The sequence below is a fragment of the Haliotis rubra genome, unplaced genomic scaffold, assembly GCF_003918875.1.
Source record: "Haliotis rubra isolate DU_JTF1 unplaced genomic scaffold, ASM391887v1 Scf256, whole genome shotgun sequence".
NCBI lineage: Eukaryota > Metazoa > Mollusca > Gastropoda > Lepetellida > Haliotidae > Haliotis > Haliotis rubra.
In genome coordinates, this window is record NW_025766625.1 from 1,254,964 (window position 1) to 1,377,263 (window position 122,300).

Consider the following 122,300-nt stretch of genomic DNA (forward strand, 5'->3'; position numbering starts at 1 on the left):
TGGTGATAAAGAAAACCATGTGCATATACTATTCACACTTTGCTAGGATCAAATCATGGATTCAATAGAAAACTATTATGTGGTGTCAAATTTGGTTTAAATACCTAAGCTTATTGTGAGCATGGATCTTAGGTTTCAGTATGTCACAGCATCTTGTGGATCGCATATCTGCTATTGACAGGTGTTGTTTATTTTTCAATGACTCTTTCCATGATTTGCAAAATGGTTGATTGATGCCATGAAAACCATGTTCATGGTTACTCATGTATGAAGTGCATAAGGTTCAAATTGTATATCAAATTATATACCTACGTTTAAGTAAAGTTGTGATTTTTTTAATTCTTAGCAAAGTGTGAGTAGTATATTTATATCCAACGCCCAAAAGTGTGCTCAAAGTGCTACCGCATTACCCCGGTCAATCATTCACTTTTATTCTCGGCTCCCATTGTGACTACAGCCCAAATTGTATGCATTATTATTGACATGCTATTATGACTGCACGAGTTGTCTATAGTCCGTTTCAGGTACTGCGTCCATTGACAGTCGTTACACACTTGATGAATACCAGCCACATTACGATCTCATCCTACCAGGTACCCAGGTACTGCTGGGAAAACAGACATCTTTCCAATAAGGACACTTGTCATTGCTTTTAATAATTTATACATATTGTTGTCTTCGCGGGTTCGCATTTAACACAGAATAGTATGTCGTCGCAGATTATATCAGTAGAGCACAAATATATTAGTAACAAGTAAGACTGTCACCATTATGGTAGATAGTACGGTATCAGTTCGGGTAACCGTTCAGAACTCCAATAAGTTTGAACAATATTCAGTTTGAAAGAAAGCATTGTGTAGATTTCCGTTTATATGATAAACAATGACTTTATAGCATAGCAGCAGCTGTCTAACTTTCGATAATAGATTTGATACAACTACGATTGACCTTTAAAAGCTAGAGTTGATCTTCAGGTCACTACTTGCCACACATTTTGCTCTGTAGTTGCAAAGAACTTTTAAGTGTATTGTGTGACACACTGGTACTGTCTGTTAACATCCGTAATTCTACAATCCACGTTGTATAGTAGAAACAGAAAACGTTTAGCGTATAAAACAAGGAAACATGGGGTAGTTTTACCGAGACGGATTCCTGCATTGGAATACAAAATCACAAAATATTCATTGAATATCTCAGACCACATAGACCTGTGCGTTACGTCATTACGGAAGATGATATTGCTGACTGTCTGATATTTTGTCCCTGTGCACGTGTTTGTGTATTACAGAGACAACAACCGAAGGCTATTATTGCGCTACATGGTGACATATGTAAATGGAATTGAGAGCTCAGAACTACAATGGTAGAGCATCAAAACTTTTATTGGGTATGAATAGAATGGCTAATGAGCGAGACCCATCTGAACTTATATACTCACCATCAAAAGTTTAGACTCACTAGTGTACATGTAGCCACTTACTTCAGTCAACTTTTCTAGACTAGATTTTGCAAAATAATTCATACTGTCTAAAGGTACTGTTTATACTTGAACTGGTGTATTGTAAAACAAATTCGTAACGTTGAAACGATTATTGTCATGCGTTCAATAAATTATGAAACTCGGTAAAAAATGGCGAATTCTCATCAAAACTGTATACCAAAACGCAGTTGTTCACCATCCTCGATAATCTCCAGGGTATACGTTACGATCACTCTCCACTATACCCTGGATGCATCCACGGCTTGGCCCGATAATTATATTACCTCCCTTTGCTGGCTCCGCATTTTCACAGTAGCCAATCAGCTGAGCCGCCGTTACAGCCGAGCTTGCCAGTGTCAACAAAGATAGCGGTCGCAGTCGCGAAGGTTTGTTAGCAGTGCCACTCAGATATTTGGGGAAATCATACTGACAAATTGACAGATCTGAAACTTTAAAAAACATATATGAAAGAACTCCTTCTACCTCTTTCAGAGTACCTCTGCATCAATTGTGTTGCTAAGTTTAAACGGTTAGATAATTTAAGAAGCGAAAGTGAGGTGTGATTGGTTCGCTCAACTTCCCAGCGTAGACACCAAGGGAGGTAATAAAATGCATCCAAGGTATAGTGGAGAGTGATCGTAACGTATACCCTGGAGATTATCGAGGATGTTGTTCACATGCTCGATAATTGCACATGCTTTTCAGCAATTTGATGCATGATCCTCGTGCAATTCAGCAATTCATAAGGTTTGCAGTGGAGAAATGCATCTTCATATTATGCCATAAATGGGGGGTCAATGAATTGTACATGACATGCAGGGGGTGGGGTGGGGGTGGGGTCACTTACTTTGAACATATTTTTAGGATTGCGTAAAAATCATCATCACTCCCCACCCTCCCAGCCATAAATTATGTACGGTCTCTAACGGCATTCTATTAGTCACATTCCGTGATTAAAACTCGCAATAAACACATAGAAAACGTACTCGTATTTCAGCCTATTATGGAAGCCCCGACAGTTAATGTGGAGAGGCGGGTATCACGTGACATGACGTCATAAGTACCTATTGCCGGTGACTTCCTCTTTGTTGCTTCCTCTGAATTATCGCACTGAAAAAAATAGGATCCAGGGCCCCGTTCCGAAAAGCGATCGTAGCGCTAAGATGATCGTAACTCCCATACTTTAACATAGACTTACGACAGTCGTAGCGCTAAGATGATCGTAGCTCCCATACTTTAACATAGACTTACGACTGTCGTAGCGCTAAGATGATCGTAACTCCCATACTTTAACATAGACTTACGACTGTCGTAGCGCTAAGATGATCGTAACTCCCATACTTTGACATAGACTTACGACAGTCGTAGCGCTAAGATGATCGTAGCTCCCATACTTTAACATAGACTTACGACTGTCGTAGCGCTAAGATGATCGTAACTCCCATACTTTAACATAGACTTACGACTGTCGTAGCGCTAAGATGATCGTAACTCCCATACTTTGACATAGACTTACGACTGTCGTAGCGCTAACATGATCGTAACTCCCATACTTTGACATAGACTTACGACTGTCGTAGTGCTGCAATCGCTTTTATCAAGTCTCCATACAAGATCGCAGCCTGGTCGAGCAGAAATAATTTAGTTAAGCGGCGCAGATAATTTATGCCCGGAAAAATAGTGAATTATAAAATACTACTCAGGACAATGTTTATTTCCCTAGTTTTAACGTATGTAAATAGTTATAGTGCTCGGTCATAACCTTAGAATGACTTCATGTCAGTCAATGAGAATACAAAATAACTTTCACGGCACACACTACTCACAAATATAGCGCGAGTCTGAGTTTAGAGGAATCTTGAAATGGGACATGGTATTTGTGCATCGTCTGAAGCAAATGCTGTCTGAAATTTACATAGAAAAGTAGAAGTGCAGCACAGGACTTTCTCATTGAAGATATCTCTGTACACACTGTACTTTCTGGATACCGATTGTGCTCCACTTCTGCCTGATCGGTTACTTTTATGCAAATCAGAATTTCTGATTTACGATGTCAAACCAAGGTTATTTGGCCAAGAAGTTTAACGTAAACTTCGGCTAGAGCTATCGATGGTCTCATAACCACCAAACAGTCAATTCTCGTCCTCTGATTAACCCTTCTGAATTAGAAATGAATGAGATCAGTGAGGCACTCTCATTTACTTTAAATTCAGATCTGTGCATAAAGATTCAGCGACCAAAGACATCTGTACAATACTCTTTGATGAAAGTACTGTACTGATGACCGTTCGTGTCAATCGTATCCCACCTTATCCTGAAGATATCTTTTCACAACATCTGATTCTGTTTCCTTAAATTCCCATGCCAATAACCTAATCTGGAGGAATTTGCTAATTAAATGGTGATGTTAACATTCCAAATCCGTGACCAGTAAGAATTCCCATGTTACGTGACTGTTCCTGATATTACGGCTTTCATCTCAAGGATCTTGTTTATCTCCTTGATCCTTGTCACTGGACTAATTTCAAAGCTGTTCATTCCCTGAAATCTCACACTTTTGACTCGGCTAATCTCTACAAAAGCAATTAAATATCTTTTCCACTTTTTTTCAGTGTAATTGTTATTTTTAGTAAGAAATTGCCTTGTCCCAGAAATTACCATTGAACCAAATTTTGTTCCATTTTCCTTGCATTGGCTTTTCTCCGTACCCACTTTGTTTGACCTTCTCCCTGCCTACATGACTTCAAAGTTATTGCGTCACATATGACTTCTTTCCTGGAGTCTCTCTTGGAGGTCGACATCACGAAAGACCTCAATGACACCTACCTTCAATTATCAAATGAGATATATTTGAAGTTTTGCTGTAATGGCATTTTATATGCATAACAACTTCCTATATTTCGTGACTGCGACGTTTTGATACAGAATCTTGCCAACGGTATATGCATACTTTCAGTGCTATTGTTAACTGTTTGACTTTTTTGTAGCTGTTGCTGACTTAATCGCAGACGTTGAACACTGACATGCTATAAATGTACTATGGGGATTAGGTCTGGAGACCTTGAGGGCGATGACAGTATTTGGATGTTGAGGTTTTCTGAAAAAGGCTGTTGCCTGTCGTGCTGTGAGAGGTCATGTTTTGTCGTGTTTAAATATGACGTTTGCTCGTTGAATGATGGGAAGGACGACGACGTCTGTAAAACACGACTTCTTTCGTCTGTACGTCTCCGTTGTCCTTGACACCACTGACGTCGCGACCGACGATGATGATCTGTCGTCTGGTTGCATATCTACTGTCGGCCATTGGCGTTGTTGCCTTGAGCTTCTGCCAGCGGTGGCATGTTTTCACTTTTCCCTGTCTGTACAGTTGGGATGACAGACAGTCAAATGAAAAAGCATCGTTTTCATAGCCCAACAGTTCATGTTGCACGATCATTCCATGTTGGTGTGTTTCCCCCACTTTATTTTTGGCCGTACTTTACGTGCAGACATGAACATATCATATATGGTATTCATTGCATGTGAATATCATCAAAACACTGTCAGATAGTTCCAATGTGTCCATCTGTGCGTTTCTTTTTCTAGGAACACATACTGCCCGTGCCACACAGTATACCTCGTTGTTTACTGACAAGATGCACTACTCAGATTATGTGAAGCAGTTAATTTGTAAGGTGTATAATTTCTTTCAATGTCAGGCAGTAAGAGGGTAACCATTTATCACATTGATAAATACTTGAAACGATCCTCTAAAGCTCTTGGTATGTTTAATAACAATCTGAAAAAATACAATGTCTGTCTTCTGGACTGTAACAATCAGGCCAACCAGGTTGGGAACATATCAAAACCAAGTCATATCAAATCTATGTCGGGTGTATAGACAATTCAAGACGAATTCAGTCAAACATGCAATTATTAAACAACCTTCAGAAAAGATGTCAGTTAGACTCTTGACGATATAACTAAAACTGAACATGCACATCATGCCTGGATTAATAATCCCTGGCTTCCATTTCTCCATCCACCTTACCAGTTTCACAGGTACTTATATAGCTGTCTGTTTCCTAGTTCTCCATTTACCTGATGAAGGAATAACAATTTATTCCGAAACGTCGTGTTCCTCAATATAAAGAAGTTGACATCCATAAACTCTCGCCTTTGTGTATATCACTTCTAAATGCCGTTCAAAGTCTCTATATGATTTTATTGTCACACAGTATAAGCTGTGACAACTTTTGCATACATTTGGATACAGATATAGAAAGATAGTTGCTGGTATTGGGCTGTACATCTGACATCGTTCGTCTCCGAAATCATTGTCAGGTATGCGGACGGTGCAACAGATGAATACGACCTTTCCTTCAAGGGCAACAAAACTATAACTTTATGAAACCATCAATCTAACAAACCTGAGCCTGTGTACATTTTTGATAAGTATATCAATGGGCAAGTTCACGTCGTCTCACGACTTTCCCCTTACCACTGCAACCTGAACCCAGTAACGTTGGTGACGTTGGACGATTGTACACCACGATGGGGGACGATGAAACACTAATAAATGTATCCCTTGGTCAGGTATCAGTGTACACATGGCAGCGTTGCGTTACAAAAGTTGGTGAGATGGGCTAGGATGGACTGTTGTTGAGACTTTTAGCAGTGATACAGGTAATTCCGACGACGAGGGTTGTGACGTGAGCGGGTAAAAGTATCATGAGATGACCCCCTCTTATGATGTCAGCCCGTGTACAGGTGTAGCACGTGCGTGTTTGCGTTGCTCCTCCTATAGTCCTAAGTCCCCTTGTTCACATACATGTACACAGTAATAACTGACCCGTGAAGGTACGTGTTGGAATTGATCTCTAGTAACCCATGCTTGTCGTAAGAGGCGACTCACGGGATCGGGTGGTCAGGCTCGCTGACTTGGCTGATGCATGTCATTGTATCCCAATTGTGTTGATCGATGATCACTGGATTGTATGGTCCAGACGCGATTATTTACAGACCGCCGCCATATTCCTTCAATATTGCTGAGTGCAGCGTAATTGGCATGGGAATTCACATAATCAGAGGATTTGTTAGATGATGCCTTAACAGTGGTTATAGACTGACTGACTAAGTTTGGTTTTACGCCGCTTTTAGCAATATTCCAGCAACATCACGGCGGGGGACACCAGAAATGGGCTTCACACACTGTGCTCATGTGGGGATTCGAACCCGGGTCTTCGGCGTGACGAGCCAACGCTTTAAACATTAGACTACCCCACCGCCCCCAGTGGTTATAGAATCATGGACGATTATACTCTCAAAACCATCTGCAAACACAACAACCACAGGAGAAAGTATCCTTAGTGCATCCCTTTTAGAATGTTTTCACGCTTCGAAATCTGTGTTTAAGTGAAGCACAAACCACTGCTCATGTTCTAACCAACCTGTTTAGATGTTTAGTTATCAAAACAAGCTTAAACGCTTGTACAATTACCATACAGCACCTTCATATACGAACACATACATTCTCTCGTGATGGCTGTCATAAATCCAAAAGCTAACGAACAGTTTGAATTGGAGTCTGATTTTCAGGTTTCTGCTGAGGTCAGCCATACGAATTCCTTTTTCACCCAAACCAAACAATTTCCTAACATACCGCAAATGTAATCAAAGTAAACGGGTTCATACACATGGTGTCATAAGCTGCAATCATTCGAACTCGTGAATACGCAAAAAGGGAATAAACACACCGTAATCCAACCGATTGTTAAATGATTTATTGAAGTTAGGATATAACAAACAAACCAAAATTCTTACAAGATAATTTAGCAATACTGACTTAAGACGATAAACGTGAGCAAAGTCGGAAACCACTACACAGAAACTGCAACAAGTATTAAGGGTAAAAGGAAGCAACTTCGTAGCAATACGAGTCGTCTACAGAAACGTTCACACAAGCTGGAAGTAATTATAGCAATTTATCAGTTTTACTACTCGGTTAAATAAATCAGTGCACTCATGAATGTCCAGTATTAGCCTCAGTTAGACATCGTGAGTGAGGCACATGCTGTGTTCATGTTAACATCGTTAACCGGACAAAATCTCCCCGGACAAAATCTCCGTTTACAAGGAGGGAGGGGGATAATGTCCGGGGTGTTTTATGTTTCTTTTGTTTTTGTTTTGTTTTTTGTTGTCTTCATTTTGTTGTTTTGGTTGTTTGTTTTGTTGTTGTTGTTGTTTTTGTGTATGTTTTTTTGTTTGTTTTTGTCTTCTTCTTTTTTTGGGTGGGGGTGGGGGTGGTGTTGTCCGAGAGCATTTTGTCCTGGGATTCGTTAACATCACCGCATCACTTCATGAAAGTCGACATGAGTGTGTTGTTGTGCACTACTACTGCAACAGTAATGTCTTCATTGTGACTGCAATCTACAGATCAACCGGAAATCGTGTTTTTACAAAGTATTCCTATTACCTCTAGGTTAGGAAATTATACATTGATATGGATATATATTATGTACACTATATAGTTTGTTTTATGAGCAAATCATATCATTATCATTCATGGTAACGACGACACTGTTTCATGACAAATACCGGGTATGCGCATCATGAAATCAGGCCGATAATGGGTCACGCAGTATTAGTGACGATGTGTATTTTGTCTACTGAATTTTCATGACTAACCTCTGTCATGTGAATGCAGACAGTTACCCGGATGTGCAGATTTGGCAGCATTCTGGAACTGTTGAGCACAAGACACAGATCACCAAGGGGACACAGATGATGAAGACGATGCTTACCCGGAGCAGATTTATGTTGCTTTTGGTTACAGTTCACAAACAGATATTCAGAAGTTGGCAATATATTTCTCCCGAGAAGCCATATGAACACGAACAGTTCCCCGGATGTGTTGTCTGCAGATTGGGCAACGTTCTAGAGCTGGTGAGCACTCGGCACAGGCTACCAGGTGTCCGCAAGGGAGGAACACGATGTTGGCGGGGTCCTCCAGGCATATCTTACATGCACTTGACTCTTTTAATTGCTGTGTCTCTTCTACTGTAGCCTTCAAGTCTTCCTTGCTCTTGCCTGAGAACAACATATATCAAAACACAATAGATGACATACTGGAACACCATGTGGTCATTTCTCGGAATATCCAGGAGGCAACTGAACGTGTTGTGGAAAGCCATCCCTGGTGATTACATAAAATGTATGGTCAAATATACAGATTCTGGTTAATGAGGAGGACTTTCTATTTTACATTTTAAACTTCTATGTTTCTTTACTTTGACAATGTCTTTTCGTGTCAAGGTTATATTCTGCATCTATATTGTACGTGTATCGGTTCTATATCTAGATTAAACAGATATATAATCAATATCAGTCACTGATACATATTACTTCAGTCTGTACAATTTGAATCAGACTAAGTCTAATTATATCATACCATTACCTTTGTCTTGAGACTTGTTCTTTATCTTATCAATTTTCTCAGGCCTTTGTCTTTCAGTAGGCATACTAAGAACAGCTGCACCCATAAGTCTGTCTCCAACGTTTCTCCCATCGTTATTGTCACCCAAAGAGGATGTTGTATTTCCAGAAGAGGGGACACCTGGCTGTGGTGAGTCATTGTCGTTGTAGAAAACGTTTGTCAAAGAGCTTGTTCTTCGTCCAGTTACAATAAATTCTTTTTTCGGTGGGTTTGATGTCAAGGAATCTTTATCTTCTTCTTCCTTTTTCGTGACCAGTGAGGAACCTGTTAAGCCTGCTCCTGCACTTGTATTATCTGAAGAAGTGTTTTCGTCCTCTGGAATTCTCTGTAGTGCCTGTCTTCTTTGGGGATCTAGGGATTTCCGTCTTTCTTCTTCATTGTCCAACATTGTCTCTGTGATTCTTGATACCTCTTGCGTTGTGTCAAATAAACAACTGTCAATGTTAGAATGAGCTCTTTCTGGAACTTCTCTCTCCATGGGTAGGTCAGCTTCTGTTTGTTCTGACACTTCTCCATCTGTCACAAGGATCGTCTCAAGGAGCATATCTAGAGTCAGTGATGATTTTCCTGGAAAGCATTGTGTTATATTCAATAACTGGAACACAATATCTCCTTTAAAATGTGTTAGTATTCAAGAACAAGGAGACTCACCTGCAGGGTTCACAGTTGCCCTAGCAGCAGCTTCAACTTTGTCCCAGCTGAAGCCCATCTCCACTGCCTGTTCACACACTGCCTTCCTTATAGTGCCTGTTCATAAAAGACTTCAATAAGTACATATCTTAACTCAGTCTTAGTCGAGAACCAAGTTTTGCAATGATCAATCGGGGCAGCATTAAGCCAAGTTTGCCATATTTATTCTAGGCCTATCATGTCATTAAGACCAGAGTAAATCATGAAGGTAGCAGATAGACCAGTGCAGACAGATCCTTCACAGGAAGAACAGCTACCCTAGTGTTTTACAGTTTTATTACGAAGCGTTCAGACATATTAAGTACATCTTCCTTTTATCTTTGGCATTCTTTTGACATCTAAAATCATAGACGAGATCCTTCTTGAATTCATACATACATACCTATGCACATGGATATTTTAACATAAGTATTTTGGGCAAGGAACCGTGAGTTAAAATGCCCTTGAGAAGCCACCATGTCAAACTCTTTGGAGGTCTTTCATAAGGAACCACTATATTTAGCATGTCGATGTGGTAAGCGTTGAAGTTATTTGTTGAGATCTTCATTGAACACCAAGGTACTTTGTAAATATTTGCATCAGTTCAACGAACATGATCATGTGATTACGGCCATACCTTCTCCTTCTTCGTTCCGGTTTATGTTGTTACTTGAAGGTACCTGTTGGTTTCGGTCAGTCTAGAAAATATCAGCAAACTCAAACATATAAAACAAATGCTACTAACATTTTGACCAACAATTAGCGACGTGAATCATGTTCAGGCTATTACATACTAACAATGTTGCTTGGATTACTACAACAGGTATAAAGTTTGCATATAGCTAATAACTAGAAGTTACTTACTTTTGATGTCGCTTGAAGGAACGTCCAAGTGCTGCTAATGTCTGCACTATGAAGCGTTTTCCCCTCACAGCTTCTACATAAGCACAAGACGATCTCCAGCGGATATGTTCAGTCCAAGGGTCATCTCCTTCCTCCCATGTCCTGAGACCAACACCACAGACAAAACAACGCACACAGTCAGCGTAACCTGCAAGACACAACAACGTCTATATAGTCAATCAAATATTATTATACATCCACCAGAAACCGTTGCCATTTGCAAATTAAATGCAAAGGTATCTTTGAACTGCATAGATTTTTCATAGGCTTCTGGTGCTGAAAGGTATCTAGCATTATCAACAAACTTGGTATCAAGTAAACAGTGATATTATTTTCTGGGCAATTTTAGTCATCAGTTGATGCTATCATTTGTTTTTATTGATGTGTATACAGGCTGTTGTAATTGAACTGGAAACATATACTGCACAATGGCATGAAATAACTGTCAACATACCAGCGCCAGAAAGTGTAGATCGATGACATAGTTTATACTCATTAAATGCAAAATGGGCCCAATAAGAATGTGTATACATCTACTCTTCATCCTTACTGTTCCCTTTAAATTTGTCCATTGAGACTTCATATAATTTAACCATTTTGTGGAACCTTACACGTAGCTCAAAGAAATGTGAAAACTTAGGGTTGTTAATTTCAGTACCAGTGTGAAAAATCACGTTCATATGACATCGACGAAAATAGAGTAATATTACCGGCATAGAAAAATCCTGCTCTGACGAGTTCTTCGGGTCTTTGGCTATGCCCTTCAGGCCACAGCTTGAAGGATTCAAGACGGCTAGCAGTCGAGCTGTAATGAGGATGGACTGACCCGTCGAAGCTTAACACAGGTGCCGCTTCATCATTGTCTCTTGCTGAAAGTGCAGAGTGTTGAGTAGGAAATGGCCGTGGTACCTGATATGCATCTGTACAATTTCTGGTAGTGCCTGTTGCACCTTGAACGTCATCCTGACCCGCATTTCCTAACGGTTCTGATTCTTGTGTGCTTTGATGTGTTCTGTCAGTTGAAGGTTGAGATGACTTTAGAAGTTGAATAGGAACATTCTTGACATCTGTGCTATTTAAATGTTTACATGTTGGTGAACGATGAGTGTGAACTACAAAAGGGTTATCACCTCGTTCCCAGTTTCTGTGTGTTAAACCACAACTGAAACATTTGGTTTCATCACCAGTTTTCGTGGCATAAAAGCCTGCCGCTGCCAGACGTAGATATGAAACATTCATGTTCACTCCGTGAAAAGACCTCAATCGCAACCCTTCATGCCTCATCTCTTCTTCTTCTGTCACTCTGTCTCCTGAAGCTCTTTCTGCAAAATAATCTCTGTGTGTAATGAATGGTAGAGCAAACTCAAGGACTTTCCACACTTTGTCGAGTATACTCTCATAAGCCAAAACCATTTCAGACGGCATTGGTTGACTAGACTGACAAACATCCAAATCAAAAAACTTTTGCAAAATATGGCGAAGTTCATGTCTCCTTCCATCAATGTTTCCGTATTGACGGAGAAGGTATTTTTTCGCAGTGTGTTTTCCTAGCGGCTTATGGCCAGTTTGCTTCTTTTCGAAATGTACTGAATTTATTTCAGTTAAACTTATGTGATAATCCGCCTGTATCAAATAAGATGACAAGCACATAGGTATGAAAGCTAGTTGGTAATTCGATTTCAAAGCGCTTCGTAAGTACTCTTCGAAACGCCTCCGCGTGGAATCACTAAGTCCATTCCGTTCTTCAGCCAAGGCATTATATGTCCCTTTGTTGTCATGTTTCTGTGAGTATGTACTACTCTCTTGTCCCCCACTTGTTGATGCTGCATCGTGTTCAATGTCTTCACTCGTGTCATCCACAAAACTTGCTTTCCTTTCGTTTATCATGTTTGTCTTGAAAATAAAGGGGCACTTTTTTTGACAGAGTAAATGAATAGAAAGGGGAGCATCAACCTGTGATATAATATACCAACAAGGCGTTTGTATTTTATCTTCACTTTGCTCAGATAGTGAGTTCACCCTTGATTTTCTTTCATTCCGTATTTCCGAGGCGATGATATCTTTTCCCATGACGCGGGATGATTTACATTCATCTGGTCGCACTGTTTTCACCAACTGCTGTAAAAAGGAAGAACGTGTTATATCAAACAACATTCAACTCAGTTTCCTTCAGACCCATGAAATGAAATAGCACATAACTAAGCGAAAATGAAAACCGAACAACGTCACGGCAAGGTCACGGGGCTATGAATCAAGAAAAAGTAATATACGTAACACGATACGTATCACTTTAAATGCATTGGTTGTCATGTGAAAGTGTGAGAGTCAAATACAATGGCAGCCCCAATAACTAAAATACCTTCATATGCTGTTCCATACTCCAACATGCTCAATGCGCATGAACAGAGATGTAACAGAGACATAAATGCAATATACATGTAATTGCCATCATGCCGTGTATGTACTCACTCAAATACATAGACAGGATCGACAAGATATATAGTCCACGATCATTCGGGCAAGAATTATTCTTGTTTTTCTCAGTGGCCTAGCCTATTACTAGTGGTTAAAGCGCTCGCTCGTCAAGCCAAAAAACCCGGGTTCGATTCCCAACATGGGTACAATGTGTGAAGCCCATTCCTTGTGTCCCCCGCAGCGATATTGCTGGAATATTGCTAAAAGCGGCGTAAAGCCAAACTCACTCACTCTAAGCTGGGTTTGTTTAATTTATAGCTGATTATCCCAGATGTGTAAATTGATGCTCATGATGTTAATCACTGGATTGTCAAGTCAACTATTGTTTTACGCCACATCAGCACTTCTCTAGCTATTCGCAGCGAGTAGCAGTTACTAAGACGCCCATCAGAGAACACTCGTAAAGGAATGAGCATATAAAATATATACTCGTGGAAATGTAAAAGGACAACATGTAAGTACAAGTGTTCCTTTGTTTATTTCCAGAATTTCACCCACACTACAATACAAAGCATGCGAAGAAGCCTGGAAAAGAGTGCAGAAACACTTGCACTTTCTTGTGTTCCCCTTATTCGTTTCCATGAGTATATGTCATACATCACAAAGTGGAAGAATATTTTGTCTAAAGTGTTTTTGTCATAAAGTTGAATTTTGTTAAAAAATGATAAAATCGTATGGCAATGAGTTTGAATATAAGGATATGAGTCCAAGTGAAACTGTACCATCATTTGTAACCACAATAGCTGATACTTTCTCCCCTGCTTTAGAGACATCGATGAGACCAACAATTCAAAATGAGGGAATGCAGGTCAGAGAAAGGGGTTAAAATGACGGTTCAGTAACGCGGGAGAGAGGCATTACGTTCATCGTATGATCGTAGCTATGTCAACAAAGAATAGAGACATGAACACTGGTATAATCGATGAAAGGTTTCACCGCCACTGGTCTATCCGTTTATAGGAAGACGGTGACAACGTGAAAGGTTTCACCGCCACTGGTCTATCCGTTTAAAGGAAGACGGTGACAACGTGAAAGGTTTCACCGCCACTGGTCTATCCGTTTATAGGAAGACGATGACAACGTGAAAGGTTTCACCGCCACTGGTCTATCCGTTATAGGAAGACGGTGACAACGTGAAAGGTTTCACCGCCACTGGTCTATCCGTTTATAGGAAGACGATGACAACGTGAAAGGTTTCACCGTCACTGGTCTATCCGTTTGAAGGAAGACGGTGACAACGTGAAAGGTTTCACCGCCACTGGTCTATCCGTTTAAGGAAGACGGTGACAACGTGAAAGGTTTCACCGCCACTGGTCTATCCGTTTAAAGGAAGACGATGACAACGTGAAAGGTTTCACCGCCACTGGTCTATCCGTTTAAAGGAAGACGATAACAACGTGAAAGGTTTCACCGCCACTGCTTTATCCGTTTAAAGGAAGACGATGACAACGTGAAAGGTTTCACCGCCACTGGTCTATCCGTTTAAAGGAAGACGATGACAACGTGAAAGGTTTCACCGCCACTGGTCTATCCGTTTAAAGGAAGACGATGACAACGTGAAAGGCTTCACCGCCACTGCTCTATCCGTTTAAAGGAAGACGATGACAACGCGAAAGGTTTCACCGCCACTTGTCTATCCGCTTTAAAGGAAGACGATGACAACGTGAAAGGCTTCACGCCACTGGTCTATCCGCTTAAAGGAAGACGATGACAACGTGAAAGGTTTCACCGCCACTGGTCTATCCGCTTAAAGGAAGACGATGACAACGAAAGGTTTCACCGTCACTGGTCTATCCGCTTAAAGGAAGACGATGACAACGTGAAAGGTTTCACCGTAACTGGTCTATCCGTTTAAAGGAAGACGATGACAACGTGAAAGGCTTCACCGCCACTGCTCTATCCGTTTAAAGGTAGACGATGACAACGTGAAAGGTTTCACCGCCACTGGTCTATCCGTTTATAGGAAGACGGTGACAACGTGAAAGGTTTCACCGCCACTGGTCTATCCGTTTATAGGAAGACGGTGACAACGTGAAAGGTTTCACCGCCACTGGTCTATCCGTTTAAAGGAAGACGATGACAACGTGAAAGGCTTCACCGCCACTGCTCTATCCGTTTATAGGAAGACGATGACAACGTGAAAGGCTTCACCGCCACTGCTCTATCCGTTTGAAGGAAGAAGAAGACGGGTTGCTTACAGTGGATGGACGATAGCAAAGATGTTTATTATGATTATAACACATTAAATTCTCTTCACGCTCTTCAGCTATATATTTCATCTCATGTACATGTACATGTTTCCCTATCTTTAACGTAAGCCTTCAACAAACGCCGTCAAATTTCACTTTCTAAATAAATAATTGTAACACTTTAATGCACCGAGTTCATTAAGTAATATAAGCACAACGCCATATTTTATTTTACTACATACAACAGAGCAAGGTGATAAGTGAACGAACGATAAAACATTGTGCTAATGTAACGTGTGAAAGCTGGGAGATAACGACAGAAATAGCTGGCTTACTTAACATGTGTGGTGACATGACAAGAGTTCCAAGAGCCTCACGCTGTTTGATATACCATAGCATGATTATAATTTATTGCTTAGTAGTGTCACAACCCAATTCCTAAGGTGGGTAGGTGTCTTAACTTGAAGTAGACATTTGTTATTACAGTGAAAATCTATTGATGTTTGGGGGCTGACTGTGCATGTTGTTTTAAGGGATTAACTGTCTGGGTTATACTAAATTCTGAACTACCTAACGAAATAGGTGACATGAACTCACCCCGTTTTCACGGTAAAAAACTGGCAAGTTTACATAGAGTGGGTAATAAGCGCAGAGTTGCAGCACTGGCTTCAAGGGACTTAAATTGCAACTCGTCTGGTATGTATGTACACAGAAGTATCACTCTCCTACCCAGAGTTCCATGCGGCAAGCCAGCATAGTATATCTGCCACAGGCCAGAAAAATGTGACGATTCGTCACATCTTGCAATGTCCATTCAATATATTGTACAGATTACTTTAACTGTTTTATTTTTGACGAGTCTGAACATCTAACTATTCATCTTTAATAGAATGGTTTAGTTCCACAGAGAAAATATCCTAAAACATGTAACACTATTTCGATTTGCGTAGCGATCCTTTGTTTACATAGGTTGTACGGCTCCACGTGCTGTCATCGAAGCTGATGGAGAGCAAGCGATGCAGCCAGTTTGATATCTAAATATGTACTGTCATAGACCTTACACTCGCAGTTGTGGAAGAATATATATGTAACAATGTAAAACATTATGAAGAGAGCGCCGAAAAGCTTTCGTGAGTCCAGTCTCTTCTTATTATGAATATGCGCGTTTGATTACAAACAAGAGAAAAGTCCGGTCAAGTGATGTGCAATTTAGCCTGTGGCAGTGATGTTATGTTAAGTCATCGCTGTGCCCGAGTGTACAGACGCATGTGAACAGTGCAGGCGAAGGGAGGTAACTCGTTTATAATAATGTTAATTCGTGTAAATCTAACATTCAATTCTTGAATAAATGGAACAGCAGTCAGACACATACGGATGCCGTAGTGATGATATCAAAAAGATCGTTTGAATCATAAGAAGTCATTATGATTTTACACGGAGAATAGGAATAAATGTCCAATATGTCAAGCACAGGCCTGTATCCAGATGATGAAAGTATGGTACAGTATTGAAGAATGATCAAACGTGACTTCTGGACTGCTTTACATTGTGTGTCGTGCCACGATTACCTAGGACTTGGCGATTCATGATTCTTATCGTTAATGTATCTTTAAACAACAGGTTTAAATCTTACCACAAACGGTATGCCTCGTTCAAGTTCAAAATGGCGTTTGTTTCAAAGCGAAAATAGGATCGACGTGTGTTGTGCCCTTAAACCTGAGTGGGCGGAGCTTATGTCACTACGTCACAAACACGGAACAGTATCTTCCGCGAGACTAGTGGAGGGAGTTGACCAACGCTTCTTCCTCTGTGTTTATTTTTTTGACTTGCTTGGCAGAGGTACCACTGTATATGACCAACCCACGCAACAAGAAATTAACGACGGGTTTATTAGTCAACCATTGAGGGAATTACATAGTGTACCATAGAATATTTAAGGACAATCTGGTGATCGGAAAATCCTGTTGAATACATTACCCGAGAATATGTTTAAGATGCACCACGGTATTGTCAACGATATTACCATAGTGAGTGAGTGAGTAAGTTTTGTTTTACGCCGCTTTTAGCAATATTCCAGCAATATCACGGCGGGGAACACCAGAAATGGGCTTCACACATTGCAGCCATGTGGGGAATTGAACCCGGGTCTTCAGCGTGTCGAGCGAACGCTTTAACCACTAGGCTATCACCCCCGTAATATCATAGTGCTTGAGATACATTGCTACAATGCTTCATAATATGTACAGGATATATACATAAAGAATAATTTATATTAAATGTAGTCACATAACAGTGCAAGACATAGCAATGTTTATTTTAATATGAAGAAATAAAATAACAATTTGTTTTAATTGTCAATGTAACCGATTATGTCAACTGATAGCTGTGCACTGCACTATTTATATATTCATTCACATTGTTTTATATTAAGTTGCTAGTATGGCATGTGTATGAATCTTGGTGAGGAGATACACATGTCGGTGCATGTTCCGTTGTTTAAGTTTACCCCTCTGTCACTATGTGAGGGGATTGCATTTTTCTATAGAATATTCTGATGCAAATAGTTTGATACGGACTTTCAAGTTTATATGGCGTCATTCCATCCGAAACATAAACGTTTGTGCAAATGAACTTTATATTAAGAATATAATCTGTATTAATGGTTCCCCAAGAAGTGTCACAGCCTCTCTAATACTGTTCATTGTATTTCAGTGTATATAGATTTGATATAGAAAATATTTTTAAAAGCTATTTATTTTTCATGACACGGATAAAACGCACGCACAATAATATGAGAGCCCCAAACCACAGGAATCATCAGATTTCATTTAGTCATTTTAGATATGAATTTGTTTTGCTTTAATTCTCTGTCGTATTCTAAACTGAAACAATCGTAATTTGTGATTTTTGTAACTTTTAAAGCAGGTAAATGTCATTCCGTCCTGAGGTAGTAAAATGGGTCCCTATACACCATTTAGAGTTCTTCACATGTTGGCTTGCTGGGGACCTGTTTTCTCAAAACCTATCGAAGTTACATAAATGGAAGGCTGCATGCCTATTCAAAGTGGCGCCTTAAATGAATAAATTTCAGGGTCATCTCCCATGCTACATGTTTTTTCTTGTTATCGTGAGCGTACAGTGTTACAGCTAGAGAGTCTGAATGATGTTCTGGAAAGGTTTTCTCAGAAACTTCGAAAGTTTCAGGAAGTTTCTGAGTTTGAAAAGTGATGTCATAAATTACTGTTTTCCATTATGATACAAAGTGCCTCTTATGTGTATTTATTTTACATTTAATCGTTTTGCTGATGATGTCCAGCTTTCGTTATGCATGTCTTCTCTTATCTGGTATCATTTACTTCTTTGCTACTCTTTGCTATATGAAGAAACACAATTCTAATCGGGCTGTGGCAAGGGTTTCAGATAACGTTGTTGTCTCGCTACAATATAATATGCACATGTCTTCTGCCAAGATATCTATTTACACATTGTTCACATATTTTCTGGAGAATGCTAAAGGATGAAATCGATGTTTTGAATCAAGTTCAGCAAAACCTGTTCTTCTTTACAGTATTCCATGTATTTATAAGTGGTCTATATGTTTCTCTCGAGAAATCATATGAACACGGATAGTTCCCCGGATGTGTTTCCTGCAGATTGGGCAAAGTTCTAGAGCTGGTGAGCACACGGCACAGGCCACCAGGTGTCCACAGGGGAGGAAGACGATGTTGGCGGGCTCCTCAAAACATATCTTACACGCACTTGACTCTTTTAGTTGCCGTGTCTCTTCTGCGGTAGCCTTCCGGTCTCCCTTGCCCTTGCCTGTAAGCAATACAATGCAGGCATTAAACCTTAATAGAAAATATGTATTGACCAAATATTACCAATGTTATGATCAATGCGTTTTATGTCAGATAATCATTGTCATCGCATTGGTGTATCACCATAAGGTACCGTCATTACCACATCATTACCTTTCTTATTGTCAGTTTTCTGTATTTTATCAATTTCCTTGATTTCATGTCGGTTGGTAGGAAAACTTGAGAATCTATTCACAGGTGCGTTTGATTCCTTCGGTCTTCCTCTCTCTTCAGGGCCCTCTGCTCCTGGTGATGGTTGAGCTGCAATTTCCAGATTGTAATTGATGTTTGTGCTGGGATGTCCAGTATGAATATTTCCCGATGTTTGCTGTGCTGGAGGCAGTCTAACATGGTTCTCTACAGGCAAAGATTTGTATCCACTATCTGTGCTAACTGGTGGAGATCTGAGCAGGTGTGCCTGCCTTGTTGTATTGTTCTTTTCACCTGACGATCTGCTATCCGTATTTCCCATTCTACTTGACATCACCTTCCCCGCCTGTCCATTTTGTTCCTGGGAGTTCCCACCGGAGTATCCACCTTGAGCACCTTCTGCTTCATCTGGGCTTCCAACAACTAGTATCCTCTCAATAAGACCGGGTAGTGTTAATGCCTGTCTCCCTGGAACATATAGCATAAACTTTGGTTATAATAACTAGTACAAACATTTCAACCTAAGATGTAAATATTCCGACAAAGCCAGGTGATAAATATTATACTGTTCAAAAATGTTCTTTTACATAGGTAAGTAAAGCAACAGTGTTTAAGGCTACAAAGATACCTCGGTAGACTGGATGGAGGAGCATAAAGCAAAGGGTAATTGAGAAGATCTGTGTGAAAGTGAACCAGTACCATTTAAACGTCAATGTTCGAACGACGTTTCAAGCATATCACCAAAATGCATGTCTTAAGAACTGCACGTGCAGTTGTGCTTTCTTCACTTATCCATGCTGGGTGGCTATAAAATACCATGAATCGAATCCATGTGACAGATCGAATTGTGACAGTGTATGGTGTTAAACATGGTGAGGATGTCGGAAGCACAAGGTCAAAATGCTACTGGCCGCCTGGAAGCAGGAGCGACACAACAAGATGTTGCCAACAACTTTGGTGTTTCCAGACAAACCATCTCCAACCTGTAACGCTATTCGACGTCTTACTGCTTCTAAGTGCTTCTATGGGTAAAGCATTGATTCTGGCTCGCAATGGCCACGCACGGTGCTAACCCCCTCCTCCTTCTGAGACTTGTGAACCGTGGACATTTTGAAAGACCGTCAATCTTTTCATTCAGTTGTAAGCGTGAATATCTAACTTTTCATTGTACTGACATACATCAATCTGTGCATGAGTATTGTTATTATTATGTTCATTTTAACCCCGATGTAAAATTACATAACAGTATATATAAGATAATGGCATCTAAGATAGAGATTCGCACGGTGTTTCACGTCTTGTCAACTTACCTGCACTGGCAATGGTAGACTGAGCTGCCAACATCACTTGTCCTCTGCTGAAACCCATCTCTAGGGCTCTCTCACACGCACTAGTTCTCAAGATGTCTGCAAAAGAATGTTCAACTAGTTGATGACGACAGAACCAATTGGCGTCGGTGCCCAATAATTAAAACATTGTATACATTGTTATAGAGACCGTTACCTCAACAGTGAGTGAGTGAGGTATACGCCTCTTTTAGCAATACACCAGCAATATCACGGCGGGGGACACCAGAAATGGACTTCACACATTGTACCCATATGTGGAATCGAGCCAGGGCCTTCGGCATAACGATTGAACTCTCTAACCACTAGGTTACCCCACCGCCCTCGCCAGTTAATAGATATAGGTTGCATGGTGACATTTACTCTTCAAAAAAGAAACTTGACATTTAAGAAATTTGAATTTTAAGAAAATATTTGACACAAACCAATCCATACTGAATCCCAACATGGTTAGCCGACGACAAAACGTTTGAAAAAAGAAACGTTGAACAAAAACGTAACGTTACACTCACGTCTGTAGTGAATCGCTAAAACGCACCCTACATGAAATGCACGTGCATCATGGAATTGTGTGTCACCCTGCGCTGAAGCCTATGACTGTAGGCTTTAAAGACCCACATCAATGGTTCTCCACATGCATTGCTTTAAGCCACTTTAGACGACAAGAGAATGAAAAGACTGACAGAAGCTCAACGACACAACGCCATCGGCCGTTTGCAAGGACGGGCATCGCAGCATGAGGTGGCAAGGCACTTCAGCGTCTCCACACAGACCATCTCAAACCTATGGACCCGATACAACAATACTGAGTGTGTTAATGACAGACCCAGGTCAGGTCGACCTGGAGTTACCACCGCCGCCCAGGATTGCTACATCTGGTTGAGACATCGTCGTTCAAACACCACGGCCGCATCATCCACAACAATCCAAATCCCCAGACTGCGCTGAATCTCCGACACTACTACTACTACTGAACCATATCGTTATACAGGCATGATTGTACTATCAAAACATTTACAAGCAACTATAAAGGAAATATGCTTATTCTTACGAAATAATCTATACATGGAGAAAATTACTTTACTATCTTTGAGGGAGATAGTTTGACATGCTTTTGGCCACTTCAATGATGATGAGAACAGAACACCAAGGTAGCTATAATAGGTTACAGTTTTAACATCTTGACCTCTTGATGTCAACATCGGAAGACTCGGGAACACAGACTGGTAAGTTCGTCCAATAAACAACTGTCGAATAATCGGTTTTATCGGTTCAGTTATATTGTTAATGTGCCAAATCATTTTAGATGTTTTCAATATATTTAAATATAATTCTTAGATGTGACTCTGGTGAGTGCATCCCGATGCCAACTGGTCTTGAAAGTAAGTGTTGTACTAGTGTAGCGCTCGGTCTTTGGCAATATGGCGGACTTTAGACACATTTGACGTCACGAGCGGAAAGGACACGTGAGTTCCAGCGGAATATGCATAATGGCCGAAGCTCAGATAACAGAAACTGTTTTCGCGATTAAAACATATATATACATATTTTTAATTGAAAATTTTGGTATATGTTTCTGATGACTTTATCTTTCACCCAGCAAATTATTGCCATTCTCTCGTATTCTCCTTTAAGCATCTATGGGATACTCTTGATCGACGCTTGCGTCAGCGTAATCCGCCACCTCAGACACTACAAGAACTGCACACAGCACTTCAGAAAAAGTATCAAAACATTCCTCAAGACAGCATTCGGCATCTCCTTTCTTCTGTGGGTCACCGCTGCCAAGCTGTTATCGATGATCATGGTGGTCACACCAGATACTGACATTTCACTCTGACCAAGAGGCTTTAATAGCCCTCTGTGGTTTTACCAAATACTTTCTCGATAATCATGTTTTGGAAATTTGTAAAAGGATGGTTTTACTGTAATTGAGCAATGATGTCAGGTTTGAATGAGTTATATGCATTTAGTAAGTAAACTCCAAAACAGCATGTCAAGTTTCTTTTTTTGAAGAGTATATTTGTAAGAATGCAACATATACCTGCTTTAGTTCTTTTATTGTGAATGTGGAAGTTATGTGAGAAACAGCGTGATATGTTTCAGCTTAAATCAAAGCATCACTGAAATCACTACAAACCAGTGACCCCTGTCACAGGTAATGTTAGTTCAGCTTCCACTGTTCAAAGTAGTATAAAGATGGTAGACAAGTGTTACAGTTTCATACTACAAAATACGAGTGTGTTCGTTTAACAGACGTTTTAAGATACCAAAACAATCATGATGCTGTTTTGACGGTAGAATATAGAAAAACCTAAGCTAAGGTTAATTAAGGCAATGGCAATCTGAAAAGTACGCCACACTTAGCGGTTTCTGCTTTCAAAACTCATATTTTAGAATTTTGAACAGCAACCAAACGTTAAAAGCAAGAATAATGTATGCGAAGGCCTTGAAAATGTGTCACATTTTAAGCTCAAAGCAACCAATAACGCTCCTACGCTCAGGCCCTAACACGACCGATTGTGGTATAACGAAACCACTCCCTAATGATGGTGGTTTGTGTACATACCTTCCTTTGAAGTATCATGGTTGTGTCTGTCATTGGATGAACGTTGCTGAATTCCACCAGTCTTGAGAAGAAAGTGCAAAGAAGTAATACTTAGAATGATGAAATCATACTAAAGCTGTATATAAGACAAGAGAGTGCACATTTCAATATCCCTATATATGTCACAGTAGAATCCGTACATTCAGTGCTCATGCTGTTGATCACTGGATTGTCTGGTCCAGACTCGATTATGAACAGACCGCCGTCATTTTTCTGGAATATTTCTGAGTGCGGCGTAACTCTAAACCCACTCACTCAATCATTCCTTACATTCTGCTCTGGTGTATGTGTGGCCCGCCCAATGGCTGCCAGCGTCTGGATGATGAAGTTCTTGCCTCTTGCGGCTTCCACGTAGGCACAAGATGACCTCCAGCGGATGTGCTCCATCCAGGGGTCATCACCCTCCTCCCATGTTCTCAGACCAAGACCGCACACAAAACAGCGCACACAGTCGGAATAACCTGTCATAATATTTATGCATATTTATAAGGGCATTTACAACCAAACATATTTCTTTGTTGCCCACAATTGGCAGGTGGATGGTGAAAGTAAATATATATCAACAGGTACATCTATCATTCAATCAATGGCCATTACATTAACATATTAATCGTCAGTCTTCATAGGACATACCAGCAGATGGGTATTCAGATTGTAAAACCGATCAATCGTGAGGCCAAAGGCTGGGGTTCGATCCCCATATACTGGCAAACAAGGACAAGATGGACCAACGCAGAGAACGCGTTTTAGAGAAGTTGTTGGTGCACGGCAATGAGCAAACCCATTTGGTTTCTGAAAGGTAGAGCAGATGTAGGCTAGTGCACGTGAAGTGCATGACGATGAAATTGATTCCGCGCGTAGGAGTTTGCTGAGACAGGCCACGCGCTTCACCCATCGCACTACACTTGATCGCGGACAACATGGGGTCCCTTCGCTCACAATGGCACAGCGCCAGTGGGCGGCACTCATACATGCTAATATGGGTCAATTGTCAGGTCGGTGCTCGGGAATAATGGTCAAAGACGTCATGCAACTCCTCACATACCTGCATAGAAAAATCCTGCACGGACAAGCTCTTCAGGACTGTGGGTGTGTCCCTCGGGCCACAAGTGGAAAGACTCCAGACGGTGTCCAGAGTTACTGTAGTGAGGGTGTACTGCATCTTCAAACCTCAACCTTGATGTTGGTGATGATGGCAACGCACTATCACTGTAGCGAGCTGACTGCCTAGGAGGCATTTCATCGACAATCTGATTATAACTTTCTCCTGCGTTACTCATTGCAACACCGACTGCTCCTTGGATTTGGGTAGCGCTTTCTGACTCACTCGCCACAGGAGTGCTACCATGGCCTTCTCTTGGTGGAGTAACTGTTGCACCTTCTGATGGAAGCTGAATGGGGACATTCCTTTCATCTGTTCCAATTGCATGGATGCAATTAGGGGAAATGCGACTATGAATAACAAATGGGTTGTCCCTCATTTCCCAGTTCCTGTATGTCACACCACAGCTGAAGCATCTAGTCTCATCTTCATCTCCTGTAGCGTAGAACCTGCTGCCGCCAGACGGAGAGATGAAGTTTCCACGTTTATTCTTCAAAGGATGCAAATCTCAAACCTTCATACCTCATTTCGTCCTCAATACTTAATGCTTCCCCCCTCGCTAGTTTTTCAAAATAATTGCGGAGTGTGATGAAGGGAGATGTTGACACCTCCTGGCTTCTGAATCGCAAATCTTTGTAACAAAAACCTTTCAAAAAGTTTCCAGATATTTTGCATATTGCTCTCATCTGGACGACCAGTGCTGCCATCTGACGGTGGCCTGTACTGTAATGCGTTTTCCAGGTCATTCAGTGTTTTCATAATTTGTTCAAATTGTTCATGTCGAGCGATATCACTGAGGTCAATGTCCGGCAACTTGGTATGAGACAATGGGGACCCACAAAACGCTGTTAATTTTTCTTGAAAATGTTTCAAATCCACAAAAAAGGGATCTGTATTTTGATCAAATATTTGTGTTGGACATGAATACTGAATATTATGTACAGTAAATATACTATATATTTGCGCTGGTAACTCAAAGTACGTTACATAATGACTGAACAATGTCCTATCACTCCTTTGCTCTATCAGTTCCTGTAGCCTCTCCAAGGTGTCTTTTGTATGTTCCTTTGAATGTTCTCCACGGACTTCAAGTGTATGGTCATCTTTTTCAAAACTGACCAGACCACTGTCCACAAAGTATTTTCCTTTAATTGAAATCATTTCAAATGCCGAGTCAATTTTGCTCAAAATTCCCGTCAATATGCTGTCTGTATAAATTTTATTTGATATTGATAATGCTTCAAGTTCAGTGTTGTCTTCTTCAAAGAGATCGGCCATCTGTGAATCATCAAGAGCAGGAAATAAACTTGCGTATAACTTTACAGCTATACTCTTCATCAGATGATAAAGATATGAAGTTATTTTCACAAGGGTCTCCTCTTGCAAACCTTGAAGACATTCTAAACCCTCCCGGTTCTTCTCTAAAACAGATTTGAAGGTCCTCCTTAGAGTTTCCGTGTTGGTGTATTGGCCCAATACATATTCCCGCCGTACCATACTTAACAGTGCACCTGTGATGGAGAGTCTTGAACAGGTGTGAACGAACTTGGATGGCTTTGACGACAGTCACTGCATAAGCCTACAATGAATATACTAAAAATATGAATTATGCCAGCGTTTAAGAAGAAATGTTCACATAAACATGGCGACTTTACAGTCCTTGGTTAACCTTAAATAATAAGAGAGTGTAGTTTCTTTGTTTGTTTAAAGGCGACCTCTACAGATTAAGACTAGATAAACCAGTGGTTGATGGTGTGGGCAACTTTTACCATGACGTCATTGAGTCTGACCTCCCGGTTCATTAAGTTACCTCTAAAAACAAAGTCATTGAGTCTGACCACCCGGTTCATTAAGTTACCTCTAACAACCAAATCATTGAGTCTGACCACACAGATCATTAAGTCACCTCTAACAACCAAGTCATTGAACCTGACCACCCGGTTCATTAAGTGACCTCTAACAACCAAGTCATTGAGTCTGACCTCCCGGTTCATTAAGCCACCTCCAATAACCAAGTCATTGAACCTGACCATCCGGTTCATTAAGTGACCTCTAACAACCAAGTCATTGAGTCTGACCTCCCGGTTCATTAAGCCACCTCCAATAACCAAGTCATTGAACCTGACCATCCGGTTCATTAAGTGACCTCTAACAACCAAATCCTTGAGTCTGACCTCCCGGTTCATTAAGCCACCTCTAACAACCAAATCATTGAGTCTAACCACCCGGTTCATTAAGTCACCTCTAATAACCAAATCATCGAGTCTGACCACGTGGTTCATTAAGTCATCTCTAACAACCAAATCCTTGAGTCTGACCACCCGGTTCATTAAGTCACCTCTAATAACCAAATCATTGAGTCTGACCACACAGATCATTAAGTCACCTCTAACAACCAAGTCATTGAACCTGACCATCCGGTTCATTAAGTGACCTCTAACAACCAAATCCTTGAGTCTGACCTCCCGGTTCATTAAGCCACCTCTAATAACCAAGTCATTGAACCTGACCACCCGGTTCATTCAGTCACCTTTCATAACCAAGTCATTGAACCTGACCACCCGGTTCATTAGGTCACCTCTAACAACCAAATCCTTGAGTCTGACCTCCCGGTTCATTAAGCCACCTCTAACAACCAAATCATTGAGTCTAACCACCCGGTTCATTAAGTCACCTCTAATAACCAAATCATCGAATTTGACCACGTGGTTCATGAAGTCACCTCTAACAACCAAATCATTTAGTTTGACCTACCGGTTCATTAAGTCACCTCCAACAACCAAATCATTGAGTCGGACCTCCCGGTTCATTAAGTCACCTCTAACAACCAAATCATCGAGTCTGACCGCGTGGTTCATTAAGTCACCTCTAATAACCAAATCATTGAGTCTGACCACCCGGTTCATTAAGTCACCTCTAATAACCAAGTCATTGAACCTGACCACCCGGTTCATTCAGTCACCTTTCATAACCAAGTCATTGAACCTGACCACCCGGTTCATTAGGTCACCTCTAACAACCAAATCCTTGAGTCTGACCTCCCGGTTCATTAAGCCACCTCTAACAACCAAATCATTGAGTCTAACCACCCGGTTCATTAAGTCACCTCTAATAACCAAATCATCGAATTTGACCACGTGGTTCATGAAGTCACCTCTAACAACCAAATCATTTAGTTTGACCTACCGGTTCATTAAGTCACCTCCAACAACCAAATCATTGAGTCGGACCTCCCGGTTCATTAAGTCACCTCTAACAACCAAATCATCGAGTCTGACCGCGTGGTTCATTAAGTCACCTCTAATAACCAAATCATTGAGTCTGACCACCCGGTTCATTAAGTCACCTCTAATAACCAAGTCATCGAGTCTGACCACGTGGTTCATGAAGTCACCTCAAAGAACCAAATCATTTAGTTTGACCTACCGGTTCATTAAGCCTCCTCTAACAACCAAATCTTGAGTCTGACCACCCAGATCATTAAGTCACCTCTAACAACTATGTGTCTAGATTGCATATGTGACACTAGATTGCATTTCTGACATAAGACAGCATACGTAACGGTAAACTGCATATGTGTCGGGGAAGGGGGCCGGGGGAGGAATGAGACCGACATAAGGACCAGCAGGGAGATTATTTTGGAAACTTAAAATTAATTCTACGATAAATTAGACAGTTTGCTGAGTATCCATAACTGAAACCTTCATATAATCAGGGTGATACTGACTGTAGGGCTTTCCATATCATCGTCTCATTCCACTATGTACCCAGCAGACAGGACCGAGATATACTGGGAGGGTCATGCAGTTTGTACTGTGATAAATAGGGTAAGCCAGAAATAATACTTGATTTTGATTTTCTTTTCAACAAACTCACCGATCTGATCACCCAACCTATTACTATAAGAAACTGGAGAGTAAATCCAGAATCCCCACATGGTTAAATGGTTTGGAAATAACTTGATACATTAGAAATACTAGCGGCAAACACTTTTCCTGTCCATAGAAATTTTAAACGATCAATATATTTTAAAAGCTATAGATCTCTAAATCACACAGGGCGTTTTATATTATGTTTACATGAAATACTAAATAATATAATCACAGTATGCTTGTTTGCAAGTGTGTGTCACAGTTTCATGTATGAGGCATTGGAAGGCTCTTGGTTTGGTGTAGGTTTGTTGGCACTGTTTCACCAAAGTGATGTAACCTTCGTTACCTGAATATTCCATGACACATACAAACATGTTTTAGATTCCCCTATTGTGTGGTGACCGCCTCCGTGGTGTAGTGGTTAGAGCGTCCGCCCGGGAGAGCGGAAGGTCGCGCGTTCGATCCCCGACCGCGTCATACCAAAAGACGTTAAAATATGGTACTTGTTGGTCCCTGCCTGGCGCTCGGCATTAATGGGTACAACAAGGACTGGTCGGCTCGGAGTCAGTATCATGTCTGAGTGGGGTATTCATGCTTCACTGCGGCATGGTATCTCAGTGGGCTAGCACTATAAAACCAGCTTAAGTCTGGGCTAGTACAAGCAGCCGCACATACACATACACACGCATGCACGTCGTCATATGAGCGAAATATTCTCAAGCACGACGTAAAACCCAATTTCACTTCACCACCTCACCTATTGTGTTGTAATTAATCTCACGTATACACTCTGTAAATACGCTACATCCTATGTGGCCGAGCAAATCACAATGGCGTCGCACAATATCGAAAATAGACGAGGGACCTATTCTGTGCCACAGCAGCTTAATTAAATGTGCATTTAATGTGCATGTTTTATAATCCTGATTTCAAGTTTAACCGACGCAGAGGCTGTAGAAATATGACATTAACTTAAATGTAATTCCTTGTTATATGGCATGTGTCATGTAGGTCAATACCTTTCGTGATTTAATAGCTTCTAAAACAATGCATAATACATATTATAGTTACTACTGTGCACATGCCCATAAGATACCGTTCTACCTTTGTACCTGTGACGTGAGAATCCAGTCACTGATGAAAGTACAGGGCATGCATAGTCTTGTAATACGAGTTGCTAACTCCGACATTACATTATCCCTATAAGTGCATGAGTTGTAGACATGTAGATACACACATGACACACACTTGACACACACATGACGTGTCGTTATGCTGCCATATTCACCCTGTATATTCCTGTCTCATGGAGGGGAAGTATAACGCCCATCGACCTATTGAGATAGTCTCTGCTATTTAAAGAGCATACGTGGTAATCAAAATATATCGCAATTTCTAGAAGGTTTCACTTCTCCCTGAAATCTGAACCAGACCAGTTCCCTTACCAAACATTATTCTTAATTACGACATCAATGTTAACTTCATAAGCCTCTGTTCAGTCTATCTGATTGTTTATATATCATGATAATATTAATGATAACAAATGCATGTAACTCTCATGATAATATTATTGATAACAAATGCATGTAACTCACGTCGTGAGTCTTTTTCTCCTGTCGTCTCGTACTTTAAGGAATATGTCGCAGCGCACAGGAGACCAGTAGCTAGTTGTTTGGTACGGTAGCAGAGTAGCTACACCTTCCGGTCAACCATCTCATGACCACTAGAAAATATAGTCTACACGTAACTGGGTTAAATCTGGATAGGTTATTTTTAGCCGCTACGTCATGAGTATTAATTCAAACGTTGGGATGCCATTGTTATGGTGCATGTTTGCGTGTAGGGAAGGAGGTGGTTGGGTAGGTAGGTAGGTGGTTGGGTAGGTAGGTGGTTGGGCTGGTAGGTAGGGTGGTTGGGTAGGTCGGTAGGTGGGTGGGTGGGTGGGTTGGTTTAGGTAGGCAGGTAAGATGGGTAGGTCGGTAGTGAGTAGGTAGGTAGGTGGGTGGGTAGGTGGGCTGATCGGTTGGTAGGTAGGAAGGTAGGTAGGTAGGGGTACAACAGTCAACCAGTAACAGTATTCTGACTAGAGTCATGTGGGCTTTGTTTCACAAAACGAAATATAAACGACATTATACAAGGAGGATATTTCTATGGCTATAACAACTTCATTTTCCAATGAGTGAGACGTGAGTGAGTAGGAAGATATACAAATATTTGTCCAAAATACGACTAAGTACAAAATCATACTATCTGTCATTGATAGACGGGAGCGGTGGGGAAGCCTAGTGGTTAAAGCGTTGGCTCGTCACGCCGAAGACCCGGGTTCGATTCCCCACATGGGCACAATGTGTTAAGCCCATTTCTGGTGTCCCCCGCCGTGATATTGCTGGAATATTGCTAAAAGCGGCGTAAAACTAAACTCAGTCAGTCAGTCAGTGATAGTCAAGTCATTGCGTCTGACCACCCGGATCATTAAGTCACCTCCAACAACCAAGTCATTGAGTCTGACGACCCGGATCATTAAGGCACCTCTAATAACCAAGTCATTGAGTCTGACCACGCGGATCATTGAGTCACATCTAACAACCAAGTCATTGAGTCTGACCACGCGGATCATTGAGTCACCTCCAACAACCAAGTCATTGAGTCTGACCACGCGGATCATTAAGTCACCTCCAACAACCAAGTCATTGAGTCTGACCACGCGGATCATTAAGTCACCTCCAACAACCAAGTCATTGAGTCTGACCACGCGGATCATTGAGTCACCTCCAACAACCAAGTCGTTGAGTCTGACCACTCGGATCATTAAGTCACCTCCAACAACCAAGTCATTGAGTCTGACCACGCGGATCATTGAGTCACCTCCAACAACCAAGTCATTGAGTCTGACCACTCGGATCATTAAGTCACCTCCAACAACCACGCGGTCATTGAGTCTGACCACCACGCGGATCATTGAGTCACCTCCAACAACCAAGTCATTGAGTCTGACCACTCGGATCATTAAGTCACCTCCAACAACCAAGTCATTGAGTCTGACCACGCGGATCATTGAGTCACCTCCAACAACCAAGTCATTGAGTCTGACCACCCGAATCATTAAGGCACCTCTAATAACCAAGTCATTGAGTCTGACCACCCGGATCATTGAGTCACATCTAACAACCAAGTCATTGAGTCTGACCACCCGGATCATTAAGGCACCTCTAATAACCATATTATTGAGTCTGACCACCCGGATCATTAAGGCACCTCTAATAACCAAGTCATTGAGTCTGACCACGCGGATCATTGAGTCACATCTAACAACCAAGTCATTGAGTCTGACCACCCGGATCACTAAGTCACCTCTAATAACCATATTATTGAGTCTGACCACCCGGATCATTAAGTCACATCTAACAACCAAGCCATTGAGTCTGACCACGCGGATCATTGAGTCACATCTAACAACCAAGTCATTGAGTCTGACCACCCGGATCATTAAGTCACATCTAACAACCAAACCATTGAGTCTGACCACCCGGATCATTGAGTCACCTCTAATAACCAAGTCATTGAGAGCGACCACCCGGATCATTAAGTCAACTCTAAGAACCAAGTCAATGAGTCTGACCACCCGGATCATTAAGTCACCTCTAACAACCAAGTCATTGAGTCTGGCTGAGTGGGTGAGTAAGTGAGTAAATGATAGAATGAGTGCGTGAGTGACTACGGTCAGCAGTACAAAGAAAACACTGTCTAGTCTATTTTCTTCTTCTTATCATCGTAATCATCATCATATTTATCATCACCATGAAATCTGTGATTCAAGTGTATATATTCTACATTTCTTTGCAGAGCGACCAATTCAGATTATCTCTGTTCTACGTAGGGGTAGTCCTATAACAGTGTGTTACTCATATAATTATCAAATAATTCTGTTGTACATAGGTCCCTAGCATGGCGATCTAACTTCAGTTGTTGGCAATATATAGCCTGTTTTTATATTGTATTGTCATCTATAGTTAAAATATTTTAGTGTTAATTACTAGTTTTACATTGAAATCTGTGATAACCTAGTTGTTTTACTTAAAACCGATGTGACTTAAAATCTTAACTCACTCACTCACTCACTTTTGTACATAGACAACAATAAAGAAACAAATGGTACAATACCAGATTCACCACCTTTCTTAAAAAGAGATGTCACCGAAGGTTTGGAATTAATACATTGTTATCTAGGCATATAGATGTTCCGGAGAGAAGCATGTTGTCGGTAGGATGTGACTATGATTTGTAAAGTGCTGCAAGAAAATATCGCGCAGTAAATACCAGAACACCTCTTCCCCAAGTCCCTACAGAGAGGTTGGGGATGGGGAGAGAGACAGAAAGGTAGAAACACAGACAAGGAGGAAAAACGATAAAGACAAAGAGATAGAGTGACAGAGCCAGACAGAGAGAGTGACAGCGACAGATGGAGAGAGTGACAGAGAGACATACACAGGGACACAGACAGAGAGACACAAGGGGAGAAAGACAGACAGGGAGAAGGATCCGACACAAAGAAAAAACAGAGAGGCGGACCATCCAATAGAGACAGAGAGATACACACAGAGAAACATAGAGACAGTGAAAAGGAGGGAGAGCCACTCGTTTACAGCGACGACAACCAAATGCACTCACATACTAACATTATCATTATGATAGTGCATGTCCAGAACATTGCATACTTAAAGGCCTGCATGAAAACAAGGCCAGTCAGCGCCGCTGCAGTGATAAACCGTCACAAGCGACACTTTCTAAAGTTAAGTTGTCCCTCGCATTCATGTGTAGCTATTCTGTCATTTACAGCCTGCACGACCTATGATAACCGTTAAGATGCCGAGTCAAAGCAGGGCGTTATGACAGTCCAGCGGGGAGATTATTGTAGAAACTGAAATTTAATTCTACGATAAATTTAGGAAACTTTATCGAACTACTCAGTTTGATCCAACTACTTCAAAGGAAAACTGTGTTCTTAAAAATATACCGATAACTGGGAGTGTCATATAATCAGGGTGATACTGACTGTATGGCTTTCATCTTCTCATTTCACTATGTACCCAACAGACAGGACCAATATATACGGGGAGGGTCATGCAGTTTTTAATGTGATAAATAGGGTAAGCCACAAATAAAATTTCATTTTGTTCGTCTTTTCAACGAACTCACCGATCTGGCAATTCCCAACAAATTCCGTCGCATCTAACTAAAAGAAATTGGAGGGCAAATCCAAAATCCCCTCATGGTTAATTGGTAATGGAAATAACTAGATACATTAGAAAAATTAGCGGCAAACCCATTACCTGTCCATACAAAACTGAAACAATGAATATATTTTAAACGATATACATGTCTAAAGCACACAGGGCGTTTGGTATTATGTTCTAATAAAACATTGTGACAAAAACTAAATGCTATAATTATATTATTTTTGTTTGCAAGTGTGTGTCACAGTTTCATGTATGGGGCATTGGAAGGCTCTTCGTTTGGTCCAGGTTTGTTGGTACCGTTTCACCAAAGTGATAAAAGTCTGTAACCTTGGTAACCTGAATATTCGGTGACACATACAAACGTGTTTTAGATTCCCCAATAAACTCACCTGAACACTCTGCAAAGACGCTACATTCTGTGTTTCTACGTATACGTGCAGGTCCACACAAACCTAGATACTACCTATAGCTTTAAGGAAATCAAGTCAGTCAGTGTTTATATGTTATATCCACAACATTGCTTTTTCGGTTATCTCTTTGTTCATTGTTTTAGTTCTTTCCGTGTAACCTTCGTAAATCCTTCCTGCAAGAGTGTCAACTAAACTTCATCTATGTGTACATGTCACCGGTAACATTGATTGTTTCTGCCAAATAAAGAAAAATGCTTTAAAATAATCAGCCATAAACACGCCCAACCGTGGCCGCGCAAATCACAATGATGTCGCACAATATCGAAAATAGACGAGTGACGCATTCTGTGCTTATTTAAATGTGCATTTAATGGGCATGTTTTATAAATCCCAATTTCACGTTTAACAGATGTAGAAGCTGTAGAAATAGGACACTATTTTAAATGTATGTCCTTGTGCATGTTTTTATGTTTCAGTAGCTTCTAAAACAATGCATAATAAACTGTATAGTTAACACTGTGCACATGCACATAAGATGCCGTTAATTTGCGCATGTGAGAATCCAGTCAGTGATGAAAGTATAGGGCATGCATCATCTTGTAACACGAGTTGCTAACTCCAACATTACGTTATCCGTATAAGTGCATGAGTTGTAGACATGTAGACACACATATGACACACACACATGACACACACATGACACAAACATGGTTATGAATAACACTTCCCTGACCACTGTCGTCATGCTACCATATTCACCCTGTATATTCCTGTCTCATGGAGGAGAAGTATAACGCCCATCGACCTATTGAGATAGTCTCCGCTATTTATAGTGCATACGTGGCGATCAAAATAAATCGAAATTTCTAGAATGTTTCACTCCTCCCTGAAATCTGAACCAGACTAGTTCCTTTACGAAGCATTATTCTTACTTATGACATCAATGTTAACTTCATAAGACTCTGTTCAGGCTATCTGATTGTTTACATATCATGATAATATTAATGATAACAAATGCATGTAACTCACGTCGTGAGTGTTTTTCTCCTGTCGTCTCGTACTTTAAGGAATATGTGGCAGCGCAAAGGAGACCAGCAGCTAGTTGTTTGGTACGGTAGCAGAGTAGCTACGCCTTCCTGTAAACCATCTCCTGATCACTAGAAAATATAGTCTACACGTAACTGAGTTAAATCTGGATAAGTTATTTTTAGCCGCTACGTCATGAGTATTAATTCAAACGTTGGGATGCCATTGTTTTAGTGCATGTTTGCGTGTAGGGAGGGAGGTGGTTGGGTAGGTGGTTGGGTAGGTAGGTAGGTGGTTGGGTAGGTGGTTAGGTAGGTGGTGGGTGGGTGGGTAGGTAGGTAGGTGGTTGGGTAGGTATGTAGGGTGGGTGGGTAGGTCGGTAGGTGGGTGGGTGGGTTTAGGTAGGCAGATAAGATGGGTAGGTCGGTAGTGGATAGGTAGGTAGGTGGGTGGGTAGGTGGGCTGATCGGTTGGTAGGTAGGAAGGTAGGTAGGTAGGGGTACAACAGTCAGCCATAAACAGCATTCTCACTAGAGTCATGTGGGCCTTGTTTCACAAAACGAAATATAAACGACATTATACAAGGAGGATGTTTCTATGGCTATAACAACATTTTCCAATGAGTGAGACGTGAGTGAGTAGGAAGATATACAAATATTTGTCCAAAATACGACTAAGGACAAAATCATTCTATCTGTCTATCCATCTCTCCATCTATCATCACGATTCGATTCACCCAGTGTTCCATCACATAAGTTGAGCATTTACCCCCTTATCAGTGGTTATGGAATGGAAGATGTAGCCATGTAAAATGTTGTCTACTCCGAAAACAGATGACGTCGGGCACCAACGTTGATCATGGACGGCAGTACCCGCAAAAGCATCTGCAACCACAACAACCACAGGAGCAAGATACAACTTAGTGCACATCTTTTATAATGCTTTTGATATCTGTGTTTAAATGAAACTCAGACCACTGTTACATGTTCATATGACAAGAAGGGTATCAATATTTTCAAAACAAAATTCACTGGTATTTCATCTGCGACTGGTGGCAAACAGTAGATAGAGTTTCGGCAGAACATTTAAAGGGGGCTACTCCTGTTTAGTGTGTGTCAAAATAGTTCCCAAATGAGGATGCAATTCGGGATGTCTGGATACAGTGCATGGGAACTGTTTTATGGTGTTTAAACTTTTCGTAAAACATTGAAAAGGACACAATTGTTAATTAAAATAATATGACGGTTAGTGGTTTTCCTTAAAAAATCACCTACTCCACAAGGAACCAAAGAAGATATTTTCGAGCAACTGTCAGACATTCGGCGGACTAGTGGTTAAAGCAGTATTCAAGCAGTCTCGGATCTTTTATAACCAAAAGACACGTGAAGATCCGGGTTAGAATTGATCTTCAGTAACCCATGCTTGCAATTGTCGTAAGAGACGGACCCGTGAAGGTCCGGGTTAGAATACTAGTATTGGCCTTCTGTAACCCATGCTTGTCGTAGGAGGCGACTAACGGGATCGGGTGGTCAGGCTCGCTGATTGGTTGACACATGTCATCGGTTCCTAATTTCGTAGATCGATGTTCATACTGTTGATCACTGGATTGTCCAGTCAGACCACCGCCATATAGCTGGTATATTGCTGAGTGCGGCGTGAAACTAAACTCACTTACTCGTAATAGGCGACTAACGGGATCGGGTGGTCAGGCTCACTGACATGGTTGACACATGTCATCGTGTCCTAATTTCGTAGATCGATGTTCATACTGTTGATCACTGGATTGTCCAGTCAGACCACCGCCATATAGCTGGTATATTGCTGAGTGCGGCGTAAAACTAAACTCGAACTCATTATAGCCACTAAGCTGTACTAGCTATTCACATCACCCATAAAGTGGTATGTTTCGTCATTCACATCATCCATAAAGTGGTATATTTCGTCATTCACATCATCCATAAAGTGGTATGTTTCGTCATTCACATCATCCATAAAGTGGTATGTTTCGTCATTCACATCATCACAGCAATTTCAGTAAGGTTTTGTAATACTATAGAAACAGAAACACGAAATCGTAAAAGGATCGCTTATTTTATAACAGAGGTAGATGAATAAATTTTACAGCATCGGAGCATTTTATGTGGAAGTAAAAGTTCGCATTCCAACAACTTTTATGTGGTGATTTTTTTTCTCGAGCTAATAATGAACGCTATTCCCAATATACAGTTCAATTTTAATGATTGTTTTCAGGAAAATACTTCATTTCTTTATTCTTCTGTCCATGTTTCCATGTAACTGTGTCTGAATTATTGTAAGAATGTTTACATTAGGGATCAGACATTGTGTTATTATGTCATTTCCACCTCGTGTTTTTCAAATATTTTTAAAATAGATATCTGTTTTATATGTTTCGGAGATCACGTGCACATTGACCAACAGAGTTCTCCACTGCATGCACTACAACGCCGAACATGGATACTGGACCAACAAATGTATTAGTGAAAAAGAGGAATCAATTGCTCCATAGAAATGTCTCGGAGGAGCAACTCCTCATGTAAGGTGAGCATCTGCTAACGGTGGACGTATCCTATCCCACTCGCCATAAACATATGCAAAGTCCATGGGAATATATGGTACAAGTCAAAATAAGGAAATGCATCGGACATTAACTTTCCTCCACATGTCTTCTATTTAACGTTTTGAAACCTTTAACACGACCAGCGTCAAGGATAACAAGGGGATAATTGGAAAACGTAATGAATGATGTCAGAAATCGTGTTGCTGATTCCAACGTATTCATAATCAGTTTGATTAGTTGACCATAACTGGTTCAGAAAAACGTAAAACTTACTATTCCGAAAGAATATACATGTGTGGGACATGTAAACTGAATGTAAGTTTGATAGCTGTGCACATGACCCAATAATATTCCTCGCCTCAACACAGAGTGAATGACACCAAGCTCTCGCACACGGTAATCTAGATGTGAAGCGTAACACTGTACGCCCTTCCCCTGCCACCTAGGTCACCTTCCCAGCATTCTACCGGTATAGCTGTAGTTCCGGTATAGATCCACGTGTGTGTATCAAGGCTCTCTCACCACCATCTGTATCAGAGACAGGCCACATAGGAAGCAGGTTCGACTCCTCCAACCTAACCAAGAACCCATTACCATTTACCAGCGATTTTGCAAGTACTAAGTGAGTCAACTGTGAAAGTTTAGCACATTATAATGAGTAGTATAGTCTCTCAATACAGGGTGAAAGTGAACAATAAGCAATGGTTCTTTGTTCCAGACGTACACACATGGGGCACTGACGGGTAGAGGTGATTATCCATGCTATATGGTCAGTTCTGTTTATTGTAAGAAAGACCAAAGGCAGTGCAACAAATTTATACTGCAACATAACAATGCATTAGTGTTAACGTTATTTTATGATAGTCTTATTGATAGTCATATTTTAGTCATGATATAATTACATTATGGGCAAACAGTGCACGTGATATTGAACCATTATTATTTTTATCTATAGGGATGGGCTACGATGGGAACTCCGATTGAAAGAAAACTTTCTTAGTCATAATTAGTTGCTATAGCATACAATAGCATAGCATAATAGCGACTTAGCATAACACACAATTCATTTTCCACACCTGCTGGGGCGGTGGGGTAGCCTAGTGGTTAAAGCGTTGGCTCGTCACGCGGAAGACCCGGGTTCGATTCCCCACATGGGCACAATGTGTTAAGCCCATTTCTGGTGTCCCCCGCCGTGAATATTGCTAAAAGCGGCGTAAAACTAAACTCAGTCAGTCAGTCCACACCTGCTACATCAAATGGGTATTTTAGTGCTCTTTCTAAAATCTATGATAATGGTAAATGGGATCTTAAAACTGTTTTTCAGAATAAATTTGTGAGGAAAACTCTGGTGCCAGCAATGACACACCTTGACAATACTTATATCACCTTTAGAACCTTCCGTACGAGTAGACCTCCAGACCTCTTGCCTTAACATATCAATAGCACAACAGGAAAGTGTTCACAAAGTCATAAACATTAGCAACTCATACAAACACACGGGTAGTGGGGTAGCCTGGTGGTTAAAGCGTTCGCTTGTCACGCTGGAGATCCGGGTTCGATTCCCCAAATGGTTACAATGCGCCAAACCCATTTCTGGTGTCACCCGCCGTGATATTGCTGGAATATTGCTAAAAGCAGCCTAAAACAATATTCACTCACTCTCCTTCCCAACATACATAAACCGATGACCTTGTCAGTACCACGTATAAAATATACACATAGTTGGAAGAAACTAAAAACAGTTTCTGTGAATAAATTCCTATCGTAATGCGATTAAATAAAATGCGATCCGGAAATAATAATAAACAGCATTTTATCTTTGTTGATATTCCTAGATGCATGAATATAATGTTTCGTATGTGTGTGCATCTCTGGGTACCCTCATGGTCATGATTCATCTCAAGCTCCCATTGTGGGCAGAGAAAGGACACTTCAAGATTATATTGATGTTGTTTGTACAGTATTTTGTTGAAGATCAGAAGGGACATAACTCTGTATGTCAAGCTTGATATGTTTTACTTTTCTTCGATATTTTACGGAGCAGTTGTCTCTCTGCATCGTTTACAAGCGACACATTCTCCATTGTACAATTACAGTCGTATACAAATATTTTCTTTACTTGATAATATGAAGTTCATTCGAAGAACTATGAATAATTAACATCCGGAATGCTACGTAAATCTAGTCCATACGGGTGCCATTATCGGAACCTGTTGCTTGTTTAAAGGACAATTTTAACTTTATATATATTTAGCCATAATAATCACACGGTTCCTTAGAGGAATACTCCCCTAAGTTCTACAGAGGTAACAGCCCCGTCTCGGACATGATTGGAATATTGCAATTTCCTGGAAACTGAACATTAATACATGAAAACAAAAACCCTATATCCGGCGGAAGTGCTTGAGTTTTATTTGAACGTGTCTTCCTTAGGACATGCTGATAAACATAAATACTTTGGGGTTATGTTTCACAAGAGCAATTGATTTAATATTGACATTAAAACCTCATATTTTACTCACCTTACGTTATTCGTTTGATTGTTTGTATGTTTATTGTTTCTTTTCAATCCATCTGACGGAGACCTGTAGATAATCGGGTTTCGACAAGCGAAATCAATGATCGATACTCTGAGCAACGTCCCACCGCACCGGAGCGTAATAAAGAGATGATTCTCACTCCATCAGGTCGACGAGTCTCTCCATCCCTTGCGATCTGCATAATTGACACCTAATCTACCTACCTCGAAGTGTATATGAACAGAACGCTGATCTGTACATTAACTTCTGCATTTTACATATGGTTGATTGTTTGGCAGGAGCCAGTGCAAGCAATCGTAAACATACAGAGTTGCTAATACTAAATACCCGACCTCATTTATAACAAACATTAATGATGGTTAGGCATGTGTTGTATCCTTAGGTTGGCCGGCGTAATCAATGTAATGAAATTGAGACAGAAATCCCGCCAACGCTGACATAGAGAATCTAATGATATTTTGATTTCTGTTGGGAAAGTATCCCGTAATGGAATATTGTTTTCATCACAATTATAAATAATTAATTTGAATAAATGCTTCGTCAAACAGAGAAGTCTAATTTCTCCTCACAGCTGAAGTTGTCAATGTTCACAAACGTGGTCTATTAGCCGGCACTGTTTAAGAGTTTTGAATGTTTGTTGGAAAACGGAATATACAAGTTTTTTCAGATTTCTCTCACGAAACAAATAGTAGATAATGGTTACAGATACATTTTACGCCAGTGTGTATTTCTAGTAACCATTATATATTGACTGCGTATATGTGTGTATATATTTGTAAACAGGAAAAGCAACGCGACTGACTTATATCAGAGTATTTACAGCCGCTTGTCAAAATAGACCGGACCTTCGAACATACAGTGAGTACGTATAGCACCCATATTATGTCCTTATCATGATCTGTTATAATCTGGGTAAATTATGAACTAAACTTTGTTTTGAGCGTGGGTGTATGAAGTGTTTAAAACATATTACAGTATCAAAGTCTACACATAAGACTCTCAATACAATGTCGATAGAGTCGGACCTGGGCGCCCAATGCCCTCTCTCCTCGTCCACATGTTGTAATCGGGGATTCCCATTTCTATTTTTAGACAAGGGCTGTGTCGGTAGATTGTGCAACGTTATATCACTAATACCTAACAATAATCCTAAAAATTAATGATATATAACCAATAATATATATAATGTTTATAGCTCTCCAATAAACACTTGTATAGAATCGTATTATGCATGTCTATTGGTAATAAATAGATAAACGCAATAAACGACACGTATTGCTATATTTAGATTATGATACGAAACGAACATTCGAGATGTACGTGTCAGTCATTGCAAAATCATTCGCCATCTCCTTGGGCCTCGTGAATGGTATGTATATTTCATAGTCCGACAGTTAGAATCGTAAATCACCCATTCTGTATTAATTATGTGATATATATATTTTGAAATACTTCATAACCTCGACCCGTGAAGGTCCGAGTTAGAATATTGGCCTTCTGTAACCCATGCTTGTCGTAAGAGGCGACCTACGGGATCGGGTGGTCAGGCTCGCTGACTTGGTTGACACATGTCATCGGTTCCCAATTGCGCAGATCGATGGACGCTTCTTCATCACTGGATTGTCTGGTCCAGACTCGATTATTTACAGACCGCCGCCATATAGCTGGAATATTGCTGAGTGCGGCGTAAAGCTTAACTCACTCACTCACTCATAACCACGATGTGCAGCTGAAGGATTGGACGTGTATGTTTTATCAACAGTCAGTCAATTTGTACGAACACTTTAACGACTTAAATCTTATTTTCCACAAACACACAGCACTACCGCACAACCTGTTTTCGAACAGTTAAAACATTGCTGAAGATGAAGGAATGAGTGAATGAAAACTTATAAATTCGTGTTTCGACTCTATTACACTTGTGTGGAGTGAGTGAGTGAATCTGAAATATCATTTTTTTAGACTTTTTTTACCACCTACCGACAGGAATATTGATGTGGAAAATCCGTAACCAAGTAAAACAAATGTGTGGCCTCGCGTTGAAAATATCGATAAAAAATGTGTTTTTAGCCCCCAGGCATGTAAATCAACGCATACACATGTAGACAATGTTTCCATTTTCATTGATATACAACTAATCACCTGTGATAATACCACTTTTTCAGCATAGTGACGACGCCCACGGTTTGAAAACTATCAGAAACGATCAAAGACATCAACACCTACTACAATGGCTGGGCTACATGTAGTTATTGTATCATGTGTTTACCTCGCTGTCGCCTCTCTGCCAACCAATAACCCGAAACATGGGGCACAAGAGGGTTTACAGAGGTGCAGTTCCTTCTTCCAGGAATCCGGACATTCTCATCGTGGCAACATGGTGCTGAGTGAACTGGGACACGGGTGTGCTAACGTAAAGGTCACTACATCAGGAAGGACTAAGAATATATGTGTACCTTGGATACTTCTGTTGATCGTGGTGCTTGGTATACTTCAATTATATTTCTCTATCAGACTTGAAGATATAATGTTGAAACGTGTTGATGATAATGTGGATGATGGACACTGTGTTCATATTACTTCACTGTTTAAATCCGTGAAATTTGCCCATAAAAGCAAGATGGGATTGATACGTGAAAGAAACGAACTGAAAACATCTCTTTCTAATATTGACGGAAACAGGCCATCTAAGGAACAGTTCATTACGAGAACAGTTGTGAAGTACTTTGACAGTCATTCAGAGAAAATAGACAAAGTCCTTTCTGGTATGTTTGAAATCCAGCCCGAGTATCTTTCAGTTCCCGAAGTGGTGGCCCAGCCCTTTACAACATCACTGACGGCCTATCTGGGGAAGGTGCAGGAGGCCGGACAGGTGCCCGTGGAGGAAGAGATGTGCTTACGAGGTACGGAGACTGCAGTCTTTTTCTAGGATCCCCGTCCAAGCCTCACCCATGAGGCTTGCCCAGTCAGGATTCTATGCTACAGGTCGCGAGGACGAGGCTCGTTGCTACAGCTGTAGGAAGTCACACACAGGCTGGCAAATAATGGACAGACCGGATGTTCTACACAGAGTTATTTCCCCAGACTGCCCACATCTGAACAGAGGCGACCCGCGAAATATACCGCTGACTTCAAATTCGAATGCAACAACGGTGTACGGTATCCTTGGGGAGTACTCTGGAAGCAGCAATGTAACAACAACAGATACATTACCACCTACAGCTACAGAGACACCAACTCTAGGAGCAGCAGCAGCAGCAGCAGCAGAAGTAGCAACTGTCGTGTCTGAACCATCCCTTGACATGAACAGTGCTGTGCATCCTCATTACAGAGACATGCAGACCAGGTTAGACAGCTTCAGAGGCTGGGACACGTCACACGTGCAGGACCCGCGGGTACTGGCGACAGCAGGTTTCTTCTATGCAGGTAGGGTTTACAGTTACATCGGAATTATGTCAGCCATACAGATGCATGAATGGTACCCGAAACAGTCGATTATAATCAACGTCGAACCACTGCAAATGCAATGTACTCATTACTTTTACAATGTCTTTAAACTTAGCAAAACTAAAGTCGTATCGAAGACCAGTTCTGGTCAATCTGAGATAGCACTACCCTCAGGCACCAACCATTATTTATTCTTGTGTTGCGTTTAGGTACGGGATGGAATTTGGATGTTTTATTAGAGACTGTATATATTATTTATAATTAATGTTAAATTTGTATTCTTCAACACATTTTATTCACGACATACATCATGTCCAACGCAAAAAAAGATATTTTGATAGAAAGAAGGTATTTGTTTCTCGAGTTTTTGTCGGGAGCTCATATTAATACCACATGAACCTCAGAATAACAAATGGTCGAATCATGGCACAAATAAAACTACAATTACAATTTAGCTTGTAAATACCTCATCGGATCTCATCTCCATCTCCCTGTGCAAATTTCAGTAAGGAGCAATCTACTTGATCCTGGTTTGTTTTTTGTATGATTTTGACAGAAGGTAAACCAGCCATACTGGTGTTCGAGGGAGTGTACTAAAGTCACAAGCTATGCAATCATTTATTACAGGTTACTCCGACTGTGTCCGGTGTTTCTACTGTGGTGTTGGTCTGAAGACGTGGGAAGAGAGAGATGACCCTTTTGTGGAGCACGTGCGCTGGAGGTCGTCCTGCAGCTACATCCGTAGATTGAAAGGAGAGAACTTTGTCATACAGGCGTTGGCACACAAGGTTAGGATATTTCCGTCTGAAGACGACCTTGGTTTGTCCAGGCCTAAATCATGAGTATAAGTTTAAACACTTTACCTGTGAGCTTCATCTACGAACTGCGCCACTTTGGGTTCAGAAGAAAAGTGAAATAATGTTCAAAGGATTGTACAATTGAGTAAGTCACTGCTTCCCTCATCTCCGAACACCTCAAACATTGCCAGTACATTCAGGTCGTCCTCTCTACTGCTTACAGAAATAACCTATTGCGTATTTTTCATGTTTTTACTCCCGGTGTAATCTGCTTCGGCAGACTAGCAATGGCGTTGACATATATTTGCATAATAGCTGTTTCTGTTTCAGACTTCTCCAAGCTCCACTGTAACCAACAGTATGTGAAGTGTATTCTTAGTTTTAGAAATATCGCGATTGGTGACATGTGGGTATAGTATAGTACAAACATGCGGCATCTTCACTTTTTGTCTAATTCTACATGCACGATAGAAGAATCAAATACTCGTGCTTATACAGATCAATTTTCGATAGGGACGTTGATGAATGGGAATCTCCCTGCCACATTAACGAGAACGTCATAAATAGTCGTATAGGTGTATCATTGAATACTATTAATGTATCCATCAAAGGTTTCATGGATCTCAAAACAAATGTCTCTTTACACGTTTATCAAAATAAAAACGCAATCCACACTTACGAAATTACTGATACATAATAGGGAGTATGAGTAATAATGAGTGAGTGAGTGAGTGAGTATGGTTTTACGCCGCTCTTAGCAATATTCCAGCAATATCACGGCGGGGGACACCAGAAATGGGCTTCACACATTGCACCCATGTGTGGAATCGAACCCGGTTCTTCAGCGTGTCGAGCGGACGCTTTAACCATTAGGCTACCCCACCGCTCCGAGTAATAATGACATATCCAAGTACATTATGTTTAGATATGACGTATCATGAAAACGGTCATGTTCTCACAACGTACAACATGAATGACAAATTCACTTCCTGAAAAATGGAAGACAGAATTCATTCGTATCACATTGTACCCTGTTCAGACATGGCTGTCGTGGCGAGGGCGGTGGAGATGGGGTTCTCCCGGCAGATGGTGGAGAAGGCGGTGATGGAGATGTCCCGGTCGTACAACAACTCCCGTGCTGCAGGGCAGACAGGTATGAAAGCAGCATCAGCGGTAACAGTGCATCTGTGGTAGACGCCTAATCTAAGTATACTATGGACAAGTAGATAGATCTGCCTGTTGGCAGGTAAACAGTCCATCCACTGACTGAAGAAGTACGGAGACGATTGCGATAGATGCAGTAGCATTGTGCTGTTGGATAAATATGTTGTTGAGTGCTTGGTGCTTGTTCCCTTTGCGACGGGATTTGTATCTGCTACATCAGACTCAAAATCACTGAACACGTCACAATTTAATTCTGGACTCACAAAAGTCCAGAAACTCTCCGCACTGTGGGCACTTTCTGACAAGGGATTTGACCAAATTAAACATGCAGTTGTTATGAACATATGCCAAGGATGAAAAAATGAAAAAATATTTTTTCGAAAACTTAAAATTTAAACTCGCTCGCCCATGGGCCTGCCCATGGGCGAACAATAACCCATGGGCGATGGGAGAATGTTTAATTTCGATCAGAATTCATGTTTTGGAGGTTGTAAATGAATGAGTGTATGTTTATAAGCATCATGTCACAAATTTCAACTCATATTGACTTAAATCGATTAAATTAGAGCGATATTAAAAAATCTCGCCCATGGGCGAAAAATATGTTGGCCCATGGGCGAGAATGTTTAATTTCGATCAGAATTCATGTTTTGGAGGTTATAAATGAATGAGTGTATGTTTATAAGCATCATGACACAAATTTCAACTCATTTTGACTTAATTCGACTAACTTAGAGCGATATTAAAAAATCTCGCCCATGGGCGAAACATATGTTGGCCCATGGGCGAGAATATTTACTTTTACTCAAAATACATGTTTTCCCATGTTTTGGATGTTGTAAATGAATGAGTGTATGTTTATAAGCATCATGACACAAATTTCAACTCATTTTGACTTAATTCGACTAACTTAGAGCGATATTAAAAAATCTCGCCCATGGGCGAAAAATATGTTGGCCCATGGGCGAGAATATTTCCTTTTACTCAAAATACATGTTTTTCCATGTTTTGAAGGTTGTAAATGAATGAGTGTATGTTTATAAGCATCATGTCACAAATTTCAACTCATTTTGACTTAAATCGACTAACTTTGAACGATATTAAAAAATCTCGCCCATGGGCGAAAAACATTTTAGCCCATGGGCGAGAATGTTTAATTTCGCTCAAAATTCATGTTTTGGAGGTTGTAAATGAATGAGTGTATGTTTATAAGCATCATGACACAAATTTCAACTCATTTTGACTTAATTCGACTAACTTAGAGCGATATTAACAAATCTCGCCCATGGGCGAAACATATGTTGGCCCATGGGCGAGAATATTTACTTTACTCAAAATACATGTTTTCCCATGTTTTGGATGTTGTAAATGAATGAGTGTATGTTTATAAGCATCATGACACAAATTTCAACTCATTTTGACTTAATTCGACTAACTTAGAGCGATATTAAAAATCTCGCCCATGGGCGAAAAACATATTTGGCCCATGGGCGAGAATATTTCCTTTTACTCAAAATACATGTTTTTCCATGTTTTGAAGGTTGTAAATGAATGAGTGTATGTTTATAAGCATCATGTCACAAATTTCAACTCATTTTGACTTAATTCGACTAACTTAGAACGATATTAAAAAATCTCGCCCATGGGCGAAAAACATATGTTGGCCCATGGGCGAGAATATTTACTTTCGCTCAAAATACATGTTTTCCATGTTTTGGATGTTGTAAATGAATGAGTGTATGTTTATAAGCATCATGTCACAAATTTCAACTCATTTTGACTTAATTCGACTAACTTAGAACGATATTTAAAATCTCGCCCATGGGCGAAAATATGTTGGCCCATGGGCGAGAATATTTACTTTACTCAAAATACATGTTTTTCCATGTTTTGGATTTTGTAAATGAATGAGTGTATGTTTATAAGCATCATGACACAAATTTCAACTCATTTTGACTTAATTCGACTAACTTAGGGCGATATTACAAAATCTCGCCCATGGGCGAAAAACATTTTGGCCCATGGGCGAGAATATTTCCTTTTACTCAAAATACATGTTTTCCCATGTTTTGGATGTTGTAAATGAATGAGTGTATGTTTATAAGCATCATGTCACAAATTTCAACTCATTTTGACTTAATTCGACTAACTTAGAACAATATTTAGAAATCTCGCCCATGGGCAAAAGATATGTTGGCCCATGGGCGAGAATATTGACTTTTACTCAAAATACATGTTTTTCCATGTTTTGGATTTTGTAAATGAATGCGTGTATACTTATGGGTATCATGAAACAAATTTCAACTCATTTTGACTTAATTCGACTAACTTAGGGCGATATTAAAAAATCTCGCCCATGGGCGAAAAATATGTTGGCCCATGGGCGAGAATGTAGCATTTCGATCAGAATTCATGTTTTGGAGGTTGTAAATGAATGGGTGTATGTTTATAAGCATCATGACACAAATTTCAACTCATTTTGACTTAATTCGACTAACTTAGAGCGATATTAAAAAATCTCGCCCATGGGCGAAAAACATTTTGGCCCATGGGCGAGAATATATCCTTTTACTCAAAATACATGTTTTTCCATGTTTTGAAGGTTGTAAATGAATGAGCGTATGTTTATAAACATCATGACACAAATTTCAATTCATTTTGACTTAAATCGGCTTATTTAGAGCGATATTTAAAATCTGCATTATTTACGGTAACATGGATTAGCTAATAGCGCATTGCCGGGAAACCCACATTCACACGATCACTCAACCATACCCATTGCCGGTTGAGCCAAACCATTTTCAACTCTTGTTTTCTTAAAAGTGGCTTTCCCAGGCTATTACTATCAGCACATCCCAATCCGACCATCCGTCATTTATTACCTGTCATGAGCTATCAGTTGTATTGAAAGCTCTCGCCTATTGTTTCATTACTTCATTGTTTCACGGATGGGTATGTAGTCACTCCAAATTCACCATATGTGCGTGACTGTCCTCTCCGACGTCCGCGCCCACCTCTCAACCTAGCAATCTCGATCCACTTTCTGCTCACTATCAAGCCATCTATAACTTCACCTCTCTCTAACCACCTGTCTTCTCAGAGGTCCGCGCGCCTCTCTTTTCCTTCATTATTTCACACCAACTCTACCTCCCAACAACTACTGTCTCCTCCGAGGTCCGCGCGCCTCCAGCCACCACCGACTCCCCGCCGCCTCTCAGCACCAACCATAACAAACTTCACTGTCATTTCCCATCTCTTCTCATCTAATTACATCAAACTACATTATTTTTTATTTTCCCTTCCTAATCACGGCTTTTTATTTATTATCATGTTTGTAGCCGTTTTCATTCAAAATTCACTTAGGTTAACACCCCATCATTTACATTTATGGGGTATGGTGGTTTATCCCTTATTATGAACATATTAATTATTACTTTAGCTCCCACCTACCCTGTCGGTGTTATTGGCTACAGCCAGAAGCCGACGTTAAACTCATAATCATCATCATATGTAGTCACTAGGCACTTAAAACATTAGAAGTAATGCCATGGAACAAGTTATCTAACTACAGTATGACGTGATATTGTATAGGCAAAGGTACTACCTTGTGTTGGAAACTGTATCTGACATACTGCTTCAATGATACATTGATTCAGAAATCACGGCAAGATAAGACCCAGTACAGTATCTTATTTATTAATTTGTTAACGTACAACATGCGAAATAACTCAGTGCAAATGGAAATGTGGCTCGTCAATGGTATGCGTGCACGAACATATATTATCAAAACATACACGTCGGAACAGTCAAAATTAAGAAATTGTTGAATATGAAATATTACTTTTAATTTGTAATTCTTGTAACATAAACAGTATTGTGAGAGCTTTAACTGTATTGAAATATGTCTTGTCAATCCTATTGACATTTGCCAATAACCACTTCCAAATAAAATAAATAGTCCACGCTGCTTCAGAACAAATAAAGGTCAATTAGGGAGCCCCAACTGGGTAATTAAGGAAAGAAGTCAATACACTGTCACTTCCTGCCTCGGACGTCACACGTCACCACTCAGGAGCTAAAGGCCTTGTCAAACCTCCTCACAAAGGAAAAAAAGCATCAAAACTGTGTTTTATTCTACGTGACATTCGGTATGTCGTCATAGTATTCATTGTTGAATAAATTCTATCGTGGGCAACCCCACACTTGCGAGGTGTACCTACCCAGTTTCGCACGTTTCGTTTTAATATTTTGTGATCAATTACTTTGTAATTCCCATCTGCCCGTCACGGCTATTCTTCGCCAGAGGTTTTAGGGAGTGAGTTTATTATAATAATTGTATTTTTATTATGTTGTTTAACGAGCTGGACATGGAGTGCTGTTATCATGAATGTTATCATATATTAGTGGGATGCATTGATAGTAATGAAAACTTATAAGAAGATAGTGTACCTCAACATACAAACCTATCCCGATAGCTCTCATCGTCACTCTCATGTCAATCCATTGTGACAGCTGCAGTCCTCCTGTACATCCTGTATATATAAAGCAAGTTGGGTTTTTATTTAGGATTTATTAATGCTAAACACACATTTAACCGAGATGAAGAAGGGGTCTCCAATTCCATGTATGCTTTTGCTCTCATAAGTTAGACATCCCATTTGTCAGACACGCCAATTATCAGACAACTTTGGATCAATCAGGCGTGACTGTGATTACAAACCTAGTTTTACCCACTGACGTAATAGACCTATCCCATAGACTAACGAGATGTTTTCATATTAGTGGTTAGTGGTATATTTTAACACTAATTATGAGTTTGTTACTTTTGTGCAGAAATACTTTGATCAAAATACTAATGTTTATTGACTTCGGCTTCTCACAGTTTGTGTTCATAATGTTCACTTTGATCAAAACAGGATTATAGATTTCCCATGTAACTAATTGAGTTACTCCCAGAGGTACAGAGGTGGATACGACGGGTTGTTGGGCTTCCTCTGCTCCCCCTATGAATAACTGACAAGAAACTTGAAACCAAGATCGAGTAAACAGTTAAAACATAAACTAAATGAAGCTGCAAGTTTGCACCTAAACAATTAAAAAATAAAAACAACACATATATTTAATAAGAATAAATAACCATCACTTAACTATCGATAGTCACACATACTATCGATGCATCGATAGTTTTTTCATTTCTACCATCGATTAATTGCTTTCGGAATAATTGCAATTCATCGATAGTTTGATGCATCATTACAGCCCTATTAATTAGATCGCTTAATATATTCTTAAGCACATAACTTTGGATCAATCCATTACCCAATAAAGTTAACAGTGCAGTGTACCTGAGTGCAACCAACCATAACTTTTGTTGATTTGACGTGTCTGGGACGTCTAACTGATCGGACGTCTAACTGATTATGTTTTGCACACAGTGTACATCACTATCTATGTAATTGTATTATTGTTCTGGAGCGGCTTTGACATGCATGTTTATGTTTGTTTGCCAATCCCGTCATGATTACTTGAAGAAAACATGTTTAAACTATACATTAAAATATCCATAGTATTAATATGTAGTCTTTACATTAGGCAATGAGGAATACACAATATATTCAAGATTGAGTTTGCTTTTACCTTTTTAAAAATTGTCAATATTTTGCTACAGTCGAAAAGATTTACCTTGACTTCGTTATGTACAGGTCCGTGGTTGTGGTCTCTTGGCATTTTAGAAACTATGTCGTTAAGACAGTTGAGAGTGTTGATCCGTATGCAGTCTTTCTGCATGCATTTGCACGAGATCCATTCTTCCCTTTTCCTCTTTTTCACTATGAACATATAACCATTTACACAAAGGTATCTTCCACCACGAAATGTAGGGAAAACTTTGGAGTCTAATTGTGCATTTGCCATAACTTACAAATTCACTCACATTCTGGTACACGTGTCTTATTTCGTTTCCTGGGTGAGCTGATTTAACACACATTTTACATTTGGTAGAAAGCTAGTGTCCTATTCCTTAAAACAACACCGTCATCACAACATCAAACATCCAAGGATTTTTACCTCGACCCAAAGGTCTAACCAGAGACCATATAATAGATCTATTATATGGTCTCTGAGTCTAACTTACTGTCTACCCAGTAGACATCACTTGCTTGATAACGGTTTTAGCAGCTACGCCGAAACAGGGTGTCCCCAGTTTGCCAGCAGATATTTTTCAAAGGTTTCAAGTCACTGAACCATGCTAATCTCTTGAAACAACAGGTGATACACTTTTTAGTGTCGTCCCACGAGGCCTAAAATTATTCAATTAGGTAGGTACCGTTCATTAGGCTATGTGGGACTTCATGCCTCACTGGGTTTATGGGATTACGGTTCACCTTACCACTGCGCTGAGCTCGTGAACAGAGTTCACCTGAACTGACACTAACACGAGTGAGTGATTAAATTAATGATTGGTGTTATGTTTAAACTGAACACATCACTTATCTCGTTGACATATCAATCTGATAAGGAACTTCACAGAAATAACATTGATGCAGTTCCAGGGTGGTGGTTGTGTGAAACCTAAGAAAAACAAATATCGCCAGCTTGAAGAACGGCTAGGATAGACTGCTGCAAGATGGTGTCGAGACTCCACTTGCTTACGGTGTGTCTCACCTTGTGGGACTATGAATAATGATGTATGCTTGTGATATTGTGTATAATGTGATATTTTGTAATAATGTATGTTTGTATCATGATGGTAGTGCTAATATTGCCTAATGGTTGTATTTCATAATACTGTTGATGAGATTGATGATGATGATGATGATATGTATATTGAAATAAATGAATGAATGAAGTCACAGCGTCAATTTTATGGGCAGCCAAAATACCCTGGACCATATTACACACGGAACAACCTGCCCTGCACACTCATTCATGTGTGTCCTCTTATCCCAGGTAACCCCTGCTGCCTGTTGGGGGTACACCGCCGAAACGCCGCTTACATTATAATAAAGAAGTTGTATATCCATATAACTTTCTCTGTTGTTCAAATTATCATGGTCTCAACAGATATTGCATTGTCATACGAATTCATGAGCGATTTTCAAGTTATTGTGTTGTCATCCACATGTTGATTTAGCTGGTTTCTTCCTCATTTCCAATTTCATCATTCTGAGTTTCACCTCAGTTGATTATTACAGTGTAGCTCGCAAAGACGAGGTCACGGAGCGGAACGATGACGTTTAGTGTATCTCCGCGTTCAGTTACGTAATTTCCGCAAAGCGCCTGCGACAATTTGCGCCGTTGTGTCCCATCCGTTGGTCTTGTGTATTGGAGTTAAACAGCCACGACTTTCAAGTGTATTTTGCTTTCCAAATATATACAATCCGTTGATCACCCTGGGCTAGGTGTGAGATGTACAGGTGCTCGTGAGGGTGTTTTTTAAAAAAAGACTGACTGCGCTTATCGCGCAGCCAAATATCGTACATTCTAAGGAAATCTCGAATTGATTGTATTATAAGGTGTCGAAATGGTGTTAAATTCTCTTTTGTGCATTAACTTATTTGTCATGCAAAATTGATGTGTTTATATGTGTGATTGAACAACCCTGTTTACTGAGATAGGAATAGGAACTTTGACCTTTCTCAAGACGTGCACATTTATGTGTATATTCTCTTGAAAACCTTGTTTGGCAAGATGTGCCTTTCAATTTTGCTATTGTGTGCATGTTCATATTGTATTTCAGTTTTGAACATATGGTTTAAACATATTTATATTCTCAGTGAATCTGGTTTGGTAAACAAGCAAAACATTGCTTTTATTAATACCTCACCGGCACATGTATAATATAACAGAATACACAAGAACTGGATACACAAAACGTCAGATTAATTCCTATCATAAGTAGTAGCAAACTGTCATTGACGCCTTCGGCTAGGTGGATAAAACGGGACGCACGTTATCACAATAGTGAACAGAATTTATCTTGACGAATGTTTAAAGACAGACAGACAGATAGACATAGTTTATTAAAGTGTCCCATGTATGTAAACAAGATATAAAATACATATAAAATAAACGCATAATGATTTACATACATCCAGCCTTAACAGGCTTATGAGACGCTGTTATCTAGAGGGTCAAAATATACATCATAGAAAGATTTTTATAAAACCATATAAATACATAACCTTAGGCAAAATATCTTAAATCTCTCTTCATGTAAATATAGCATGAAATTCAGTCATATATTTCACTAACATGGTACTGACTAGTCGATTTGAACCACTGCTTCACGGTTCACTGACTGCCGTGGATGCATATTTTCAAGGGTACAGCTTCATTAAGCCTTATGCAACCAACCATAAAATGTGCTGTTTTAAGCGGTCTGTCTTTTGGGAGGTCTATCTTATGGGAAGATACCGTTTTTTCCATGGGGCGGGATATAAATGATTTATTCTGCCTGATGATTTGTACAACACCACCCAAGCAGTGCACAACCGTGCACCAGGCATACATTGTAATTTGTTTGGTTGTAGAAAAAAGTCATGGAAAAAAGTAAAAGATTTGGGTAGGAAAAAAAGTCATAGCGAAATAGTCATAAACTCAAAAAGGTCAGTATTGATAATGTATTTATTTAACAAGTCATAACAATATTATCATCAACAGCACTACCACATTTGAACCTAACATATAAAATTAATGTTATCATTCAAGTAAAATACATGACATCAACAAAAAAAGTCATCATAACACTTTCATCTGCAACAGCACTACATCAGTCAGTTGTCCTTGCATATTTTATTTAACCGAATGTTCCAGCCAATGCCGTGAAGAGGTTGGATCACAGTCTTACGGCCAGGGGTCGTATATTAGCTGCTAGAAGGAAGCCATTTGAGTAAAAGCATTAACTGATAATCCCATGAGTTCATTAATCGGTGTGATATCGTCAAGCTCAAAGCTAGTTAAACAAACAATCATGTGACTTGTGACTTTTAATCCCACAATCCCACAATAATAATCTGTTCATTTCTACTGTTTTGATAAGATCCAATTGCTTACAGCGTCACACTAAAGGAATAATTAACTTGAAAGTGAAATAGTATAAACACAGTAAATAACTGGAGAACATGATGTTTTATGATAGTTATTTTTCTATGTCCTTTCTTCAATGACTTTTTCCTATGACTTTTTCCGTCCACCATTTGTTCAAGGTCACGTGAATCAATCAGAGATAGATATTATCACATGAGGTAGGGTAAATGTGCAATGGACGTGCTTATGAACCTTGAACTTGCAGTTACATTTAATTATTTGTGTACAGATATTGGTCTAGAATAATTTATCAATTCGTTTAGTCTTGAAGATGTATTGATGTAGGGACTCCATTATGTTCTTGTTGACATTGTTGGTAGCTAGAGGTGTTCTTAATTTTCACAGTTTGGAGTGAGTGAGCGAGTGAGTTTAGTTTTAGGCTGCACTCAGCAATATTCCAGCTATATGGCGGCTGTCTGTAAATATTCGAGTCTGGACCAGACGATCCAGTGATCAACAAATTGAGCATCGATTTGAGCAGTTGGATGAGTGAGTTTAGTTTTAGGCTGCACTCAGCAATATTCCAACTATATGGCAGCGGTCTGTAAATAATCGAGCCTGGACCAGACAATCCAGTGATCAACAGCATGAGCATCGATCAGCGCAATTGGGAACCGATGACATGTGTCAACCAAGTCAGCAAGCCTGACCACCCGATCCCGTTAGTCGCCTCGTACGACAAGCATGGGTTACTGAAGATCAATTCTAACCCGGATCTTCACGGGTTCGGCGCAACCGGGAACCGATGACACGTGTCAACCAAGCCAGCGAGCCTGACCACCCGATCTCGTTAGTCGCCTCTTACGACAAGCATGGGTTACTGAAGATCAATTCTAACCCGGATCTTCACGGGTTCGGCACGACCGGGAACCGATGACACGTGTCAACCAAGCCAGCGAGCCTGACCACCCGATCCCGTTGGTCACCTCTTACGATAAGCATGGGTTATTGAAGGCCAATTCTAACCCGGACCTTCACGGGTTTCACAGTTTTGTCTTCTTGAGAGGGCACGTAAGTCTCACAACATTTGAAGTAAATTTAGATATACCAGGTTTATAATAGTAGGATACTTGTGTTTTTAAGTGATGGCTAAATTTGTGCCCAACCGCCACCGTATGAAGGGACCATGTAAGTCCTTCTAGGGTGGGTGGGGTGAAGGGGTGGTATGGGAGCATTGAGGGGGGCAAGGCAGGCTGAGCGAGTGTAGTAATTGAGGGGCTATGGGAAGCCTTGACCGTGGAGTTTGTTATGGTTGGTGCTGAGAGGCGGCGGGAGTCGGTGGTGGCTGGAGGCGCGCGGACCTCGGAGGAGACAGTAGTTGTTGGCAGGTAGAGTTGGTGTGAAATAATGAAGGAAAAGAGAGGCGCGCGGACCTCTGAGAAGACAGGTGGTTAGAGAGAGGTGAAGTTATAGATGGCTTGATAGTGAGCAGAAAGTGGATCGAGATTGCTAGGTTGAGAGGTGGGCGCGGACGTCGGAGAGGACAGTCACGCACATATGGTGAATTTGGAGTGACTACATACCTATCACATGTTTAAGTGGCATTTAGAAGGTGGTGTGATGAACCACAAGGAGAGTTCTATGGATATACACCTTCTTTAATATGATATGAGCGACGTTTCGGTGTAGCTACTAACACCGTTATCAAGCAAATGATATCATATAGAACTCTCCTTGCTGTACATACCTATCCGTGAAACAATTAAGTAACGAAACAATAGGCGAGAGCTTTCAATGCAACTGATAGCTCATGCGGGGAATTAATGACAGATGGTCGGATTGGGATGTGCTGATAGAAAGCCACTTTTAAGAGAACAAGAGTTGAAAATGGATTAAGTCAAATTAAGTCAAAATGAGTTGAAATTTGTGTCATGATGCTTATAAATATACACTCATTCATTTATAACCTCCAAAACATGAATTCTGATCGAAATTAAACATTCTCGCCCATGGGCCAACATATTTTTTCGCCCATGGGCGAGATTTTTAATATCGCTCTAAGTTAGTCGAATTAAGTCAAAATGGAGTTGAAATTTGTGACATGATGCTTATAAACATACACTCATTCATTTACAACCTTCAAAACATGGAAAAACATGTATTTTTGAGTAAAAGGAAATATTCTCGCCCATGGGCCAAAATGTTTTTCGCCCATGGGCGATGGGCGAGATTTTAATATCGCCCCAAGTTAGTCGAATTAAGTCAAAATGAGTTGAAATTTGTGTCATGATGCTTATAAACATACACTCATTCATTTACAACATCCAAAACATGGGAAAACATGTATTTTGAGTAAAAGTAAATATTCTCGCCCATGGGCCAACATATGTTTCGCCCATGGGCGAGATTTTTTAATATCGCTCTAAGTTAGTCGAATTAAGTCAAAATGAGTTGAAATTTGTGTCATGATGCTTATAAACATACACCCATTCATTTACAACCTCCAAAACATGAATTCTGATCGAAATGCTACATTCTCGCCCATGGGCCAACATATTTTTCGCCCATGGGCGAGATTTTTTAATATCGCCCTAAGTTAGTCGAATTAAGTCAAAATGAGTTGAAATTTGTTTCATGATACCCATAAGTATACACGCATTCATTTACAACATCCAAAACATGGAAAAACATGTATTTTGAGTAAAAGTCAATATTCTCGCCCATGGGCCAACATATTTTTGCCCATGGGCGAGATTTCTAAATATTGTTCTAAGTTAGTCGAATTAAGTCAAAATGAGTTGAAATTTGTGTCATGATGCTTATAAACATACACTCATTCATTTACAACCTCCAAAACATGGGAAAACATTATTTGAGTAAAATTAAACATTCTCGCCCATGGGCCAACATATGTTTTTCGCCCATGGGCGAGATTTTTTAATATCGCTCTAAGTTAGTCGAATTAAGTCAAAATGAGTTGAAATTTGTGACATGATGCTTATAAACATACACTCATTCATTTACAACCTTCAAAACATGGAAAACATGTATTTTGAGTAAAATTAAATATTCTCGCCCATGGGCCAAAATGTTTTTCGCCCATGGGCGAGATTTTTTAATATCGCTCTAAGTTAGTCAAATTAAGTCAAAATGAGTTGAAATTTGTGACATGATGCTTATAAACATACACTCATTCATTTACAACCTCCAAAACATGAATTCTGATCGAAATTAAACATTCTCGCCCATGGGCCAACATATTTTCGCCCATGGGCGAGATTTTGTAATATCGCTCTAAGTTAGTCGAATTAAGTCAAAAGGAGTTGAAATTTGTGACATGATGCTTATAAACATACACTCATTCATTTACAACATCCAAAACATGGAAAAACATGTATTTTGAGTAAAAGGAAATATTCTCGCCCATGGGCCAAAATGTTTTTCGCCCATGGGCGAGATTTTGTAATATCGCTCTAAGTTAGTCGAATTAAGTCAAAATGAGTTGAAATTTGTGTCATGATGCTTATAAACATACACTCATTCATTTACAACCTCCAAAACATGAATTCTGATCGAAATGCTAACATTCTCGCCCATGGGCCAACATATTTTTCGCCCATGGGCGAGATTTTTAATATCGCCCTAAGTTAGTCGAATTAAGTCAAAATGAGTTGAAATTTGTGTCATGATGCTTATAAACATACACGCATTCATTTACAACCTCCAAAACATGGAAAAACATGTATTTTGAGTAAAGTCAATATTCTCGCCCATGGGCCAACATATCTTTTTCGCCCATGGGCGAGATTTTAAATATTGCTCTAAGTTAGTCGAATTAAGTCAAAATGAGTTGAAATTTGTGTCATGATGCTTATAAACATACACCCATTCATTTACAACCTCCAAAACATGAATTCTGATCGAAAAAGTCTACATTCTCGCCCATGGGCCAACATATTTTTCGCCCATGGGCGAGATTTTTTAATATCGCCCTAAGTTAGTCGAATTAAGTCAAAATGAGTTGAAATTTGTTTCATGATACCCATAAGTATACACGCATTCATTTACAAAATCCAAAACATGGAAAAACATGTATTTTGAGTAAAAGTCAATATTCTCGCCCATGGGCCAACATATGTTTCGCCCATGGGCGAGATTTGTTAATATCGCTCTAAGTTAGTCGAATTAAGTCAAAATGAGTTGAAATTTGTGTCATGATGCTTATAAACATACACTCATTCATTTACAACCTCCAAAACATGAATTTCCATGAATTAAAACATTTTCATCGCCCATGGGCGAAATGTTTTTCGCCCATGGGCGAGATTTTTTAATATCGTTCTAAGTTAGTCGATTTAAGTCAAAAGGAGTTGAAATTTGTGACATGATGCTTATAAACATACACTCATTCATTTACAACCTTCAAAACATGGAAAAACATGTATTTTGAGTAAAAGTAAATATTCTCGCCCATGGGCCAACATATGTTTCGCCCATGGGCGAGATTTTTAATATCGCTCTAAGTTAGTCGAATTAAGTCAAAATGAGTTGAAATTTGTGTCATGATGCTTATAAACATACATTCATTCATTTATAACCTCCAAAACATGAATTCTGATCGAAATTAAACATTCTCGCCCATGGGCCAACATATTTTTCGCCCATGGGCGAGATTTTTAATATCGCTCTCATTTAATCGATTTAAGTCAATATGAGTTGAAATTTGTGACATGATGCTTATAAACATACACTCATTCATTTACAACCTCCAAAACATGAATTCTGATCGAAATTAAACATTCTCGCCCATGGGCCGGCCCATGGGCCATTGTTCGCCCATGGGCAGGCCCATGGGCGAGCGAGTTTAAATTTAAAGTTTTCGAAAAAAATTTTTTCATTTTTCATCCTTGGCATATGTTCATAACAACTGCATGTTTAATTTGGTCAAATCCCTTGTCAGAAAGTGCCCACAGTGCTTTAAATGAGTTTCTGGACTTTTATGAGTCCAGAATTAAATTGTGACGTGTTACTAAGGGTACAGGACTGTCTATCAAGATGCTTCAAGATGTGTTTTGTGGGACTAACTTTTTGTCCATCTTCCTCCTTCAGGTACTGAGACCTCCCGCTCCCTGCCCCGCTCCCTGCAGCGTCAACTCGAGGAGGAGAACCGCGCGTTACGAGATGAGAACACCTGCAAGGTCTGCCTGGACAGAACCAGTTGTGTTGTCTTCCTGCCGTGCGGCCATCTTGTGTCGTGTGCTGAGTGCGCACCTGCACTGAGCAAGTGTCCTATATGTAGAGCACATATACGTGGAACTGTGAGAACATATAACGCGTAATATGACTGTTAGTGAGATAAACTTTAACCAAACAAATGTAGTGATGTTTTGTCGTTACATTTTGTTAATTATTTTGAAGGAATAACATCATACAACTCAACATATTGTTGGTTAATATATAAATATATGTTTAACCGAAAGATGTCATGATCGAACACACGATAATTCTTCTTGGAGAGGCATTTAGAAGTGGGAGTAAGAAGGGTGGGTAACAATATACGGATGAACAACTTCTTTATTACTGTAAGAGCGACGTTCCGGTGTAGGTTCCAACACCGATATCAAGTATTTGGATATCATCATTTGCATGATAACGGTGTTAGAACCTACACCGAAACGTCTCTCTTACAGTAATAAAGAATTTATTTGTCCGTATATTGTTATCCACCCTCACGATGATTTTATCGTTAAAATTTAGAATCTCCGTCCTACCATTATTTGGCTGATGGCAGCACTGCAAATTGAAATCGTTACTTGAAAATGAATTTCTAGAGCGATTTCTGAGTAAATTTCCTGAAACCTGTTATGTGAAATATCGGGTGGGCGCCGTGTGTTTGATTATTCAAAAAGTATATTTTCCACAGGAAGTCCGTCGAACAACGACTGAAAGAGTGTGTTGTGGAATTCATTTTTAAAAACACAGCTCCACGTTTGGAGCCATTCTGTCGCATGTCGAAAAAGAAGGATCTAATTTGAATAAAATGTTAAATAAACAAGTAAAAAGTCTGCATTGTCGTATATATATATACTACCCATCAAAGGTTTAGCCTCGCTTAGATCAATCATTATATGTTATGTATGTACATATGGTTACAACGAAGATGAAACTTAGGGGAAACATCGCAAGCCTTATGCAGATTAATTGTACGAGGATCAAGCATCAAATTGCTGAAAAGCATGTGCAAATATCGTGTATGTGAACAGCTGCGTTTGGGTGTAAAGTGTTGATAAAATATCGCCATTTTTCACCGAGTTTCATCATTTATTGAACACATGACATTAAACTTTTCAACGTCACGAATTTGTTTTACAATACATCAGCTCATGTATAAACAGTACCTTTAAACTGTATGGATTATTTTACAAAATCTAGTTCCGAACAGTTGACTGAAGTAAGTGGCTACATGTACACTAGTGAGTCTAAACTTTTGATGGGTAGTATAGTTGTCTTCGCACAACATCACATGTTAGTCTGTGATTAAGGTCATGATACCTGTGATGTGTAACGAGATATACGGATGTTGTTCGATGGCTATCGTCGCTATACATCAATGTTTTAAAAAGCTTAGATCGGCTAGAATCCAGGAAACAGAATCTCTGGGCTCTCACATCTTCTGCAGATAGATCTTATTTTGGATATAGGTAACCTCGTCTATACATCCGTCTTGGGTACAGGTGTCTTCAACTACATATAGTTTTGATATACATGACTTCACATAAGTTTGATGGTACAAATATACAGACACACACACATTTCAGAAATATATGATATCAGTTATACTCACATTTCAGACATAGATGATATCGGCCATACACACATTTCAGACATAGATGATATCAGCAATACTCACATTTCAGCTATAGATGATATCGGGATAGACACTTTTCAGACATAGTTGATGTCGGCCACACACATTTCAGACATAGATGATATCGGCCATACACATATTTCAGACATATACTATATTGGCCACACACATTTCAGATACAGATGATGCAAGCTATATTCACATTTCAGACATAGATGATATCGGCAATACACATATTTCAGACATAGATGATATCGGCCATACACAAATTTGAGCCATAGATGATATCGTCCATACACACATTCCAGACATAGATGATATCGGCCATACACACATTCCAGACAAAGATGATATCGGCATTACACATATTTCAGACATAGACTACATTTAGACTGGAGGACAAGACTAGTATTGGAATTTCTTGGCCTATTCCTGAATACGCTAATGTAGAATAGAGTTATAGACAGTTATTGACGCTTTTCCTCAATATATATATGTCATAATAGAGTTCAATCTTCACCATGGATTTTTATATTGCTATAATCACTTTTTTTCATATTATATATTATTCACATTCGCAATGCCACTCTATTTTGTACTGCCGTTGTAATTTCTTTAATAATTCTTTTGTAAGATCTAGTGATCTGTATTGACTTTTAAACTGTCAACATACAGTTCATTTTAGAATACAATTGTTATTTGTGAAACATTTCTTTGTTGTTTGATGGTTTTTACAAAAAAAGACTCCGCGATTTGGCTACAATCTTTTGTTTCAACATTGAAAGCGACATTAAACAGGATATTAAGTGATGTATATAGATTAGATGGCATTGGCTGTATATCCAGTCTGGATACATATTACTTCGCTATATATGTGATTGCAAAGATGCACTAGCTGACAATAATAACATCCACAAAACGCAATGGTTCAGATTAAAACAATCTTTTTTTCAAATGACACAGACGCAAGTGTTTCCACTTATGCAGTGGCTATGTTGTCGGTAGACATAATCGAACTGATCCATGACTGAATGGAACTGATCCCATGTGTGACCAGCTCTACGACAATCACTCTTTCAGCATATTAATCAGGAACCGAACTGATGGATTAAGTGTGCAAAATAGTATCCAAATTTTGCTAGCCAGTCGGGCAAGCTATGCCTGAAAGTGACTATCCCACAAAATAATTCACTAGCTCGAAATTTGAACGTAGACGCTAAGAAAAATATTACAGAAAGGTAAAATATCATCATTTATCAGGCCATCATATTGCATGATTTAAAAGTGTAGTACAACTTAACAAGTCAGAGAGAGTGATATGTTTAAAAAATGAACCAATGGACTTCACTGGATATTTACTGGCCCGACTGGACTTTTACTAGCCATGGGGTAGCGGGCCAGAGGTTATTTCGCACACTGGATGCATCTGTAAAATCTGTGGAGTGGTTTCCTCTGACGCAAATACATCCGATGTTGAATACCGTAACAGTCCTTCAATTATTGTTCAGACATGAAACAATGACTTCCAATATTATCTGCAGTGGAACTGGGTTCTTGGTAAACAGAATCTGTTTAGAATTGTTCTACAATAATTCATTTATTCACCCTGGATGCCATACCTTTTCTGTTTTGTGTTCTAGGCACATTGTCAGAATATAAATCTGTTATGGAGTAAAACTCTTATGTGGAAATATGACAAAAGTAGAAAATCAGCATGAATTTCCATTTATTCACTAACGTATGACAGCAGTCCTACATGTCTATACAGAAGAAGGGTAAAGATGTAAAACTTATGTATTCTTACCTGCACAAATAAGGATTGGAGATCATAACAACACTCATTGTAATAAACTAGTTCTTTCCCATTTTACATGAATTCCCTAAGATTGTATTGCAGATAAAACTTAAAGGTCACATGCAACCAAAAAATCAAACATAATTAAAACACAATTATCACTTCTTCATGACATATAATATGCATTGCTGATTATGAAAAAACAAATAAACAAAATTATAAGCGTATAATCGCAAATCAAAAGTGCAATATTTTGTACTTAGGTTTACCTCCCTCGAAACGAAGCAGCCGGGATACCGAACCCAGTCAGAGCGGGTGGGTGTGCACTCAAGTGTAACGGCTGGTTCATTTGCAGATGCCGCCCTCGCAGCTCATTGTGTGTGTATATATAGAGAGATGTTGGGTTTTGTAAATACATGCTCATTTTTTGTGTATAACATTTTGCAATCAACAGACATCATAACATGTCATGTGTTCAAGTATCACACCTGCCTGTCTGTGCAATTACATAATGTGACAGAGACCGAACTCGGGTCATAAATCAATGCATTTTGTTTATGGTGTATAGCCTGATTGGTGGTTAAGTTCAAATTGCATGTGGTCAGTGATAGCAGCTATGTATTGAATATTGTCATTAGCAGACAGCCAGGCAGACATATAGGTGTCAATAAAACAAGACATTGAGTTTTGTCTGTGACAACGACATATCTATGTCACAGTTAGACATTCTGTCTGTGACCTTTAATAAAAGCCAGATTTAGTCCCTTCTCTATCAGTAGTGTGTATGGCAGCTCTTATGGAGTACTAGAAGTATGTTATGAAGGCATGCCAACGCCATGGATTGATTGAAACATTCTTCAATACATATGCATCATATATAACCATTTCATCATAGGCCTAAGAGCTGTGATGGTGGAACTGACGAATACAGTTTGTGCTTGACACACTGAGATATTTGTAACATTGATTTGCTCGCAAAGTCTGGTAAAACCAAGATGTCAAAATATATTTTTATTCAGTACTGAAGTTTTTCTACAAATCTCAGCAAAACGTTTCTTCTGTTTCCGATATGCGAATTTTCTCGGTTTGTGGTTCTACGGCTGAAATCGGATCTTACCATCCGCAAAACGGTAGACTGTTTAACGTCAGGTTGACCGCTAGACGCCCGATGAAAATTGATGAACATTATAAAATATAAATATATATGTGGAATGTTTTCAGTGTTATACCCAAACTTTACTTACAAAGGCATCTATTTCTGCTTTTTTCGACTGATGAGCACTATTTGCCACGATTAGTCAACGGATTAACTATAAAACCTTTTCACCACCTCACCACCAGGTATGCCTCATAGCGCTAACAATCAATAAGGCATTATTGAAGTCCATAGAACGTTTTGTAAAGAAAGGTTTTGAGATGACACTTAAAATTTTCAAGGGTTGGAGACAGCTTAAGTTCATCAGGGAGGCAATTCAATTTGACTGATGCCATGTTCTGGTAAGACTTGCAGCCAAGTGATTTGAGGTTCCACTTTAGTACACAGAGCAGATTAGCCGAGGATGAACGCAGAGTTCTTGTTGGCATGTAAGGAGAGACAGATCCAGAATCTGTTTCTTCATGGATAGGTCAGGTTGGAGTAGGACGCCAAGATTTTTGACATGTAGAGAAGGCTGAATGACCTTGTTTCCAACTTTCAACTCAACATGTTGTGATTTTACTAACATGTTTCTTGTTCCAACAATCATACCCTCTGTCTTGTATTCATTTAATTTTAGTTCGAAAATCCACGATCCAATATGAATCTTCAATTCTGGTAAGTTTAAAACTGTTGTCTCGAAACAAGGAACATTTTAAATTGTTTTTTGTTTTTTTTGTCGTTTTTATAAAGAACCAAAACCATAACATAGGCGTCTTATTGATCTTCAATACCCATTCTCCAAAACCTCAAGACACTAAGGGTACTTACTATTACAGCTAAATTGTATATAAATCTTAATGCAAATGTAGGTAATCCCATTACACAAAACTGCAGTAACTTCTGTGTGATATCGAGTTTACAGTGGTAAACCAAAGGATACCTATAGCCCTAAAAAGTGTTGCTGCCTATGTCGAGAAGAGTCGGCGTCGTACTGCGACAACAGCAACAGATGGGGAAACAGACGCTTCCAACTGAAACATACACATTGCATGAAGCTAGTTACTGAATGAATTCGGCATCGTTATGATTGTAGTTAGCATAAACGCAGTAATGTCCAAAGTATCGGTCCAGGGCCTAGATTTTCGAAGCTCTCTTAGTGCTAAGATAGTCGTAAGTTAATGTTAAAATGTATGGCACTTACGACTATCTTAGCGCTAAGAGAACTTCGAAAGTCTAGGCCATGATCAGTTAGCCATGCATACCGAGCATGGTAATACTACGTAGTTTATACAGTCACTAGGACGTTAATGACGACACTATGGTTAAAACTAACCTCACGCCTGGACCGTCTTCCCAGCATCCTCCAGACATGGCTGCAGTTCCGGTACAGATCAGCATGCTTGTAAGCTGGATCTTCACCCGGCACAAGTCTCAACGACTGCCCACACTGATAGCACGTGACGGTTCCTGACGCTGTGTAACATATGACACAGGTCTCTAAAGGTTTCCAGTGCTCACGAGCATGTAAATGCGCACGTTTCTTTCTTCACTGATAACCATAACATGACTGCAGAACCATTTTTAATTAAATTAATAATTTATATGTAGATGATGTAGTGGCTAATGGTTATGATTATTACGTATATGTTCTTAGCTCGTTTCCGTTCTTTTTGTAAATGAGGGGCGGTGGGGTAGCCTAGTGGTTAAAGCGTTGGCTAGTCACGCCGAAGACCCGGGTTCGAATCCCCACATGGGTAAAATGTGTGAAGCCTATTTCTGGTGTTCCCCGCCGTGATATTGCTGGAATATTGCTAAAAGCGGCGTAAAACTAAACTAACTCACTCACTTTTGTAAATGAGCTCATATTACAAATCCAGTTATGTATCGTCCTACCTCATCAGTGCATTCGTTGACATACTAATTGTATTCCAAAACAATGGTTGTCAAAAATAGCAGATTAAAAGTCTATTCATATGTAAGAACCGGCATGTTTTACATCTTTTGTCATTATTTGCTTGCTTGTGAATTTAGCTGAAATGATGTAGCGTAGTTGTTGCAAAGAGACATAAACGTTGCACTGACCCGACCGGAACAAGCCACTCTCTGCCAGGGACTGTGGGGAATGTCCTCTGACTGGAGTCCCACCATAAGACTCCCGTCTCCGGAGAGCGTCCTTGTACTCCGAGTGCTTAGCTTCCCCTCGCCCTTGGAACAAGCACATCTCACATCTGTCCTGGAGGGACAGACGATCCGGATCTTCTTGCAGGTCTTGGACATTCAAATCCTTCAGAATATCTGGGATGTTTTGAATGTCCTCAGTGGTATAATGACCAGTCTTCATGGTCTTCATAGGCTTCATAGTCAATCATGTCACTCCAGGGCACGTAGTATTGTCTCCTCAGAACCCTCTCCTGAAGTCAGTAGAGTGAGGTCAAATTAGTCAAATTAGACTCAGATTTAACGTGCTAAACCACTTTCCATATTTATCCAGCCATAGAACTTTTATTAGCTTTTCATCACGTATTTATTTAGGACCGAAATATACCCCATATCTGTGCATGATTTGACATCTTAATTATCAAAAAACGAGTGTCCTTGCATTCACTCGTTAGTACATAAATATTTTTCCCAACCACGGTAGGTTTGAGTATTACTTATGATATCAATGAGTAACTTCTTGTTTCTTTTGTGTTGCCGCGAATACCTAGAAACTTGCTGATGCAGCGTAAAACAATATTCATTCGTTGGGTAGCATGGAATGGCACAGTTGTATGTTTAATCAAACAATAATCACTGTAACCAATAACCATTGCAAAGCAGTATATATGACATCATGATGAACCTCTTCACTTCATCAGTGAAACATACTCATTTAAAATGGTTTGTGTTTTCTTCGTCACGTGTGCAGTAAACATTTATTTCTGGGTCCGCAATAATGTGTTCATTAAAAGAATATGTCAGATTAACAAAGACAAACAAATGCTTTAAATACGTTGAATACTGTTATGGTACGTGCACACGTGTACATACGCAACAGTAGCAGTACTGTACGAGACATTTCTGTGAGGCGTATATATATAAATATTAATAAATAGAATCGACCTGGAGGTTGTCCAGAGTTGCGTTCCCTGGCACACCAGAAACCTATGTTTGGGGGCTCGACTCTCCTTTCACTACGATCATGTGTCTAGGTTTGCCTGCTCCATACCGTTCTTATGGATTTCACCGACGTGGGTTACGTCTGAGACCTGCCTCAGTTTTCCTCCCATCTTGATCTGACACACTGTGATATTAACGGAATACTGTTCAAAACTATCTCATCCACTCATGAAGCAATGGTTGTTCATTTGTACACAATGCTTCAGATGCATATGCCTCAGTCATTGATTGTATATAATGCACTAGAAGATTACAGACAGGAAATGTAGTGTGATACTAATCAGTTTCCTTATATTTTCGTAGATTATGTTTTTAGCTATAAAACCATGAAACCTACTGATGTAATATACATACCAGGAAATTATCTGCTTAGCCATTCTCAGTCAAACCCATGGCCAGTACTCAAGAAAATATCTATATCAATACTCGCGTTCAACACTTCACAGACGCTATGACCTCTTTGATTGGCATTCTAGAAGTTGGGTAGATGAAGAATGAGGACTATTATGGATACAGTGTATCCAGCAGCTTCTTTATCCTGTATAGGCGACGTTTCGACATAGATTCTAATGAATCAAATGTACAGAATAAAGAATTAAGTTGTGTATCCATAAAAATAGTCCTCATTCTTCACATACGCTGCGACCGCCTCCGTGGTGTAGTGGTTAGAGCGTCCTCCCGGAGAGCGGAAGGTCGCGGGTTCGATCCCCGACCGCGTCATACCAAAAGATGTTAAAATATGGTACTTGTTGATCCCTGCCTGGCGCTCGGCATTAATGGGTACAACAAGGACTGGTCGGCTCGGAGTCAGTATTCATGCTTCACTGCGGCATGGTTTCTCAGAGGGCTAGCACTATAAAACCAGCTTAAGTCTGGGCTAGTACAAGCAGCCGCACATACACATACACACGCATGCACGTCGTCATATAAGCGAAATATTCTCAAGCACGACGTTAAACCCAATTCACCTCACCTCACCTCACATACGCTGCAATGCATTCTATACACTAAATCTCCGTGTGCCCATCCTGCAGTAGCAATGACCCAATAAAGGAGTCAATAGTTAGGGTTATTTCATTAATTCTTTGTTTACCCTAGCAATGAGAGAGGATAGGTGTTCTGAAAGGGCTATATGGCCCACCCTCAAATACAACTACTGGTTGGAATTAACATGACGTGAAGTATATTCCCGTGAGTATCAGATGTGTCTAGTCGAGATCGGATTGAGTTTTCTTGTATGATGTTGTGAAATACCCTACTGCATCACTATGTGATACGATCCGAACTTTGGCTACTCCATAAATTTATTTTACCTCACTTCAGGTTTCGCTTTGACTTCCCACTATTGGAGACTTGAAATCCAAGTCAGGGGTGTAATTTGCCCTACATGTGAGATGAACACATTGTCAAAGCACAGACTGGTGACTACACCTCGCTGCCACAGTGAGTAGAGGACCATGTTGTGGAAACTTTGTTTCTGGTTTTAAAGAATGTCTTTGTGAATATAGATGGTTTTGTTGGTGTATTGACTGGTACACCGGGATTTAAGGTAGAATGATTTTATATACATCCTTCATCGCTATCATATCAAAGTATATATATTAGCAGCTGTCATTCCAGGGGGGATCCAGGATTTGCACATAAATCGTGAAGTCCCCCAACTCCCCCTGGATCCGCCCCTGCCAGGCGCTCGTGTTTTGTGTCAGGTTAATAGATCGATGAGTAATGTGATAGGCGACAGTGAGATAGCAGGTGCACTCCATACTAACAATGGATCTGCAAGTTACATACTTGTACTTACCTCTGTTTTTTTATCCTAAACTGACCGGCGCCATTCAGTCTGTCTTGAGACGAAGTATCGTAATCTAACAGCGCAGTAACAAACAACTTACAATAGCAGGATGACGCGATACAGGCACACCTTCACTACTAATATCTCGTCTTACCGCCTCTATATCCAGTAAACATCAGCACTTGCTACTGTGAGGACGTTCATAGTCAGCGTTGCATAAAGTAATCGATACCAGGTAGCCCCATTGTGATATATGATTTTAAGTCTGCCTGTTTGCGCGACTCTTATCTGAAATGGTTGTAAAAGGCTTTCCTATGAAACTTGTAAAGATTGGGAAGTCCGATTTCTATTTTTAGATCCTTTCACAACTGTAGAACAGGCTGTGATATTGTGTGACCGACGAACACAACCACGTGGCCGGTCTGTAAATCACAATATGTTCATACAACGTGGAAACGTCTTCATTATATTCAATAACTGTAATTAGTGTGTCGTATATGACAGTAGTAATGTATACAAGAAACAGATGAATAAAGTATGATTCTTTCGTGACGGGCCTATGTATATATATTTCGCCATAGTATCGCGCATTTCAAACAAAGGATAGTTCTGGATTAATCGGGTGTACTGTATTGCTATGTATTGGGTTTATATGTACAAATTCACATTTTCGATTTTGACAATATTATATTTTCACGGATGATTGTTATAGATAATTTTTTATCGAGGGGTAATTATATCTCTGAATACTCAGGAAAAGTCATCATTATTCAATATTGAGAGGCATCCTGGAGTCTAGTGAGTTGCCGGTATTATCAAAATTGTTAATGCTGATTATTTTACAGAATGGTATCATGTATTTGAAACCACCTAATGTAAGATTATACCCCAAACACTATGATTAATTTTAGATATTGTATGAAGTGATGTTATTCCCTATTCAGGACACAAGGACGTATGTGCAGTTTCGTCATGAATCCAGTCAGTAACGATTTACAAGCAACGTCATCAACTACAACAGCTGCGGTAGGTGAAGTATTCGTGGCCTGTATTTGCATCAGTGTCTGTCAGTCGGCAAATACCACATACATGCAGTTCTTTTTGAAAATATTAATTATGAAATTCATCACCATGGCAACACGTTTGGGTGACAGGGGATATAGAAGTGTACTCAAGCCAGAAAGGAATGGGACACAAAGCACGAGTTGCTTCCTTCTGTTAGTTATGATGTGTAGTGTACTCTAGGTATATTCCTTCATATATGAATATGCATTTTAAAATGATGTGATGGACTCCGTAATACTTGTGTTTTTCCATTGAATATCGGGGCGGTGGGGTAGCCTAATGGTTAAAGCGTTGGCTCTTCACGCCGACGACCCGGGTTCGAATCCCCACATGGGCACAATGTGTGAAGCCCATTTCTGGTGTCCCCCGCCGTGATATTGCTGGAATATTGCTTAAAGCGGCGTAAAACCAAACTCAGTCAGTCAGTCCATTGAATATCAGATATGTACTGGTAAGTGCAAGATGCCCGTGAACATAAGAGAGGACGGCTGTTCAAACATCATATATCATCCACTCTCAAATACAATCACTGGTTGGGTTGTAGCATGACTTTACGTACATTCCCATAAGTGCCAGGTGTGTCTTGTCAAAACCGCATTGTGTTTTCTAGAGTGATGTAAGTTACCCTACACGAGATACGAATACATTATTGCCAAAGCACTGACTATATCGCGCTGCATTTTTAAATGATATCCTTTGATACACGTGAAAGACTTACTTTGAAGCATCGTCATTCTAATACAGACAGGGGCGGTGGGGTAGCCTAGTGGTTATAAAGCGTTCGCTCGTCACACCGAAGACCCGGGTTCGATTCCCTACGTGGGTCCAATGTGTAAAGGTCATTTCTGGTGTCCCCCGCCGTGATATTGCTGGAATATTGCTAAAAGAGGCTTAAAACCAAACTCACTCAATCAATCACTCACTCTAATACAGACATCCTAGTAGGAAGTACATTAAGAGATCAGTTGAGACAGATGGTCAAAGACAATATAAAGATGCATTGTTGGTCTATTTCAAATCCAGCCCGAGTATCTATCAGTTCCTGAAGTGCCCTTCACAACATCACTGACGACCTATCTGGGGAAGGTACAGGAGACGGGACAGGTGCCCGTAGAGGAGGAGATGTGTTACGAGGTACGGAGACTGCAGTCTTTTTCTGGGATCCCCGTCCAGGCCTCGCCCATGAGGCTTGCCCAGTCAGGATTCTATGCTACAGGTCGCGAGGACGAGGCTCGCTGCTACAGCTGTAGGAAGTCACACACAGGCTGGCAAATAATGGACAGACCGGATGTTCTACACAGAGTTATTTCCCCTGACTGCCCACATCTAAACAGAGGCGACCCACGAAATATACCGCTGACTTCAAATTCGAATGCAACAACGGTGTACGGTATCCTTGGGGAGTACTCTGGAAGCAGCAATGTAACAACAACAGATACATTACCACCTACAGCTACAGAGACACCAACTCTAGGAACAGCAGCAGAAGAAGCAGCAGCAGCAGAAGTAGCACCTGCCGTGTCTGAACCATCCCTCGACATGAACAGTGCTGTGCATCCTCATTACAGAAACATGCAGACCAGATTAGACAGCTTCAGAGGCTGGGACACGTCGCACGTTCAGGACCCGCGGGTACTGGCGACAGCAGGCTTCTACTATGCAGGTAGGGACCAGGGATATATGCTGCATGGTAGATCAGATAAACAACCACGGATCAGCCATATAGTGGCAGGGGTGAACTATGTCCATGTAATGATTAGAACTAAACGATTAAGTAAAATGTTTGAGAATTTATTTTTCAATTATTTTCATTTGTGATCTATTTTCACTATTTTATCAGTGAATCCTGCATGTAAGCCAAACTATCTATCATTCAGATACATTATTTCAAGTTTACCTCTTCTTTCACTGGTCTTTCTGCGATTAGGGCAACCAGATTGTGTGTAATATATCGGACACGGTAACCTGCTTGTGTAGGTGTTGCAGAGGTGTACCATAGTCAAGAACAAACCTTAATTGCAGGTTACTCCGACTGTGTCCGGTGTTTCTACTGTGGTGTTGGTCTGAAGACGTGGGAAGAGAGGGATGACCCTTTTGTGGAGCACGTGCGCTGGAGGTCGTCCTGCAGCTACATCAGCAAATTGAAAGGAGAGAACTTTGTCATACAGGCACTTGCCAAAATCGTAAGGATATTTCTATGTGAAGGAGGGTATGATTTGTCAAATTTCTTTGGGCAAGGAACCGTTGGCCTTTTGTTGAAGCCAGGTATGTTTGTCCATTCGCATCATGTCCATGGTCCCTATTTTCATTAAAGTGGAAGTGTCAACGATCTGCTCAACTTTGGGTTAACACAACTTTGGGTTAACACCTACATTAGAAAACTGAAACAATGTGATCTTTTTCTAACTGATTTGTTCTCTTTCAGAAATAACTGTTTAGACCTTCATGATGTGTCAGTTCATTGTATGTTGGGGTTTCCGTTTAAGGGATCCTCCCAGCCTGCAGTGAACAATACCTACAGCAGTTACACAGCCACTCCTGCACAAGGATCTCGTGAGTCTACAGTGAACAATACCCACAGCAGTTACCAACCCACTACATCGCGAAGTATGTATGTTACGTTGACAAGAATTTCACACAATATCACGTAAAATATCACTATTGGTTATGTGTGTTGTAGACAGTAAAATATGTAAGAAATATTTGATCACATATTTTATAGCATTCTGTGCTCACGTATGTTGAGACAATACAGAATACATACTGCCATCTCTCTGTATGGTCCCTTCCGTGACAATAACAGATACGTCATGATTAATTAGATTGTGAAAAGGAAACTATCATGAATATTCCATATACGATTTAGTATAATTACCAATAAATCTAGATAAAATGTCGTTTGATTTTCACTTTTATCAGGAAAGGTATAAACTCACTCCCAAAGAATTTATATGTAGGGTGTAAGAAACTAAACGATCTTTCTGTAAAGGCTACAATATCACATTCCATATATATGCACATATGTTTTTTAATTTATAAGTTACAAAACATATGTTTTACATTTTGTGTAAATTTGACATTTTGCGTAATTTTCATGGTTCTCTTTATGCAGCCATTTCGGAATTGTTATGATAACATAATCAGCAAATATATGTGTCTCTCCAACCTAATGGAAAACAAGGAGACCATTCACTCATACCATGTTATACCCTGTTCAGACATGGCTGTCGTGGCGAGGGCGGTGGAGATGGGGTTCTCCCGGCAGATGGTGGAGAAGGCGGTGATGGAGATGTCCAACTCGTACAACAATCCCCGTGCTGCAGGAGACAGGTAGGGGAGCAGCACCAGGGGTAGCAGTGCATCTCTCAAGACTTGCAACTGGAATCTGATTGTACTGCAAAGCCTGGATATGACTGACGAAGTACTAACGACGAGTAACAATGACACTGATGCAAGCATGGCTTGTAGTTATGTAATGTAGCTTGATGTTGTTGGGGTATTTCAAGACAAGGTAAACTGCCCCGTAAAACGGGTGTTGGAGCAGCTACATGCTGCAAGAAACTCTGATCACATTCACTGTAATAACATTTCCTGGAATAGATGATGATCTGTATTATTGACATCTTGCTTCATCCATTAAGTACTTATGAATAGTGTATGTTTATTGTATGTTTGTGACCACGGTTGTGTTTTCGATAAAGTAATAACATCATAAGCAATCCTCAGGTGTCCCTTCCATTACACAGTACCATGGCCTTAAGGACGTTGCTTCAATCTTTTGTTCTTTGTGAAGTCCAGCATCCTCTTCGATTAGAAGCCTTGATTGAACGACTGGTCATGACATCTGAGGTAACAGATGATGAGCACCGGAATTCAGATATCTCCGAGGAGAAGCCGCAGATATCAGACATACCCGAGGTGAAGCCACAGATATCAGACATACCCGAGGAGACGCCTCAGATATCAGACATACCCGAGGAGACGCCTTATGTCAGACATACCCGAGGTGAAGCCGCAGATGTCAGACATATCCGAGGTGAAGCTGCAAATATCAGACTTACCCGAGGTGAAGCCGCAGATGTCTGAGGTCCTAAACGAGAGACATCGCATGTTTGAGGTCCCTAATCAGGGACAAGAGAGATCTGAAGTTCCCCAATCTCTCCCAGCAAGACTGGCGCCGCCGAGTGACACCTCTACAAGTCATCTAACGTCCATGACGACACCGAGTGTGTCATATACACGACGTCCACGTGAATATCCACCGGGTATGGATTCACAAATTCTACTCTGTTTGAAGTACGCTCTCTTATCGATACAGTTTCTAGGGTCAGAAATGTCAGAAGTGTCCACTCTTACAATTTATAGTCTAAGCTTACACCAGCAGAAACCATAATGCCTGTTATATGATACTAATCTCAAAATACAAACAATGCTTCGAAACATGTTTGTAGAGTGAAACATTCATCATTTGTCCAGATCATAACATGTCTATAGGATGTAGTAGTGTCAATCGCCTGTAATGAAAATGTGTGTTTTGTGGGACTGACTTTTTGTCCATCTTCCTCCTTCAGGTACTGAGACCTCCCGCTCCCTGCCCCCTTCCCTGCAGCGTCAACTCGAGGAGGAGAACCGCGCGTTACGAGATGAGAACACCTGCAAGGTCTGCCTGGACAGAACCAGTTGTGTTGTCTTCCTACCGTGCGGCCATCTTGTCACGTGTGCTGAGTGCGCACCTGCACTGAGCAAGTGTCCTATATGTAGAGCACATATACGTGGAACTGTGAGAACATATAACGCCTAATGTATACAAGACCAAAACTCCCCCCGTATCTAGTGTAATTGATTTATGTATGCTTATAATTGTCTCAGTTATTTTGTCATTAAGGCCATTTTGGATTCTGTTTCGTCGGATAATCGAAACTGATTACTCTCTGACTATGACGTTTAATATTTACGTGGGTTAATTACTAACAGTTACCTTACATACACATGCTTTTAACAAATAACTTCAGATGTAAGATGCCAAAGTCAGAGAATAACCATGCTCGGTCATACTCTTGGGCATATGTTTGTTTCACAACTAAAGACGGCCATGCAGCAATGAACAGCCGATCGGCAAAATAATCTGATATACAATGTATGTTCTCTTTACCGGATCGGTTGCTGGTCCCGCTGTGATTGTTTATTTCACTCACAAGACTCCAGCACAGGAACCAGCAGGATCATGTAATATTTCAGAAAATATCACAATATTTATGCTTACAAACCATTACATCATTGTTATAGTTTTCCCAGACTGTAACACAGATTTCAGGACGGGCCCCTTGGGAGCTGCATTCGTCGCCTTACATGCGCATGCTGCATGTCGTTGTATAGCTGGATCACTACTTACATATGTTTCACTTGGACAGTATTGTTGATCTACGTTTATTTGGAGTTTTTCCGATCATGTTGTTCAATGTGTTGCTGGTGATCTAAAGCTCGTATTTCAAAAGTATTGAAAGTAATAGTGAATCAGATATATCTGCTTAAGTATTTGAAAATGTTCGCGTTTTGATTCTGTGTGTGACATCTTGGTGACAGCCTTTTAAAATATATTGTCAATGTAACTGTTCTCGTCACTATAGACCAGGAACTCGGCCGAGTTATTGTAACCTGCTCATTATTATAGAGTGACAAAACCAAACCCAGATTGCCAAATGGATGTTTATTATACAAGAATGGTATGGATGTTATAGTAATGTGTCCTGCACGCAATGTTATGTGTCTGAGCAATAAAAAGCATTAGAAATATTGTTCATGTTGTTAAATTACTGTGTCTGGTGTATCTGTTTGGAGGATTATACCAGCAGGCAAATGTCCAAACTCCTCTCACAGTAGTTTAAGGACAAATTGGGATTTCAAATTAGGTTTAGTCTCCTGCTGATAATGAGGCAGTTGACAATACGAGAGGTCACCATAACCGGCTTCTTATTACTTATGTCCAAGTTTTCTATAATATACACTCATATATTCTCATCTCGGACCCAATTCTGTCAAATCCTGATGGACATCGAACACTTGGAATCATCAAATATTGATATTGATACATGAAAGGATGTGCCCAGATATGGTCGGAATCGAACAATGGGTATTCGTTTCTGTGGAATTGTTTCAGTAGAAAAATAATATTATTGTAATAGTAATAGTAATAGTCCGCTTATATGGCGCTCATATCCAGGCACATTGCCTGCTCACGGCGCTACGTACATTACTATCCCCGGTCATAGGACACTATCGTACTTTCCGATACGTTTTCAACTCCCTGGGGATCATACAGCCATGCTGCCTGTTAGGCGCAATGAACTTAACACTCACATTGTGAAAAACAATTTGTCATGTTTAATTGTAAAAAGGGATTAAATGAATATTAGTAAGTGACAAGATATTACAAATATCGAACAAAGACGTTTGTATCTTATCTCAGTATTCCCTTGCATCACTCACTTAATGTCTAAGTTTAACTGTGACACACATGCCTATGTATTCAGCGTTATATACATGGACTTCCATTATCTATGACATCGTCATTGCAGAAAGTATTAAAACACATTTCATCATATGCTTTTACACGTGACATTTGACATATGGCAGTCTCTTGGCAAGGACGCTCTTTTAAGATATGGTTAGTCAGACTTTTGGTAAGTGTGTTACTCACTTGATGTGACTTCGATCGATACACATGATCGATCTCCCACTGTTTAATTTTGATCTCACACTGTCACACTCCGCACCGCTGTCCCAGCTCACTGACGGCGGTCTGTCGCTACTCAAATCCAAAATCAAGTGATCGATGTTGATTTCAACAACGGCTCCCTTCCTCAGCGGATCAGGAACACGCTATCTACCAAGTCCCGCCCACACCTTTTCATATTTTATCGCTGTTACGGCGGGGCTGAGTTGGCGGGCGATTATTCTAACCCGGTAACCCAACTGAGTGAGGAAAATGAAATGAACACCACTTCAACAATTGATCTATTGCCGTTGCTTATCTAACCATACTGTGTGCGGTAAAGTGGCATGTTTATTTCTGTCTGCTCATTCCCGTCAACCGTTCAATAAACGTCAAAACTTACATAACATGGAAGATACATAGATAGATAATACGGAGGACAGACAGTCACACATCATTTTGTGGATGTATTACAAACTGATCTGTCGTCCGTATTATCTATTTTAGCTATGAATGATAATCGCATTGTTTGATTAAACTGACGATAAAGTTGTTATTGTGCAGTTCAGAGCCGCTATCTCGGCAGGACTATGTCATTTAGCTTGACCGAAGGACTGACGATAAATGTGTATAATGGATGACCAGTTGTTTCTCTAATCACCAGGTTCTGTGTTCTTTTGTGGGTTGGTTGTACATATCGGTACCTCTGCCAAGTAAGCTGATTCCCCAATCCTCGACTTTATATTTTCAAGGCGAAAAGTTCAGCGTGGATATGCCAAGTTCACTCGAGTTATCGGATATAGCGTCTGTTGTCCCTGCATGGCGGCAGAAATACCTCATTATACCGCGAATATTCCCCGTGTACACAAAGGTATCGATATATTCGATTGCGTATATTTCCAAACATACATTCTTCAGGGAAATGATTATATTTACCTTCACTTTCCTAGAAAGAAGTTTGATTTCGGTCGATGAACGAGTGTGTGAGCCGGAATTCTGTTCTGTCTGTCGCCATTCACAGCTTTTATATCACTCGTAATGTTACAAAAATAGTCTGCCTGGTAATTCCAGGTTAATCTATATATGGTAAGGGGATTCCCCTGAAGGTAACTGGATACAGTATATAAGTTTCACAGCAAAGGGCGAAACTCAACATCAGGACGATGGTATTTCTCTTTAAGTACATTTCTACAAATGACAGTACCTTTAATAATTATTACAAATATACCAAGATGAAATTTATTGACGAATTTGAATTTGGTGTGCAAGTATGGCGTATTCAGTAATAAGTTAATGCATTATTCCACTGTATTAATGTAGTAGTCAACAAATTGCAGTGGGAAGGAAGTATAGAATATTGTAGAAGTTCAACCTGACAATCTTTTAATGCTTCTTCAAATGTACTACCGCCTTGTTCTGGTCATACCTGTGTTCAAATTTACAGGCATGGACTTAATATCTCTCACACACACACACACACAGAGAGAGAGAGAGAGAGAGAGAGAGAGAGAGAGAGAGAGAGAGACAGACACACACACACACACACACACACACACACACACACACACACACACACACACACACACACACACACACCTCCTCTAATGCTTAATTGCCTTTCTCAGACATGTTTGGCATCATAACGTGTGATGAAACCAGACATTAAATACCAGCTTCATCTCAGATAGGAAAGCAATACAGTCACCACTCTCACACAGGACACAGACACCTACAAGCTAACTAACTGACAATCTCATACCGTCCTCACAATGGCACCATGTTCAACATCATGCCAAGGCTGTTTGTCACACCGTGGGTAGTTGGGCAAATCAGGGTACTATTCTGCATTCACTGTTCTAAACATTACGCCATATCTATTTATAGTCGGTTTTCCCATGCACATGCATTAACGTGTTTGGCGAATATAGACGGGACATAACACGGTGTATTCGTCGTCATCGTCAGTCTGCAGTGTGTTGTGAGACAGTTTCGACTTGTGTTATATACAATCATTGCAAGGAAGGTAACCATGTCAGAACACACAGTGCTCGGTAAGTGTTATATACGATCATTACAAGGAGGGTAACCATGTCAGAACACACAGTGCTCGGTAAGTGCTATATACAATCATTACAAGGAGGGTAACCATGTCAGAACACACAGTGCTCGGTAAGTCCTATATACAATCATTACAAGGAGGGTAACCATGTCAGAACACACAGTGCTCGGTAAGTGCTATATACAATATACCATGTCAGAACACACAGTGCTCGGTAAGTCCTATATACAATCATTACAAGGAGGGTAACCATGTCAGAACACACAGTGCTCGGTAAGTGCTATATACAATCATTACAAGGAGGGTAACCATGTCAGAACACACAGTGCTCGGTAAGTGTTATATACAATCATTACAAGGAAGGTAACCATGTCAGAACACACAGTGCTCGGTAAGTCCTATATACAATCATTACAAGGAAGGTAACCATGTCAGAACACACAGTGCTCGGTAAGTCCTATATACAATCATTACAAGGAAGGTAACCATGTCAGAACACACAGTGCTCGGTAAGTGTTATATACAATCATTACAAGGAGGGTAACTATGTCAGAACACACAGTGCTCGGTAAGTGTTATATACAATCATTACAAGGAAGGTAACCATGTCATAACACACAGTCCTATATACGCCGCTGTTGGTGGTCACGATGTATATGATCTTTACACAAGCAGAACGAATGGTACATGATAGTGATTGAGTGAATTTAGTTTTACGTCGCTTTTAGCAATATTCGTGTCTAGCAATATCACGGCGGGGGACACCAAAAATGGGCTTCACACATAGCACCCATGAGGGGAATCGAACCCAGGCCTTCGGCGTAACCACTAGGCTACCCCACCGCCCGGTACATGATAGATACATCAATGATACACGTATACAACAAAAATAGTTATCTCTTCATCTAATGATGCTCCGGGCTGATCATTGTTTTAAGTGAGTATTTCCTATTTGTCTCCCAGCCCAGGAGTCCGTGAGTCCACTGCCAAACCCCAGCAGCACCAGGTTCAGGAGACCACAGGGCTACAAGATGAAGGCCTCTGCAAGGTCTGTTTGGAGAAGACCAGTTGCGTCCTGTTTCTACCGTGTGCTCATCTAGTCACGTGCATGGAGTGCGCACCTGCTTTGCGCAAATGTCACGTGTGTCGGGCATTCATACGTGGAACTGTGAGAGTTTACATTGAATGAGAAGTTGTTGTGAATCTTGAACAAGTCTCATTAAAACTGACTCACAAAAACGTTATTGCAGAACTTTTGCGTGAATCCTTTAGCATATGTATTTGAAACTACGCTATTTAACCAACTACTGTTCGTGTATTAAACTTAAGGTTCATCAAAGTATTTTTTGTGCATTTAATTCAAAATAAAATGAATGTCTTCAGTGTGCCCTGGGCGGTTGCTATTTGATGCATACATGCATCAGTTGATTGTACATGCTGGCGATAGAATTAAGTAGTATTTACTTGGTTCAAATAACATCCTTTGCATGTTTACGCTGAGTGAGTTTCCGATGACAATTCATATCACAGTATTATAATTAAACTTTTTGTATCACAAAATTTGTGAGCGAATCCTTCTTTCCAGTTCTTGATTTGCCGATGCCAGTTTTTGTATGCAGGCGCTGACATTCTTCATTTTAGAAACGGACTACAACGCCAACTTGTTAAATCTAAATACCCGAAAACCATTTCAACGTTCTGTGTATTCTATGCGAGGCTTACAAACCGACAAACGAAGCAATTGGGCTTAAACATATTTTTAAGTGATCATAAACAGTGTATGTACACGCTATAAAAAGTAGGGCAACCTGAACTTTCAATTTGGATAGGAAAAATAAGCGTTAACAGACTATTCAAAGACAGACATCTGATGAACACACCACCATTTATCTTTATCACCAATCTTAAACACAACGCATGGGATGCACGTGCACAACGCAGTAGCCCCCATACACGTGCATGGGGTGTCATTCTTGATTTTGACAGTTTTCAAGAATGTCGATAAATCGATATCACTGTAATTTTGACAATCATCTTCCATCACACAGTTGTTAGTGTTTGTAGTCGGGGTTTTGTTTGACAATGAAACTAGTATACATGCAAATTTCACGTCATACACCAATGATGTGAGTGAGTGAGTGACTTTGGTTTAACGCCGCTTTTAGCAATATTCCAGCAATATCACAGCGGGGACATCAGAAAAGGGCTTCACACATTTTTGCATGTGAGGAATAGAAACCGGGTCTTCGGCGTGACGAGCGAACGCTTTAACCACTAGGCTACCCCACCGCCCCTCATCTTTCAAGAGCGTTTACTCTACAAACAACTATGGTCCTAAAGAAGTGGTTATGCACTCTCAAAACATTCATTATTATCATATCAACACTGACTGACTCCGATAAATCTCCAAATTTTTTCAATCGTATAAATGAAAAATGAAGGCCCCCTACTTTTTATAAAGAGTATATAAAAAACTGGGGCCGGACGAGCGAAGAACGCTGTAGTGTCCATCGACAGAAGTTGTATGTAAGTAATAACGGTATTGAGGACCAAGTTATAGACTAAGCTATGCGATCTGCTTGGAGGTGTTGTTAAGTTTTAACTACCATCTGTTTCATGAAGCTACATATCAAATTATGTGTAATGTGTTTTGACGATCGTTGTAACTGAATAAGTATAAGCCCAGCTTTACATTTGAATAACATATTACTCAAAACAAGGATGGGTAAATTCGGTAATTAGAAAGCAACATTCCTGGTGACTTTCGATATAAGTGTCGTGAAATGGCACATCTGATATTTTTAATTCGAAGTCTAAATATCATATCATATGATTGTACGATAAGAATTATAAAGTTCAGTTTAACTTACATGAGCACCGGTGTGAAGAAACTTGTTAATCGCTCTCGAGGTGTTGAGCTATTTTTGCATACACGCGCCTTTGGTTTCTATACATAGACGTGGGGTATTTCCATAGTGTTACTATATATAAAGAAGGGTTTTCCAACGTGAGTGTCATCATCAGAAATAACGTCGCGGAAGGTGGGCACAAACAGTGAGTGATTGAGTGCGGTTTTAGGTTGTGTTTAGCATTACCACGATGGGGGGACACCGGACACATTGTACCGGGCTACCCGTGTGGGGATTCGAACACGGATCTTCGAGGTGACGAGTAAAAGCTTTAACTACAAGTATTCCCCAAAGCAAAATAGATAGTATGCGATTACATGTGTGAGTACGTGTGTGTGTGAGAGAGAGAGTGAGTGTGTGTGCCTCTTTATGTGTGTGAGTGAATGTGTGTCTGTGTGAGTATCTCTCTCTCTCTTTCTCTCTCTCTCTCTCTGTGAGTGTGTGTGTGTGAAGACAGTCAACAGGGATGTGGAGCTGAGGGAGGAAGAATCATAATTCGAAGACACAAATGTGGGATTCAAACCCACGACAAACGCATGTCTGTACAGTATATGCCGACGCTAAAGATGGCACTCAGTCATTCGTGTCCGTCCATTCAGGTATGTGAGCGGCTTTTGTATTGCACCGCTTTCAGTAATATCACGACGGGAGTCACGACAATACACACATTTTACTACGTCAAGAATCGACCCCTTCAATAACCAGTAGACGACCTCTCGTCGCTGAAGTAAAATCTCTTGTAGTAACACCGCTTGAAGTAGTGAATACTACTATCTGGTGAGTGATAACACGGTAGTCACGTGACATCAACGGGTGTTTCCGTGAAGTGTGTGTAGCTGCATGCAGCGAGAGGGAGAGAGGAAGGCATATGCATGCCTTGCTGCAAGACGATCAGTCACAACACTACGTGCCCGAACAACAGAAGGGAGACAACCCTGTTTGTTTATCTCCTAGTAACGTTGGAGTTGTTAGAAGACTCAATAGTTAATATTCCATCAGCAATGAATAAAATATTGACCTAGCCATAATTGTTCACATGACAAGTGAGTATATCCTATTTGTCCCCCAGCCCAGGGTTCCGTGAGTCCACTGCCGAACCCCCAGAAAAACAAGGTTCAGGAGACCTCAGGCATACAAGATGAAGGCCTCTGCAAGGTCTGTCTGGAGAAGACCAGTTGCGTCCTGTTTCTACCGTCTGCTCATCTGGTCATGGACTGCGCACCTGCTTTACGCAAATGTCACGTGTGTCGGGCATTCATACGTGGAACTGTGAGAGTTTACAATGAATGAGGATTTGTTGTGAATCTTCAACAAGCCTCATTAAAACTGACTCACAAAACCGTTATTTCAGAACGTTTGCGTAAATCCTTTAACATCTTTCGTGTATTAATCTTCAGGTTCATCAAAGTATTTTTGTGCATTTAATTATGAAATAAATGAAATAAATGTCTTCAGGTTGTGCCCTGGATGGTTGATATTTGATATATACATACATACATCAGTTGATTGTACATGCTGGCGATATAATCAAGTAGTATTTACTTGGTTCAAATAACATCGTTTGCATGTTTACAGCTTGTTCAACTTGACCTGATCAAGTGAATACTAATGCATTACGTGACCGTGCCACAACTGGTTGGCCCCCTTTTATAGTGAAGGGGTGCACCTTTGTCAGTTGATTGTCAACATGTCCGATCAGCTGAGACCAGATCGCCGTTTGACATCTCGTGTCGAGAAATCGTCAGCAATGTCCTAACTTAAAAAAAAAAAATAAGCTACAGACGGTTTAATGTTTCCGATGCGGGCTTTTAGGCAACGAGCAGAAGCAGCAGCAGCATCTTGTGTTTCCAGTGCAACCCCGGGCAGAATAGAACTGATACGAAGAAATCCGCAGAGGAGAGGTTTCTTGAAATTGGTGTAAACGGGTGGACTGATTGCTGCTTGGCGACTACTTGGACAGAAATATTTCAGTTGAACATGAAATAGAAAAAGTGATAATTGAACTGGATGTAGATGTAGAGAGTGACAGCGAGAGTGCATCGAATTGTGAAAATAACTGACGTCTGTACATTGTAAAGTTAGTAAACCAACCTAGATAGCATATGACTGTATGAACAATCCAATGTATGCATGATTCGCACGACTGACTGACTGAGTATGGTTTTACGCCGCTTTTAGCAATATTCCAGCAATATTACGGTGGGGGACACCATAAATGGGCTTCACACATTGTACCCATGTGGGGATTCGAACCCGGGTCTTCGGCGTGACGAGCCAACGCTTTAACCACTATCACCATGGTATAACTGTAAATCATTTTCATGTGGACTGACATCATTGTTTGAATCATTAGTGTCCTTACTGAGTGAGTTCAGTGACCCCTATGTTATTATTTGAGGTGACTTTAACGCGAGAACAGGCGAAGAACTAGATAGTGTCGACAACAGCATGTCTGAAGCACTTGGGGATGAAGACTACTGTGCTCTGTTTCATACAGTCTCCACAACACGTCGCTCCTGTGATAAAACTCTTAATCAAACCGGTCGTAAATTGCTAAATTGGTGTGCTATATTAAATATATTTATTATGAATGGTCGATGTGGACTCGATGCTGGCTTGGGTGACTTCACGTTCATAAGCCATTGTGGTAGAAGTGTCTTTGACTACGTCATTGCTTCTCCCGCTATCTTCAATGTCTGTCAACACTTCAACATCTTCTCTCGATCCGACTGTGATCATCTACCGCTAACATGTCAATTTCAGTTACGTGACCAGCCCGTGCTGCACGCTCAGGATAGTGATTCATCAAACATCCGAGATGATTACCGCTATGTATGGTGTGATGCTAACAGAGAACTTTTTAGAGAAAATCTATTGTCAGATAAAATTATTTCAATGTTTGATGAATGCCTAGATCGCATGTTCGATAATATTATTGAGTCTGTTGATTTATTTACTGATGCTATATGTGAAGCTGGTACATGTATGAAACGTAAATGTCGTGTTGGCACTGTAAATTCTCAGCCTTGGTGTGATTCTGAGTGGCTATTATCGCTCTGAGAGCGAGAGGCTTGTTGTGTGTTTTTAGACGATGTAGACTTGACGATACTCTTAAAGATTATCTAAGGGGGCAAAAATAAATTTTCTTCTGTTACGAGGATAAGAAGCGAACTTACCAAGATATAATGTCTATAGCTTTGAGAGATAATTTATATAATAGTAAGGCATTTTGGAAGTTATTAAAACGTTTTTCATCCACAGTCCCAGTTACCCCTAGTATTTCATTACAGGAGTGGCATGACTATTTTTGCAATATGTATATGACGCCTGGTAGATCGTCAGTTAGTGATAGTGTGGCCAATAGCTATGAGTCCAAGTTTACTGATAGTAATACCACTGCTATTCTTGACTCGCCAATCTCGGCTGATGAGATAATGGTGTGAATAGATGCACTCAAGTGTTCTAAATCAGCGGGGGATGATAAGCTTATTGCGGAATTCTTTAAGCACTTTTCGGATGTTATTATCTCATATCTTACTATTTTATTCAATATGCATTTTGATAAAGGTATATTCCCAGCTCAGTGGTCAATGGGTATAATAGTTCCTGTTCATAAAAAGGGTGATGTCAATAAGGTGTCCAATTACAGAGGGATTACAGTTCTCAGTGTCTTCAGTAAACTATATGTGTCGGTTATCAATAATAGGCTCAGGTTTTGGACTGATGCTTACTGCAAGATCTCTGAGTCGCAGGCAGGGTTCAGAGCTGGTTACTCGACTTTAGACAACATTTTCATTTTACAAACTATTATTAACAGAATTCTATCTAAGAAAGCGAAATTATATGCTTTTTGTAGATTTTTCAAAAGCGTTTGATTTGGTGAATAGGGCTAAATTATGGTCTGTATTAAATGAGAAGGGCGCGTCTACCAAAATGTGGAATTGTGTCCGATCCATCTATGATTGTGTCAAATCTTGCGTTAAATCAAATAATATGTTTTCTGAAATGTTCCAGTGTAATATTGGAGTGCGTCAAGGGTGTGTCTTAAGCCCCTTTCTATTTTATTTTTATAGATGAATTGGTTAGTGAAATTGAGTCATCTTGTTATCCTGGTATACAGATGCATCCAGAACTAACACAAGTATTTCTCTTGTTGTTCGCTGACGATGTAGTACTCCTCTCTGATACTATATGTGGCCTACAAAAGCGTATCAATGTTTTGGAAAAGTATTGTATTGAGTATGACCTTTCCGTTAATCTAGATAAATCCAAAATTGTTGTCTTTAGAAATGGAGGTAAGCTCTCTAAATATGAAAAGTGGTATTTGAATGGCATGAGAATAGATTGTGTCCCAGGGTATAAGTATTTGGGTGTTCTTCTTTCTCAAAGCTCGTCATGGCATAAACATTTTGATAATTCCATTCTACAATCTAAAAAGGCCCTCTATAGTATTATTAGGTCACTATCGAAGCTAAAACCTATTCGCGGTGACATTTTCTTCAGGATTTTTGATTAAAAAATCTCACAAATCCTACTTTATGGGGCTGAAGTCTGGGGCTTGGATTGTGATATTAGTTCACCAATCGAGAAAGTTCAAACTCTGGCTTGTAAATATCTGCTTTGTGTCAAGATATCAACCCCTAATCACATCGTTCGGGGTGAGTGTGGCAGATACCCTGTTTATGTTTATGCTTACAAACGCTGTATTAAATATTGGTATAAATTGTTGAATATGCCAGTATCTCGTCTGCCCAGAAAGTGCTACAACCTATTATTGTTAGATGCCAGCCATGGCAAAACAAATTGGGTATCAAAGCTTAAGTTATTACTTTATAATATGGGATTTGGATATATATGGGAAAGACAGTCTATTAGTAGCTTAAATTCCTTCCTGTCTGAATTTATGATCAGGGCTCAGCATATATCCCATCAAGAATGGCATAACTCGTTATCATCAAGTTCTAAAACTTATTCATATTCTCTTTTCAAGTGTAATCTATCTATGGAACCATATCTAAGTGTTATTAACGTTAGTAAATTTCGCATTGCACTCGCACAAGTAGTTTCGCTGTGGTTCCCATCAATTAAATATTGAGACAGGTAGATACACACAATAAAACCAAGACATCACAGGTTATGTAACATGTGCGACAATGGATATATAGAAAAACGAGTATCATTTCCTTTTAGTGTGTACTGCATACAGTTCTTTGCGCACACTATATATTCCTGCCAAGTTTTACATATACCCTTCTTTGTCAAACTACAATATATTAATGACCTACAACAATACCTTTGTCTTCAGAAATAAAGCAATGTTTGTCTATTATGCTGTAAGACACCGCCAATCATATATGGCAGCAAATATGTAATATTTGTATTATGGGCCGATGGCCTACATACATTCTGCGAATAAAGAATTGATATTTTAGGCCACCACACCGCCCATGTTTCGCACGAACGCAGCATTGATAACATCCTCTGCTCCCCTATTTTATGACGTTAACTCGACCTGCCGTTTGTGCCTTTTGACCTCCCGGGTCAGGCATATGTAGAATAGCTCAGGTCAAGCTGAACAAGCTGAACGTTTAGTGTGTTTCCGATTACAATTCATCTTACAGTGCTATAATTAAAGTTTTTGTTTCACAAAATTTGTGAACGAATCCCACTTTCCAGATCTTGATTTGCCAATGCCAGTTCTTTTGTGTGCAGATATTCAGCACGTCGCATCTTCATCTTAGAAAAGGACGACAACGCAAACGTGTTCAATTTCAATACCCGAAAACCATTTCAACCTTCTGTGTATTCTATGTGAGGCTTACAAACCGACTAACGAAGCTATTGGGCTTATAGATATTTATAAGTGGTCATAAACAGTGTATGTATGCCCTCAAAATGTAGGGGAAGCTAAATATAAGCGTTAACAAACTTTTCAAAGGAAGACATCTAATGTACGCACCACCATTTCTCTTTATCACCACCCCTAAACATGTTAATGAACTCTATGTATCTTAGCTATCCCTAAACACAACGGATGCACGTGCACAAGGCAGTAGCCCCATACACGTGCATGGGGTGTCATTCTTCATTTTGACGGCTTTCAAGAATGTCGATAAATCAGGCTTTACATTTGAATAACATGTTACTCAAAAGCAAGGATGGGTAAGTTCGATAATAAAAAAGCAACATTCCTGCTGACTTTCGACATAAGTGTCGTGAAATGACACATTTGATATTGTATTCGAAGTCTTAATATCATATCATATGATTGCACGATAGGTATAACGTTCAGTTTAACTTACCTAAGCACCGGCGTGAAGGTTCACTCCTTAATCGCTCTCCCGGTGTTGAGCTATTTTTGCATACACGCGCCTTTGGTTTTTATACATAGACGTAGGGGATTTCCATTGTGTTACTATATAAAGAAGGGGTTTTCCAACGTGAGTGTCATCAGAGTAAATAACGTTGCGGTAGGCGGGCAGAAACAGTGAGTGATTGAGTATGGTTTTAGGTCGTCTTTAGCATTATCACCATCGGAGGAGGGGGGAGAAGGGGAGAGAATCCCGAACACATTGTACCAGGCTACCCGTGTTGGGAATCGAACCCGGAACTTCTAGGTGACGAGTAAAAGCATGTGTGTGTCTCTTTCTCTACAGCATATACCGACGCTTTATGATACTTAGTGTCCTTCGTGTCATTTTAGTCCATTCAGATATGTGAGTGGGTTTTGTTTTGCACTGCTTTCAGTAATATTACGACGAGAGTCACCACAACAAACCGAAACATGAGTATCACTTGCTTGATAACGGTGTTAGTACCTACACCGAAACGTCGCACTCATTGCAATAAAGAAGTTGACTATCCATACAAATCTGTTTTCCTTCATGAGTATCATTAACAAACTTCAGACAATGACCTACTTTTCAGCCGATCCGATTTTTCTCGTGTGAAAGTGAAAAGAGATACTACAAACCACTACGGTTACACTGAATTCCAATTCTTTGTTTCATAAGAAAATAGCATTTACAAATGAATTTTAGTTATAAACTTTAATAAAATCGTATTTCTATATTTTATGCGAGGTTTAGGCAGCATGGCCTTAAGCCCGAGAGCCCCATCACTACTACACCTGGAAGCCCTCGCTCATTGCCCACTCTCTGTGCCGAGACTAATTAGTGCCAGTCACACCTGATTTCCCTGGCAGGTTTCGGGGATCACAGGAAACTGTCTAGTCGTACAAACAAGTGTCGTTAAGATATATGTTGAAAGAAATCAGGTGTGAATACATGTCGTGTATTGCAAGCTTTATGTAATTTTATTGCAAGTTTCTCTTGTAGACCTTTTGTCGGCTTGTACATTTTATCACAATATGCATACACATGTATTCTTTGTATGTAACAGATGAGACACACGTTAACAAATTCTCTCTCTTATATATATCTCTCATGTACTATAACGCTAGTCTGTGACTAACACAAATCACATTCATAGCATTGCACTTTATTTCATACAGATTTAATGCAGAAAACATACGTGACCATACAAACATACATATACAAAATGTATACTACATATTCCTTGCATATACATAAAACAAAGAGTCACGTGATAGGGCGCCGTCAAATTTCCCGAATAGAACGTTCGGTATCTCAACTGTTCAATGTAGTGGCTGGTCATATGTTATCTGCGACAAATCGTATTATGAGATACCTGTCAAAGAGGAAAGGACAGGTGACGGGGCGTGGGTGAAATTTCTGAAGAGCACGTTTGGTCACTCAGCAGCTTGGATAGAGATTGGTTATTGGCTATATCCTTGACCAATCGATATGCTGGGGTTCGGCTTTATCAACTCAAGCTATCATGTAACAGTTTGTGTATTGTAAACATACACACTGGTAACGATGTATGAAATATACACATAAGACAAATAGGTGTAGATAGTCACTTTGGCGAGTTTATTTGTCCTCATTTTAGTGTTTTTCGATAAGTAAAACAAAGCGATTGAAATCCAACCACTGAGTAGAGGTAGTATTTATTTTCATATACATTTTATGCACACAACTAGTACATAAAACATAATGGTTTGCTTTACATGTAAATATAATCTTCACCTTGATACGAATGACTATCCAAACTAGAGTACACGCATTACAGATTTCACGAGGTGACACTATACTGAATTATTATAGTGTATAAACTTGCAGTTGACACCCCCACCCCCAATATTTATTAAGGTGGGCGTGCCTATATCTTTACTGAATGCAAACGAGGTTCATAAGATTACAGATGTGCATGCATGTATAAACATCACAGAGAGGGGAGTCACTCCATAATATATAAAGCAAGATGTCCAATGATATAACAGCGCATCTGTCTATTTTACACTTGTCACGGGACAAACAAGGAAGTAACTACATATGCATTCTACAGGAGGCTGTTATTTCAAGGTCGAAAGAGGCGTTCAATTATCTCATTACTGTAATCTGCTTGAATGATTATACGCATGTGTATCGATACCGTAACTGATATACTATCCAGCTTTTATTGACGATGGATCAATAGAGACTGAGTTGATTGATAGACGACATAATTGCACCGGATTTGATAATTACACAGATCAAATACAAACGTTTTACAGAATGCTCATGTAAATTGCACAGAAAACTGACAATTCAAATCAACTTGAAACTTGCAACAGCTTGAACAAAAATGCTTGAAATACCTTTGTATGGCTTACATGTAATAACTTATGATATTACTTCTGTCCATGTGTGACAATGTTTTGAATTACCAACGTACTGTCTTTTGTAACAAACGTAGTAAAACATTTCATTGTTGTAATAACACTGACATGTATATATGTATTCGATGCAAAGGCGCGACTTATCACTTTATATTCGCTTAGGTAACATTACGAACTTTAGATTATGGAAAACAACTAGTTACAATTCAGTAAACTTCAAATTAGTAAGTTCAATTATGTTTAATCAGTTCGAGCTTGGATGTATAATTACTTGTGTTTATACATTATGTTTCAGTATATGAAACATGACAACGTAATGATGCCTAAAAAGTAAATTCAAACTATTCTATTGTGTTTGAATTCTTTGTATGTCCTTGAAATTTCGTATATTGTTTCCTATTTATTAGGTAGTTGAAGGAAATATAATTTCTAGTAACCTCTAAACCATTACATCTAATTGAATCAAGGTGCATACGAAGTATTTTAGTATCCATTCCAAAGGAAGAGTACCAGGCACTTACCTCTGTAAAAACATCATAATCCCCTTTCTCGCCGACATGCGTTCATTTGCTAAACGCTGTACAAGCCTATGATAATGATTAGCAATTGTTATCAAAACACTTTAAATACTTCTTCTGATTGACACTAAAGGTGGGATCTCTCGTAAGAAAGCTAACATTTGCTAGGTACTGCTAAATTGGTAGAAATAATATGTACAGTTCGATTTGTAAAAGTAGACCACACATGTGCGTCTCTCGCTAAATAAGAGGTGCTTTCTGTTGACGACTGTATGGGGCTCTCGCTGTGAGAAACTGCTAATTACCTGCCCCATAAACACGTCACTGGCTGTGAGGAGCTGATTAATTTGCCCCATATAAATATGGCATATATGCGTCTCTGGGCCTTAATGAGTTAACATATGCATGCCTTGCTGCACGACCATCAGTCACAATACTACATGCCCGAAGACCCGTGAAGGTCCGGGTTAGAATATTGATCTTCAGTAACCCATGCTTGTCGTAAGAGGCGATCGGGTGGTCAGGCTCGCTGACTTGGTTGACTTCACAACTGCGCAGACCGCCGCAATATAGCTGGAATATTGCTGAGTGTGGCGTAAAACTAAACTCACTCACTCACATGCTCGAACTACTGAAGGGAGACAACCCTGCGCAGTGTTCCCTTGCCGATGAAAAACAACTAAATTATTACTATGTATTATTATGTACATGTATGTATGTAAGTGTGTGTGTATGTGTGTGTGTGTATGTGTGCATGTGTGTATACACACACCTTAGTTGACCATATAGTGTACAAAAGATATCTGAAATCGGTTTTTAATGGTTTCATTTACTTTCCGTTATAAGTAGATGAAATTAAAGAGAAGATTAAATAACAACGTGTCTTGGATGCCTATAGTTGAACCTTCACTAGCACAGGTGGTGGGATATCATTAGAAAGAAGAACTTGTTATCCTGTGTCAGGTTTGATAGTCCAAGAGACACTCACCAATCCCGCTTCATCATCTCAGCTGCTATATCTTCCCAGCCTATGGTGCAGCTATCCTAGACTAAGGCTTAGTCTCTGAATATATATAACTTTGATAGTAACAAACAAGCCCATTTATATTGAAAAGGAGCCCTAAGGAGACCAGAGATTCAGAGACTAAGAACATCTGCATTGGGGCTACACGTGCTGGGGTCATTACCAATTAGAAGTCACATCATACAACCATCAGATAACGCTATAAGTGAAAGGCATATTTATTGGCCCTCCTGTTAAGCCCTGTCCTATCTCCATGCTGTCATCACCTCATGTGGGCCGGGTCAAGTGCCCCTACTGCCTAACATTTTACTGTTGGGAAACTTGCAGCCCACAATGTCACTTGGACACTAGATGACCAAGGTGCAAGATCTGTGATTCAGGAGGAACCCTTTCCCAAGATTTTGCTTGATTTGTCTCTTCAAGACCAGAAACTGTACACAAGGCCTCCACTATAGCTTCATGTCACCCAGTGTGCTTGTTAATTAAGAGTTGACAGATGAAAATGTGAGGCAAGATTCCAGACCACTGGTGAGGATGTTGGTCCGGCCAGCCATGGTAGTTAGATATGTTTACTTTGTAACCCGACCCCCAAAGTGAGTTAGTTTTCTTGCAGATGTTAACAGACCCTGAACCTGAGGAAATCTAGACTTGCTTTATTTAGGGCTTTAGCACTGCAGAGAGGTCCTCAAGATTTTCTTGGCAGTAGGGTTCTCTTCCACATAAATAATGTGGTTCAGGGACTGTGAGACAGACTGGAGAAAAGTGAAACCCGACCAAATACCAAGAATTGGGGACTATCTTTTATCTGGAGTATCTCGGTCGCTTGCAAAGAGTTTGTTGAACACTTCTTCTGCAAACTTGTCCCGTTCCTGATTCAGTAACTGTATTTCACTCAGAAGCTCTTGGCGCTCTGTTTCATTTGGTTCGATCTCTTCAGCCTGAGTCAAGTCCGCCTCGTTCAGATGCAGGCGCCTGAATGCCAACCTAATTTGACGTATATGCTCTTCATATTCTTCCCGACTGCACCTGGTTTTATGAGAATATACGTTCTGCAATTCTCTAAAGACGTTGAATCTGTGCTTCCTGACATCGTCTTCCTCGAGGGTATAGTCAATAAACGCTCTACACAAAAGAGTCAAATTCCAGTCGTCCACATTGCCAGTTTTAATCCTGTCATCATATTGTTTGCCTGTTGCCTTGGGTCTGTATTTTTTAAAAAACAATTTCCCTGAGGTTTGGTCCTGCCATGGATTACCCTCCCTCCGTTGCCAAAACAATTTAAACAGCCGACGTAGTTCAGGGATGATAGCCTTTTGCAAAATATATAATCCCTTGTAGTACAGGAGCTCTTCCTCTGGTATATTCTGTGGAGTCTGGAAAAGATGTAGAAACATAAATCAATAATATACACTCAACAAAACAATGATAAATTTTAAAATAAGAGTTCGGCTCTGATTGTCATTTTCAGGATATTTAATGATACCTTTAACAAATCCATTTTCAGTTCCAAACAATACATTGTGGTCAGTGTGTAACTTACAGCCATGTTTTTCACAAGGTGTCTTGACTGATTCACAAGGTGTCTTGACTGATTCACAAGGTGTCTTGACTGAAACCTGAAATGATAATATAGTGTCAGTGAACCGACAGTATCACAGTATCATCTTCCTGCTCATTATCATTATCGTCACCATCATTTCAAACATACACAGATTGATACACAGACACACGCAGACACAACACACACATACACAAACACACACTGACACATGCGCATATACAAACACACACACAGATTTACAGACAGCGACACCACGCACACATGCACACACAAACTCAAACACACATATATATATATATAAACACACAGACTTACAGACAGTGACACCACACACACAGACATATACATATAAACAAACACAGTCACCACACACACATTCACACACACACATGCATATATATAAACACACATATTTACACACAGCGACACCACACACATACACAGACAAACGCAAACACACACACACACACACACACACACACACACACAGACATATACATATACAATGCCGACCGGTCATTCCGCGCACCACACAAAATGACTGTATTACCCAAATTTACAAACGTCAGGAAATACTCTTTTCATCCGGCGGCCACATGAACAACGTTTAAAATCTACGTATCATCTGGCCGTCAGATTACACACGTTTAAAGGGGTGTTAAAATAAACCAACATTCAACTCTGCATTTACATGTATTTCACAGGTGTGTAAATCTGGCCATTGTTTTCATGTGTTTCCTAACATGTGTAACATATGTAAATGCTGTGATTGTAGGACATGCATTTCAATACCCTTGAAATCTCGTATGACCAAGGTTAGATTTGTCATATATTTAGTACATGCGTAAATGGTTGGAAATGGGTATATACATGTATTGTGTTACATGATTAGCAGTTCTTTAACATGATGTATTTCAATGGTTCTGTAATGTAACTGTCACATAGGGTTCGTTAACGCGTCCGACCACGCCATAATGTACTGAGATAATTAGAAACACATGGTGAAGTGATACCCATGACTGAGCACCACTAATAACGTGCGTGTCTTTCTTGATATACACATGGTGTCTGTTTAAAAGGTTCAAATATCGGGTCTATGGGCCAGAGCGATATGTATGTTAGGGAGTGTGCGTCTGTGCGAGGGAGAGGATGTGGCATGGGGTAGGCCTAGGGTGGGGTGGTGGCGGTGGGTCGGTGTTGGGGTACTGATAAGTCTTTCTGACCAGTAGGTAGTATCGTTTATACTTTTTGTAATGGAAATTACATAACAGTTTATATAACTGACCTTAGGTACACTTCTTATATACAAGGAGACACTGGTAATTACAATAAAACACAGACAGATGTGTTCACACAGACATGAACCGGTAGGTCCCTAATTTTAGTGCTCACTTGTATGAGTTATCCGACTGATCATCACTGAACAAATTTCCTTATCTATACTTTCATAAAAGATGATTACAATGTATTAATGATTTCCGGTAAATGTAAATGTGTGATTTTTGATTTGGAATACAGGTATTATCCCATACGGACGTATTCTCAAATTTCAGTTACCCGACGGAATATACTGTAGACATATTTTGTTCCCCGCCGTGATGCTGCTGGAATATTGCTAAAAGCGGCGTAAAACTAAACTCAGTCAGCCAGTCAGTCCATCTCTTGGGTAGACTATAGAAAATTGTATTGATTGCAATAAGTTCATAACTGAGCAGTTTCGATAATTATTGAAATCTTACAACCTGCCAGCATTTATGTTGCTCATGCGTTTTCTTTTTCGCTTTTGCTTTTTGCAGTGTGTCTAATTTGTTATACATTATATAATTATGTTAATCATTTTGGTATCTCAATATCATGGAATATACTGTGTACTTATTATTCTATCAAAGTACCGAAACGTATTATCTGTATGCTTTACCGTTATAGGGTGAAACTGTTAAAAGTACCTTCGTACAGAATTTCCAGGAAATAGAAACTGAAAATTACCAGATAAATGGAAAACTAAATTGGATAAAGACCGCAAACAATCATTATTTATATTCCTCTTTTTAAATTATCAGTGTGCAGATCATGTCACTAACATAAAAACTTAAGGATATATGGTGACAAATTTGGGTTCAATCTTGAATGTATAATAAATTTACCAATGTATATTCTTTAACAATATCAAGGAATGATGGGGTACGCTCGTGGTTAAAGCGTTCGCCTGTCAGGTCAAAAACCGGTGTTTGATGCCCGACATAGGCACATTAAGACTGAAAATATATTATTTTGATATAAGGCAAAGATCTTAATTTCAATTGAAAAAAAGAGACGAAGTAATTTGGAAGATTCACAGACTAACAACATCTATATTGGGGCTACATGTGCAGGAAGCATCTTCAATTATAAAATCACATTCCACAAACATCAGATAAAGGTTTAAATGACATATGGCATATTTATTGGTATCTTGCCAAGCTCTGTACTCTCTGAATGCAGTATAACCAGAGTGCTGTGGTCACTACCTCAGGTGGCCAAATTCAGCCATCCCATTACGTTACAGTATTTTCTTACAGACATATATATGGAAAATTAACTTTTATGGGTATGGAAAGAGTGTGTGGGGGTGGTGGGTGGGGGTGGGGTGGGACACGTGCAAAGTATTAATCAGCTGAGATTATCCTTCAAAAACTCATATGTACAACAATCACTTATCATTATGTGCAACCAAAGCATTGCAAAATGGCCATATTTCCAGACAGCATAACATCACCTTTGGCCGGAGTTCCATATATAATTTGACACCGAAAGCCTGTCAGTTAACGCAAAGGAAATAACCCTTGTGTTTTAAAATGATGCCTTAATCATAGTCACAATGAAGTGTAGGTTGCCATGCATTTTCTAGTCTGTCTCACAGTCCCTGAACCACATTATTTTCCTTACTGCTTAGTCTGTCTCACAGTCCCTGAACCACATTTCTTCCCCTACTGGCAAGCCCTCTCTGCAATGCTAAAGCCTTAAATGAAGCAAGTCTAGATCTCCTCAGGTCCGGGGTCTGTTAACATCTGCAAGAAACCTAACTCACTTTGGGGGTCGGGTTACAAAGTAAACATATCTAACTGCCATGGCTGGCCGGACTGTATCTCGTGTCTCCCTGGGGCTCCTTTTCATTTTAAATAGGTTTGTTTGTTACTATCAAAATTATATATATTCAGACACTAAGTGTTGGTCTATGTTTTTTTCCAATATGATGGAAATACTAATACATGTATTTACCAAATACAATACTAAAGGCGCCTTTCTTCAAGCAGTGACTTAAAGCCATACATAGCTAGACTTGCTTAGATGATACACTTCATATAAGGCATCATAGATATTTCACAAACCCTTATCCTCATTAGCTTATTGCCTCACCACTTGCAAATTAAGCGTTGGCAGATGTAAATGTTACTGGAGAAGTTGGTCCCGCCAGCTCTGGGTGTTTTGTATGGCACTCCATAACCCGAACCCAGCAGTGAGTTTTCCTAGAGACGGAAGGGGAAAAAATACCGTTCTGTGACTGTGATACAGACTGGGACAAGATATGGAAAACCAAAAGTTTGGACAACAAACCATTGTTTGGGTGTTTTAATTGTAAATATGATTCAAATAGCCTAACCTAGATTTCGATATCCTAAGAATGTACATTTGGTGGAAAATATACATTAATCCTGAGACAAGGACGAATGTTTATATATAATTAAAACATGTAACAGCACTAGTATCCATTTTGTCTTTTGTCTTCTACCCGTCAGAACTAGATTAACAACTAGTCACTGATATGAACATATGTTACAGAAAAAAAGTTCATAGTAAAAAAAATATATAATATAATGAAAAGGAGCCTTGAGACTTTCTCCTGAAGCTGTGGAAATCTAGAATTGCCACATTTTCTAGACTTACGTGGACTTGGATATATTTGCTTCAGGGTCTGTATGACAGACGACGTCCCAACATACGCTGTCACATGTGTCTCCAGGTCACGGAGAATCAGTGGTAAGAGGCCCGTATTGCAATTTTCGTGCGTTTGCCAGGCGCGTAGCAAGCCCTTTTTTGCGTATAACAAATGAAAAGTAAACAACTGCATTTCAGTGATGATTCACATATAATCATGACTGTAACAAAACATCCTCATACATGTCGATTGAAAAACAATCATCACCGAAAGTTATGATGTGAAGAATAACCTGTTTACTGTACATGGTAATGCCTTAATCAAAGAATACTGTAGTCAGTATGATTCATAGAGTTATTTCCACTTTTTAAATGGAACGTGTTTGTAGGTAGTTTTGGCAAGAATTAGAAGAAAAATTATTTTTTTAGCAAAGATCATGTGTAAGCTCGAGCTGTTTTTTTTATAATGGTAGCTACCTACGCCCCTGTTTGCACGTGTTGTTGACGCGGCATGGATGCCTTGTAACATCACTATTTGATTATGATTCACAAACACATGCCCATGATATGGTCGGAATCGTGCCAAGGATTAGCAGATATTTATCATGAAAACATGTTTTTATGTAGGTGGCTTGAAACTCGCTTTTACAAAGGCCTATAGGTTCGATCACAATACACTTCATTTACAGCTCCTCTTTTCTTAACATGCTCACGTCAAAACTGATTTAAATTCTAATCGCAGATTAAAGAATAACACAATAAATAGTATGCCAAATTATCGTTACCATGACAACCCTGTGAGAGTAATGCAGATGATACTGTCGGCCGTAAATTTTGATAAGTTGCTTCATCGCTATCAATAAACACTGGGTATCTATACAATTATATGTGTGATCAAAGGCCATATGATAGATTATGTGATCTCTGGTGTGATGGAGGAGAACTTGCGTCGCTAGTTTTCTCAATAATCTGAACACATGTATGTAGCGTGAAACCAGCAGATACCTTTAGAAGAAATTGTTTGCCCTACCTGTAACAACGATGTCCCGTGTCTATAAAAGGGATATAATGTGGGGATGAATGACATGTACTTTTATCTTGGCCCGTTTATGATGAAAAATGCTGCGATCTTTCACAATAATCCCTCTGGCTATCAGATTGAGGGTACGTTTTAAACATAACCGGTTTATAAAGTTCTTCGAACATTCTCCATATACGTCCGTATAGGAATGAAGACCTTAGAAGAGAAACTGCCATCAGTATTTTCCGCTCTCTTGAGTTTGCTGTTGGATTACATGAAAATTGCTGCCACATATGCCAACGAGAATTCAGAGAACGGAAAGCAAAAATCTCCCATCTCATCTCTTCCTAAGGCTAAGTGAAGGAGAACGAGAGACAACCAGTTGCAAAGAAGAGCGAAAGAACACAAAAGCGGAAGATCAAAGAGGAGGTAGCCAGTCAAGCAATCAAACCAAGGTAAGTGTAATCATTACGATAATTAATTATATTTGTTCTACCTAATTGTTTACAATGAAATAATTTTGTTTCTCAATTTATATCTTATATTCGTCTTCTTTATTGATAGGAGCGATGTCAGCTCTATTTCACCTACTGCACCGCAGCCATCTCCATCACTCCTGATAGAACCTATAACACCTCCTACAGAACCGAACTTCAATGACTTGCTTCCAACAGAGTCCTCCTTAAATGACTTGTGGTTGGATTACACTCAACTCATGGAAGACATTGAACAGCAAGAGAAACAACACATGGAGATGAATGTCGCAGGTGATTTAACAGCGGAAGATCCATATGAAGAAGAGAAACTTACTCCTCTTCAACGAAATTGTAGCATTTGTCGTCACAATAATATGCTGCGTGACGTGAGTTGCAATAGTGGACAAGTCCAGTGTCACGTGTGTTGTAATGAACTAATTGACTGTTTGTGTGACTATGATCTAGAGGGGATGATGGAAGACATGTTATCTAAAGATTTTGAAGGACATATCCTATCAGTGTAAATGCAGAGGTGTTTTAATCATGCTTTGTAACATGGTGATGATCATTATGTACTGTAACACACTTTTGTGAATTGTAATAGGGGATAGTGGTGGAATGAATAAATAATCAAACCATATGTGTTTTATGTTATATATATTGTTTAGTAAGTCACATTGTCCTCAGTACAACATGAGTTCCCAAAAGAAAAGCAGTGAGTTGAAACAGCAAAAAGCATTTGAAAAGTATTATTATGGCCCTCACAATCCGGGCGCTTATTATGGACCCTCCAAACATTAGAAAAGTATTATTATGGCCTTCACAATCCGGGCGCTTATTATGGACCCTCCAAACTGCGTGATGAATTGAAGAAAAAGAGTCACCATAGTATCAAGCTGAGGAAGGTGAAACGATTTGTGAACAACCAAGATGCTTATAGTTTACACAAACCAGTCAAACATAGATTGAAAGGATGAAGTAGGCACTGAATATCTCAATCTGGTGAAATCGGGAAATGTAAGACTTGAAATTGAATTCAAATCTGCTCTCACCAAAACTTTGACTTGTGTCATCATGAGTGAAAGAAACTCTATCATAGGATTTGATAAGGCAAGGAATGTGTATATCAAGTAATCATCAACATGAAAGCCTCAGAATTGCAATGTGCCATACAGTGTGCTTCAGTCTTACAGAGACATGTCTTGGGAGTGTATGCTAAAGATACTTTACCCACACTCACACCTTCACTGTTGAAGAAAGGAGTGGGTGTCATTGTGAATACAGACAGCAGACAAAAGAGAGGTCGCCACTGGGTGGCTATGTATTTCAAAGGAAATAGAGCAGAACTGTTTGATAGTTTAGCATAACCAGTTGATGCTGTATTTGATAGTTATCTAAAGTCTTATGTTAAATCTTACTTGCACAATGGTGAACGGATACAATCTGTAGATTCAAATGTATGTGGCTTCTATTGTTTGTATTATCTCTTATGTAAATGTAAAACCAACTGGAGTTTTCATCACTTTCTTCATCAATTTGATGTAAAGAACTTTATATGGAATGATATTGTATCTCAATATATTTGTCACTTCTTCAAATACTGTACACCTTCTTGTTTCAGTTGTCAATGATGCTATTGATGTATGTGAAAAAAAAATATATAAAAAGTAGTTTAGATCAAATGATGTTTTGTTGGGTATAAGAAATATATACAAATGCAAATATCATTTGCAAAAATATCCTGCATAGTAAGAAAGTAGAATAATACTAAACTGAAGTATCTAATGACTGACATTTCACTCTTGCCTGCTGACGGATAAGACGTAATTTTTCAACATGAGGAGAGCTTCTGGGGATATATTTGGCCCTACACCCATGTTCACAAAGTTTGGCAAGAGCAAGTCAACAAAAACACGTCAGAGAAAAATAATGGGATCGCTGAATAGACAGGTTACATATAACAAGAAGAAAAGAGGGCCAACTGTGAAGGGCAAAAAGAAGACTGCACTGAAAATACAACCTGTGTCCAATATCATTATGAAATGGACTAAAGCTGCCTTGAAACGTAACATGGCTCAAAGGTATAAAAAAAATGCTTCAGACCCTCTAATCACACACTTGTGTTACATCACTATGGAGCTTACTACCACCTGTCCAGACTGTGACAAGAGATTTATGCGAAAAGATAATTTACAAAGACATCAGAAGCAGATGCATATGCATGGATCAATTCAAGAGTTACATCCTCCTCTTCCTCAGGATAAACAACTTCCTTCTCCTCCTCCTCAGGATAAACATCTTTCTCCGCCTCAGGATAAACAACTTCCTCCTCCTCAGGAGGAGCACAAGCAGCACGAACGATTCAAATATCTGATTCCCTCCAATGGCATCATCGTCAGACCCAGTGGATGTGGAAAGTCGGTGTTTGTCTTCAAACATATTAAGACGTGGATTCATTCAACCTCTACTTGACTGTATAGTCTGGTGTTATACTGTGTGGCAACCTCTTTACGATAGCATTCTTCAAACTTTACCCCAAAGTACGTTTTGTGAAAGGAATACCTTACAATATCGAAGATGAAAACTACTTTGATGCCCACAACCAGAACCTGATGGTGTTGGATGATTTTCTGTCTGAAGCAAAGAACGATAAGCGGATTTCCCGTCTGTTTACTCAAACCTCCCACCAAAAAAATGTTATTATCTTTTTGGTATTGCAAAACCTCTTCCCAAGAGGTAAGGAATCTCGTGACATTGCTCCAAATTCACATTATGTAACACTTTTCAATTCACCAGTGGACAGACAGCAGGTGACGTGATTTGCCAGAAGGATATTTCCTGATGACATTAGTAGATTTATGACTCTTTATGAAAAGGCTGTTGAAACACCTTATGGACACCTCACAGTGGATCTCAAACCTAGTACAAGTGAAAAGAATAGACTCCATGTCAATCTCTTGAAAACCAACCTCTATACATCTGATCAACAGAGTGGTTTGCAACAAGAACAGGTAAAAGAGGTCTCTCCAGTAATAGACGTTCAGACAGCTTCCGACATTTGTGCTGATCACACATCCAAAGAAAGATCTCTTAGCTTTGACAACGACGTTGAAACAGCATCCATCTCGAGTGACGACACAGGACCTTTCACAATGGCCACTGCGTGTACCGACTGCGGCGTATTGATAGACAAAATGCTTGATCTACAGCGACATATCAAAACATGGTGTCCAGCAAACACCAGTTTGAAATCCAAGAGGAAACGTCTCAGATATGATAGTGACAACAACAGTGAAGGCGAGGAACAACTTCCTGTACAGAAAGGAGGAGGTTCTGCTGGAACACAATGTCGTGGGAAGCCTTCAAACACTGACATGGAGGAGTGGCAAAATGTGGGTTTACAACGCATCTGGAATCGTGTGTACAACATCAACCATGACGTGATGAAACTCAAAAGGAAAAAGTACAGACAACAGGGTCGAACAGAAGATTGGATTGACAGAAAAATGAAACAGATATGGGGAAATGAATTGGCCAATAGCCTTAACAATGTCATAGAGTTCACTCAATACTTTAAACAGGCACCTCTATTTCAACCCAACCTAGACAGCCTGAGTGATATGGACCCTGGCACTGATCAATCTATCATCAAAAACAAGATAACCCGTTTCATGAAAACAATCATGAAAGACATTCTGACTCGTATAGATATGCCCGAAGTAGAAAGTGACAGTGAATCTGTCATAGCTGCCGATGACGATTATGATGATGATGATGAATAAAATCCTTGTCTTGCGTTACAACCCTTCAGTCGAGATTTTATCATCCCATAATAATGACACAGAAGAATCAGTCACCAAGCCGACATAAAGGAAGGAAGAGATGTGGACTTATCCACATATTAAAGAAACACTTGGTCCTATACATCGGGAGAGCAGCCAAGTTGGGACCCCCAGGACACAAACATCGTTGTGTGGCATAAATGCCGCTAAACAATAGTCTTCTCTGTTTTATACCTGCTGTATCTGAGTTGTTTCATGTTTCATGTTAAGACTAAAACACAATACAAGCTTTAAAATCATTGAACCGTCAAGATTGCTTTTTTTTCTTGTGAAAAATCCCTTGAACCCTACACTTGTGAAGACTGACACCTTATGTTGTTAATAAAAGGTCTGTTACAATTGTTGTTTCGTTGTTTTTAATTCATGTTTCTATGGTGTCATACACATTGTAAATATGTTTCAGCAATCCTATTGTTCAAAACAATATGATCTGGCTGTTACTGCCTGAGTTTGGTTTTACGCCGCTTTTAGCAATATTCCAGCAACATCATGGCGCGGGAAACCAGAAATGGTCTTCATACATTGTACCCATGTGAGGATTCGAACCCGGGTCTTCGGCGTCACGAGCCAACGCTTTAACCACTAGGCTACCCCACCGCCCCCGAACCCCCTAATATATATATCTATATTGCTTACACCAGTGTAATTGCCTTTTTACAAAAACAAGACTTTGGAACTATCTGATTTGATTCAGGAAAATGATATTGACATTCTTTTTCTCACTGAGACATGGTTACGAAAAGAGGGGGATGAAGTGAAAATCGCTGAGCTGACACCCCCTGGATACAGATGTATACATGCTCCAAGATCCCAGCACGCTGGTGGGGGTGTAGCAGTGATACATAGGTCTAACATTCAGATAGAATGTTTAGACAATTTGGAAGAATTCAAAAGCTTTGAGTCAATCAACACTAAAATTAGTTCTGGAAATACTTGTGCTCGTGTTGTGTGACTTACTCCAAGACCCCCCGGATGATGTAAACCAACTTGCTGAGTTGTATTCATCCACATTGTCATCTCTCTTAGATAAACATGCTCCATCAGCTCTGAAGGAAATCATTGTCAGATCAGTGACTCCTTGGTATAATGAGCAGGTTCTCTTAGCCAAGCGGAAACGCAGAGCTGCAGAGAGAAAATGGCGGAAGAGTCGCCTTGAAATTCACCGTCAGGTGTATAAGTCTGAGCGGAACTCTTGTGCTAGGGCTCTTAGAGGAGCCAAATCCAGTTACTGTACCAAGAAACTCTCTGACAATGTGAAAAATCCTTCCTTCTATCACAAATTCATGGGATCTCTACTTGGCAAGAAGAATGATACCCCATTACCACCGTCCACTAATAACAAGGATCTTGCTGACAATTTTTTCAGCCTACTTCTCAAGTAAAATTGAAAATATCAGGAAAAGCTTTGACCAAACATTTCTTGACACACAGGATCCTTCAACATGCCCACCCGATGATAGGATCTGCCTGGACACCTTTGATTCTTTCACTGAGGGTGAGATAGCTGCACTCATCAAACGGTCAAAAAAGACATTGTGTCTTCTCGATCCGATGCCAACTCGTCTCCTTGATGACTTTTTGGAGACTCTTTTGCCAGTTATCACGAAACTGATCAACTTGAGCTTAGTTAATGGTGTCTTTCCAGAGGTGTTCAAGCAAGCTGTGGTAAAGCCATTACTTAAGAAAGACAATTTGGATATCAATACTCTCAAGAATTACAGACCTGTCTCCAACCTTTCTTTCCTTTCCAAGATCCTTGAACGTGCAGTTGATGTCAGACTCAGATCCTATCTCTCTTCAAATGATTTTCTGAACAGATTCCAATCAGCCTATCGTCCTAGGCACAGTACCGAGACCGCCTTACTTCAAATTCTGAATAACCTGAGATGCCATGCGGATTTGGGTAATGTGTCACTTCTCCTCTTGCTTGATCTCTCAGCGGCGCTCGACACGGTCAACCATCAGAAGCTCCTTAGCCGTCTTCAGGATGACTATAACATACAAGGGGATGCATTGGCCTGGTTCCGTTCCTATCTGAGCATGAGGAGTCAGTCAGTTCTTGTCTCTGAAAGCATCTCTGAGTCAACGATCCTAGAGTGTGGTGTACCCCAGGGCTCAGTCCTTGGGCCGCTTCTCTTTGTGTTATACACAAACCCTTTGGAGAAGGTCATTGATAACTTTGATCTGAATCACCACGCATTTGCAGACGACCTCCAATTGATGGATTCCTTCAAACCAGAGGATGTACAAATAGCCAGATCTAGAGTGAGTCAGTGCACGAAGGCAATTAGTTCATGGATGATGACAAATGAGCTGAAGCTCAATGATGATAAGACTGAGGCTATGTTGATTGGCACATCGCAATGTCTGAAAAGGATAAACTCTACGGACATCACAGTAGCCAACTCAGATATCCCACTTTCATCCAGTGTAAAAAAACCTAGGTGTTCATCTTGATCCTTGTCTCACCATGGAGCAACATGTGAACCATCTCTGTAGAGTAGGCTACTTCCATCTCCACTCTATTGGTAACATCCGCCATCTTGTAACCACAGATGCTGCTAAAGTTCTCACTCAGTCACTTGTTCTCTCCAGGATTGACTATTGCAATAGCCTACTGTTTGGAATCTCCAATGATCTTCTCTTCAGACTTCAAAAACTTCAGAATGCTGCCGCCAGAGTTGTCACTAAAACATCCAAATGGACTCACATAACCCCAATCCTCCAGAGTCTGCATTGGCTGCCGGTTGAAGCAAGAATTAATTTCAAGATCTGCACTCTTGTTTTCCGCTGCAAACACGGCCTAGCTCCTCCATACCTCTCTGAGATGTTGTCAACATATATGCCTGCCCGTTCTCTCCGCTCTCAGAATCAACATCTTCTCTCAGTTCCCCAAGTTCGTCTCAAACACTTTGGCCATAGATCATTCAAATTTGCAGCACCAACCCTATGGAACAGTCTTCCTACTCCCATAAAAAAATGCTTCATCCCTAGAAGCATTCAAATCGGGACTCAAAACCTTCCTCTTCAAAAAAGTCTACAACCTATAACTGCAAAATATTCTCACGGTTATTTTTGGCTAATTGTCATATCTTCTTCTTGAACTCTAGTGACTCTTTTTATATGTAGCGCTTTGAGCATGCTCTGGATGGACTATGGCGCATAAGAAATATCCATTTATTATTATTATTATTATTATTATTATATGGAAAGGTCTGCTACGCCATGTTTTGGCTGAATGAAGAGTCTAAGTTAATATAGCATTAGTGTATTAGCATCTGTCATCACGTCTAACCTTGATGTCATGCATACATTGCGTGTGTATGAGTATTCATGCACTTCACATAACTACCGAGAGGTAAGAACAAAGCAAGTTAAAGAAGCTTTGACCAAATAAGCAGAAAAACCTGAAGTATTTACTAATGAAACTATTCCTACAATCCATCCAGGTGGTGTTGTTGAACTCAAATGTTTTGTGTGAAGAAAACATAAAACGATTACAGCCTAGATCATTTCATATTTTTGCAAAATCCTGTTCTTCGAATTCTGCTATCTACCTAAAAAGCTCACAAACAGGTTGGTGACACACGGCATCTCTTTTCAGTAGTGTCAAGTCGCAGCCGACCGCCTCCGTGGTGTAGTGGTTACAGCGTCCGCCCGGAGAGCGGAAGGTCGCGGGTTCGATCCCCGACCGCGTCATACCAAAAAGACGTTAAAATATGGTACTTGTTGGTCCCTGCCTGGCGCTCGGCATTAATGGGTACAACAAGGACTGGTCGGCTCGGAGTCAGTATAATGTGTCTGAGTGGGGTATTCATGCTTCACTGCGGCATGGTATCTCAGTGGGCTAGCACTATAAAACCAGCTTAAGTCTGGACTAGTACAAGCAGCCGCACATACACATACACGTCCATGCACGTCGTCATATGAGCGAAATATTCTCAAGCACGACGTAAAACCCAATTTCACCTCACCTCACCAAGTCGCAGCCCCCACACTAGTCAATTGTGGCTCATGATCTATAATAACATCTCAACAATGACCAAACAGTGAGCTTGTCACGTGAATACACATTCCTTTCTGCGTCAGCACTTCCCTATTTGGAAATGGCTACTACGTTTTTGTACTATCCATTGTTTTGCTTTAATGAAGGCTGAGATGGCTGAATGTATCAGTGCATGAGAACAATACACCCAACCATGATTTGGCTGACTTGTTACGTCATGCATATCCTTAGCTATTAATGAGTTACATAGATACTAAATAACTTCCCACAGAAAACACATGAAACTAAATTTGACCTCAGTTTAATATAAAGGTTGAAGTTGATGAAGTATCAATAAAATATTTTGTGGCACAACTATTTGAATACAATGCAATAATCAGATAATAATGTAAAGAGGTCATATGGTATACTTTCTTATTTGTCTGCAAACAAAAAAGTTTGCAAATCTTGATCGTGACATTTTGAAAGTTTGTTGCCCACATTCGAAAATAAAGCAACTATGTATTATTAAGCAAGTATAATCAGGCAATGCTAAGAAAATAAATTAAAAAAGTAATGAATTGAAATAACGACTGATGGAAATGTTTTAAGATGAAAACAAAATCAAAAGTCAGGGTTGAAACCCCGCGAAACTGTCAGATTCGGACCTCACGAATATTAATGAGACAAGCCCCCATCGTGTCATTGGAGAAGCTGTGAGCCAGGCGACGTTCTATTGGCCCAAATACTCGACCTTCGTGGGTTAGGTCAAAGGTAAGTCTAATTTGCATAGCTACTGTTCCCGTAGATTTTTACTACGAAGTTACCACTCGATTTGAAGGTGAAAATAATGGGAAATGGAAGAATTCAGGGAGTGTTGCGTGACGAAATCTTGTGAAAAACGTTTATTACAGTGTCCTATTGTATGGCCGTTGAGGCATTCCAGCATTTCACAGGATATTCACTGATGTAATTGTGTGTTTAAATCAAAATGGAAGTTACAGTGTTAGATATAGCTTCAATTTTGCAATGACTCTGAGAAAACACTTGACTATATGAAAAGGAACAAATTACTGGCTTCCTCACAAATATGTAGCATATGCAATGTGAATATGTTGTGGCAGAAAGACAAACAGAACGCTGATGGCCATAACTGGAGATGTCCTAAATGTAGAAAAACAAAGTCAGTGAGATTAGGTAGCTTCTGGGAAGGACAGAGGCTTAGCCTTGGTACTTTCCTCATGATATTGTATCTGTTTTGCATAGATGTACCTGCCCACTTGGCTCTCAAAATGCTTGATGTTTGTGAGACATAATTGTACAATTGGTACAATTTATACAGAGACTTAATGTCTCGTGCATTATTAGATGAGCCAGTTACTTTGGGTGGGGTTGGCCATACTGTGGAGATGGATGAAAGCAAATGGGGTAAAAAGAGAAAATACCACATGGGTTCCAGTCAGGGTATTCCTACCTATTTGGTTTTGGGTCTCATAGATAGAGACACTAAAAATGTTCTTTCATTCAGTGTTGAGAACAGAACCACTGAAACATTACTACCCATAGTACTTGCCCATGTTGAAGTTGGCACTCAGATCATAACTGATGAATTCAAATCATATCTTTGCTTAAAGAGAAATGGTTATGAGCACCAAACAGTTTGCCACAAAAACAATTATGTAGAATCTCATACTGGGGGTCACACCAATACCATTGAAGGGTTTTGGGGTAATGCCAAATCAAAGTTTAAATCCATGCATGGTGTATCCAAAGGGCAGCTTGGTGCGCATCTTGATGAACTTATGTTCCGTTGGAACAACAAGAATGAGTGCATGTTTTCCCTCATGACAGATCTCATTAGGAAATACCACCCCTTTCACTAGTTTTTCTGCTTGGTGTTTATAACTTTACAGAAACAGTATATACTTGTCGGTAAATAATTGCAGGTCTCTGATGTAAAAGTATTTCCATCACAGTAATGAGTTTTAATTTACTGTTGTTCTTGTTTCATTATATTCATTATAGTTTCATTTCCCTCAGCATGATTTAAGTGATAATCCTGCATATGGACACACTCAATAAAATCAACCTGATGACGTGTCTAAGGAATTCAACATGTACGAATACATTCTTGTTCATTGAGGGGAAATTGAAGTTGTTTTAGTTGAATTTCATGCAGTTTGTGTTATATTATAAAAACAAAAAAACATTTACAGAATACCATGATAAAAAAGCAAGTTTCTAAATGTGAGCCCACTTATAAACTTACCGTGTTGGCACAAGTGGAGCCAAAACAGCAAATACGAAACTAAAGCGCTTAACTCCTAATGCGGGAAACATGCTCAGAGTTACTTCCCTTCATCGATCGATTATAATGTTTCGCCCATTCTGTTAACCCTTTAACTGCTGGAGGAGAGAAATACTCAGTTGAAATTCAATACACATTCCAATCTCAGAGAGTTGTGTTTGTTGCAGAATTACGGAAATCGGAAATGACCTTGTATTGTGGAAGCATGACCCATATCGAATTCATGTAAGTTGGCTGTGTAATGATATCTTGCAAGGTTGTGTAAATAATTAATCTTTGCCGCAGGTACCATTAACCTTTATTTTTACTTAATTTTCACTAGTGAGTTTAAGCTTTTGATGGGTAGTATATCTTAGATTGAAAAAATTGCGATCCGCTGGAGTGTAGCGCCAAAACACAACTTTGAGGCGAGATGACCAAGTTCGACCCCACTTTAACGTGGACGGTTGCGTTTGGGTGAATATTTTCAATTTCAGTAACTGACATTCCAATCTGCGTGACTCACCAGGCTAAACCTTCCATTCATATTTACATATGTTTGTACTTCTTTTCAAACCAATTGATTTAAACAATATGTTATTTCCAAAGAAGCTAACTGTACAAGGTTTGAACATTGATATTACATATAAAAGGAAATAGACTGCTGCATTTCTAGGTTGGAATTCTGATGGAATATAACGTTAGAAGTTACACTAACAACTAGTCTCTGAAATGAACACTTTTTGTCATTTATTACGTGAATCAGCGATGCTAATACATACTTTATTGACTGCAAAAGTTTATAAATGGCACTGTGAATTTACTTCCGTGAGCAATCAACATTTTGCCATGGAGGTGTCGGGTACTTGTATGAATATTCATCACTTGTCAGCGACATGTGCGTGGGCGTGGCAGGTATTTACATTGATGTTTTTCGTAATTCAGTCTCGTTTATTATTATTTTTCTCGTTTATAAATAAATGCTTATTTACTTACCTTTAGTGATTAAAAGCCAGTCCCTAAGCGTAAATGTGGTAGCAGACGACGTTTACCTTCGATACGGAAGTACGCTATTGCAGCTGCGCAAAATTACCGGACGCGCTGAGCTACCGGACTCGATTGTATACAAACACACAGTCACCACACACACATTCACTTTACACACGCACAGACACCACACACACATACAAACGCAAACTCACTGACACATACATATATACAAACACACACAGACACAACAGACATACACACACAACACAAACACATGGATCTCACCTCAGCACTCATCGATCATCAAACACCACAGCGTTCAACTTAACGGATACTGAAGGCACCCGATGTTGGGATCACCTGAGTCCATATGAACCGCGTCACATCAACCATTCATGGTATCGGCCCGGGAAAGCGAAGTTTCAATATTCCCTATTCCCGGTAAAGCGAAAACCAAAGTTGTGCTAGAAGTGCCGCGAAAGCGAATTGCTATGAAAACATCGGATTACCGTACATCAGATTAGCGCGCGACCCCAATACTCGATCTGTGAGCCGCTTAACAGAGATGAAGTTTCAGTTGTTTCAAGTTTCAGCACGTACGTGACCCCACTTGTGAAAGGAATATGAGATGCACGTGCAGGTCATAGTGACCGAACCACCGCAATCGACAATGCTGTCAGAGATATCAGTGATATGTTCTACAAAGAAGAAACTTCAAGACTTTTCCGCTAACTCAGTAAGAAATACCAATGGAAAAATTTAAGGAAGCTAAATCCGAATTAGAAAATTTTAATAAAATTAAAGACTGAAGGCTCCTTATTAAGATCAAAAGACAAATGGGTTGAACAAGGGGAAAAATCGTCCAAATACATTTTACAATTTAAATCCAGAATGTGCCCAGATAAAAAAAAACACAACAATAGGTATTAACTATAGTTTTATAGTTTTTGGACTTTGTAATTAAAAGGTTTAAAATGCAGACTTGATCTCGTCACTATATGACTGGAATAATGCCGATGTGACGTAAAACCAAACTCAACTCAACCTTTCTGGAACTCCACGACCAAGTATAAAATGTAGTGTTTATTATCCTCTCAAAGGCTAGAATTCCTGTCGATTGTATGTTAAAATGTTTTGACTGCATGATCCTACCAACCATGTTATATGGTTGCGAGGTGTGGGGACATTCAAATATAGACATTTTAGAAAATGTTCACAGGTTATTCATGAAATCTGTCCTGAAACTACGCAAGAGTACACCATCCAATGTGTTCAACGGAGAGACTGGACGAATTCCTATATCTGTATATATTAAAAAGTTCGGTTTAAATTTGCTACTAATGTACATCAAAATAAAATGCCAGTTATAATTCATAATGTTTTATCACAAAAGCTGGAAAATAATATGTATGCTTCACCATGGCTTGCTAAAGTTAACGTATTATTTATTTATGAAATTTCTACCATGACTACGGTATCAGACGACGACTCACATTTCTTTGTTTGAGAGTCCCGGGAACGCTAAACACAGTGTTCACTGTAGCTTGACCGTTCCTGCGAAAGCGACATCTAAATTGACGTGGTTTGTTCCATATCGCTTTCCCGGGCCATAACCATATGAATTCTCAATGGCAGTACTCCGCCTTTTATGACTAAATAACACCATGTACCCTAAACTTCTTCTGTAACGACAATCTGTAACACACCTCGTCACCATTTACGTCTGTCCTTGCATAACAATTGTATTGCGGGCCTGTGGTCGCCATTTTTCACCATATAATACACATGAGGATATACTGAAAGTTATAGATATATTTTTATAAAGAGAATAAATACTGATAGAAGAAGTTGATCAGGTAAGGTTAGTTGGAAGCATCAAACAGAGAGTTGTTAAGTTTGAGAAATAGTAGTATGTACAGTTACATACATACCTGAGGGAAGCAACAGGTACAACTTCCTTTTCTACTCTTACACATGCAAATGACCTGTAGTTATGACGCGATTTACGTCACAGTTTGAGCTGTACATGCGCAGTGGAAGTAACTGTCTCATTTTAAGGAATTATGCGCTGAGACCCAAATGAATACGTTTAGATTCAAATTTTCGCGACATCTTCATGTACACATTTATGTTCGGGTTTTCAAAAAATAATCATCATTTTTGCCATACAGCCTTGTGGAGAGGTTTTGTTATGGTTATTTGTTGTTGTTTTTTGTCACTCTGAATCTTTATGCATGGATCAAAATATGAAACACATGATGCCGTCGCAATTGTCTCCAGTCTTGCAAATTCAGGTGGGTAGATCAGTGAAAGGAAATGGCTATTTGATGATCATTGAACGATTTATCTGAAATTTAAGTTACCTTGCAAGAAAATATGTAGCACCATGCTCTAAACTGAACAAATTGACAAAGTAAACTGTAAATAATTCTGAATATATTCAGGGTAAAGGGATATTTAATAGATAAATGATGTCTTGCGTATTTCATAGAGTATTTCACTTATATCAATAACATTATTGTGTTACTTCGAAGACTGGAACATAATTTTCATCCCATTCGTTCCCGTATGAAATGAATTCTACTACATACATGATTGGTGTTTGGGCCGGTGCTGGGTGTTTCGCAGGGGTTAAAAATAATAATTAAAAGCCACTTGCCACAGGGCAAGTGACTTTAAGAAAGTAACTTGTCCTTACTAATTTTCCACTTGCCATGATTTAATGACATAAGTATGATGATGTAATTATACAAGAAGAAATCAACATGGTATTTGATGTTAATGTCTACTGGAATAGATCTTGGAAAATGATAAATAGCAAATAAAGATAACTCCAAATTATAATCATTGCAAAATTTAATAGCTACATTTTGGGCAGATATGAAATTAAATCAAAGTTTATTTGCAGTTTGAAACCATAAGTGGAAATTATCTAGTAGCCCACGAACAAGTAACAGCAGTCTAATATAACTACACAGTCTCTGTGACCACAACAATCAATATAGCTACACAGCCTCTGGGACCACAACAATCAATATAGCTACACAGCCTCTGGGACCACAACAATCAATGTAAATACACAGTCTACGGGACAACAACAACAACCAATATAGCTACACAGTCTCTGGGACCACAACAATCAATATATCTACACAGTCTCTGTGACCACAACAATCAATATAACTACACAGCCTCTGGGACCACAACAATCAATATAACTACACAGTCTCTGGGACCACAACAATCAATATATCCACACAGTCTCTCTGACCACGACAATCAACATAACTACACAGTCTCTGGGACCACCACAATCAATATATCTACACAGTCTCTCTGACCACGACAATCAACATAACTACACAGCCTCTGGGACCACAACAATCAATATAACTACACAGTCTCTGGGACCACAACAATCAATATATCCACACAGTCTCTGAGACCAAGGCAGTCACTATAACTAAACAGTCTCTGGGACCACATCAACCAATATATCCACAAAGTCTCTGACACTAAGGCAGTCAATATAGCAACACGGCCTCTGTGACCACAACAACCAATATATCCACACAGTGTCTGTGCCCACAACAATCAATATATCTACACAGTCGCTGTGACCACAACAAACAATACATCTACACAGTCTCTGTGACTACAACAACCAATATATTCACACAGTCTCTGAGACCAAGGCAGTCAAAATAACTACACAACCTCTGTGACCACAACAATCAATATAGCTACACAGTCTCAGGGACCACAACAACCAATACATCTACACAGTCTCTGTGACCACAACAACCAATATATCTACACAGTCTCTTTTTGACCACAACAACCAATATATCTGCACAGTCTCTGGGGCCACAACAACCAATATAGCTACACATCCTCTGGGACCACAACAACCAATATATCCTCACAGTCTCTGAGACCAAGGCAGTCAGTAGAACTACACAGCCTCTTGGACCACAGCAACCTGTATATCCACACATTCTCTGAGACCAAGGCAGTCAAAATAACTACTCACCCCCTGGGACCACAACAATAAATATAGCTACAGAGTCTCTGTGACCACAACAGCCAATATAACTAAACAGTCTCTGGGACCACAACAACCAATAAATCTACACAGTCTCTGAGACCACAACAACCGATATATCTACACAGTCTCTGAGACCACAACAACCAATATATCAACACAGCCTCTGAGAACACAAGAATTAACATAACTACACAGTCTCTGAGGCCACCACAACCAATATATGAACACAGTTTCTGGGGCCATAACAATGAATATACCTACACAGTCACTGATGCCACAACAATCAATATAGCTACTCAGCCACTGAGGCCACAACAATCAATATAGCTACACAGTCTCTGGGGCCTCAACAATCAATATAACTACACAGTCTCTGGGGCCACAACAATCAATATAACTACACAGCCTCTGATACCACAACAATCAACATAGCTACACAGTCACTGATGTCACAACAATCAATATAGCTACTCAGCCTCTGAGGCCACAACAATCAATATAGCTACACAGTCTCTGAGGCCACAACAATCAATATAACTACACAGTCTCTGAGACCACAACAATCAATATCGATACACAGTCTCTGATGCCACAACCATCAATATAGCTACTCAGCCTCTGAGGCCACAACAATCAATATAGCTACACAGTCTCTGGGGCCTCAACAATCAATATAACTACACAGTCTATGGGGCCTCAACAATCAATGTAACAACACAGCCTCTGTGACCACAATGGGATGTCAATATAGGTCAATATAGGTACAGTCTTTTGAAGCACAACAACCAATATAGCTACAGAGTCTCTGAGAGTAAGGCAGTCAATATAGCTACAGCCTCTTGAAGCACAACAACCAATATATCTGCACAGTCTCTGTTACTGAGGCAGTCAATATAGCTACAGTCTTTTGAAGCACAACAACCAATATAGCCACAGAGTCTCTGAGAGTAAGGCAGTCAATATAGCTACAGCCTCTTGAAGCACAACAGCCAATATATCTGCGCAGTCTCTGTTACTAAGGCGGTCAACATAGGTACAGTCTTTTGAAGCACAACAACCAATATAGCTACAGAGTCTCAGACTAAGGCAGTCAATATAGCTACAGTCTCTTGAAGCACAACAACCAATATAGCTACAGAGTCTCTGAGAGTAAGGCAGTCAATATAGCTACAGCCTCTTGAAGCACAACAACCAATATATCTGCACAGTCTCTGTTACTAAGGCGGTCAATATAGCTACAGTCTATTGAAGCACAACAACCAATATATCTACACAGTCTTTGTTAATAAGGCAGTCAATATAGCTACAGTCTCTTGAAGCACAACAACCAATATAGCTACAGAGTCTCTGAGAGTAAGGCAGTCAATATAGCTACAGCCTCTTGAAGCACAACAACCAATATACCTGCACAGTCTCTGTTACTAAGGCGGTCAATATAGCTACAGTCTATTGAAGCACAACAACCAATATAGCTACAGAGTCTCTGAGAGTAAGGCAGTCAATATAGCTACAGCCTCTTGAAGCACAACAACCAATATAACTACACAGTCTCTGGGGCCACAACAATGAATATAACTACACAGCCTCTGTGACCACAACGATCAATATATCCATACAGTCTCTGAGACCAAGACAGTCAATATAACAACACAGCCTCTGAGACCACAACAATCAACATAGCTACAGAGTCTTTGATGCCACACCAATCAATATAGATACTCAGCCTCTGAGGCCACAACAATCAATATAGCTACACAGTCTCTGTTACTGATGCGGTCAATATAGGTACAGTCTTTTGAAGCACAACAACCAATATAGCTACAGAGTCTCTGAGAGTAAGGCAGTCAATATAGCTACAGCCTCTTGAAGCACAACAACCAATATATCTGCACAGTCTCTGTTACTAAGGCGGTCAATATAGGTACAGTCTTTTGAAGCACAACAACCAATATAGCTACAGAGTCTCTGAGAGTAAAGCAGACAATATAGCTACAGCCTCTTGAAGCACAACAACCAATATATCTGCACAGTCTCTGTTACTAAGGCGGTCAATATAGCTACAGTATTTTGAAGCACAACAACCAATATAGCTACAGAGTCTCTGAGAGTAAGGCAGTCAATATAGCTACAGCCTCTTGAAGCACAACAACCAATATATCTGCACAGTCTCTTTTACTGAGGCGGTCAATATAGCTACAGTCTTTTGAAGCACACAAACCAATGTAGCTACAGAGTCTTTGAGAGTAAGGCAGTCAATATAGCTACAGCCTCTTGAAGCACAACAGCCAATATATCTGCGCAGTCTCTGTTACTAAGGCGGTCAATATAGCTACAGTCACTTGAAGCACAACAACCAATATATCTACAGTCTCTGTTACTAAGGCAGTCAATATAGCTACAGTCTCTTGAAGCACAACAACCAATATAGCTACAGAGGCTCTGAGAGTAAGGCAGTCAATATAGCTACAGTCTCTTGAAGCACAAGAACCAATATATCTGCAGAGTCTCTGTTACTAAGGCGGTCAATAAAGCTACAGTCTCTGTAAGCACAACAACCAATATACACACACACACACACACACAGTGGAATGCACATATCTACTAACACAAACATGGATACGCAAACACAAACATTGACATATACCAGCATACAAACACACACACTGGCATATACATATCAACAAACACAGATTTTCATACATACATACACACACACACACACTCACACACACTCACATAATGGCATTGTATATCTGCGAACACCCACATGCATACACACAAACACACACTGGCACATATCTGAATACAAACACACACACACACACACACACACACACACACACACACACACACACACACACACACACACAGAGACATATACCTGTGCAGAAACACAAACACAAACACTGGCAAATACCTGCATAGAAACACACACACACACTGGCATATACATATCTGCTAACACCCACATGGTCACACAAATACACACATTGGCATATATTTGTCTACAAAGACCGATATACATACACACACACTGGCATTTGAATATCTGGAAACACCCACATACATACACACAAACACACACACTGGCATATACCTGTTTACAAAACACACAAACACACACTGGCATTTGCATATCTGCAAGCACCCACATACATACACCCAAACACACACTGTCATATACCTGTATACAATCACGAATACACACACACACACACACACTGGCATATACACATCTACAAACACACACACATACACACACAGAAGCATATACCTGTATAGAAACACGCACATTGGCATGTACACACAGACACACACAGACAGAGGCACATACATATCTACAAACACCGACATACACACACAAACACACACTGGCATATACCTGAATACAAACACACACACACACATACAAACACACAGAGGCATATACCTGTTGACAAACACACAGACACAGACACTGGCATATGCCTGTATACAAACACTCACATTGGCATAAACATATCTACAAACAACGACAGATACTGGTATATACCTGTATAGACACACAGACTGGCATATACCTGCACACGCGCACACACACACACACACACACACACACAGAGAGAGAGAGAGAGAGGCATATGCGTGTCTACAAACACCGACATACACACACAAACACACACTGGTATATACCTGAATACAAATACATACACAAACACACACACACAGACGGCATGTACCTGTGTACTAACACAGACACAAACAATGACATATACCTGTATAGAAACACACATATTGGCATATACATATCTACAAACACCGACACACACTGGTATATACCTGTATAGACACACACATACACATACACACAGAGAGAGTGAGACAGAGGCATATACATAACTACAAACACCGACATACACACACAAAAACACACTGGCATATACCTGAATACAAACACACAAACACACACTCACAAACACACAGAGGCATATACCTGTTGGCAAACACACAGACACAAACAATGGCATATACCTTTATACAAACACACACATTGGCATATACATATCTACAAACAACGACAGATACTGGTATATACCTGTAAAGACACACAGACTGGCATATATCTGTACACACACACACACACAGAGGCATATACGTATCTACAAACACCGAAATACACACACGAACACACACTGGCATATACCTGAGTACAAACACACACACACATTCAGAGAGGCATATATCTGTGTACTAACACAGACACAAACACTGACATATACCTGTATAGAAACACACACACACTGGCATATACATGTCTACAAGACAGTCACACACACACACACGCACACTGGCATTTGAATATCTGCATACACCCACATACATACACACAAACACACGAACTGGCATATATCTGTATACAATCACACACACAGATACATTGGAATATACGTATCTCGTAACACACACACTGGCATACACATGTATACAAACACACTCATTCTTACATATACATATCTACAAACAAACACACACACTGGCATATACCTGTATTGTAACACACACTGGCATATACATATCTACTACCACCCACATGGATACACACAAACACACACTGGCATATACCTGTATACAAACACGAATACACGCACACACACTGGCATATACATATCTACAAACACACACACATATACACACACTGGCATATACCTGTATAGAAACACACAGAGGCATATACATATCTAGAAACACCGACACAAACTGGTATATACCTGTATAGACACACACACATGCACATACACACACACACACACAGACAGAGGCATATACATATCTACAAACACCGACACACGCACACAAACACACACTGGCATATACCTGTATACAAACACACACACACAGAGACATATACATATCTACAAACACAGATATACATACATACACACACACGCACGCATACTGGCATTTGCATATCTGCAAACACCCACATACATACACAAAAACACATACACTGGCATATACCTGTATACAAACAGGCACGCACGCACAAGCACACACTGGCAAATACATGTCTACAAACACACAAGCACACACACTGGCTTATACATGTAAACAAACACACACACAAACACACTTACTAGCATATACATATCTACAAACACACAAACACACTCACTGGCATATACATATCTACAAACACAGATATACATACATACACACACACATGCGCGCATACTGGCATTTGCATATCTGCAAACACCCACATAAATACACAAAAACACATACACTGGCATATACCTGTATACAAACACGCACACACAAACACACACACTGGCATATGCATGTATACAAACACACAAGCACACACACTGGCTTATACATGCATACAAACACACACACTGGCATATACATATCTACAAACACACACACTGGCATATACCTGTATACAAATACATCCGCACACACTAACACACACTGGCATATGCATATCTACAAACACCCACATACATACACACTAACACACAATGGCATATACCTGTATACAAAGACACACACATACAGATTTCCACAAAGACACCACACACTAATACACATACGTATACATATATGCAAACACACACATACAGGCAAACCATATAGAAGCCAACACTGAACAGTTAAGTAGTGTTAATGGGGTGATGAACAGAGGAGAGCTGGTAGCTGAGATAATCATACTAAATAATAAGAAGTTGACTTCCATAGAAACTCTCTTCCTTTTGTGTATATCTTCTAAATGCCAGTCAAAGACCTGAATACAGAAAGGTTTGCACCTGATGTTGGGACGAATACACACGAGACATGAGACAATCCACCCCATAAGTCATCTGAGTCCATGTGAACCGCGTCATATCAACCATTCTCTATATGAATCCTCAATGGCAGTACACCGCCTTTTATGGCTAAATAACCCCATGCAGCCCCAACTTCACCAGTAACGACATTCTGACTCACATCTTGTCACGAGTTACGTCTGTCCTCACATCACATTTGTCTTGTGGGCGTGTAATCGCCATTTTCCTCCAATGTGATACACATGAGGGTATACTGAAAGTTACTGCGTGAGTAAATACCGATAGAAGAAGTTGTTAAGGTAAGGTTAGATTGAAGCATCAGACAGAGTTGTTAAGAGAAATACTAATAAGTACAGTTATATACATACCTGAGAGAAGCAACAGGAACGGCTTCCTTATCTACTCTTACACATGCAAATGAGCTAAATTTTACGTCACAGCTTGAATTGTACATGCGCAGTGGAAATAGAAAACTCTTATTAAGGAATCGTGCACTTAAAGCCACATGCATACATTTAGATTCAATATTGCATGCACACTGATAATTTCTATTTTTCAATAACTTGAAATAATGAGTAAATAATCATCATTTTTGTCAAACAGCCTTGTTTTTGGTTTTTGGGTTTTGTTTTTGTCACTCTGAATCTTTATGCATGGATCCAAGTATGAAACACATGATGCCGTCGCAATTGTCCCAAGTCTTGCAAATTCAGGTGGGTAGATCAGTGAAAGGAAATGGCTATTTGATGATCATTGAACGATATGTCTAATTTGATTCAATATAGCTACACAGTCTCTGGGACCACAGCAACCAATATAGCTACACAGTCTCTGGACCACAGCAACCAATATAGCTACACAGTCTCTGGACCACAGCAACCAATATAGCTACACAGTCTCTGGGACCACAACAATCAATATAGCTACACAGTCTCTGGACCACAGCAACCAATATAGCTACACAGTCTCTGGACCACAGCAACCAATATAGCTACACAGTCTCTGGGACCACAACAATATATATAGCTACACAGTCTCTGGGACCACAACAACCAATATAGCTATAAAGATTTAAAAAGTGTTAATGGTGACCGTATCTCCTCTATTTCAGTGTACACATGAGCTGCTTTTGAACACCCTGCTGGGAACTAGAAGATATTTTTAGATGTTATATTGCGTTGTGATAAAGAAGAACAACGCCACTGCAGGTTAAGAGTGTGTGGCGAGGTGAAATATTTCCGGGTAGCATAGTGATATAACATGCTTCATACACGGGCTGAGCAGGGGGAAAATAGTCTGAATGAATCACCGACAGACTTTTTACGAATATCATTTTGGAGAAATATGTGCATGTCACAGATTATTAAATCGTATGTCCCAACATATATGTGGATCTAGAGAGTTGGTATCGAGGTTTCTTTTAGAATGGAACTTTACATTCTTATCAGCTTTACAAAGGAAAAGCGCACAGTGCTGAAGCAAATTAGTGATTTACTGAAGAACTGGACCCTGATATAGTCTCTGGACCCATGATATCACTAAAATGCTTCACCAACAATATCTAAGCAATAGAGCGATTTAGATGTTACCGGTTTTGGATCCTCCAGCCTGACTAGCGGACACGCCTCAATGCACCCCATCCCTTCACGTTTTCCTCCCCACTCCATACATTTTAACTCGGCCAAGTCATGTTTTGTATGTGCACATCCTCTCTTTGAAAACCCTCTACGCATAGGGCTGTTGATATTTAGCAGGTCTTAGTGTAATCCACAAATGTCTTGCGAACGAGGGTGTAGGCGAGGGGTCATCTCCTATCACCTTACCTATTTATCCCTGTAACTGAGAACCTTGAAAGTAGGGATATACTGGTCGCTTTGTGTACGAAGTCAGGCGAAAATACATCTGTTCAAAGTGACTGCATCTATAGAGAAATGGTAAGTGTCCTGTAGCTTAAATTATGGCCACTGATCCAGAGCGATTAATGTTTCCAGCCAACAGCCTAATTACGAAACCTAGTTGCAAACTGGTCAGCCCCTGCTCCCTCGACCGTGACGGACACGGGGACTTGGCTTATTTGAAAATATCCCCTACAGTTCTTGTCTGATTGTAATAAAGTATCCAAGCAGTGTGGGCTTCTTCGGGGTTTTGTAAATGTTTGGATGGTATAGTGACCAATTTGATCTTTTTTACCTCGATATTTTATCATGTAAACATATTATGTCTATTACGTATGCT

General features: G+C 39.9%; 8 protein-coding genes and 1 long non-coding RNA gene across 19 annotated transcripts; 4 read left to right on the top strand and 5 right to left on the bottom strand.

Moving 5' to 3' along the window:
• Positions 1 to 7,227: 7,227 nt before the first annotated feature.
• On the bottom strand, positions 7,228 to 10,559 carry LOC124279765 (E3 ubiquitin-protein ligase cblA-like). The gene is made up of 5 exons (XM_046715640.1): positions 10,488 to 10,559; positions 10,261 to 10,321; positions 9,606 to 9,701; positions 8,916 to 9,521; positions 7,228 to 8,548 (listed from the first exon to the last, which is right to left on the bottom strand). Exons 3-5 carry the CDS (start codon positions 9,661 to 9,663, stop codon positions 8,310 to 8,312), a joined length of 903 nt encoding a protein of 300 aa, XP_046571596.1. The 5' UTR covers positions 9,664 to 9,701; positions 10,261 to 10,321; positions 10,488 to 10,559; the 3' UTR covers positions 7,228 to 8,309.
• A 6,503-nt stretch (positions 10,560 to 17,062) lies between these two features.
• On the bottom strand, positions 17,063 to 34,922 carry LOC124279760 (baculoviral IAP repeat-containing protein 3-like). 7 transcript variants are annotated; one of them, XM_046715630.1, is made up of 8 exons: positions 34,802 to 34,920; positions 29,721 to 29,848; positions 24,197 to 25,832; positions 23,422 to 23,612; positions 23,113 to 23,173; positions 20,508 to 20,603; positions 19,162 to 19,665; positions 17,063 to 19,009 (listed from the first exon to the last, which is right to left on the bottom strand). In XM_046715630.1, exons 3-8 carry the CDS (start codon positions 24,630 to 24,632, stop codon positions 18,771 to 18,773), a joined length of 1,527 nt encoding a protein of 508 aa, XP_046571586.1. In that variant the 5' UTR covers positions 24,633 to 25,832; positions 29,721 to 29,848; positions 34,802 to 34,920; the 3' UTR covers positions 17,063 to 18,770. The 7 variants fall into 7 exon arrangements, with proteins under 7 accessions (XP_046571586.1, XP_046571587.1, XP_046571588.1 ...); XM_046715631.1 differs by lacking the exon at positions 34,802 to 34,920 and adding an exon at positions 34,506 to 34,738; XM_046715632.1 differs by lacking the exon at positions 29,721 to 29,848.
• LOC124279764 lies at positions 25,839 to 27,265 on the bottom strand. Its single transcript, XM_046715639.1, has 3 exons — positions 27,024 to 27,265; positions 26,807 to 26,927; positions 25,839 to 26,614 (listed from the first exon to the last, which is right to left on the bottom strand). The coding sequence occupies exons 1-3, from the start codon at positions 27,205 to 27,207 to the stop codon at positions 25,984 to 25,986; spliced, it is 936 nt and encodes a 311-aa protein (XP_046571595.1). The 5' UTR covers positions 27,208 to 27,265; the 3' UTR covers positions 25,839 to 25,983.
• LOC124279773 lies at positions 27,125 to 27,924 on the top strand. Its single transcript, XR_006899483.1, has 2 exons — positions 27,125 to 27,210; positions 27,259 to 27,924. It is a non-coding gene; the product is annotated as an uncharacterized LOC124279773 (long non-coding RNA).
• Positions 34,923 to 42,350: 7,428 nt separating the features above from the next.
• LOC124279785 (baculoviral IAP repeat-containing protein 3-like) lies at positions 42,351 to 60,491 on the top strand. The gene is made up of 5 exons (XM_046715665.1): positions 42,351 to 43,342; positions 43,991 to 44,151; positions 44,491 to 44,518; positions 45,200 to 45,313; positions 59,449 to 60,491. Exons 1-5 carry the CDS (start codon positions 42,868 to 42,870, stop codon positions 59,688 to 59,690), a joined length of 1,020 nt encoding a protein of 339 aa, XP_046571621.1. The 5' UTR covers positions 42,351 to 42,867; the 3' UTR covers positions 59,691 to 60,491.
• Positions 60,492 to 64,012: 3,521 nt separating this feature from the next.
• LOC124279768 lies at positions 64,013 to 81,874 on the bottom strand. 5 transcript variants are annotated; one of them, XM_046715648.1, is made up of 5 exons: positions 72,180 to 72,290; positions 66,235 to 66,563; positions 65,486 to 65,625; positions 65,093 to 65,183; positions 64,013 to 64,846 (listed from the first exon to the last, which is right to left on the bottom strand). In XM_046715648.1, the coding sequence occupies exons 2-4, from the start codon at positions 66,509 to 66,511 to the stop codon at positions 65,118 to 65,120; spliced, it is 483 nt and encodes a 160-aa protein (XP_046571604.1). In that variant the 5' UTR covers positions 66,512 to 66,563; positions 72,180 to 72,290; the 3' UTR covers positions 64,013 to 64,846; positions 65,093 to 65,117. The 5 variants fall into 5 exon arrangements, with proteins under 5 accessions (XP_046571604.1, XP_046571606.1, XP_046571607.1 ...); XM_046715650.1 differs by lacking the exons at positions 64,013 to 64,846; positions 72,180 to 72,290 and adding an exon at positions 81,810 to 81,874 and having other exon boundaries at positions 64,892 to 65,183; XM_046715651.1 differs by lacking the exons at positions 64,013 to 64,846; positions 72,180 to 72,290 and adding an exon at positions 77,817 to 77,890 and having other exon boundaries at positions 64,892 to 65,183.
• On the bottom strand, positions 68,260 to 97,651 carry LOC124279766. The gene is made up of 4 exons (XM_046715641.1): positions 97,619 to 97,651; positions 93,674 to 93,749; positions 92,887 to 93,506; positions 68,260 to 68,293 (listed from the first exon to the last, which is right to left on the bottom strand). The coding sequence occupies exons 2-3, from the start codon at positions 93,677 to 93,679 to the stop codon at positions 92,928 to 92,930; spliced, it is 585 nt and encodes a 194-aa protein (XP_046571597.1). The 5' UTR covers positions 93,680 to 93,749; positions 97,619 to 97,651; the 3' UTR covers positions 68,260 to 68,293; positions 92,887 to 92,927.
• Positions 68,300 to 75,556, top strand: LOC124279786 (baculoviral IAP repeat-containing protein 7-B-like). Its single transcript, XM_046715666.1, has 8 exons — positions 68,300 to 68,754; positions 70,048 to 70,129; positions 71,192 to 71,831; positions 72,191 to 72,351; positions 72,655 to 72,775; positions 73,387 to 73,498; positions 74,090 to 74,433; positions 74,740 to 75,556. The coding sequence occupies exons 2-8, from the start codon at positions 70,061 to 70,063 to the stop codon at positions 74,967 to 74,969; spliced, it is 1,677 nt and encodes a 558-aa protein (XP_046571622.1). The 5' UTR covers positions 68,300 to 68,754; positions 70,048 to 70,060; the 3' UTR covers positions 74,970 to 75,556.
• LOC124279770 (putative inhibitor of apoptosis) lies at positions 79,278 to 83,336 on the top strand. Its single transcript, XM_046715652.1, has 2 exons — positions 79,278 to 79,448; positions 82,918 to 83,336. The coding sequence occupies exons 1-2, from the start codon at positions 79,427 to 79,429 to the stop codon at positions 83,136 to 83,138; spliced, it is 243 nt and encodes an 80-aa protein (XP_046571608.1). The 5' UTR covers positions 79,278 to 79,426; the 3' UTR covers positions 83,139 to 83,336.
• Positions 97,652 to 122,300: the final 24,649 nt, after the last annotated feature.

What these genes read in the sequence shown, in the direction of transcription:
- LOC124279786 (XM_046715666.1), top strand. Translation starts at nt 70,061, where the DNA reads ATGTGCAGTTTCGTCATGAATCCAGTCAGTAACGATTTACAAGCAACG. An exon ending in TACAGGCACTTGCCAAAATC is followed by an intron (nt 72,352 to 72,654) that starts GTAAGGATATTT and finishes TTTCCGTTTAAG; the next exon opens with GGATCCTCCCAGCCTGCAGT. An exon ending in CCCCGTGCTGCAGGAGACAG is followed by an intron (nt 73,499 to 74,089) that starts GTAGGGGAGCAG and finishes ATACCCGAGGTG; the next exon opens with AAGCCACAGATATCAGACAT.
- LOC124279764 (XM_046715639.1), bottom strand. Translation starts at nt 27,207, where the DNA reads ATGAACCGGGTGGTCAGGTTCAATGACTTGGTTATTAGAGGTGACTTA. An exon ending in CAATGATTTGGTTGTTGGAG is followed by an intron (nt 26,928 to 27,023) that starts GTGACTTAATGA and finishes TGGTTATTAGAG; the next exon opens with GTGACTTAATGAACCGGGTG. An exon ending in CTAATGAACCGGGTGGTCAG is followed by an intron (nt 26,615 to 26,806) that starts GTTCAATGACTT and finishes CTGTGTGGTCAG; the next exon opens with ACTCAATGATTTGGTTATTA.
- LOC124279785 (XM_046715665.1), top strand. Translation starts at nt 42,868, where the DNA reads ATGAGGCTTGCCCAGTCAGGATTCTATGCTACAGGTCGCGAGGACGAG. An exon ending in TACAGGCGTTGGCACACAAG is followed by an intron (nt 44,152 to 44,490) that starts GTTAGGATATTT and finishes TTTCTGTTTCAG; the next exon opens with ACTTCTCCAAGCTCCACTGT. An exon ending in AAGCTCCACTGTAACCAACA is followed by an intron (nt 44,519 to 45,199) that starts GTATGTGAAGTG and finishes TACCCTGTTCAG; the next exon opens with ACATGGCTGTCGTGGCGAGG.
- LOC124279768 (XM_046715648.1), bottom strand. Translation starts at nt 66,511, where the DNA reads ATGAAGCCTATGAAGACCATGAAGACTGGTCATTATACCACTGAGGAC. An exon ending in GAGTGGCTTGTTCCGGTCGG is followed by an intron (nt 65,626 to 66,234) that starts GTCAGTGCAACG and finishes TATGTTACACAG; the next exon opens with CGTCAGGAACCGTCACGTGC. An exon ending in GAAGACGGTCCAGGCGTGAG is followed by an intron (nt 65,184 to 65,485) that starts GTTAGTTTTAAC and finishes TGTATGTTTCAG; the next exon opens with TTGGAAGCGTCTGTTTCCCC.
- LOC124279765 (XM_046715640.1), bottom strand. Translation starts at nt 9,663, where the DNA reads ATGGGCTTCAGCTGGGACAAAGTTGAAGCTGCTGCTAGGGCAACTGTG. An exon ending in GGCAACTGTGAACCCTGCAG is followed by an intron (nt 9,522 to 9,605) that starts GTGAGTCTCCTT and finishes AATGCTTTCCAG; the next exon opens with GAAAATCATCACTGACTCTA. An exon ending in GAACAAGTCTCAAGACAAAG is followed by an intron (nt 8,549 to 8,915) that starts GTAATGGTATGA and finishes TGTTGTTCTCAG; the next exon opens with GCAAGAGCAAGGAAGACTTG.
- LOC124279760 (XM_046715632.1), bottom strand. Translation starts at nt 24,632, where the DNA reads ATGAGGGACAACCCATTTGTTATTCATAGTCGCATTTCCCCTAATTGC. An exon ending in TGCAGGATTTTTCTATGCAG is followed by an intron (nt 23,613 to 24,196) that starts GTATGTGAGGAG and finishes ATATTATGACAG; the next exon opens with GTTATTCCGACTGTGTGCGC. An exon ending in GAAAACTGACAATAAGAAAG is followed by an intron (nt 19,010 to 19,161) that starts GTAATGATGTGG and finishes TATTGCTTACAG; the next exon opens with GCAAGGGCAAGGGAGACCGG.
- LOC124279770 (XM_046715652.1), top strand. Translation starts at nt 79,427, where the DNA reads ATGTCAGAACACACAGTGCTCG. An exon ending in GTCAGAACACACAGTGCTCG is followed by an intron (nt 79,449 to 82,917) that starts GTAAGTGTTATA and finishes TTTGTCCCCCAG; the next exon opens with CCCAGGGTTCCGTGAGTCCA.